Here is a 141,478-nt window from a genome sequence, read left to right as displayed (position 1 = left end):
GAATTCTTGGAAATAACGTTAAGGATGAAGAGGCAGTTCAACACCTCTTGGATTGACTAGTTTTTCACCTGAAACCTTCAAACTTTTTACTAAAGTGGCATATAGAAATATATAATTGGATAGGTGAAAATTACTGACGAAGAATCTAACGTAAAAAAAATAACAATTCACGCATTTTTATATAATTAAGGTTACCCTTTACATTTACAGTATTATCATTGATTATTCAATCTTAATATTCCGTTTTTAGTTCTTGATACTGCGATGCTGAAGATAATTATCATTTTGAACACAGGTATATCTATAAAAAATCATTTTATTTGGTTTATATTAGAAATGAATGATCGAAGTTCCAGCAAAATTTGATGAAATTAAGTATCTAACTAATTGATTTACCGAGAAGTCGGAAATTACTAACCAAAATATTAATGAAATTTCTTTTTATAATTAATTAACATTAAAATGTTTATTGTAATTATATGCCTTACAAAACAAATCATAAAAATAAGAAATAATCAAAGTAAAATATTTCAGGAACGTAATATTGTACCTTTGTTTTACGTACACACCTACCTACATAAATAAAATACGTCAAAAACACCGGTTAAGTTAAATAGCAAAATTTATAAATAAGAGCTACAAACTGAAAATTACATGAATTTAGCATTTAATAAATTTGTACACAAAGGAACCAAAGGAACAATTTAGGATATTTCTACATCGTTGGGAAATTTAAATAAAACATAAAAATGTAATTTATATAGGTCACAACCAATAAAATAATAAATAAAAATTAAATAATACCAAATAAAAAGTGTTAACCAAACCGTCAAATTAATATGTACAATATTAAAAAGTATTTCATAAATAATACAAGTGGACAGGTTGAAGATAAATAATCATTTGATATCATCGTAAAGATGGAGATGGTAAGTCCATAAACACTCTCTTATTTGAGAAATTATTATTTCACATCGAAAAAGAAGTGAACCCTAGCCCACTATTCCAACAAATTTAACAATTTGGACGTTTGAATATTTTTGAGATACATTTATATTATACAAGCTGTTTATTACACATCTATAACTAAAAAATTTTTAATTATATAAATTTCATGTGAAAATTATTGTGAATAAATTTCTTGTGAAAGCAAAATTGGAAGAAATTTCGGTCCTCTCGAACAATTTAGTTTCGTAGGAAATTTCCCGTATGAGTAGTAAATACTAATGAGCCATACTTTCGAAATTTCTTGGGTGCATTAATTGCACACACAATTGCAATTGTAGTGGACTTATATATATATATATATATATATATATATATATATAACGAAAAATGTATAAATTTACTAAAAACGTAAAAATTTCATACGATCATTTTCCATACGATTAAAATTCGTACGATCCTTTTCCATACGATCAAAATCCATACGATCATTTTCCATACTAATTTCCTGAAAAATCATTAAAAAAGCAAAAATAAATAATTCTAATTCTTCCTGGATTCCCAAAAATTTACTAAAAACGTAAGAAATAACTAAAAGACATAATCATTTTATTAAAAGAACAATTCTTTTTAATTTAAATTAATTTTATAATTAATCAGCTGTACCCGCGACTTCGTCCGGGAGGCGCCCGACGTAACGGCCCAGTGGCGCGTGAGCTGCGCATGGTATTGGACAGTACTTGGATATTGCAATATTACTTTATTTTTCTAAAATAAAAGAATTTTTCTAAAATAAAAGTAGATTTATATTCATATGCATGTAGTAAAAAACGGTTATTTCAATATTACAAACAGACACTCCAATTTTATAGATGTATTCATATTATATCAATTGAAATAATTATGTATAAAATGTATTTTCATTGAGTATTGTATTTTTGTCTATTTTGCAGTAAATTCAAGTGTATATTTGGGTTACTTAATATCACATGTTGCCAAAAATTTGAAAAGTAAACGTCATTATACAGTGCCAGTCATGCGAAAACTTGGTAATGGTGTTTCAATAATAATGGCCTTATATGTACGAGCCAAACACGGAGTTTAATCTACTGAATATCAAATTTGATTTAGTTTATGATAGGAGACCAGCATTGATTCATGATAAATTTCTAACGGGTCAGAATTCAATTACACACCAATAAATGCGATGGCAGCTTGGACCTCTTTTTTGTTCTCTTCACAATATTATATGATGATGTGCAATCACGTAAGGCAGGAATTATGTTAAAACAGTTTATTATGTTACTGTTAAAGACAATTGCAATAAAAGCTGCAGTTAATTTATATATTGCGTAATACTTTCAATTAATATCAACAAAAGATATTCTTATTCAGGAACATTAAAGAAATACAAAATTAAATTTTTTTTACGGTATGCTAGACAAAAACAAAAAAAATAATATTTTAACTTGTAGCTTTGATAACTTTTGTTGACAGTATAGAATGTTCAATATTTTATGAATTGTGTTAAACCACACCACCGCAATGTTTAGGAATAACTTAAATATATACTGTAATTTTATTTTAAATTTCGGTTTTAATTTAGTTTGAATATGAATATAAAAAATTGAGTAGTAGATTATTGAAACAAATGAAATAACTGCTAGCAAAAGTATAAAAAAACGAATATTTTAAAAATGTGTGAAAATGTATGAAAACTTAACAAAACTATGGTCTAATATTAATTATTATAATTTGTATGACCTCCTCGATTCGTCTGAGCATACTTAGAATTAGATTATCGATGTCCTGTTGAGGAATCTCATTCCAAGCAACGTGAAGCGCTAAAAAAATTTCTTCTGTAGTCTCTTGGTCTTGGTCTTGGTCCACACAAAGAACCCTTCATTGAAGCATGTTCCACAAGTGCTTGATGAGGTCCAGTCTGGGTACTGTACTGGCCAAGGTAACACATCAGTATTTTTATCCAAATATTCCATTCTCTCCTTAAAATGTGTGGTCTGGCATTATCATGCATGTAAGCAAAATTGGGCTTAATCGCTTGTGCATATGGAAAGATAATGATTTGTCCCCAGACCATAACAGAAAGGGTGCACTTCCTGGAAGCACTCTTCTAGAATCAGGATAAATTCCAAACCGGGATTCATTACTGAAAAGCACTCTTGCCCAATTTTTATTTTACCACAAAGAACACCTCGATTTTCCCTTGAAAGCGGTTGAACACTCAAAGGTCAACAACTACATAGACTGTTTACATACAAGTAGTGACACTCAGTTTCAGTCGAAACTGCAACATCATGTACTTGCTGGAGCCTGATTTGTAGTTCCGGTGCCGTCATAGTAGTGCGTTTTCGTAAGAACGCTACCCCGGTATCATTTCCTCACATCTCCCTCGACTCTATATCATGCATAGAGCGGTGAAATCACGCTTTGAGTAGTGCCCATTTCCACTGCAACCTAAGTTTGATTCATGACACCCTCCAAAAGACCCACAGCCCTTATCATTTCTTCTCTTGTCAAATATGTTCTCTCCGTAGTTAATTAGCATTATACTGACTTGGACGAATAAAATTAAAGGTAAACAATGGCTTTTTGTTTGAATTCAACGAAAGAATGTTTAGTTTCATTTTAATGGAAATAAACACAAATATAAAATTGACAATCGGTTGTAAACCGTCTAAAATAATGTCAATGTAGCCATGTTTTATACACAGCAAATAGTTGACCCTTACTAACATGGTCTAAATTTTTAAACCAAATACTAAATTATCCCTAGATATTGCGGTTGTGTATAGCTTAAATAATCCGAATACACTGACAATATTATATTAAAAGGAATGCAAATTCATAAAATTTCGATTTCGCAACGATACAAGATGTACAGTCGGCAGCAGAATGGCATTACCACCCTAAGGTCGAGTTTCGTTTGCGACCTGAACAAGCGGGCTCGCATAAATTATCCCAAAATTTACATTTATTTGTATTTTAGTAGGTAAGTAACATTTTGTGTGACCATCTTAACGCAATAATTGTAGAATACTTCTGTAAGTTTTTGGTGTAGATGTATAATTATATTATTATAAATTTATTATTTATAAATTTACATCGTATGATTTACAATATATTTTGTGCATTTATTTTTGATATTAATAGATGAAATAAAATAACTAAATATAAAGCAAAATATATAGTTATTTATTATATAGTTTTATTAAATAAATATATTAATAATATAAACAAAATTAAAATCGTCACTTCATCACTGAGGAATATAATTCTCATACGTGTCTCATCATCTATATTTCTTTGCATTTTAGGATTTGTGGTGAAGCTCGTGTTAAAGAAAAGTCTGAACTATGATACATTTTTGTAGATGGTTTAAGTATTTATACATATTGGATTAAATTTTAATACCTGTCGCCATCGTTTTATAGTTAGTTTGATGTCAATTTTGAGTATTGCATTCAAAAATTTTTGCGAAAAATTCTTATCATAATTCATTTTCGGAATCGGTCAGTCTGAGTTATGTTCCTACTATTCAGATACGCAATTACGAATGGCAGTAGTGGTTGCTAATATAACGTAAAGCGTAAAAAAGTAGCCGCTATATAATTAGAACGAGTCGTTTTATTCAAATCCCTGAATAGAGTGACCAATGACCGCATAATAATTTATTATCCCAATTGCTTACAACTAAAAAGTATGACTATATTTTAAAATATTTATAATAAATACTAAAAAACAATAGTATTTGAATTCTCAAAAAAGCGAAATAATTTTATAAATTTTTATTAGTTTTTATAAATAGGGCAAATTTATTTAATTTATGTCTACCTGAGATAATAATTTGCAAAAACTAAGTTAGTAAAAGTTAGTAAATTTAAATTTTATAAGTGACACACAAACTAAAGAACCATAACACACAAATTATTAAATAAAATGGATTTAGTGAAACAAAAGTACAATTACACCCAATGGATTGTTTAGTATAAAATCTAAAATATATTTATCATAAATTATATAATAAAGATTAAAATGTCAGTCATATTATTTATTTAAGAAAAGTCTTCGGCATATTTTTGTTACGTTATTTTTAAATAATGTTTTAACATTTTTTGTGATTTTTGAAATAAAAATATTCAAGAGTAATAATAATACCTGCAAACTTGCTTTATGAGTTTAAAAATTGACTTAGAGCAATAGAAGCAACACATCAAATTCCCAATGCGTTTGAAGGTGATATAAGTAAGTACATTATTAAAGAAAACGATTCTTTTTAATTATTAAGTGTTTAAACATTTCGTACATCCCTTTAAATACGGAAAATTTTACATAGTATTTATACCGAGTGTCAACGAATCAATTAGAAAAGGCATAACTATGACACTCGATATATTAAAATGAGATCTGGTATAAGTAAGTGGTATGAAGAAAAGAGAGTTTTCGCATATTTATCACTTTTCAATTACTTCCGGTTTCACTAGACCTATTGTAAAGCATGGTAGAGAAAGTATTGTGGGTTGGGGATGTTTTCCTGTTTGTCGTGTCATTCTGGAGAATCATATGTTTCCATTTGCCGTGACATGAGTTTAAGGAGGATCTTCCAGTTTGATAACGATCCAAAACATACGCCTAAGTTAGTTAAAGAATGGTTCGCTTCTCAAGGAGTGTATGTAATGTCTTGGCCAGCACAAAATCCAGACCTAAATTCAATTGAAAGCCTTTGGGATGAAATTCATACTACGAAGTAGTTCAAAATCAGTTGAAAGAAATATCGAACGATTATATAGAAGAGCTACTGAAATCAATGAACAAAGTGAAATTATTAAAAATAATGGATATGCTACTAAATACTAAATAAAGGAATGCTAAAGGTACGTAAGGTTGTTTTATTTTATAGTTGTTCTACTTGTGACTCTTCAATTTTATTCAAATACTAATAACCTAACTAGATCCACTAATATACAATTATATTGCCGTATTGCTGTTATCACACATACTGCATAACTAACAATAATATGGATATTTAATCGTGCAGATTTATCAAATGAAAATGTCTAAAGTTGCTCTACATATGAGCTATAGTGGACTACACGTAACACCTATTTTAAACAATAGAAAAATGTGGTCTTTAATAATTACAGGATGCTTATCAATGGAACTTTATGAATTCTCATCTAACTTTTCAATTCTCAACTAGTTATCTGACAACGATTTTTAATTGTAGAGTAATCACAATACCCTCGAACTTCGTTAAAGTGTTTGATCATCAAACTTTGATCACCTAATATACAACAGTTGCACAATTACAGTGACGGATTTCATTGGTAACATTATTGATAGCGACATATCGCCTATGTCTCTTTAACTACAACAGATATAGTTCAATTTCGTTTGCTACAAGATTGAAAATTCATATATAGATGTACTGCTGATGACGCACTCTGCAATATATATTAATCTGTAATCCAATTTGTATTTTTCCTCTCAAGAATACATTAAATTTTAATTTAAATTTAAATTAATTAAAAGAAATTTTTATTTTATTATATTATACTCTATATTACCTCCAATTTAATAACTTCAAATAATAAAAAGTAATTTTTCGAAATTATAAATAAATAATTATTTTCGAAATTTTTGAATGTAATTGTAGTATTACTACAATGTCATTTCATTATATATAGAAGTCGACCTATATAAAAAAAGTATGATAAAAATCCAACAGAAAACGAGATAAAGTTTTAGAAATTTAATAATATGTAAATTTGTTGTAATAACTCACGAACAAATTGACAAAATGGGGAAAAAATGTTATTGTTTTTCATACATTTCCTTTAGACGTCATGGCTTAGAAAAATCAAGTACACGGGATACGTTGAATCTGAGGAAAGGTACCTGCGGCTTGGCCAGATCAGAATCTTGTAGATTTTTTCTTATGAGGATATTATGATCCTACCGAAGTTCAAAATATTAAAGAATTGTGCCATCGTATTAGAACGACATGCGATAATTGGCATCTTCGGGATCAGCAGGAAGTAGGAACATCTGAATTAATGCTCCTAACTAATGAGAACAATTTCGAACAGCTTTTATAGATAGATTGAATTGCACTATAAAAAAAACTTTATTTTTTAAATCTTTTTCTGTTGGGCATTTATTACAATATTTTTAGTTTAGTTTAATTTAACATCGTCTCTATCTATCTCTGTTTATTGTAGCATTATGTTTCAAAAAATTTAGCTAATAATTAAATAACCTTTGTACAATTTCAAAATTAAAAACCTCAATTCGGTATCAAACAGCAAACACCTATAAACAAAGTAAATAATAAGGTAAATAATGAAAAAGCAAATTTTTAAGATCAAATATCATTTATTGCCTTAGAACATCCATTAAAACAATACGAAATATTAATACAAAATAAAAATACTTTGTAAAGAATATTTACGCTAGAATATTAACAAATAAAATTACACAATTAGTGACATTTTTCTGGTGCAACCATCTGTGCTATCTGCCAGCTTTGAGTATTAGGAAGTAGAGCTAATAAAGCAATTTCCCGTTGTCCTGCAGGATATCTCGTAATCCAGGCTGTGATAAGCAAGATGTATCTCGGATAATAAGCGTTATGGGACAAATTGAATAACTGCGAAATACAGTTGACAAGTTCCGACGCCGGGCGTGCCTAGGGCAACACGGATCCGCACTTAACGAGACAGAAATTCTTCCAAAAAGTGTATGTTTCTGTTTATTCGTATTTTGTAACTACATAAATAAGAAAGTACCATTTAATGTTATTTCTAATTATATATCTAAATTCATATGATAATTTTAATTAGTATAAATTTAACAAATTTTATATTATTTATTTGTGGTACATAATAAAAAACTCCTTGTGCCGTGTTAATACTAAAATATTCAATTTAATTCCGTGAATGTTCAGAAGGATCAGATATTATTTTTGACAAAATATTTATTCTATTATTTTTATATAATTATTTATCTCAATAATTGTACGAAACTAAGTATTTAATTAAATATCGCTTACTTCCTCTACCTACATATGTAGAGTATTTAAATTTCTGTGCGTAAGTTAAAGATAAAGTAATCACCGCATTGTTATAACCTGTTATTATAAATTTAGAATTTATTTCAATTCGACAATTAAATGATAGCCTTAAACAATTTAACAGTGCTATATTAAAAGATAACAATGACAATTGTAACAGATTAAATTTTATTAAATTACATGATAGTTTCAAATATTTGTTATGCTGATTAAAAGGATCTTGCTTAATTAATAATACATAATCACACACCTCTTGTATATACGTAAATTTGGATATACAGTGTGAATCATTTTATTTTTGATGGTTATATGAGCCCAAGAACCAACTAAGTGGGCAAAGGGTGACCTTGGCTATTAAACTGGTTGCTAAAAATTAAATTTCTTGCAACGAACCTCTCTTTTGATGAGAAAACAATACGATTTTTTTTTAATCAAAACAACACGTGCCTTAAGACGATCTAAGTTAATTTTTTGATAAAATCATGTTTTTGGGATTTTTTTCTGAAAAATACAATTTTATTCGAAACAATTTTAAAATTTAATTAAATAAAATTAAAAAATATATATATATATAATTTCAAAATTAATGTTAATGTGGCATATTAAACAAAAGGTATTCAAATTGATATTTTTATTTTAAAATAGTAATAATAATAATAATGTTTCATTATAGATAATTTTCAAAAAAATTGTAATTATATATTTTATATTAAAAAAAATGATTTTACCAAAAAATTAACTTAGAACATTTTGAGGCACGTGTTGGTGTGATTAGAAAAAGAAATCCTATTTAACTGAAAATTGAGTTTAAAAATTTTTTAATATTTATTATTACTGACTGATTTTAACTTAAAAATATAAAAATAGTTTTCAACATAAAATTTCTTGTTCTTCCGATATCAGAAATAGGGATTTCTGTTAAAAAAATCGTGTTAACCTTGAAACCAAGGTCATGGCTAAAAAACAACATTAGTTGTGTTTCTTAGTGCCCTTTACTTTATTTGGAATGCTTTCTTATTTATCTAAAGCATAGTCTACGTTACAAGTATATATATATATATATATATATATATATATATATATATATATATTTATTTATTTATATATATCAAAAATATATATATAATTTAAAAATGTCAATAATAATTTTATATTAAATATAAAAACTAAATTATTAATTTCTTATTATGATCAAAAATAAAAATGAAAACAGGTCGCATTTTCACATAATTAAGATTGCCTTAAGATGTTAAAAGACATCTCTTATCAATACTTGTTACGAATTTAATAAAAAAATATTTGACTAACGTTTAGGTTATAATAGCTTTATCTCTTAACTAAGAAAAACACCAGTCACGTCATAAAATTAAAATCAGTTATCTGAATATTTAAACGTAATAGACTAGAAATTACAAGTCAGTGTACATTGAGATGTAAAGCAAACCAACCGATTTCGCTGTAAGGATGGAGAAAAGTATGTCTAAGGATATAGTTAAAAGAGAAAAGGATATCAAGGATGAAGGAAAACAATGGCCACAAGTCTTAGCTATTTGGATAGGTAAGTGGAATATGTTATATGTAAATACATTTTTTAAATAAATATACTTAATATATGAACTATAAAAATTAAACGAGTAATGATTCTAGGAATTTCTTTTAAATTGATATATTAATTTTAACAGGTGTTCTCTGTCAGATGATTCTCATAGTGTTTTAAATTAATATAAAAAGAAATATATTTTGTAATAATAATTACATTTTTTTTTGTTTTATTTAATTGAGTAAATATGTATAGTAAGTAATAAAATGAACGTGTAATTATTTAGTTTATTATTATTTTTTATAATTTTAATTTTATTACAACTATAGTAATATTTAAATATTTATTTTTGATAAAAATATTTTTCTACACAGTTTTATTTTAAAATTTGACGTAGTAAACTGTCTATAAGTAAATTATAAAAAAAAATTATCTTTGTTTTTGTTTTTCAAAAATGTAGGTAAAAATTAGGTACTGTTTCATTTACTAATATGTTCTTACGTACTAGTAAGCAATATATTGTTTTTATTGAAAATTAATATACGTCTCTTTCGAAGAATGCGAAATTGAATAACGTTCTTATTTTTTCATGGCAAGTGCCCTTCTCCATTTTTGTCCATCCATTGCCTAGTTTTTGTGGTATTATTTATTAAAATCCAGTTATCAATAAAAAATATGGGTATTGTTTTATGTTCAAATTGTACATTGACAAATTTAAAAAAAGATTCGATTTATTATTAACTACATTTTACTAAACCATTTTTAATTACCTTTTCATTTAAATTTATTTTGAAAACTTTAATAGCACTGAACAGTTTTAAAATTCGATGTAATTTAATTAATGCCAAAATTCTTTAGAGTTAGGATAACATATTTCGATTTGACAATGGAATTTACTTCCTGGGTTATGAATATAATACAATTACTTTTTCATTGCATATAAGATAAGATTATTAAATTTAATTAATATTAAAAGTATATGTCATGAAAATATCCTTCTTAGATTCTTTATTCATTCGAAGATTATTTCATACTCTACAAGAAAATCACTCACAGCAGTTTGAAACGTTTAAAAAATACATCTCCTCCAAATCATATTATTGTTCTTTGATTTCAGCTAGTTTAACATCACTATGCTCCGGTTGCACATTCGCTTGGACATCTCCGTCATTACCAGCAATAGTAAACAGTGATGACTATGACATAACTGAGGAAGAAGCGACATGGTTCACTGTGATACCACCAATAGCTATGATGATTTCAACACCGATTATTTCAAAATTAAATGACGTAATAGGAAGAAAAAAAATGTTATTAGCTATCGGTATCTTACATATTATTAATTGGATTTTGGTTTGCTTTTCACGAAGCATATATGTTTTTTACATGGCCAGATTCGTGGTTGGATTGGCGGATGCCTGCGTTTTCTCCGCTTTACCCATGTACATAGGAGAAATTTCGACTCCCGTTGTTAGAGGCAGATGGGGAAACATTTTAACATTTAACATATACTTTGGACAATTTGCCATTAATGTCCTCGGCAGTTATTTATCTATAGCACAAGTTTCGTACATCTCAATTTGTTTTCCAATATTATTTGTCATAATGTTTCCCTTTATGCCTGAATCGCCATATTTTTATGCTATGAAGTCACGTTATGACGATGCTAGGAACTCCCTTAAATGGTTTTCAAGAAAAGAAGACATTGAGCCAGATTTTTTGATCCTAAAATCCGACGTTGAACGACAACTGTCAGAGGCAGGGACATGGAAAGAATTATTTACAATTAGAAGTAACAGAAAAGCACTTTCTGCAGGCTTGTTCCTTAGAATAGTCCAACAACTAGGGGGCATTTCAGTATTTGCCACATATACTCAACTGATATTTAATAAAGCTGGAGGAAATATGTCACCACAGTTGTCTTCAATAATCTTTACTGGATTTATAATGCTTCTAAACTTCGTAGCAGGGTTTACTCTAGACTTAATGGGCAGAAAAAAGGCTTTCATGTACTCTAGTCTCAGTTCAGGAATAGTTCTTTTCTGTTTGTCAATTTACTTTTACCTTGATAAATACGAAAGTCAAATTGATCTGACTTCATTACAATGGATACCATTGACTGGAATGATATTATTTGTGTTATGTTATTCCTTTGGCTTAGGAATTGTGCCAACTCTGATGTTGGGAGAGCTATTTTCAGCCAGTATTAAAGTTAAAGGACTTTGTTCCTTGACCATAGTTTTTGGAGTTTTGATAAGTACAATTACTAAATTATTCTACGTATTGGATACGAACTTTGGACTATTTTGTCCATTTTTGTTATTTTCCTTCAGCTGTATTGTAGGATCTGTTTTAACAATATATTTTGTACCTGAGACTAAAGGAAAAACGTTGGAGGAAATTCAACAAGCACTCAAAGCAAAGAAATAAAGATTTATTTAAATTATTTAAAAACATTGTGATATATTTTATTTATTTTTAACACAAAATGTATTTATTATATGAATAATAAAATGTGTCAAATAATATTTACCATAGTTTATTTAAAATCATATGTTTAGATAGATCTCCCCAGAACATCTTTATGTTTGTATTTAGCATATATAGAGTCTCCCAGAATAATTCATTTGAATTTTATATTTAAATACAATTTCTGAACAAAAATATTTCACTTTTCTATAACACGGATTTGGAAAATAAAATCAAAGATATGAAAGTAAAAAAGTTTTCTAAATATTACTAAACTTTCGTCTTCTATCTAACTGTTTTCAGTTGTCTTGAATTACTATAATTAATTTGTCCCCTTTTCTTCATTGGATACGCTAAATTTTGGTGGTTATTCTAATTTGTATTATATAAAATTTTATTAAAAATATTTAATTTAATTAATATTTGATATTTCAAAATTTTTAGCCAGTTACAGTTCACCTATTGTAGTTAATACAAAAAGAAAATTATATTGGGCTGTTTACGGCTATTAAAGTATTCTGCCAATTATAGATCGAATCAAATGGTCTATGTATTCCTATAGCAGGTAATCCAAGCACGTTGCAAATACTCAGATCCTTACCATTGTAGGCCTCTGGAACAATCACTGAAGAGACATACCAGCGCTTCAGAAATGATAAATCTGGTTATGAGTTCCAGTTAAGTGCCAAAACAGATTTGTATCATCCTGCAGGAAAACTAGATGCAGACAGGCGTACAAGTATGGTTAAACATCAAGTTATATACCAGGGGTGGCCAAGCTCGTTGATAGTCCAAGCAATTTTTCAAAATTTGAAATGTTTTGCGAGTCGCAAAAAGGTATTAAATTTTTTTTTTTACAAAAATTATATTTATTGAAAACCTATAAATAAAAGTACAAAATATGTGTATTGAACTTAAATATTAAAAATTAAACACAGTTATTTCACTTCTCTTGCTAATTCTTGAATGAAAAGGGTATTCGGGTAGATTTATCGCGAGCCGCAGGTTGCCCCCTGTTATATACCATCACTAGTATAACAGACAGCTTTTGATAAATATTGAAGATGATCTACTTTCTAAGCATGTAGTTCTAGTTTTGTTTATTTTCTATTTAGTTTTTTCTATTTAAAATGTATCTATTAGAAATATTCACACTTGACATTGACTTGCATTTAAAAGACGCTTTTTTCTATATAAGTTAAAATTTAATAATTTTATTTCAGTTTCCAACACATAACTCGTATAATTAGATTTAAAATAATCATCATAAAAAAGTTTACTGAAACCATGTACGTATGACTACGATTATCTTGTTAATTGACACGCTCGAAAAACACAGACGGGCGTTGATGGATCTCGGAGATCCGCCGGCTAGAATTTAATTAATTGTATCATCAAAGTAAATGGTACAAACAGGGGATATAAATGAGAAGGAACTGGAAACACGTCGCCACCTTAGGTTTATTAAATTGGGTTAATGTTTTGAAATCATACTCGCATTACATAACTGCGAAGTGTTTTAGAACATATAAGCCTTGTTAACCACATTTACTTTAAAAATAATGAGATATAGGCTGAAATTACGAAAAAGCGATTGAAATGTTATTATTAGCCAAAATTGGATTTTCTAATGTTTTATGTACTTGCAGTAGTACATGAAAATCTAATATGTCGAGTGTGTGTTTTTAGGTTTTGGTGAAATATATTGGTGATTTTAAACCAAACAAAAATGTGCATAATAAACGACGAAACTTAATTTTTCCAATCAAGATGTAACTTGTTCACGTACTGTTCAGTCGTTGGACATGAGCCTGAATTTCTATATCAATGAGTACATAAACGATAAATTTTTTTAATTGCTTATTTGTAAAATTGTAATCAATTTTTTTCATCATTTAAAAGTGCTTCAAATTAAAATTTTAACTACTGGTGTTATTGATGGACACATTCGAATTCTATTTTTTTTTATTTTATTGGAGAAATACTAAGATATATTTAAATGATTAAAAGGAACAAGATATTTATAACAGTGGTTTTAGTAAATACTGATGTGTCTCAAAATGATATTAATTCTTATACTAACCTAAAAATACTCAATATAATATACCCAAAAATAATTTAAATTTCAAATCACACATTTATATAATTGATACAATAAACAGTTTGTTATTATTGAAAAATTGCTCTAAGAAATATAAAATTTTATTTGAATAATCTATAGCCAAACTAATTCATAATAAATTAAATGATAATTTTTATATAAATAATATTGATGTGTCTAAAACCGAAATTAATTACTAAATAAATCTAATAAATAATCTCAATATAACATACCAAAAATATCTTCATTTAAACTATTGTCATAAAATAAATTTTAAATATAAAATTTAATTACATTAATCTGTCCAACACAAATATAGGACATGCATACCTGAATACTAGTTGAAAGTAAAAAGGAAACATTTTAATTTTAATTTGCACAGCTTACTTCATAGGCGCATCCGCCACTCGAACATTTATGAACATTTATTTCTATCTCAGTCTTGCGGAGAAAAATGCAATATCCGAATTTTGATTGGAATATAATTTAGAAAATATTGTCTTAGAACATATTTAAAGATATATAATTAAGACTAAATAAATCATTAATTGTATAAACATATTTTAAATAAATATAAAAATATATGATTCTTAATTTTCATTGTGAATTAATTTATTAAAGTCATTTTTTAAATATATATGAACAGGAATTTAAAATAATTGTAATTAATTAATTCATATACTAATATAATACGTCACAAAACATACCCAATATTTCTTCAAATTTCCATAGTCCTTTGTTAAATTCATACAGATCATTTGAAGGAAATATAAAACAACACAATCAAACTGTAATTAAAAATTAAATATAATGTCTCAGAATTAGTAAATATTATTATATTATATGATATTTTATTTTATTTTAACTTCTTTAAAAGTTAAATATAAGATTAAATAAAAAATATTTATTCAACTCTCATTACATTTAAAATTAATCCAGATTCGCAAAGAAAAATATTTTAACACATTTTCTTTGCAATTACATTTTATTCACATTAAATTCATAAATCCATCCTAATAATTTTATACTTGGCCCGAATAAAATAGAGGTTAAGTATTTATCTCGTTGCCTTTGAATGGCGGATTTCTGTAGAAAATAACGCACCATTGTAATAAATAAAGTAAATTATTAGCCTAACACAAATTGAAATAAACGCTACTTGTGACAATTAAATCTAATAGAATTTAATTTATATCCTCATTTGATTGTAGATATGGTCAACACAAAACTGTAGAAGAATATTAGAAGTATTATTAGAATATAAAAGATCCTCGATATCTTCAAAATAAGTTATTTGCTAACGTACATTCTTTAAGGTTTTCATTAAGGTTATGTTTGTAAAGAATTATTTTTATAAATGTTAAAATAATAATTATTGATAACGTTCAGTAATTATTTCAATATGACTTTTACTAACTTCCATGAACGACTGACTATTATACCTCATAAGCCAAGTCTTTGTGGACTAAGCTAAGCTTTGTACATTTTTAGCCATCTTGATGTCTCAAATAACCAATATATTTGATTATGTTAAAATTCTAAATTACATACATGGTAACTCGATGTATTTCAAATACATCTTACCTTTACACCTTTTTCTAACCCGGGGCAGTATGAAAAAGATCCATTCCCATCAATCGACTTTTAAAATCCAAAATATAATTAATAAAAATGGGTGTCCTTTTAAAATATTGATAGGTATTGATCATTTTGTATCAAAAAATGTAAACACATAAACCATATGTAATACACATTTTACAATACGAGTACATACGTTACGGCAACTGATCAATTGAAAATAATCGCAGCTAGACTACAAATACTTTTGTTGTTATATATTAACATAATGAACGTGAGTTTGCTTAATTTGAAAAATTGTTTCGGTAATGAACGAAATATAGATAATACACCATTCGTATGTAGAACCTCGAGTAGTACGAATGTGATACCAACTATCAACTATGGCGGTGTATCGCAATTTTATGGAAATATTAAAAATTCACAAAAGGCAGTGGCCACAAATATATTGCATTCTTATAGGTAAGTGAGAATAATATTTGTTTATGCTTAGTCATATTTTACAATTGTTTATCGTAAAAAACTTGTCTGAAACAACGTTTAGAAAATAATTATGTATCAGTTTTATCAAGGTAATAAAAATGTGCACAACCGCTATTTATAATATTTGGTTCAGATATGCTGAAATATTTTACATACATTGAGATACGAGACATTTGTATTATGGTTTTAAATCAATTACAATATTTCTAAAGCTATAAAGTGAAAACGTCGGTGAGCGGACGCTACTTTTAATCACAATTACAATAATTGCTATAGGTAAAATAGTTTTAATTTTTATATCTTAATTGCTTTACATAATTTAATGATTATTGCCGTTGTATTTATGCACCAAACATAAACATATATTTTGGAAATATCATGGACGCAGAATATATAACTAATAAATAACTATTGTACTATTATACTCAGTGCCATGGGTATTTTAATTATTACACTAGATAATATCGGGCTAGATTATACGAGTACTGGACTTCATAAATACAAATAAAATAACAATTTATTTAAACACGAGACTTATCAATCATTCAGTTGAGTTTGATATGACAACAATTAGGTAAATTTAATTCAATAATAGCACAGCAAGCAATGAATTACCTTAATTTTGTACAAACTAAAATACATATATACTTATAAACATTAGTAGAGAAGTAGCATACATTCAACAACATCAACAACACTAATTCTAGCTAATATAAAATACTTTTTCGAAAAATATCAATTTTAAAAAACTTTAATCAAGTTTCAACACGCTATAATATTTATCTATTATAATAACCATCAACAGTGAACGTTCTAAATGAATTTTCTAATCATTGTCACGTGATTTAATACTTTAAGTTGAAAGGACCACGCCAGAAATTGTTGAAAAAAATTAACAAAATGATTTTAGATGAACGTCGACTAAAATCTAACAGAAATGGTAGACATTTCAGAAGGTGCTATTATAAACAATTGGTTCCAAAGAAGACAAAGAGTGTTTCATCTATTGGAAAGTTGATGGCATCAGTTGTTTGTTACTCATGGAATAATTTTCATTAATTATAAAGTAAAAACCATTAAAGGCTAATATTAAGCGAACAAGCGTTTTTGTGATAAAATTAAAACAAAACTGCTGCATTTGGCGAAAATGAAAGAATTGTTAAATCACGACAATGCGCTGGTTTACACATCCGTTGTTGCAGTTGCCAAAATCGATAAATTAAAGTTCAAATTGTTTTCTCATGCACTCTATTCGCCAGATTTAGCCCCGTCAGAAAATATTTTATTTTTAAATTTGAAAAAACTCGGTGGTAAAGGAATTGTCAACAAAAAGGAGGTGCAGGTGAAGTTTATCACTATAAATAACGTATAGAAGCTATTGAAGCATTGTATTGAAAGTCGTTGGAATCAATCAAATAAAGATTTTATTATTTTTTTTTTTTTTTTTTGTTACGTCAGAGAAACTGCCCTCGTATCTAAAAAATATTAACATTACTTATAATTGAAGTCCAGAAAAAAATGTCGTATTGTTATGAATCCTTACTAAAAATGATTTACGACGTTTCTTAATATAATTCTTAAGTTTTACTTTGATTTTATTTTTATTAAGATTACAATTATGTAAGTCCTGTCAAAGGTAATGTATAATTTACAGTTTATTTAACTTGTGTATACAATATAGTGATATATCTAAATATTTAAAAGTTTCATATATTCGAATGCTCTCTTTTTGAATTGTATTCCGAGTTTTAGAAATGGACATGATTTTTTTTTCGACATCAAAATTGTTATGGGACAAATGCTTTGCGAATAATGATGAATATAAACGGCTAGTTTCTGTTTCAATAATGCATTACACAGTAAAATGCAGTGTAGTTATGTGCAAAACTTGGAATAATATGCGGTACACATACACCATTGTATAAAATATGTACAATTTCATTATTTTCATGATGGAATAAAAGAAGTATTTCTTTCATAATGTTCTTTATTACTGATACCGCTTCTAAAACTTCACATTGGATTCATACTCTAACGTAAAGTATTTCATTAAATCGAACAATACAATATATTACAAACTAAAAATCTTACAAACGCGATGTAACACTAAATGAAATATTATATTTCAGCATGTTTTTCGGGTATAGTTTACGGACTGGCTTTCGCCTGGACATCACCTTCAATCCCCAAGATAACTCAGGATAAAGAAAATTATGACATCACCGAAAAGGAAGCCGCATATTTCACGATCATCCCGTATTTAGCAATGGCTGTCAGTGTCCTGCCGTTTTCTTATTTAAACGACATAATTGGTAGGAAACTGACGATCATGCTCATGGTTATACCATGTATAGTGCATTGGATCATCATAATTTTTGCAAGATCAGTGTACTTGTTTTATCTTGCAAGACTTTTCATTGGAGTTACCGAGTTTTTGTTCATTTCTTTACCCATGTACGTTGGTGAAATTTCATCCCCAACTATTAGGGGTACGTGGGGTAATGCATTATGTTTCTCCATTAACTTCGGAATATTGTTGATTAATATTATAGGAAGCTATTGCTCAATACAACAAACAGGTTACATTTGTCTCATGTTTTGTTTAATATTGGTTATGTTATTGCCACTGATACCAGATACTCCTTACTATTACATCATAAAAAGAGATGAATCTAAAGCAAAGAAAACACTCAAGTGGCTTTATCAAGAGGATAATGTCGAAGACACCTTCCAATCAATAAAATCCGACGTAGAAAAACGAATATCAGATACTGGCACATGGTCAGATCTTTTCAAAATCAAAAGTAACCGCGATGCTCTCATTTCGTGTATATTTGTTCAACTCGCTATACCTTTCAGTGGATTCACTGCCTTCGTTGGATACAGTCAACAGATCTTCAACAAAACTGGAGGAGAAATATCAGCTGAAACATCATCCATAATCATTCAAGCAATAATATCTGTAGTGTGTATTTTTACAGGATTCACAGCAGACAAAATTGGCAGGAAACGGTCGTTTAAATACTCGGCCTTCTCGTGCACGATTCTGCTGCTTATAGAAGGATTATACTTTTGGTGTGAACAATATAGTCCAAATATCACGAAAAACTGCCACTGGATTCCATTGTGTGTGATGATAATGTTTTACATAATTCATACAATTGGAATTGGCACAGTTAGCATTTTGATGTTGGAAGAATTGTTTTCGGCAAATGTAAAAACGAAAGGATTGTGTCTTTGCACATTTGTTTTTGGAGTCGGTGGTGCTTTAAATAACGAATTATTTAACGAATTACAATTTTACTTTGGAATGTATGCTTCGTTTATGTTTTTTGCATGTACTTGCGCGGTCTTGTTTATTTTGTCATTTCGTCTGATTCCTGAAACCTCAGGAAAAACTTTACAGGAAATTCAACAATCGTTTAAAATTGAACAAACAAATAACAAATAAAATTATTTATTTTAATAATTTGTCACAAACCATTAGGGTTCATTTTCGAATTTGTTCCATGTTGCCTCAAACATATTATTAAAAAATTATATTTATAAATATCATTTTCAACAGATACCAATCGGAGATTGGTAACATAACATAACAATTTTTGCCAACGTTATACAAACAAATTTATACCACGACGAAAAAGTGTTGATTCTTGGAAGTGAAGAAAAAATCAGTCACAATTTTGACCTTCTTTTCAGACAAACTGTTTTACCATAAAAAAAAATGAATAATGAAAATATTAATAATAATTATATAGAAAAATATGGTGTTGTGTTGTCATGGAGAAGCAGAATACTTAGTCTATTATCAAATAAAACCCATATTTTAGTAAGTTTCCATGAACTTGGCCAACCTGCGAACAGTAGGTAGTTGCATTGATGTTGTCCAACTTTTTGATGAAATTCGTTGCTTAAAACCTCTTTCCAATGGTTCAGTCATCACAGTTTCAGACATGGATGAATCAGAAATTTGCATGAATTAATATATTCATGGGTACAAGTTTCAAAGCATTCAGCACTATTAAAACGACGAAACCAGAATCGTACAACTTCTTCACCTAAAGAATCTTAGACAAATTCAGATCATATAGTAAATTTTTCACTAAATAAAACACAACAATTTTAACACAAAAAATATTTAAAATACAATTTAGAAAAAAATTAATTAAAAAATAAAAATAAAAACTTTCCGTTACTTAATACAATATATTAAATGTATTTTTTTTTTCCAAGAATTTGTTCAATATTTATTTGGTTAATTACAATAATAATAACTTTGTTATCCATATTGTGTGTATCTGTATCTGTTGTTCCATGGTCGAAACTGTAAGATTTTTAAATAAACATACAAATAATAGCATGTAAATGTCAATTTTTATTGTAACACAGTGGCTAAATAAATTGTAAAAATTGGGAAATATTTGACAATTGTGAGATTTGTTTATGTTAATTTATTATTTATAACTTATTAGATATTACAATATTTCAACATACATAGTATTTATGATAATATTTTATAAATATTTTCCACTGACAACCAAGGATGTCAAAGAAGTGCACAATAGTATTAGACTTTTAATTAATTTTAATGATGGACGAAACATATAACGTTGAAATATTTATTGTTTTCCAATAAAATAAATTTATTTTTATAATTTAGAAATTTTGATATAATTATGTGTATTTAAATTAAAATTATTCTAAAAAGTTCACAATGTTAAAAATTGGTAATAAAATGAAATCAGATAATCAAGTTCACTAATTGAGATCAGTCATGTGCCGCTGGAAAGTTCCCTTTAAATATTTGCCAAGTGGGAATATTCCTAAGGTATTCTCGAATTTGAAATTTTAATTTGTATATTTCCAAAGTTATATATATATATATATATATATATATATATATATATATATATATATATATTTCAATAAAAGATATTTTAAGAGGCTTTTTATTTTTGTATTGATAATAAACATGTAACATACATATAGTTTTACATTTCCATATTCGTTTGTATAATTATTCTTTTTAAATTAAGAACATTTTTAATTAGAATAATTGTCTTCTATAAACTTAATTAACTTTAAACTCATTTCAACTTATTAAATTTAATAAAATGATTACTATAGTGGTAAAAAAGCTAAATCAAGAACGGTTGAAAACTATCATTCAATATTTAATAAAATCAAAATCAAAAAATTTTAAATTTAATCATTTTCATCCAAGTCATTATTAATATTTGAATAAGGCAAGTTTTTAAACTATAGATGTATTATTTATGAAATAAAACACTGGCTTTAACCCATATGAATTTTTCTAGTGTTAATAATTTAATGAAACTTGGCAACATAGGCTACTCAATGGTAATATGAATGAAATTCACATCTGATTAGTTATAGGTTATGAACCTATAGGTTATGTTCCTCCGCATTTATATTAATAACAATTGAGTTACAAAAATGTTTAAAAATATACCTAAACCCGTAATCATTGGTTGCGGCATGGTAGCTACATTTGGTACTGCTTGTCTTGTAAAGTAAAATTTTATAAGTATATATGTATGCTGTTATTAAGTTGAATAATATTCCAGGGAACTCATGGGTGAACCCCGTTACAGACCAGACGTACTGGCCGATGGAAAGGTTATAATTGTCACGGGGGCGAATACCGGCATTGGCAAGGAAACGGTCAGAGAGTTGGCTAAACGAAATGCTAAAGTTTATATGGCCTGTCGAGATTTAAAAAGATGTGAAGATGTATGAGAATAACACTGAAATATTTAATCTTATAATAATTTAGACATAGTTTTTTAGGCACGCAAAGAAATTGTATTGGAAACTAAAAACAAATATGTATACTGTAGAAAATGTGATTTAGCATCATTTGAGTCAATAAGGGAATTTGTAAACACCTTTAAAAAGGAGCAAGATCGATTGGATGTTTTGATCAACAATGCAGGTGTTATGAGAACCCCAAATTCTAAAACTAAGGAGGGCATAGAAATGCAACTTGGTGTAAATCATATGGGGCACTTTCTTTTAACCAACTTATTACTGGATATGCTCAAAGTATTAAATTATTATTTAACTGTAATAATATAATTAATTGAACATATATTTTTTAGAAATCAACTCCAAGTAGAATAATTAACATTTCAAGTATAGCACACAAGAAAGGTGTAATTAATAAAGAAGATTTGAACAGTGATAAAAGTTATGATCCTGCAAAGGCTTATGCTCAAAGCAAACTAGCTAATGTTCTATTTACAAGAGAGCTAGCAAAAAGATTAGAAAATTCTGGTACATTTAAACATTGTAACAAAAGAAATTATTTATGCTAATACAATTATTTTCTAGGAGTAACTGTTAATGCAGTTCACCCAGGGATTGTGGACACAGAAATAGTTAGACATATGAGTTTTTTTAACAGTTGGATGGCAAAAATTTTTATTAAACCTTTTGTATGGCCTTTTGTAAAGGGTCCAAATCAGGCAGCACAAACTCCTGTTTATCTTGCCATCAGTCCAGATGTTGAAAAGATAACAGGCAAATATTTTGTGTAAGTTGATAAATAATGTATGCAAATAGAATCAGCTTTATAATTGATAATTTTTAGAAAATATGAACAAGAGGAAGTTTCTACAGCAGGTCAAGATGATAATACTGCTAAATGGTTGTGGGCAGTTAGTGAAAAATGGACCAGGCTAGTATTGTAAAAATTGTTTAATATTGTTATTATTGCTATTAATAAAAATATACATAATTGTCTTGAAAATAATTTATTATTGATAGAAAAATTTTTAACAGTCCATAACTAAAAGTATCACATTTATTACATTATTCTGGTACCTACTATAAATTAGCTAAGCCCATATTCATTTCCCTTTTAAGGAAATTCCCTATTTCTTCAAGAACCATTGCCTTAACTTTGTCCTGTCCAGCTAACAACATCACAATGGTTACAGCATCTTCAGCAGTAATTGAATTTATAATATTTCCTACAGCATTTGCCAAACGATTTTTTTGTTCTGCATTTAAATCTTCCCTGATGATACTAACTACAGACCTAACATTTCCTCTGGAATATAGAGCTGCTGAAGCAGCTCCTGCAGAGCCACCTTAAATATAATATGAATTATTACAATGTATGTAAATATAATTTTAATAAAAAAATTACCCACAAAAATTCCAAATGGACCACCTAGTAAACCACCAATAAAGGCAAATATGCCTGTCATTAAAGATGCTTTACCACATCCAATTATAGTTGCTTCAAGATCTTCTTGTTCAGACAATATCTCGACAACTTCCAAAATAAGGTCTTTGGAACGTACCAGACCTGAATATAGATAAATAAAGGGACGTTTCTTAATTAATTTAGAACAATATTAAATTTTATATAAAATTACCTCTTTCTTCCTGCGGTGAGTTCATATTTCAAATATAGAACGGTAAACTAACCCGAACACGACCTTAACTACAAGTGGCAATTAGTTGCAATATAAAAATAAATTATTGTTTGAAGTTGCTTAGTTACGTTTGTTGTACAATAAACGTAACCTAGCAAGACGTAAAATTTCATAAAAACAAAAACATGTCGCTTCTACATCTTATGATAGAACTTGAAACTATTGATGTATTTTACCGTTATCTATTTTACGTTTTAGTTTGAACTAGTCCATGTGAGGTCACTACTTGTGTTGCATTAACAAATAAACTCATGTTCAAAGGTTAGGGACATTACTTTAATTTTAGGAATTAAAATGAGTCTCCACTAGGGTGGATTTGAATTTGTAGTGGGATTTGTTTCAATATAACCTATAAAAGGTGTTAAATAAAAAATACCTTATATACAGGGAGAAAACAAGTCTAGAAAATTTAACAAAATTTAGAACACGTTTGTACTACACAGTACACTGAATACTCCCACGTCTTTATATGAAAAATTATTAAACATATAATAAACATAAAATATACTTTTGTGATTATGAATTTTTAAAATATTCCAGTAGCGTTTAAATATTACAATTTAAATTCAGTAATTTTTTCTTCATGTACGTAAATATTATTATTAATATAATAATATATTTTGTACTATCCAGTAGCAATATTCTATTTTTATTTACGCATAATTAACAACGTACAATTCAAATGATCAGTGCTTTTGTTACGTAAATTTAGTCTGCAAGATAGATTTTTCAAATCACAAAAATCCCTTTTATACTAAACATCTTCTCTGCCCTTTTAAAATAAAAGACATAGTCAACAAAATAATTTATTAATTACTGTAATTCCCGTTACCCAATCAAATTTACCGTATCAGTAAATCCGCGGATTTTTTTCCGTATTTGTTAAAGTATTGAAATTAGGAATCTCTGACGAAGTTAAATTACTTTTAAGAAAGAGATTAAATGGTATACTGGGTCCCCGTATTCTTAATTAGTCTTTCAATATTATATATAATTAGGTCATGAATTTAGTCATTATTTGCTTAAATTTGTCCATAGGAGAGTTGTAAAGCAATTATATTATATTGGAATCTGGGATCAATTAGATCAAAATCGCAAGTAGACTGTTAATGTTACACAAAGTATTATTTCTCGCTTGTGTACTCGATTTTATCAAACTGGTCCTACTTCAGAGAGATCAAGGAGTGATAAACGATCAGACTAGAAGAAGGCATGCAGAAGAGGTGTCATCGAGTTTCATGATTAAATAATAAAAATTACTCATTTATCTTAAATTTATGGAAATTTTACTCTATAACTTGTACTCTTTTAATTTTTCGTGGGAACTTCTTACTTCTAAATACTAAATTGTAAAACAAAAGTCCAATCCCTCACTTTTGAAAATGAATTTACTTGAATACTTCCATAACACTAACAAAGATTAAATGTATATTGTTACCACTGCATCCATCATTTTCCAGGGTAAATGGCAAACCCGATCGACATAAATATTTCGTTAGAAAAGTGAATAAATCATTCATCCAACGGTACCTAATTCGTTTTAACCGGAAGTAAAATAACTGTATTACATTAGAATATCAGAATAAAGCATCTTTTCGGTACTACCCCATGTGCAGTTGGAAACACATGGTCCCAGAGCCAGGTCAACATGGATTTTGAATTCCTGGAAAAACGATGTTGCGAGATTGCAATTTAAAGAAATATTCCAGTTCGAAACCAGAAAATTTAAATTTCATTTTTGACCATTTTCAAAAATTTCGTCATTTAAGTAATTTTTTTCAACAACAACTAATTTCAGTATCAAAAATTTTATATTTTTGACTGTAATTTGTATTTCAAGCCACTGGTAGACCACTTTCACATAAAAATGAAAATATGATATTTCTAAATATTTCATCCAATTGATATGTGTAAAGAGCAGCGATTTGATGTTTGAGTTTTCTATCAATCTGATAGAGATAGACAGATAGTTAGTCCACTATCATTTGTTCGTCCTAGAAGTTTTGGTAATTACCTTCTATTTCAATCATGTGTTGTAAATTTTCTGAGAAAAAAACCGAATCACCGAAGAGAAAAGGAATTGTCTTATTTAAACACTGAAACTAAAATTGTATACTTCAATATTGCAATGAATGAATTTGCCTTCAGGAGACTACAGAACACTGGGGTTGACTAGTTTTTAGTGTCGAGTCTAAAATTAATTTATAAAAAAATGGTTCTGCTTATGTTAAACATCCTTCAGGGACAAAACTACATAAAAAGTTTGTTATACCCACAGCGAAACATCGTGACTGTTCAATATTACTAAGGAGATGTTTCAATTCTTCTGGCGTAGGTCGCCTTGGATTGATTTATGCATAGAGATATGTTAAACAACAATTTGCTTCCATATATTAAAGAAGTGATATTGTTATTAAATGTGTTTCAACATGAAAATGATCTCTAACACAAATTCAAAATTGTAATGGATTGGTTAAAAGACCAAATTATCGATGTTTTGTGTTGCGCTTCCCAATTTCTAGACATCAAACCTATACAAAACATAGGCGAACACGTTTATAACCAAATTCGATATAAATATTTTACAAATTTAAATCACGGCAATTTATGAAGCTTGAAGATGTATAGATTTGTTGTATATTAAGAAAAAGGTCGAGTCCATGCCGCGGAGAGACCCCAAAATTATAAAACAAAAAGGTTATTACACAAAATTTTAATGTTAAATTAAAAAACACAGTCTTAATCACTAAATATCTCTTTCAAAATTAAAGTTGTTGTATTTATGTCCTGTTTAATTCAAAAAAATATATGAAACATTTTATAGAATAAGAATATAGTGGTTTTTATACAACTGTATAAAATAACAATAGTTAATTAATAGTATTTTAACAGTTCATATTAAGTAAAAGAGTTGTGGCTAAAATATTTAACATTTTAAAGAGTTGCTATAATATTGACCATCACCTTTCTAATCTAAATCGAAAAAGATAAATTTAGTATTTGTAGACGAATGGGCCAAATTAATAATAATAATAATAATTATAACCATAAATAATATTATTGTGTTCGGCTCATCCGATTTACCATAAACAATTATAAAAATAAAAAAAATTTTCAAAAATTGATTGAAAAAAAAAAATGAAATTTGTAAACCGGTGTAATAAGTGTTTGTGAATTAATAATAAAGTAACAGAACTAAAGTACATATTGATATTTTCAATCACATTTTTTTGACAATAAAAAGCTTCTGCATGACTTAACACCGTGTTTGTGAAAACACAAACTTTCTATGACAATTATTGTATTATTTAAATAATTAAAGATATGCGGCGACTGTAATCTGAAAAAACCATTATGATGAAAGTTATGTACATTTAATACTACGATTACTAATTCACTTACATAAACCTAAAGCATAAAATAATTTGATTCATTTATTAAAAATAAAATAATTAATATAATTCTCTAATTTTTACACATTTTGAAAGAAAGAGAAGAAAACTAACTACCTAATTACCATAATTTAATTAGTTTCTTTATGTTAAAATGTATAAATACCAATCAAAAAGAAATCATTTAAAAGTCGAAAATTATGGGCATACCAGGTATTTGTAATGTGGACCCCAAGCCCACAACATGAGCCAAAGATGGTCTGTAAATTGTAAATATTAATATGCCGCGTGTGTTTTATGATCACATGACCAACCATAGACTATACGGCTAACTAATTATTGATTGAATATTAGAATTGAACTCTCCTTTAAATGTCCCAATCAGCTGTCCCCATATATTGCACACATGAAATTCACAATTGTAAAAGTAAATAGAACCAGTTTGTGGAATGTAGGACGCATTTATCCGCTAGTGGGAAGAACATGAATTGCGATGCAGTTTCAGCTATTTTCCGCCAGAGGTCCAAACGGCCAAATTCCAAACGGCCATATAAAAAAAAATCGTAGAAATCAACAACCTCGAATGACGTGTGTGCGTATGTCCCAGTGGAATATGCGCCCTAAAACCGGATGAGCGTGGTGTTTGTGTTTACGCTTTATCTATTTGTGTTAACCTAAATCGTTGCGATGAATCCTAACAGACGTAGAAAAAAGCGTCCCAATTACGGGATTAGGACTGTTGAAGTGATGCGGGGCCCTAATGGATTCGGATTTACGATTTCTGGACAACAACCCTGTATACTTTCGTGCATCGTAAACAATTCGCCAGCGGATCAGGCCGGACTTCGGGCAGGGGACTTTCTCATCTCTGTAAATGGTGTGTCTGTGTCTAAAATGGCTCACGACGCTGTTGTCAACCTAATTGGAAATTGTGTTGGTCCCATTAAAATGACAATAGCCGAAAACTATTATTCCGATAGCAGTGACGAAGAATTGGACTGCGGACGCTTAGTGAATAGCAGAAAGCCCAAATACATGCACAAACCTCGAGCACACAGATTATACAAATCTGAAACTAGAAAGGCAGCGGAATCAAACAATGTGAGTAAAATAAGGGAGTGTTTACCCAAGGAAGCCAGTTCTAATGTCTATGAGGAAAGCACATCCAATGACAATATAAATGTATCCAATCCATTGCCTATGGAAGATGAAGCTGGCCCAATTGAGTATAAAGCTCTGGTAGGATATTTGGGCACAATAGAAATGCCCAAACAATTACTTCCAAACTCTAGACTGCAGACAGTGTGCAGTTGTATACGTAAACTTAGGCAAGAAAAAAGAACGCCCACAGCAGTGTTAATGACAATTTTACCAACTTGTTTAACTTTAAAGAATGCTTCAAATCATATTCTAGCCATTTATCCTACAAATAGAGTTGTGTATGTTGGCTCTGCAACAGACAAGGAATCGCGTTATTTTGGTTTGGTGACAAGTGCTGTTTGTGATACAAGGAACAATGACAATCTGCAAAACAGATATGGTGAAGTCAACCTGTGGCAGCATGATGAGAAGAAAGTTAACAACATGGACAATGAAATAGAAGTTTCAAATAGTTGTCACGTCTTTGTAACAGACCCTAAAATTGTTGATCACAGTGTTCATGTGAAAAAGGCTGAAAATTTTAACATACACTGCACCACTGATCTAATTACTGGTTATTGTCTTGAGTTTCCAAGAAATGCTTTGTACATTGTCAGCCTGGTACAGAATATGTACAAGTTACAAAATAATGATTACATAAGAAACTCTAATAAACCTGAAGACTTGAATTTGGGCCCCCTTGTAGCGAACTCACCACAACCAAGTGCGAGCAGCAACTCTGACTCTGGCATTGGTTTTAGAGATGACTGTGGCAACATAAGTGATCGAATTTTGGTTGTGGAGTTTCCAATGCACAGAGCTTTACCAGTAATGAATAACAACAATCGTCCGGTAGGAATTGACGCTTCCAACATGGTCTTGGAAGATTTAGATTTACCTTTAAACAATGGTCCCTGCCAGAATTATGAACTAAACAACATAAGGTGCCATAATAATCTTGTATTAGAACATCCAAATAATTTATCCAAGGCTGGTACAAGTAATGGAAAAAACAACGATTTAAAACAGTTAAATAACATAAATAATATCCGTGCATGTGAAGGAGTGAACACTGGTATAAATATTAAGAACTTCATAGAGAAGTCAGACAGTTTCATCAAAACTGATTATTTAGTGAAACAAAACAATGATGATGACTTGCAATACAACACAGACATAAACAGGTTGACTTGCAGAGCAATGCCTGACCCTGATATTAAAAAAGCCAGATGTATGTCTCCTATAAGCATTGTCAGCTCTGATGACAATACCCGAACTGCTGATGTTGACACAGGTGTTATTTACAATGAACGCTCAGTTGATGTTGATAACAGTCCTAGCAAAAAATCTTACGAAAGTGTGTCATTACATTCAGAGCTGGATTTTAAGAGTTCCATTGACAACATTTCTATGCACAGCTCAAAAAGTTTGGAGTTTAGTAATTTAATAAACGTTTTCAAAGCCCCAACAGCAAAATTTTTTGAGAAGGCCAAAAGACAGTTGAAAATGAGCAGTGTTGATGGTTTGGATAAGTACAATGAAAATATAAATTACAAACTCAGTCCCAAAGTGTATGGTATGTCAAAACCTAATTATAGTTGTGAAGAACTAAATAATTTGGACTCTGTGGAAAAGTATAGTTATGGAAGTTTGCAAGAACTGTGTAGCTGGAATGGACAGGAGAATGCTAGGAGGAATATTGCACAAAGCGAACCAGACGTCAGAATCATGCAAACTGGAAACGTTCTGGTAAGATTTATAAATATTTTAATATTGCTTTGGTATTTTTGAGTGTGATTTAGTAGAAGTAATAGTTAACACAGTATATTAACATTAACCGTGTTATATTTGTAGATTATTTATGCATTATTTCATGCTATTAACTCTGAAAAGTTATGACTTCAATAATTTTCTCTTACGAAGTTAGTAGTACTAAATTATTGAACTTTTGAATTTGGTGTAATCTGGGTTGCATAATTTTCGACTTACAATTAAGAGAAGAAACTGAATTTATTAAACTATATTTTTTATATTATGTATATGGAATGTATTCTTGATAATTCGACACCTATGGGACCGGACAAGCGCCGGATTATCAAAATTTTTGAATTATCAAGAGCAGGCAAAAGAAATAATATATATACATACTTATATAATCTATTTTATATAATTATGTAAATATTATTTATATGGACATTTGTATGTACATAGACATAAAACTTAATAAAACGTGCTATACCATAGTACCGGAATACTGAACTTGTCGAATTAAACAACCTCGGGATTACCACAATTGTACTCTCAAAGTCCACACACCAATGAGTAGGATAATAAATAAATTTTGATCCTTGGAATAGCAATTTAGGAGAGTTTTATATCTCTTTATTTTCTTATTTTCTTCTATGAATTGTTGCTTCTTTTATGTATGTATATATACAGTATGTTCCCAGTAGATGATGTATTTGAGTTACTACTTTTTTACAAATATTTGAGAATATTTATTCTTCTGTTTCAAAGTTCATATTAAATATATACAATATTATATTATAATAAATATTAAACAGAAATATATAAAAATCTATGTAACTGGTAAATTGTCATTGACAAATGGTACCATTACATCTCCCATGATGTCTCTATGAAACAGTCCATTTTATATATAATTTTCTGTTCAATACTATGCCAAGAAAAAGAACCCCAAACCATAATATTTTATCCACCATATTTTAAAGTTTTTCTATTGTATATAGGCTTCAAAATTTTATTTAGAAGACTGGAAACGTATTGTTTATCATCTGATTTTATTTTATTTGTAACTCTTGGTCAGGATTTTGAAAATTAATTAATATATTTTTGTGCAAACTTTAATCTTGTTCGAATATTCTTTTTTGATACCAATGGTTTACTGAAATACATCCTTGTAAGTTTTGCTCATTCAGTTAATTGTTCTGCTAGATACACTGATATTGTGTGACTTAATTTATTCATTTCTTATTTGCCTAGAAGACAAGAAAGGATTTTGTTTACTGATTCTCCCAATTTGTCTATACACAAAAGGAGTTGTTTTCTTGCTATGACGTCTTCTTATTATTTTTTAAATGAGTGTGTTGTTTTATAACTATTAATAACATTGTAAATAATGGGAGTACCTTAAGCTTTTAAAGAATGTCAGCAATATGTAGACCTTGATGTTCCATCTTAATTATTATTTCCGTCATCCCTAGTCATAAAAGAATATAAATCTAACCAAGATTAAATTCAAAAGAAAAACATATTTGAAAGTGTTATTTCTTTAGTCAAATGATTCTAATATGTGTGTTTAGACTAATATTTCCGACATTTTTAAGATAGATGAATAAACTGAACAAAAAAAAACGTAAAGAATATTGAAATATATTTTTTATACTGGGTGGACAAAATTTAAATTAAATCATTTTATGAAATATCTAAAAAAATGTTTGGTGTGTGTTGTACTTTTATGTTATTTCTCTGGTCACCACTGTACCTCCTACAATAAGGATATCTTCATATTTAAAGATTAATCTTTCTCAAATGAGTTGCTGAAGAAATGCTATAGATAATATTTACTGTTTGATAAAAGAAATAGTTAATTACACTTTCTAATCCCCTCTAAATATCAATTTTCTTTGATATCTCTGATATCACCGGAAATATAAATGATGATATATTTTATACCATTCCTATATAGAATTAAAAGAAATTGCCTTAATGGTTTTAAGGTATATGGAATGTCAGTGTCGAAAAAATATATATAATTCCAGACTAATTGTGAGTAATTAATACTCAAACAAAACAAATATGTATCTCTGAAAATCGTTTAATTAAATTGAAATACAATATTTGTACCGTTGAAAAGTCCGACCGTGTGATAAACTACATTCTCTATACTATTTCAGAAGAGATTTAAAACTGGTACTTGCACCTATCTTGATATGAACTGCCCGTTGCAACAATGTAAGCGTAAGGAATTAAGTTATTAATTGGTGATAAATCAGACACGCAATTAACGCCCAAGAAGTTTATGTAAATTTAATTATTCCGTTCGTGTGATAAGCGACCATCAATCAACGTTGTCAACACAGTTACATATGTGAAATGGATTTTATAAATCAATGAAGGATCGGTCTTAAATAATTTCTTGGTAATGTTTAATTTATCATCTGGGAACGTTTACATTGTACTTGCGAAACTAGCAATATTTTAGCGTTTCACATTAAATGTGAACAAATATTTGTCCGTAATTGCGGGCAAAATTCTCGGAACGACCGGATGTGGTCAAATTTATCTACTGAAATGTTCCTTCTTTCATTTACATAGATTTTCTTGTTTTCAAGAACCTTATCGAAAATGAAACAGTGCAATAAAAACATAATTGCATCCACACGAACAGATATTTTGGTCCGCTTAAAATACGATTACATTGTAAATCAATATTGAAACAGTGCACATGCACGAGATAAAATTTTAATTTTAACTTAACATGTTCGTGCAATTTACACGTGACGGAAAATTTTGTGAAATTCATCCTTTTTCAAACAGTTTTACATTGTGGAAACTCACCGGGTTATGAAACAGTATGGAACGCGTATCTATGACGAAATGGTGATGCGAGGTCCGAGGTAGAAAATGATACTCCTAGAGCATTGTAGGAATGTGCACTTTTCTCATGCCAATATCGCCTTATGGTTGATAACATACGTGCCAGCCATTATTTCGCCTCGGTACAGTTATTACGGGACGTGTTTTTCACCCGGCTTGACACGACCCATAATACGCACACAATGTTGAGAAAATCAGCTTCCGTGTTCCACAGATGGGTTTTTTTACATTATGTGGAAATATGGGGAGACGTGCCGTATCTCACGTTGATCAAGGTTACTTTATATCTAGTTTTTGACATTGTTTTCATATTTTGGTTCTTCGAAAATTCAGATGGACCATTTGGAATCGGACCATTCCCGGAACTTTTTTATTTGTAACTCAAGTTTAATGAATAAAATAACTAAAAAGATAGAAATTATCACTGTCTACTTTTCATTATCACTCGATAGAAATTTATTATGACACATTATTAGTAAAAAATAATACAAGGATCTTATTATGAAAAAAATCCTCATTGCATTGCGTTTCCTTCAAATTGGTTATATATTAAATTTTATTAAAAATATTACATATAAATAAGTCTGTGGTAGAAACCAGTTGAACTAATCCCTCTCCTAACGAGTTGCCACAGTTGTTCCCACCATTGTTTAGTTTTATTGCTGTTGCCAACAAAACGAAATAGTTTAATTTTTTCTGTAAAACTGTATTTACCTCTTAATTTTACACATTTAAAGATACAGTATAACTTCAGTAGTTCTGGCACATGCTAATTCAAATCCTCCAGTAATCTTTAATAATCTATCTAATAACAGATTTTACCCCAGTTATTCGGGTGAGAAAATAATATATATTAAAACTAGTATCTACAAGATAAAATGTTGGACATAATTATGGCCCAAAATTAGGAAGCCGGAAGATACAAATGATGAACGTATTCCACTCTGAGAACTTCAAAAGAATTTAGTTCAATAATCGAAGATTTAAAAAAAAAAAAACATAAAATCGGACTTGAATTGCTTCAAGGGATTTAGAAAAAAGAGTTGGTCATTGATTTAAGTGAGGAGTTAGATAGAATTAGAGAGTAACATTGAAAATGTAGAAGAATCTTAAGAATCAGAGGATAATGTACGTATAAACAAAGTCAAACATGCAGATGCTGTCAATTCGTACTCATTGTGTGGTGTAGTGAATAGTCTCCCCATGGAAAACTTATTGTTTCTGAGAAGTTTCAAAGTCAGCATCTATTATAGCTGACCAGAGAAGTAACACTAATTACTATCTTAAAGTTCATTAGAAAACTAACACCTATAATTAAAAGCAATCAAAATATTTTATATTTTGTTTAAAATAATTACACTATATTCTTCCTCGCATTATTCATTTTGTACCTAATTTCTACTTGAATTAAACTTTAAACAAAATAAATGCAAAATGTGGCTGGTCACAGAAAAGCACACTTTTGAAAAATATTAAATAATTTATACATAACATTAAACACAATTGTTAATATTTTGTTTATACCCTTTGTTAGTTATAACCAACCACCTGTAAACGGCGAGGCAGAGATTCAATAAAATATCGGCAATGGTCGTTTGAAATTGAATTTCACAAGTCTCCGATTGATAACCACAATTTATTTAAATTTGATGCTTTTTGGTGTTTTAATCAAGATTACATGTCGTTCCACAAGTTTTCAATTGTATTTAGATCCGGACCATACGCTGGCCAATCAAAAATCTCAATATTTTTATCTTTTAATCAACTTTGAATAATTTCTAATGCATGCGTACCATTATTATGCATAAAAATGTAATTGGTATAATATTATTGGCAAATAGTTCCATTACATCTCCCATGATGTCTCTATCTAAGAAACGATCTATATTACTAATATTTTTTGTAATGATTCTATAACAAGGAAAGGAACTCCAAATCAAAATTTTTCCTCTATTGTGTTTCATTCTTCTTGTTCTGTTACTTGAATTCATCACTTCAAAGTAAACTTCGACAAAATTCTGGAGGTTGTTCTACCAGACACATTTATATTGTTTTAATTCATTTTTTATTTACTTCGAGGACAAGAAAGGATATCGTTGACTGATTTTTCCAATTTGTCTTTCAATAAAAGTAGTCGTTTTTTTGTTATAACATTTCGTTATTGTATTTTCAATTGAGTGTGTTGTTTCATATTTTTTAATAAGCATTGTAAACCACTTTTCGGAAATATAAGTTTTTAGCGATATCTGCAATATTTAGACCTTCAAGTTTCATGTTAATATTATCGTCTTCTCTAGAGAGGAATATTTATTTCTTCACAATAAAAATTAATTTATTTATTAAAACAATATAAATGTTAAATACATGCACAAAACGTGCTATTTCGCCAATTAAACAGAAAGAAAATAAAAGTACAGAAAATTGAAAATATTTGCCCAGACTACCGATCTTAACACTATGTTTTAACTAGCTGCAAGCAGATTGTGAAAACTTAGGTCAGTCTTATGAGTATGCACTATTTTTTGAAAATAAATTTGATATATGTCAATTTTAAGGATGTTGAATTTAATGATAGAATTATTTTTTATATAAAATTGATCATTTTTTTACTTGACTTCTTGACTACAACAAATGTTTTAGTAACCATGTATCGTTGAAGATAAATTTTGTGGCAACTATACATATAGTTTTTTCGTCTATATTTTGAGCTATTTTATTTATTCGAATTATAAATAAAAATACAGATGTGTCTCCATCTTAAATGCCTAGCTCTGTGTGTAAATTGTAATAAAACGGGGTGGTGTAACTTGACACACATTACTAATTATTACATTTTTGTTATATCACACTTTTAAAATTATACGAGGATTTTTTGACCCTGAATAATTCATCATCCGCAAGTGTGACAATCCAACATTGGATTTTCAAACCTTGACTTTATTTTCTATCGATTTTGTCATGGATACTGAATAATGTGAGTACCACGTTTTTACAAATTGTTTTAAAATAATAAACTGATCTGAAATGCACTGAATAATATTTTTTCGGTCATTTGAAAGAATCAAAGAATATTGAATGTGTTACATAGAAAATAAATGTTTCACCAAGTGGATTGTATAGTACTATAACAGAATTTTTTAAAATCAAGAAATAATTCAATATTATAAGAGAGATAAATAAAATATAAGTAAAATAAAGTATCAACTATAAACTCTTCTCAAACATCTGTTGATTCATTCAGCAAAATGTTTTCATTATTATTTCCTTCCAGGAATAATGTGTAGTTAGTAGAAACGGTTATTGTTTGTATTCATTACAGTTTGTAACCGCTATTGTCATGCAAATATACCACTGAAATATTTTAAAAACTCGTTACAGCTTGGTGATAAAATGTAATCGAATTTGGCGAACTATGTTAGTTTAGAGATTATGTTTTAGGACCAACAATAACATTTTCACAGGTACAATACATGATAAGTCATATGTAAATAAGGTCAACAAAATGAATCATCGTACCTTTTATATACTCAAATAAAAATACACTACTACAACTACTTGGTAATGATTTTCGAGCAATTTTGCCCACTAATTGTCGTACACTCTAAACGAATTCGACGATCTCATCCTAAATACTTGACAATATTTGATTTCCAAAGCGATACCGTAATTATCGCTCATTAATTTTCACATTTTCCGACGATGGGAATAACATATCGTAACGTTCCCGTCAGCTTATTCCCATTTGGAGGCGATTCCCAACCCCGTCTTCCCCCCTATCGACCATTATTCGTCGGCCGTGACAGTACCACGGCAACAATCCGATCCAGGTCTCATTCGCTGTCGGTCCGCGGTACGACGGCGAAGAGAAACCACCATACGCGCGTTATCCGCGCAATTTCATCCGAGTGCCGTGCACAGTGATTTCAGTTCAGTTTTTAAGTTGTGATATTTCGTTATTTCGAAGGTGTTTTGAATTCTTTAATACGGTGTGATTTATGCGTGCTTCAGTACTCTTCATCAAGACCAGCAGTCATGGAAACGTGTCTGTAAGTTTTGTTTATCGCTTTTTTCTCGGCGAAGGTCGCATTGGGTAATTGGCGGTGAATGGAGTAATGATTTGGTAATTGACGCGGGGCGTGACATTTTAACGACATACAGTTTCCTTCTACTAACATACCAATAAACACACGTAAAATTACCTATTTCATGTGTGACATTTATGAATGTTACATAAGATTTATTTATGAAAAATTTGAATTTACAATGTACGGTATAAATAACGATCGAAATTTAGTTCAAAAACTTACATCCGAACACCAAAATTTCCATTAAAATTCTCACAGTACAAATATTATCTAATTAAATAAATATATCTACCAAGATAAACAATAAGTCAGTTTGTAAATACTCCCAAGGAAATAACAAATGCGTCCAGGCCAGCTCATTTGGTCCGACCATTATTTATTATTTCGAACCCCGCACGTTAACGACATCGAAAATCTGTTTAAATCGTCAGCGGAAATTTCATCTTGGTCTCACGTTAATTGAGTCGTTTATTAAACGGTCAATTACTGGCGGTATTCTAAAACCGATTTTATTTTTTTAATCGTACTCGAAAATCGGAGCTGATCGAAGGTGGGATACTGTCTTTAATTAAGCCTAAACTCGTGTTCATTTACAAATTGGAGTCGGTATGGAATTCTTGTTATTTTAATTGAAATCTGTAATTAGCGTATTAGTGCGTGCCTTTTCTGTTTGTTAATTTTCATAAAGAGAAAACGTTATTTCGTTAAGTTTCGAAATATTCAGTCGGTAACCGGTATTGTAAATTTTAGCGTCAATGTCGATTGATAGTAACAAAATTTATTCGGTATCCGCAAAAGTGGTTGGTCAATGGGATGACATCAATAGTCACATGGAAACTGCGGTTTATTTTAACGCTTAAATCATACTTGTGGAGAAAAGTATTCAAATTATATAGAAATACAATTTATGTATTTTAATATTGTATGTATATGTTCATGTGAAATACAATTTTACAAATATTTTAGTTTATTACCGTTTTATTTTATTGTATAAACTGTCCTTTCATAGTTAAATACATACTGTATTTAATTAATTCGATCCAACTTGCCTTATTCAAAGGTAAATAAATAATAACGAGGCATTATTATTATTATTATTTCGAAATAGTTTTGTTTATTCCTGTTTTATTATACATCCTGTCCTATAACTAATTGATTATTGTTAGATACTAACCAATATAATTATTTTATTTAATCGAAATTGCCTTATTCACTTATTCATTTATTATCAATAATAATGAGATTCAACTGATTAATTTCTGAGCAAAACTTGGTGAAAGGCGTTTTTTTACGTTAAGAAATTAAATTTTTATCGGTATTCCATTGTAGATTAAAAAATACAGTCAAAAATTATTTGTTTTTTAAATCATATTAATGAAAAATAGGTATAATTACTAAATTTCCCTCCAAGTGACCGTTTTCAAGATTTATGTGTTTAAAATATTCAATTTGACATTGTTTAAAAGGGTAATATCTTCATTAATTCGGTTGTCTAATAAAAAAAAAATGCTAGAGACCATTAATTTACTGACCAACAGTGTCATTCAGGCTAGACAGAATGACAAGCATAGACGTTGTCGTTCAGGCTTCTCAGGATGACAAGCCAGTGACTATCGTTAAGGTTTGTCAGAAAATTAATGGTTATCTAGTAATTTTTTTATACGTTGAATTATTGAAATTATTACAAGAATGTTCTATTTTTAAAATACCATATCGAATATTTTAAACGTAACATTGTAAAAAATAATGGTTTAAAAGTTGGGTGTGTTAATTTTATCTATAACAAAATACTGATTAACGATTTATTTCTTAATTTGAAACAAATTTGTTCAGTAAATTTTGCTTAAAAGTAAATTAGTTACCGGAAAAAAGTAATTTATATTTTAACGGTATTTTAATTAGAATTAAACCGTTTATTACTTGGAAAATGACAAAAATTAATAATAGTCATAGTCATAACTGGACTGGATGGACATAACATAACATCCCATTTAACATTTTGAGGTTTCCTTTCAGTTCCTAATGTAATATGTGGCCTGGCGTTGTCATGAAGATGTATTCAATCCATTGTCCAGACCAGTCAATAAAATAATTTTGTTATCCTCATTTAATTTACGTGGAATTCGTTTATCCAACTTCTTCATGCAAGAAGTCTCTTTCTAATGATTAATCGCAGTTTAATAACTGACTTATTTACAAACTTGTTGCACGAAGATTTTGCATGAGAGTTTACTCAATTTCTTCGCTGGTACAGATTTCATGACGATCTTTACGTTCTTCACATTCAAAGCATTTATTGCCATTTAAACCGTCGAACACATTATACATTAAACATAGAAAAAACAATATTTTATTTTTACGCATAAATAACATACAATTCGAATGATCGGTTCTTTTGTCATGTGTGGTAAATTTAGTCCGTAAGATAGATTTTTCAAATCACAAAAACCTTTTTGTACCACATATCGTCAATATGAAAATAAAAGACATGCCCGGCAAAATAATTTATTAATTACAGTAATTCCCGTTAGCCAACCAAATTTGTCGTACCAAGTAAATCCTTGGTTTTTTGTACCGTATTTGTTAATGTGTTGAAATTAGGAATTGGACGGTGTAAACTGGAAATACACATTTATTTAATTAAAAAACCACCAGGTCTATGACATTTCTTTTTATTAATTAATTATTAAATGTTTTCGTGTTATTACTAGTTGACGCCATATTATAATAAGAAATAGAAGCAGTAAAAACTTTTTCACAACTGAATACACCAGACACACACACAGTCAAATAGTTTTTGAAACTGAAAAATTGACGAAGTTCAAGAACTTCGTTCGTGTCGGTAATTGGAGTTATCACATTGGCTAGAGGCACGCCTCAGCTTCCTACCTTTGAAACAATAGTCAGACCTTAAAGGACATGTGCAAATGTTGAAACCACATAGAAATATTGAAGTTTTACTTATGAAACTACCTTTGGAGAACTTGCTCACAAAATATTCAGTGAAATTTAATGCAAAATATTGTTATTTCTTGTTTAATTGTCATTTTTACAAGATATTATCCTTCTACCTTCGTTTAAATATTAAACATAACATAAAAAATCAGTTTTTAATATTAACATTATTTCAATAAAATCATTTTCATAGGTGAAACACAGCCTCGCCTGATTCTGAGAGAGAAAAGCAGACTTTTGAACTCGTAAAGCAAATTTTGACACATTTAACAAAAAATATGTTTTAAATACAATGTGAGAATGAACTATTACCAATTAATTATGGGGCACTCTGTAATATTTGTGACTAGTAACTGACAAGGAGAGTTCTTTAATTAACAGAATTTTTTAAGCTAATTTTAAAACAAGTAAAACGCAAATATTGATTATTACAAACCTTGAAATCGCAGGTAAAAATGAAACAGTATAAACATTTGTATTGATAAGAACTTTATTTAACATTTTAACTTAAAACTTTTAATAAATTTTATTATAAAATTAGTACAAATAACGTCCAACATGTGTACGAAATGCGGTATATTCTATTAACCTTGTCTTAAGGGGGTCACAGTTCATGTCGCACGAACATTTTCGCACATTAAGGTGATCGTTGTTGTGATACGCCGACCCGAATATCTCATTGGGCGGGTTCAACGGCCCCTTCACGCACTCTAGACAATAGATATTATGGGAGCGAGCGCAATTTGTCGGGCGCGAATTAATTAAGAACGATTAACTTGGAGACTTTCTCTCGTTTATTTACGAAATAAAATTCACAGCGAAACAGCCGCAACTCGGTCGGGTTGTGTGTCTTTATGGTTCATTTTTTTTTTGTTCATATTTACGGAGCAAATGTTGCCCAAAACGTCCGTAACGGCGGCCTAGTCCCCCGTATCAAAGAACAAAGCAGCACTTGGAACGGCGATTTCGATGCAACAGCACTCTAATTGGGAAACTTTTGCTTTCGAGGTTGGTGAACTCTCTATAGCCAACGCGGCCTATGTATTTCAAACAGAATTGTCGGTTCACGGGGCTCTCGTTCTTTAGCCTTGTTGTAATTGGCGTTTTTTGTCATCAATTCTGAACACAATGAAATTGTGTGTAGCACACAGACCGCAAACGTCCGTTCCACGGATTTGTTAGTCACAGTTCTTTTTTTTGTGGATTTAGGCCGGATTTAGGAAGTAACCGCGACATGTTTCGAGAAACCGACCTACATAAAATTGAATGCGTTTACAGATAACGATACACACACACAATATATAAACTGATCATGTTCATGGGGAAGAAACACGTTGTTCTGTTCCTATCGAGACTCTTTTTCTTGGTTTTTACACGGATGTTTTGCAGTGAGTCGAGCAAACATTGGGGAAGTCTAGGTGATCTGCCTCTATTTCCTGAGCAAGTGGTGCTGAGTTTGTGTAAACTGTGTGATATAAACATTTTTCCTTATATACAGTGTGGCCCATTTAAGATGGAAACACACCTCTAACTTTTTTATTTATTATTTCATTTTAATAAATAATGGCTCAAATACAACCCAAGGTTACTATTTTTATGAAATAAATAAGTTCTCTGTCGAATTTAGCATTATTAAGACATACCAAATTTTGTAGGGCTTATGTTAATGTCTTAGAATATATCTCCCGTGAAAAAGAAAGACCTTGCAACCGAATTTTTATGAATTTACACAAAATAAAATATAAGAAAAGCATATATGCGAATGGGACCAAATATTTTTATTTTTGAAACGAATTGGCGCAAAGAAGCATATTTAAATGTACCTCTAGAGTACTTGCACACTAAATATTTATTGAAAATTAATGTAAAACTGTTTCCTTAGTTTAAATATTAAGTTATATTCTATTTTATTATTATTAACGTGTTATATCAATAAAATCATTTTTATAGGTGAGGCACTGCCTCACATACCTCATCTTACACGGCTTTATTATGTTTTATCTCCATAAAATAAATAAAGAATTGTTTCGAAAAAAAGATGCTAGATTTTCCCTCCAGATATCGGGTTACTGGGTCAAATTAAATTTGTCTTTGAAAGTATAAAAAAATAGAGGTCACATAATAAATATTAAGCAAAAAGCTAGTAGAGTATTTAAATAGGTTTTTCATTTTTACGGGAGATGTGGGCAATCTCTCAAATTCATAGAGAATCAAAATAAGAAGAAAAGTACTTATAAACCTCCTGCTTAGAGACTGAAGCAGGGTCAATAAATGACTCTCTTTTTTAAAAATTTCCCAGTTATTAATTTATTAATTTGATTTGATTTTTAATTCTTTTATTTAATTTAATAATTCATTTTTAATTTGATTTTTAATACTAAAAAAATACTCAACAGAATTAATTAAGGAGGTCCATAATCCTGTCGATGATGGTGCAAAAAACGGAATTTGATCCAAACATGGTAAATTTTTCTGTCGCCAGTTGCTCCGTCCGATTTCTATTTGCCAATTGATTTTCAAACTGTCTGTGGCGCATTTAAAACTAATCGCATATTTTGTTATCCATTTGGAAAAGAAATACATCTCGTATCTAAATTATAAACATTATGATGGGGCTGTTTGATTTATTCATTTATAGCAAGTAATAATTGTAATACGAAATTTGTTATCTGCGATTGTTATCTCGGTGAGCAATTTAATAAATCGAATTCTTTGAAGGTTAATAAAACCGATCCGCATTGATGAATCGGGGAAGTACCCGTTTTCATTGATTACATAACAATTTATCACGTGAATTGAGCCTGTATTCATATTTATATGTACAATTGTTTGATCTGTACAATTTACTGACAACAATAATAGCAGAACACCGCACAAATATTTTAAATTTACAATATCGTATTTAAAACATTAGGGAATTGACCAGTTATTTTCGGTTGTTCTATGTTATTAAACAGAAGGAATTTATAAATATTTTTTGATGATAAGCACAATAATTTATTTTAAAAGAAATATGTTGAACTGAATGTAGGTGAAATATAATTTAATAGTTCTTGCCACAGATCTACATACGTACTAGTAGACTTAGAATGGGTTTTAGAAAGACTTGCCAACTATATAACATCGCGTTAACGTTTAACATCTTATTAAATTGCAATGTCCGTTTGACAAAGCTGATTTATCATTGCGTTAGCCAACTTCAGGTTAGATGATATAACGTTAATGTTGAAAGAAGTTTCCCAGAGCTCTGATGTACTGTTAAACCGATGACCATGGAGTAATGGTTGAAGTATTTGCTAACTGCCTAACTGGCAATTAACCAGATGTCAAATCCAAAAAATTGTTTCTGAGGTAGTCATTTAATAGATTCAGTGTACAATAGTACATAGGCTATTAATGCCACATTACACATTAATTACTTTATAAATAACTTGTATAAACTTGAGCTATACGTTCTTTTAATATTCCACGTCTTACTTTCCTTGTAATTTTAGTTATTAATAGATTTATTTTGGGTACGTTGCTATCAGAATTATAATTGAGAAATTATTTTGAGAACACAATCTTTGATTAAATGTTTATGCTTAAAATGGGAGTTGCTATATAGATTTTGACCCAAATAACAAACCGAGAATAACTGTCTGAAATATTTAACATTTCTTTTGATTATTAAGAATTATTTATTAAATATATGGTTACTATTTACTTAGTCAATACAATATTTATATCGATTTTCATATTTTCCAAAATTAAAATAACGAATATTATTATATGGTATGTAATTAGTTATTACACTGTTAGGATTGTAACCTTGGTGTTTTAAAAACCAGACTGTGTGGCATATGTAACTAATTTGTTAGTTAGCAAAATTTAATTTTATTTAAATTAAAAGGAACGTTTTACTGTAAACGGTTGGTAAACTATTACAGTTTATTTTTTCTAAACAAATATGTGTTAACAGATAAATATCCAGGCTTTCAAATGAAATTAGCGCAACGTAAATCTAATCACATTGGCACAGTTATAAATAAATAAATTGCTTACATACTCTTGCAATTTTAAGTCCGTTACTGATTATAATTTGAGGCTTGCCTTCTTCTTTCATATAAATGGATGTAAGTACAAACTTTTAGATTTTTCTAATACATATAGAATGTTTTTTTCCGATTAAGCTTGACTCATTTTCCTGTGTTGTCTTTTTTTATCAAGTTTAACTAATTTTTTATAAAATACAAATTTAAATTAATTTACAGGTCATATGTATTCACCACAAACGAAACACACTGGGTAGAGTTTTGAATACAATCCAATAATTTATAAGCTAGAATTTAATTTTATTTATTTCGAGTGCATACAGTAATTTTAAGATGTTTTTTACCTTTTACGCCTCACGAATATCTAAAGGACGAATTCTTAACATTCTTTTTTTCCAATTTACATGTTTATGGTCATTTAACGGGTGCTGTGATGAATAGGTAATACATTTTTTAATATTTTAATTTTGTAAAAAATTTACATAACTTCATGGAAACTAGTGAATTTATAGGTGGGTTATAAAATTCATTCATATTATCAGATTTTTTTTGAATATTTATAGTTTAATATAGTTTCTAAAACCATAAAAAATATTTTTTAGTTATGTTAAGATTATACGAAATCATGGGTGTCGAACTTTGATTTACTATTAATTAAAGTAATTTTAGAAATCTTACATTTGTAAGTATTATCAATTTTTTATTGCTTTTACTTTTATGGTTTTTAAAAATTTTAATTTATACATTTAGAGTATTCTGTCAAATCATAATGTTAAATACGTCGACAAACTCTCACTGGTTGCAACGATTAGAATGTCTCGCTGAAATTTTAACAAGTGATTAGAGACTGTGGGAATAGTAAATATATGATAGATAAATATTTGCGATTGTTTATGGTGATTTGTCATTCCTGAAGTAATTGCAGATATTCAACATTTTTGACATACATACTGGGTCGGTCCTCTAGAATTATCTATAAATAATAGGCCTTTAGATCCTGATAAGTATTCTCCTGAAAGGTACCATTCGCATTAATTATATACCAATATCAAATATCTTGAATATTTTTAAAACATTTGAAAACCTGAAGAATTTAGATTGATTTCAACATTTAATACTAGTTCCTGAGACTTTTTATTGCACATTAAATTTATTAAGCCACATAGTTGTGAGGGAACGCACACTTGGTTTTAATAAATCAACTGATAAATAATCCTAGAAAACACTACGAAAATATTGATAACCTTTCCACCGTAGTGTATTGTTAACTTAATTTTTAATAAGTTCCAAATTAATTAATCCTGTGTTATTTAACGATAGAACAAATATTATTCTGGAGTGTAACATTCCCAAATCACGTGCCTCAATAGGAGATTATTATAGTTAATGATCTATCCGAACATCTGCCTGTATCAGAACCGCGAAAAGGATTGATAGATGTATCAACATAATCTGACACATTCTGTAAGTGTGTGTAAGGAAGCTATGAAGGGATTTTAAATAGTGCATAACAATTGATTTTGATCGTACATATATTGAAGCTTTTGCTCGTTTGGCCATGCATTGTTTTGCAAAGCTTACAGCAAATAGGTAGTGAGCTACAGTGTGCGTCAAGCAGTTGACATGCTATATAGATTACCAATCGCAGGGAATAATCCTTTTTTAACGATCATGGATAATATGTTTGCTGTAATTGGATAACAATGGATGGATAATTATCAGGCATTTGCGTCAATGCCACTAATTAATTCTCATTCATATTTGGATTTTTTAGAATCATTAATGGTCGACAGACATGGACAGACTTTACCTATAGAGGTCTGTAGGTCATTAATGTGGATGCATCATTGTATTTTTATAAATTTAATCACTATCTTAATTGAACTGATGTTATTAATTTCTTTTCGTACATTTTTAATGCAATCAATTAATATTATCTAATGTATTAGGTTCTTCCATAAATATTCAATTTTGCGTGTTAAGAAAATTAAATATAACGTTTCCTCGAGGAAACAGGATACATGTTTGCAATGAAATATAAAACTTCATGAGGTCTTTCACTGAGTCCGTAATGTTATTGTAATAAAGCCGTAACGCTAGATGAATAAAAACTAATTGTCCTAAACGTAGTTAATTCGTTTGTTCGTGTATGTAAAGATAAAGATATGTTAACTAGTGACCAAATATAATAATATTTAGTGATTATCACCTAATCGATAAATTTTGCTGAATATTTTAACGTGAAATAATTAACGCAAAATTTATATTTTGCTGACTCCTCAAATGAAAAAAAAATGTTAGATTGTTTGATTAAAATATGGTACGTAGAAATGAAATATAATATTAGGTATCGGAAAAAGTAATTTATAGTTTTAAAAATAACTTCTATTCAATGTTCTACAAGCAAACTCTTACTACGAAAAAAATTATGGGTTCTTGGAATGAAAGGAAAAATCAAATAAATTAAATAAATCTCCTCTTCAGAATTAAACTGTTTATTATTTATTAAAATTGGACAATAACAAAAATAAATAAAAGTCACGTGTGGAGAAATGTGTAGACTATGTGATGGATGAGGTATTTTGAAGATTTATTTACATATCTAATGCGATAAATAGTGTTACGTTGTCATGAGGAAGTTTTTCATGAGCTTGGTCAATCTGCGATCGTTTGACCTCTTGGTAGGTAGTCAATAAGTGAAATTCCACACTCAATCCATCACACAGTTATAAGAATCTTGGCGTTATTTGTCGTAATTCATTCATGTGCATTGTGTGCAAGGAGAGAATCGGCAACTGTCAAATGCCTTATTCTGTTATCCTCACTTAATTTATGAAGAATTTATTTGTCCAATTTTTTATAAAATTCATTTCATGAAATCTCCTAATGGTTGATTCATCACAATTTAGTGACTGGCCTATATTGCTTAATTACTTCGTTGGTACAGGTTTCAGTATATTTGTATGTCATAACTAAAGCATTTAACCATGACCTATTAGAATGGGACACCCCGTATTTTATAAAATAAATCAATAATACTTTACAGAATACAACTGCTAAACAGCTCGAAGCGATGTAAGAATTGTTAAAGCTTTTTTTGAATAATAACTCGGTATTTAATTTATGTTAAATGTGTTTATAATTGTTTTCTCAACCAGTTCCACAATTGCAACAATATAAAATTAATTATAACGTAATAAATTCATTTACGCCAAGGCGAGGGCTTGCATTGAATTAGTTATGCTCTCTAATATGATCTATTTATAAATTAATGGTTTGTTTAGCACGATATGAAACGTTATTTTTCATTTACATTTATATAAGTATTTTTTTATTTTATAATTAATATTGAATAACACATACGTATTTTCCCACAGTATAATTGGTACCTTTCTGCTAATCGACATTTGTATAGCACTAACTGACAACTATAAAATTTGTTGACCATTACCATTTATATGCACGTTTTCCAACATATCCATAAAAATGTAATTTCGTATTACGAAATGTCCACAAGGTTGGTCATGGAAATGTCACAATCTCGAGATCATTGCACCTAGAAAAATACATATTCGGCATGTTTCTATTTTAATAATTGTAGACTTGCTGTGTTTTGTAAAGGAATGTGGGCGTGCATAAAAATGTTTATTAATAATTTATTCTTTAATGTTTTCAAATTATGATTAATTATTCGCATGAACTTGGTAGTGAATTATTTTTGAACAACAATTGTTGACTACAAATAAATTATTGACCTAAATAGGGACATAACAAAAAATATTGTAATTTGGTAATCATTTCTAGCGTATTTGATGTTTATAACAATTTTATTATTTATTTATGTTACGCCCACCTTCTCCAATATGTTAGTATCTAAATGAAAATAGTTGAAATTTTGATAATTCATATAAAATTGTTGGAAAATATCGTTAAGATTGAGAATTATGTGTAACTCGAGTTTGTTAATTAAGTAAAAGTTAATTTTTGGAGGAATTCTTCAAAGGAATTTGTTACTCCTGTGACGGATTTTGATAATCACTATATTTCAGTGACAACTTATAATCTATATTCTCTTGAACAAATTTTAAAAGTCAATAAAAATTGGTGTCTCAAAATTTATTAATTCTGTAGTGGTCTCTAAATTTGTCGATTTCTGTTCATGAAGTTATGGAAATTATTTTCATCTTTCAGATTTTAATAAAAATTGTGGTTCAATGGTCTCAAGATAAATAATCAAATGTCTTAAATAAATATTTAACTGGTAAATTAGTAGGTTTAATTTCTTTTACGCCTATTCAAATTGTAGTTTCTGAGATATGAGTTTTGAACCTTTTCCTGACAAGTCTTAGTTCGAGTTATCGATTGTATATCAATTAATTCGTTATTCATTGCCAAATAGTAAAACTCTTTATTATATTAATACTTATAAAACATTTACATCTATACTTTTATATGAAGTTTGTCCAATTTATCTGCAACAGCCCATTACCCTTATGAAATATCTTTGTCCTTTTACTAAACTATTGAAACTAAGAATCCGTGAGCAAACATTTCATCATAAAATTATGCTAAATGGAAAATCAAATTAGTTATTATATATTTTCAAAAAAAAACAAATAAATCGTTATGTATAACTACGTTCCTCCCTCTCCAAGATTTTCGGCGAACCGTGTCTGAAATTAACTCCACGCACCGCACACCACCCCGTTGCACCTGTTGATAGACATAGTCAACCTGCTGTGCCGGACACCTGACATCACTTCCTAACCGTTTTTATTATTCGCCAGAGCAACCGTCATTCTAACAATTGACTTCAAGGCGAGTCCAAATTAAATTGTATCTGGTACCGTGCGGATAGAATGCTGCATTTTTTCCACTGCAAATAGCTATTTCTGTGTATGTAGTAGTGTTGTTGGTGTCTTTTTTACTTTTGGAAATTCAGAACCATGATTCTCTTTGGGTGAGTGCATATTTTAAGTTTTCCTGCTTTTTCTGACTATGGATATACTGGTTAATTCATTTTAGTTTTTTTACTTTTTATTGAGAAATCTATTTTTTTTAATCATGCAGTCTGTTCAACCAAAATTTATAATACTAAAGAATGTATATACATACATTTTTTTTTAATTTTAGTGCAATATTAATCAAGTTGTTGCTAAAATAAAAGTTGATTATGTCTGGCAGTCACACCACACTTTTAAATGTATTCCGAAGTTATCCATTTTCAAATTACAAGGATTTATTTTTGAATTAATTTTACTTTTAATATTTTTCAATGTACGTGGTGTCCCATAACTAATGTATTATATATTATATATGAAAGTCTTTCATCAATATTTTATAACAAAATGCTTAGTAGAAACCACTATTAATAATTAAATATTTATTTAACTATAATTCATTAATTATGAGACACTCTGTGTATATACAATTCTCTTGACCCGAATAAACGTGTTAAATCAATTTTTTGTAAGCCCCAAATAGCAAAAGTTATTTCTTACTATTTTTATTCGAAAGTTTATTTAAAGAATCTTCCTTAAATCTTTGATTCATTGTGTTGTATGAATCACCCCGTAAACTTGCTGTGCAATAAACAATGCTACATGACCCCATTGAGAGAAATAGAATTATTTTCTGTAACCTTGAAAATTAATTCAGCGGTACTGTCAAAACTTTTATGGGACTGAATTAGTCGCAACATTAATTATTAATAAGGTATTATTAACGTTAGACCGACGATACACGTGACTAACAAGTGAACCTTTACGGCACTGAAAATGGTTGGTTACTATGTTAGATCTCAATACGAAATTAACTGGAACGTGCTCTTTAAAAAGCCGGCATAAACAAACGAAATAGTTCCAGCGTGTGTAACAGGCAACTTTCGATGTGCTAAATCAACATTTCAGCACTGAATTGTCTTCCAAACACAAAACCTACGGTTACATGTATAAACAAGGCAGTTATTATACATTTATTTATAGGTGTTCACTTTGCGTTAGCGTACATGTTATAATCTCGTGTAATGTTCATGCTTCTATCGAAATTTTCCTGCAGTAATTATTTTTAATAATTAAGTTGTAAGATAACCAATTTTTTGTTTTTTGCATTTTTTTGTACACGGCTTACAATTGTTTATTTTTATTTTATACTCGCTAGTTTATTCAAAACTTTCTCCCAAAGATCCTTTCACTTTATTCAGTTGGAATCAGTCTAATATCGCATATAATGGGTTTCCGCAATCTCTCCCGTTAACTTTTCTTGTGGCATCCGAAGTTGGAACAAGTCATCGACACTAATACGTTTTTAGCATTTTTCACATTCTTTGTGTAATTATATGATATTACGAAGGTTGTTCAATAAATTATATAAAAAAACAACTAATAATTTTAGATAGATTTTTCAACGTAATCTTCATACATTTTTCCAAGTTTTAAGTTTGGGGCGAGACCTCTGCGTACCGCGAGAACCGTTGTTCACCTGTCATTTTCTTAAGTTAGGTATGATAAAGTCCTAGGAATAAGGTGGATGTTGTTATAGCAACTTTGATTTCATGACTTTAGCCATCGAAACTCTACAGGAGTGCACTCGTTCATTGCCATGAGGAATGAGATATTTTTATCTTTTAAAATGAGGACTTTTTCTCTTTTTTTTTGCCCAACTAGTGTAATAACGACGCATAATATAGTCCAGTTATTGTTATTTCTTTTTTCAAAAACGGTGTTCATCACCTTGCCAGCCGACATTATATTTGCCATCATTGAAACCCCTGCTTCGTCACTGGTGAATAGTAGTGGATCTATGTTCCACCCACAGTTGTGTTGACGTAAAAACTCGTCGGGATTACAACGGAAAGGCGTCAAAATAGTTTTGTTTTTAAGTCGATTACACGATTACGTTTTTTCTTTCTTCTGAGAATAATTTTTCATGTAAAATACAAAACTCAGTACCTTACAATGTGCTTATGGCGTCAATTATTTTGTGATTCATTTTGAGAGTAGTCACTTCTACTGAGCGTCCCAAACGTTCACCTTTCGTAGATATATAGCCACGGTTATACTCATTTACACAACTGTAAACATTTGCAAACACAGGAGCAGGTGTGCGATAAACTTTATTCAACTCAGCTTTGATCTGCATTATCAGTTACTTTGCTCCATTTTTTTTTAAATAAATAAGTTTCCTGCTTCAATCGAGGATAAAAATGAAACGGCGCGAGAAATAAACTGAAATTTGTCACCTGCTTAGCGGGTAATGTTGGTAATAAAAACAAACCATATGAGCGCCTTCTCTTGAATTTTCTAGAGACTTATTACATACAGATGCAACAAAATTGATGTTTGTTCCTTATCTTCTTCCTATCCATCATATTTCGAAATTTAGATAAAGTTAAACAATACCTTTGTTTATCCAAAGGTACTCACCTCAATTCTATTTTATTGCATATTATTTTAGACTATTGATTTTACCCAAAATAAATGGTGAAGCAAAAAATGTAATTTTTTCTTATTTTAGTCCATAATTTCTAATTTGGAATAATAATGAGTTCAAATTCTTTTGACTGTTATTAGTAGAAAACTGAACTAATAACTAACTAATACCACAATTTTAAAATAGAAAAGCTAGTTTTCTCCCTTTATTCTACAAGATAATGATAAAAAGCTGACTTTTGTCATCAAATTTTGATCAAAGAATAGTTTATATAGACAATTCAAACTAAAAATTTTAAATTTGACTACTTTTATCTTGGTTACTTGTTAGGCTAAATATTTTAAGCTATAAATACACTATTTAACTATGACCTATTATTATGGGACACCTTATATAGTTGTATCATACACGCATATATTATTGAATTGTAGTTTTGAATTATCGTGTAGTTCAAAATTTGTAAATAGCCTTTAATATAAACCCTTTTTATTTCTTCCTTTCTGCTCGTATTCGCTTGAATTTTGTTTCAAGCTGTAATCGAATATTTTTAGCTAGCTGTTTATTACAATATAAATGTTTTCGTTTTGCGAACGATATAAATCATTAACTACGTCATACAATAAAGAAACGGAAAATTATTATTAACGAACGTTGTTACTTACTGTACAAGTGGTTTCCCAAATTAGTTGACTTTTCCAAAACTTTAGTTGGCTCAAACCGTATTTTGATAGATATCAAACAAAAATTTAACAGATTTATTTACAATGTAATAATATTTTTGTTTCAATATTTTACTACTTTACAACAGACATTTTCTTGGGTTATTTTTTTACGTAGAATAAATTTAAAAATAATTATCTTTTAGATTACTGTTAAATTTGGTGAATATCATCATAAATAAAATTAAAATAAATAAATAAAATTTAGCCAAAAGCTTTTATTACTTTTATCGATAAATAATAAATATCAAAAATAACTTAAATTTTTTACTATTTGGCAACAGAAACTTTCTGCTAACATTATTAAAAAATTCAAAAATAAATATCTATTTTAGATTTTTTAAATTTGGTAAATATCGTTATTTTTTTGAAAATATACATAATTTAATAATTTATTAGATTTAAAAAATGTAATTGGTACATTTATACGAATACATTTTGTATTCGTAAAAGGTTATACAGGTTATAATTTTTTATTATATTTTAATAAAAAATAACTGTGCCAATGTTTTTTTCTGTTATAATATATTGTAAATATTATTAAAATAAAAGGAGATTATGTTCATAAATAGACAATATTTTAATATTATATACCCTTAACACGTTTTATATACAATAAACCTTTCAATTTTATATTAAATAATTTTACACATCCTTTACCTTAAAATAAAATAAAATTATTCTTTACTATGTTCTTTTTCCGGTCCTCATTTTATAAAAACTATTGTAAAAAAATTAATTGCCCATTTTTTTAACTAATAATAATAATGTTAATATTTCTCGACTTATACAAAACAGTATTTTATAAATATAATTAAGATAAAATTGAAATTTTGTCAAGAAACAATAATTGTTATTATTTATCCGAATCATTTGTGAAAATTACCTTTTAGTTTGCTGTTATAAATCGTATTTTCCAGTTTTTTACTGTTTCGTTTTTTGCCTGTAGCCGACAAATAGTATTTTTCTTTTTTAACTTTTATTTTAAAATTCAGAATATTTAAGTATCTCTGATGACAGCGATTGCATAGTTTCACATTATTATCTAAGTTTAATTTTGCAATTATTACATTAAGACGGTGGAACGGTCTCGATTGATCTTTACATTATGCTCACGCAAAACATGCAAGAGTGTAAATTTGTTCACAGATTAGATTAACTCCGAACCATAGGTAATTAATTAGTCGTTGTCGGGAACTCGTACCACGTACGTGTCGCATTTTCCAGTGCGGTCCGACCATCCGAACGCATCGGTCGAGTTTTTCGCAGGACGCAGGACATTTTTCCACGCAGTTACGGTCTATTGTTTCCGCGGTTCAGTCGCGAATGACTTTCGTAACGGTGAACGTCACACATGGTGACTAAATGACTAAGTTCCAAGGGGACGGATTCATGGATGCGTTATCGAAAGTTTATAACAATATTGTGTGTCAGATATTTTATAACAATGCTCGGTAAGATTCTGTTTATTTTATATTTGTTTCTCACGAATTCGGTAATTATTTTGATAGTGGTTTGATTGTGAAGAGGGGGTTTAAACGATTTTGGTTAATTAATTTGGTTGAAAATGCATTTGTGTTCTTGTGGGTTATTTATTAGTGGTCCGTTATTCCGATGTCACATTAAAATGTTTAATATCAATTGTTCGTGATGAAAACGTAAGTATGTATAAGTGTATTATGATAGATACTATTTGTTTTATTTACATCTTCTATTGCCAATAATATTAAAAATGTTTTTATCTTTATTATATAGACACAAAATTTCATCTTATTGAAATTCAAAATTATTTTTATTATTAATAGTTACATTTTGGTTGGCTTAGTTCATGTCTTATTCATCAAATACATACAATATCGCATTATTCGAATCGTGCAATCTGAACTGTCGACTTACTTATTGTTTACTTAACACAGTTTCCAAATATCCGATCACGAAAAGATAATATAGATAGGGGCACCCCTCGTATTTCTTTTGGTATACTTTTCACAACGATTACGACGTATTGTGTCGATAAATGTTTATTCAGTATTATCTTTCTTCTCGTATACACCATATGATGTATCTAAAAATAAGCAGTGACAGGAATATTTCTGCGGAAAAACTTTCAAATTGTTAGAAATTACTCAGTATGAATTCATTTCAATTTTAACTGCAACTAAATAATTATACGAAAATAGATTAAAATAAAATTATTGTGTATATTTTTAGATATTTATTGACTTTTGTCACACAATAAAATCGCCGCCACTGTGAATACATCGACACGTTTAATTTATATTGTTCCGAAATTGCACACAGGATGCTCGTCATAAAACGTGTTTATAATACGAATTCTTGTCACCTTAATACGTCTAAAATAACGGACTGCAAATAAAATGTCTGGGGAATACTAGGTTTTGTTTTTTTGTGAACGGTCAGATACTTTTACATTTTAATAGGAAAATTAGATCATTTTATAATGCTGGACAGTACAGAGTGTCCCAAATAGTTTGCCTTGGACTATTTGTCCCTGGAGCTCAATTTTTTAAAACCTTGATTGCCACAAATGGCATTTTGATGTCTCTGACAATTTCTGAAACATTTATGAAAACTACTTTTTGGCTGATTTCGAAAAGCGTTCTATTTTATTTGACAAATAATGATATTATATGATAAAATTTTTCATTTATTAAAAATTACTCACATAATACACCAATTTGGGACACCCTGTATTGTGAGGCTGATATAAGATGAAAACACTCTCGAAACTTTTTATGGACCAAGTCAATTTTAATAAATAACTCATAATATAGGCAAGAGTATTTATTAAAAATTTTACTAAAAATTTAATATTAAGTATGACAGAATTAAAAATCACATTGTTTTAATAAATTTATTCCTCCTCCAGAATATTTGTTAGTGATTCATGACATTTGTTCCCATAATTAGAATAATTCTTGGCATCAATTTCAATTTTTATTGTACTCTGTATTCACTTATGCACTTTTGAAGATAACAAACAGTAAACTGATTGTGAAAAATAAATCAGTATCTGTTATTCTCAGAAATTTATCACATATCATTCAATGGTTTAGAACACTTCAGTTGATCATAATACTAAAGGTAGATTAACTCCGTACCATACTACACCTCTATCAGGAACTATAGAGATACTTTTATGATACAGAGCTGTTAGGGCAGCTTATGATTTCACAGTGAACACAGTAGAGTAAACAGACAACTGAGGAAAGACTTAATTACATATAAAATTACAAACAACAAAATTATTTTAACACGCCGTGACATGCAACTTAAACATCTCCAGCATATTTACGTTATACTACCTTATCAATATGTAAAAAACCTTTGGCGACAAAATCAAATATCTCTGACGTAACCACTTCATAAACTAGATAAAAAAACACGCCACGTGGTCAATTAGCAATTTTTGTCAATTACACTCGACTAGCACCAATCGAAATCTAATCGGGCACAAGATAATTGTATCTGTGAAAAATTTTTAAACGCTAATCAATCTTCACATTTGTCCACATTCCAAACAGTCATAATATTGACAATAAAGCGCGCAACTTTATTTTTAATAATTGGGTTTGCATGTGGTGTAGAGATGGAAATGCGATGGGTACGGGTCTGGTTGTGGCCCTCAGGCCCCCCTTCAAGCGTTTCAACAATTCCTTAAGGCGCACCAACTCCCAGAGGCTGCCGAGGAGACCGGCTTCGTTGTTAGCGCCGCCGGACGTGGTGCCTCAGGTACTAAGAACTTTGCTGCTTGTACTATCTTTGTTTGCTTTTGCTTGAGTATTGTAGATTACTAATAGAGTAGTTTTAGTATGTGCTGAAAGTATGGAGCTGTGTCTTTAGATCATAGAATACTAACCGAAGAGAAGTGTGTGCGAACTTAGGTGGTTCAAAAACAATAAATTAACCAAACTGTTTATAAACTAATCAAGGATCGCAGCCAATCTAATTGAAATAATTAAGAAATCTGGAATAACCAGATAAGGATCCAATACAGTATGACTAATGTCATGAGAATAATTTCTAATATCACAAAATATTTTAATAGTTTAGGTACATAAAATATTTTCGATGAGGCCAACTCATAACTTAGCATTATTAAATTGTTCAGAAATTATAGTTGAATAATTTATGGTCTAGTTAAAGTATTAGCTATTTTATAATACCAGAAATTATGTTTGACAAATTAGTCACACTCTTGGAAAGTGTTGCTAGCTATTTTAGATTTCTAAATTATTTCAGCCACATTAGACTGACTGGTTTATAAATTATATGGTAATTAGATGAAATTGTGTTTTCTACAAAATTGCTAACAATTTGGTTAGTTTATTATATATTCAGATAGTTTATGAATTAGTCAAGTGTGCACATTATCATGTAAAATTCCGCTCACTGTATTTAAATACTTGTAATGTCAAAAATATAAATTCCATTACAAAAAGTATCGATATTTTGAAGGGACGATACGATATGCTTATTTTGTATTAGTACAAAATTATTTCCATTTGTGCACAATTTGCATATGGTAAAATGTTGCATTAGACGTTTTGATAAATAAATGTGTTAAAAGAATGTAAACAAAAATTTTAATAAGAGTATTAAAGTCAACACAAACTTTTCAGCATGTAACAAGGAGAATATTCGTGTTAATAATACATTTTAATTTTTCAATTGAAATTGTGATTTATTTGCTTAAATTATAAATTGTGGAACAAAAAATATTTGTATGTAGTTTTTTTGTAAATATTTAAATGTATTAATATTATCAATCTTATTTGAAAACTTGAAAAACCTTGAATGTTTTCTCTTTTCAATTTAATTGAATTATTTTAATTTGACAATTATCATCTCTCATATAACTCATAGAAAACCCGCATATTTCTCCGTCAAAATTTTAAGTTTTATCAAAAATTACTCTTTGTTCAAGAATACTAATAATATCTAGATACAAAATACAAAGTAAAAAGTTTACAATCTTAAATATATTGACAGTTCCTGATTCACATTTCACCGTACCAGTATAAAATATTTTTTTACTTAATTTTACTAACATGTCATTCCGAGTAATTATTTTCGTGAAATTATATGCAGTGCTGTAAAATATCCAGGATTAATCTCAAATTATTCATTATAAAAATGTTTCTAAATATTAAAAAATAATAATAATAAAATTTATATTTTATAATTGTATACAGTTATTATTTTATCTGTACAAATCATGGATAAATAAAATTTAAATTTAATTTAAATATATGTTAACTAGGTTTTATTGTGACTAATAGACATGATTGAAAATAAAAATTATTTAATTAAGAGAATCTTAAAAAATTAAATAACATTTAATTTAATGTTTCATGTTTGGTTATTATTTACAGATTTTAAATTATTATTATTCTCAGTATTTAAAAAACCCTATTGGATATAAATTAAATTAATATACATATTAATATAAATTGATTGTCACTGAAAAGACTTGGCCATGAAATTTTCCAATAGACCACAAATTTTTTAAACATATTAAACTGCAATTGAATAACAAATGTATTATATCACAAGTTATTTATGTCACATATCAATAATAATGATATATATGTATGCTGAACAATGTTTAAAGTGTTGATATCTCCTGATAAGGTTTTTCCAAGATATATATAGATATATGCAAGTAGTGACATATTTTTGTCAAGTTGGTCGTTTATTATTATAATGTTAAATTTACAGCATCAACAATCGAAATATGTGAGTGTCGTTAACGGGTGGACGTAAATTAAATATCATGCCACAACGAAAACTTAATCATCAATCAAATAATTAAGAAATTTATAGTGCGTAGCGAGTTTTCACTTGGCCACCCATCATAATTCCTATTGTTTCCGACCACATTACATCACATCAGGGCCTGGTTGGTTCATTTGTCCAATTAACCGTCTGATAAACAATTGACTGTGTTTCATTCATTCATTCATTCATTCAGCCACGAGGGAGTGGAGAAGTAATCCAATCCGACTAAAAAAATTTTTGTGTTCCGTTGCACATTTCGATGTGTTTTGTCGAGTTTCGCATGCCGGATATGAGTCTGAGCTCATTGACTGATCATGTTGTTTCCGATTTTCAGTGCGAACAAAACGGTGTCGCCAAGTGCAACAATCCCGAAGGCCCGGAGGCCTGGGCGAATTCGTTCGAGAAACTCCTGGAGGACCCACTGGGATTACACGCGTTTGCTGTAAGTATAAATCTTAACCTTCGCATTAGTTTTCTATGTTGACCCAGTCAATAATGTCATTGTACATTTGCAAATGTTGGTTCACACATATATATTTAAATGCGACGTGTTGCATCATACATCCTGAAAGCGTATTGTAATCTTTGTTAATAATGGATGCGTAATATGTTTGGATAAAATAAAATAATTTTATTTAGTCCTCTCGTTACCACTATTTCTCGGGATATTGATTGGTGAATAAATATTTTAATTGTTAATTGACGTGGCCCCCTCCAGTTTTACCATAAGTAAGCCAGATTATTTTCAAATTACACGATTTAATCATCAATTAGATATTTATTTGTCATAATTTGTTTAATTACTTACTTGTTGTTGACATGTTAAATGAAGCACATTATTGTAATGATAAGAAATGTTTTAAAATATGACTTATTTGAATCATTTCATGGAAACAGACTGAGTCATAACTAATGGAACACAAAATTATACGTAATTTTAAAGATCTTAATGCAAGTTAAATGCTTATCTGACAGTAAGTTTTGTACCTTTAAATTTTACAGTTCATAGATATAAGTGAAAAAAATTATTCAATTTTTAAAATGTCGTTAAATTTTTTACTTTTTTACTAATATACATGAACTCTGTTATTGTATAATTATATCACAAAATATCTTCAAATTTCTTTTTTTTTATTATTTTTAACTCACAAAGCTGTGTCAAAAGTATAATACTTTTGTATAAATAAGCTATCCTGACCACACAATAGAAAGAGAGAATGACACATGGTGGTCAATATTACTAAAAACCTAAACCTGTGTGTCAAGTCAGTTTTTCTGAGACACCAAGAGTAAATAATATACTTTATACTTTAATCTATGCCACCCACATTTACTTAATGCGTTTACTTTGTCATATAAAAATGAACCTTTGTATTGAAAATAAAAGGAAATCGTGTTAGAAGTGAGAAAATCCAATATAAGAAAAAAAAAATTAATTGTGTAAAATATTAATTTAAATCATAAAAGCATGTAATATTTTATTTTAACTTTCATTTTTACTTTTATATATTTGACAAAAACGCCACCTCAATTCTTAATTAATTTGGAAATAAGGTGCGAAAATTAGATTCCTTAGATGTTTTTTATTTTAAAATTTAATAATTTCTCCCGACATATTTTAACTTTTATTGCCCTGATTAGTCAACAATAACTTGAAAGTGTTTTTGAGCAATTTTTTCCACTTCAAATTTCTATATTAGATATTTAAGTACCCTAAGACATGTATCTGGACGCTGTAGGGACGTCCCGTCTGAAGGATGTATCAGGGATGTCCCTTGTTGGCAGATAAATCGTCCTCGGGGCGTCCCCAACAAAAGTCTTTTGTATGTTACAACCGTCTACAGAAGATTCTAAATAAATTTAAGCAATTAAAATAATAACTTAGTAGTATAGTATCTTGTAACTGTTATTGAGCAATTTTTATCACTTGAAATTCTTATGTTAGCTATTTAAGTACCTTAAGACATCCATCTGCTCTTGGGATATTCCGTCTGAAGGATGTAGGTTCTAGGAAGGCTCCTTATTGATCAATAGATCGTCCTCCAGACGTCTCCACCAGAATTCTTTCGTATGTCACAACCGTCTAGAGAAGATTCCCAATAAATTTAAGCATTAAAATAATAACTTATAGCACCACCAAAATTTGTACCTAAACATATATCAACATAATATGACAATATTAATATTTATCGAATTGGATATTTGTCTTTTTTAAATCATGAGTTTTCATTTTTCCATCCCAACCAACTAAAATCTTTTAGCAAGTACTCATCTATTAAGGAACCAATTATTCGTGTAACTAAGTTATAAATGCTTCAGTCACTAACTTATTTACCTACAAAATATCCTCTATATGAATAATATTTAACATGAAAATTTTACCTTGTTTTTTTTTCTCACTATAATATGATAATTCAAAACTAAATAAGACAAAATGAGCAAGCTTATTCTGTGATTGTACCATAGAAAATGTAAATGCATATTATTTATTTAAAGTATAATAACGCATCGCAGCGTACCGAGGACGTACCAGATACGTCCAATTATAATACCAGACAAAACATTCTCACAACGTTCTATATTAATCCGGGACGTTGACATTTAAATAGACAATGTTCAATGGGCGTCCATAAAGTAGTATCAAATTGTAGATTAGTGCAGAACCTGATAATTGTAACTATTAAATTGTAATACCATCGATAGCAGATGAATTTCATACTGTTGTTTGCTTTTAGGATTTCTTAAAGAAGGAGTTCAGCGCGGAAAACATCTATTTTTGGGTGGCGTGTGAAAAGTACCGTCGCCTGCCGGCCGGCGCTCTCCGTGTGGCAGAGGCACGCCGCATCTATGAGCAACATCTATGCCCCGGGGCGCCCGAACCAGTCAACGTCGACGCCCAGGGCCGCCAGAGAACCGAAGCTGCTCTCAAAGAACCAGACGAATTCGCGTTCGACAAAGCGCAGAAACAAATTCTCAACTTGATGAAGTTCGACAGTTATCCTAGGTATGAGTTTTGGTCACATTTACTAATAGATGAGTGTTAACGAACATTTTGTTTTCAGATTTCTTAAATCAGATATATTCAAACAGTGTCTGTCGGGCGACATTAGTAGAACACAAGTGGATTCGCAGCTGCAGATAACGACGCCCACGCCGTCCAAATTAAAGAAATCATTAAGCAATGCAGAGGATAGAAGGCGAAAATCTCTTTTACCGTGGCATAGGAAAAACCGATCGAAATCAAAGGATCGCGGCGAGAACGAGTACACTCACCACCGAAGAAATGATGCCGTTGCGGTGAGCACAGAGAATTTAAACAGAGATGTGGGGAATAGCGACGTCTACAGTAGTAGATCTTCACTAACATCATTGGATCTGGCTGTAAGTTTCGACTGAATCACATAAAAAGTGTATCCTAATTGAACGAAACTTCATATATATTGACGGTAAAATATTTTTTTTTAGGAATTAGCCAAGTCAAAGCTAAACCATGAACACAGGCCGCCTCTATGCAGAGTTAAGCTGAGTAATGGTTCAACTACAGTAGTACAAATTAGAGAGGCTGAATCTATTGATCAATTAGTAAGTAGGTTGTTGCAGAAGAAACGACTCAAATACTCGTCATATGAGGTCACTACCAATAAGCACGAGAAGGTAAATATTCTTCAATACCTGAATGATTGAATTATGGATGAATTTGTCTTGTAGCCATTAGATATTAACGATTCATCATCGAAGCTGGCTGGTTGTGAAGTGGAGGTGGAACAACGAGTCGTGTTTCGATTAGATCTCCCAAACAAAAGAATAGTATCTGTGAAGTCAAAATATACAAAACCAATACAGGACATTTTAAGGCCTATACTTCACAAATACGAATTTAATATGGACCAAATGAAAGTCACCACCCACCAAGGAGCGCCTGTAGATGTTACACAGCATGTCATAACTATTGACGGGGCCCGACTGACCGTCCAGCGGAAAGACGAAAAAGATATTACACCTCAGGTTACATTAGAAAAGGGAAAAGTAGAAGAAATCAATAATCAAGTATTTGAAGACATTCTCCAGAAAAAGGCTGAAGCTGCTTTGGTGAAACCATGCAAATCGGATCGTGGTTCTGTCAAGGTACGTACGAAATAAATTTTAATATATGTATCATGTTTCACTTCATATTAATTTTAGAGCGAAGACTGGGGTTCCGAGACATCAGCAAGTTTACTTGGCAAGTTCCTGCGACGTGATTCCACTTTGCAGGATCGGAAAAAAAAGACGGCTGCATTTCGAGGAAATAACACTGACGAATGCATTACGGAACAAACTAAAAAACCGCTAATCGCCAAATGGAAACCTGGTGTGAGCAAGCAACAAGTGTCGTGCAACGAAAAAGATGGTATATCCACTTCAAATTATTTATTAGCTCTATGATACATGTAGTACTAAATTGATACAATTGCTAATAATATAATTATTAAGAAACTGTATTTCTTCCAATTTATTCATATAATACATTAAAGGATCATATTTGAACAACATGAAACCCGTAATAATAAAAAATTAATAAATAAAATTATTATAACGGTTGTTTTAAGATCAGTGACAATGTCAACATTGAATGAGATATTTAATGAGCAGAATAATATAATTAATAGGATTTAAAAAAAAAGTTAATCTAAATTTGAATTTTCTAAGTGAACCAGTGTTTGATAATATTATACAAATTTACAGAATTATTGGAAGGCCTGACGAAAGCACAACGGAGATTTGAAGACCAACGAGGCACCGAAATAAACTTTGAGTTACCCGACTTCTTAAAGGATAAAGAGAATGAAGAACATAAGTTTCGGAAACCATTACGGCGACCCAACGAAGAGACCGGGACCAGTCATCTTCGTAAAAATGATCGAGTAACCAAGATGGAGTCGCAGTCATCAGTGTATGAAAATCGAGCCGTTTTCTTAAACAAAATTAATGACAGAGGGAACGATCCATCGAATAAACAGAATCGCTTTGGATCGCCAGTAAAAAGTTCCTCTGATGAAGGCGGTTCTTCATTACCCTCAACACCTGATACAAGCTTAAATAAGACGGTGGTGGAGATAAAAGTGTCGCCACCAACGGGTTTGCCCCCGCCTTTGCCTCCAAAACCAAAAATTGTGCCCATTAAACCTCAGAATTGGGGGAATAATGGTTTTCAAAAGAGGGAATCTACCGCTACTGAAAAGACCAATCAATTGTATTTAGAGCAACCGACTAGCAGCTTTGTGTAAATATTTTTTGTTAAAGAAAGTCTATTGATACTGTATATACTATGTTGAAATGTATAAATTAAGTGTTGTATTTTTATATATCTTACAGATAGCTTTAAAAATGTATGATTTATTTATTGGTTTTTGTATTATAACAAAGTATTTTATGTACATATAAGATATAAATGGATTTTTATTTATCCTTAACCTTCACATTTTTATTATGAGTGACTTCATCTATAAAGCAAAAGTTGAGTAGAATTTTTTTTCCAAATTTCTCTATTATAAAAATTTGGAAAAAAATGTAGTGTAGTTACAGTAAGAAAACATTTTATTTTTTCCTATAAAAGATTTTTATGTAACAAAGTCAAAAATTATGAAAGTGAGAATGAGACAAGTTAATATTGCAAAAAACCTAAATCTAAGCCAAATCACATGTTCATATTTATAAGTCAGTCTAAAAGGATAATTCAAAATTAAAATTTGGAATATCAAATGTGTTTTCAATGATAAAGCTAGGTTTTCTGTAAATGTAAGTTACTTAGTTGTCAAGTAATATATCCAAAAAATACAAATATGTTCTCTAGCTACTTAATGTACATCCACAATCTCAACCTCTGCAGTGGATACACTACAACACTATTGAATTATCGATGAGAGGGTTACACTTATATGCATTCCTAACACATCAAAAGATTTTCCCGTCTCATTATCCTCGCCACAATTTGTAGTAATAACAGTCTAATATTTTTTTTGATATGTAAGTTAATTTTCCTCGTCTTCTCTAAATTTTTCAATACGATTCTGACAGCGTGTGTAATACTGATTCTCACAAAATTTTTCTCTTATGGTGACATAATTTGGGATCAATTATTCACATACCAATTTTTACGTTAACTGGGGGAACACAAATCTTACTGTAAACTATTTCTTCACTAGCAACTGTCGAATTTTATATTTGTTTTATCTTTTTATACTTACCCTTATTTTTAGAACCCCACCTTAGACTTATTTAGCTAGCTAGCAACAATTTTTATAGGGAAGTGTCAAAAATTATACAATAATGATTTAATTATTTTAAAAAATAAGTAATTTTCTCACCTTTTTGTGAACCGAAAATGGAATAGAAAAACCACTAATTGTCAGACATTTACGACTATGTATCACAAAACAAATGCCAGACAAATACGACATTGAAATTAAAAAAGGTGTCCTCGATATAACCCTATCCAAAATATCCACTTGATAAAAAACAGGGTTTTCTTCAACACATTTAATGAAATTATCATTAAAAATAAATAATTGTTTCAAGTTGATACGTCCAAATTTAATAAAAGAAGCATACAAGTAGATTATATATTTTGAAGTATAGAGTAAAATAAATTATTTTAAATAATTTTAATAAAATAAATAGTAGTTCTGTGTACAGCTGCACCACAGATGCTGTGCAGCAAATGTCGCGCCAGCCCAGGCTTTACCTAGGATAGGCCATGTGCACCGTTGGAACCTCCAGGAAAAACCAAACCCTTGAGGCCCAGGTCGGTGCCGCCTTCACCGACACAAACCAGAACAGAATCGACCCTCGAACTAGTCAGATCTACCATTTATACTAACTATTCAATATACAGTTCGTTATTCTGAGTCTCACTCACACATTCGTGTTGGGCATTTTGGCGACGAGGATAAAAGGTTTCAAGAAAAATAACGAAAATGCAACGAGTCAACCAGCATCAGCAAAACTCCACCAGCAGTTCATCCTTGGACCTCGAGCCCTTTGATTTAAACAAGCCATCAGAATTGAACAGGTATGTGGATCGCTTAGAATTCCGTTTTTTGCGAAAAGGATTGAGAATCCCGCTTTACGTCGAGCACACTTTCTGTCCGATTGCGGGAGGCACTTATACGATCTAGCATATAACTTGCAGAAGTGCCCTACAACGAAATAATCGGCTCATTAACTGATTATTTCACACCAAAGGTTAACGAAATAGCCGCATACTTCATGTACCGAAACACGTAGCAAAAGACAACACAAACTGCTGCGGAGTACCTGAACGAATTACGTCGGCTAAGGATCGAGTGTAATTTTGGAAATTATTTCTAGTAAATGCTGTTAAGACAGTTTGTTTGCGACATACGCGATGTAAATGTCCAAGGAAACCTGCTTCGCCAACCACAACTAACACTACAAAAGGCAGTGGACATCACATCCAGAGAAGAAAACGCCGCGACGTACTCGAGGGAAATGGAACACTCACATACACAATTTAACGGGACCGTACACATACCATGTCATCTCAGCAGCCCAAACCGGAACAAAAAACACAACGCGGGACCGTGCTACCGTTGCGCTGGATATCACTACACCAATTCCTGTTACTTATCACCTGATTCCCTTTGCTTTACAAAATGTAAGCGGTCAGGACATGTAGCAGCGACAAAGAACAATAGCAACAACCAAGCCAATGTACATAACACACCACCTCGAGGAGGACGAGAAACACAGCAATCCTCTCAGGCAACCAAAATACAGAAACGGGTAGAGATACTAGCTGCACCTACGCAACCAGTACATGGTTACTCACCCAAACAGGGCAAAAAAGAGTGACCGTCGTAAGCCCACAAAATTTACTTTTACCGGCACCCGACACGATCACGGTCCTCATCAGTGGGGAAGCAGTTCAAATGGAGGTGGACAACAGTGCAGTAGTGTCAATAATGCTCAAATTCATTTTCAAGGAACTATGGACGACACCTCCAAATTTGACGCCACATATGTAGACGTCTCATTCCAATCTTCCACTGATTGTAGCTGTCGGATGCCAACCAGTCCCGCTCCTTGGACGAAACTGGTTCGCAACACTCGGAATAACATTAAAAAGAATCGACGCAGTGGAAACTACACCTATGTCTAAAATCAAGATATTGTTTAATGGTGTCATGACAAAATATTTATTATTTTTTATTTATTTTTTTAAGTTAATATGTTTACGAAAAGTTGAATCTTAATAAATTTTTCGTGTGATGTTGAATATAGGTCTATTAATATATGTGAAGAAGATCCATTTCTTTTGAATTAGAGATAGTTAAATGTTTATGTTAGATATAGTTTGTGTATTAGTTAGGCAGTAATCTTATCTCTAAGTGGTTCAGGCATGGGAATGTTTTTGTTTACTAATTAAGAGTATCTCCTAATGGGGTTTATGTAAATATTCTCTATTTTAAATAAGCCCATCCACATGGGTGTACAACAGTCTGACACAAATTTTTGTACTTATAACAACTAAACTTGAAAAATAAAGTTTTATTTAAACTGTTAAATAGAATTATTTAATTAGGTGCATTCTAATAGATATATAAAAATAATCCTATGTTATTTTTGAATAAATTTTTAAATTCTAAAAAATAGGCAAATGAATATTATCTCAATAGGCTGATCATGTTAAATGCGTGATCACCACTTTATTTTAAAAAATATACAATACTATAAATATTATTTCTATTGTTTTTTATACATAATAAGGTCTTTAATTAAGATCTAAGATATAAATGAAGTTTTTATTTACCCTAAACCATCACTGAAATATTATAAACTAAAAAAATATTAACATTCAATTAATTGAGATTTTTACAGCTTTTCAATAAAAATTCGAATACTTATGATTAAGTACAAATTATCTAATGGTAAGTTAACTTTTAAAAAAATTGTCATTTTTTATTTTCTCGTAATCTGGCTTGTCTAATTCGTCTTTAGCATATTTTATATCATTATGAATGCTATCAATGAGATCCTGTAATGTTGTAAACTTTAACTCGTCTCTAATGTACTTTACAATCGCAATTTTCAAAGTTTTTCCATAAAAGTCCCCTTCTTGCATATCGATAATGTGAGTTTCCATAGATTTTTTCGTGTTGCCATATGTAGGGTTCCAACCAATACTGATGACCATTTTGTGTACTTTATTGTTGTCTACTGATGCGAAGCCACAATAAACTCCTGAAATATAAACAATATAAAGATATATATTTATTAAAACAATTCGTGTGTATATATTACCGGTTTTTATAGATTCGGGTAGGTTATCAACTACACTTTCAGGATAATTTGCAGTCGGTATTCCTAAATCCTTAGAACCTCTGCCAAACCCCTTCACTACCTCTCCAACTGCATAATGAGGTAAACCCGACATCTTTTCACTAAAAATTAACAGTATACAGATAATGAGTACAGATATGATAAACTTATATTCAAATATATAAATATTGTATTTGGAGCATTTTCATGCATTATATTTTATACGGGAGTGGAATATGTTAAATTGAATAGAAGGATTTTTTTTATATAATAAATTATAACTATTATCAATTTTTCTCATTTTTTATGATATTATTGAGGTCTCTCGAGTGGCAGAGAAAATATTCTTTAGAGTATCAAAACGTTAGAAATAGTAAAGATACGGAATTGCTTCTACTCACTTTGACTCATATATTGATTCGCACTGGGTATTTTATTTAACTTTAACCACATGCTCATGGAGAAGAAGATGATTTACAAAAAAATTGTAACAAAAGTCCAACAGGTATTGAGATAAAAAATAACATCAAATTTTTAATAGTTCAATATAATCTATCCATAAAAGCTGTTTGAAATTATTCCCATTAGTTTGAATGCAAGTTACGGCCTGTCGATTCCCATTTTTGGAGCACTATAACAAATGTGGTGATCTCGAAGACACAAATTATGGCATACCGTTCAGATCCAGTTGAACAATTCTCCAATACATTAAACTTCGGTATTATGTACCTTATTTTTTAAGAAAGAGCCTACAAGACTTAGATCCGGTGAACGTGGAGATCAAGCTAATTTTTATTTTCAACACACGTTTCAAACATTAAATATAAATCTTTATATTTTATCTCGATTCCTTTTGGACTTTGCTATAAGCGACTGGGCTTACTGCACATTTTTTAGATAAGCAGATCTTATAATAATCCTAGAATTTTTCTTCTCCATTGAATAACATTTAAAATTATCGATGCTTCACCAGTTGAAATTAACTTGTCCGTATTGGGTTCATTGAAGTTCACTATATGGTATTTTTATCGGATACGTTTTTTGACTTGGGAAAAGTATTATATGCGGTCAGTTATAATTAAATTCTTAACATTTACGGTCGATTATAACGAAGCAATGCCTAAACACGTTTATTTTCCACTTCAGTTTAGGAAAAGAGTAGTTGAATTTTGTGAAAGTAATCGAAAACAGTGTGACGTAGGAAAAACATTAAATATTACTCAGAGGACTCGTAAAAAATTGAACTCTGTCCTTTGGAGTGACAAAAAGTAAATTTAATTTATTTGTGTCGGATGGTAGAACATTTGTAAGACGGATAGTGGGGCAACAAAATCATTTTAAATACCAAAATGATAACGGGAGCATTATGGATTGGGGATGCTTTTCTCTATCCAAAGTTGCACCCTAGAGAGTAAAATGGATCGTTCTCTATTGATGTATTCACCATGTTTCTATTTGGCAAGGAAGAGATGCCATTTCGATGGACATTTCAACAAGACAGCGATCCCAAACACTGGTCTGAAATTATTAAAGAGTGGTTTCTAATGAAAAACTTAACTGAGCTTGAATGGCCGTCTTAGTCCCTCCATCCTATTGAGCATCTTTAGGAAGTATTAGACCGTCGCATCCGAACAGAAAACAAAGCAAAGCAAGTAAGAACTTTTTCAAACCATACAGAAGCAGTGGCAACAAATTCCAGTTGACATATTACAGAGACTGGTAGATTCGATGCCTGATGTCAAGCAGTGATAGAAGGCAAAACGCCACAAATTATTGAAATATTTAGGTTATTGTTGAGTTTTATAATACTAATAAAATATACCATACTTTTTTCCATGCCAAATTTATTTTTTATTAATAAAAAAAAGTAAAACCTGTGAATATAATGATCATTAGGATTAATTGACCGATCTTGAAGTAAATTAGATTTGATCAGATTTGTAACAGATTAGGAAAAACATTAAGTAACATTTATAACAAGTAAATAAATATTTTAAACTTTTTTCCACCACTGTATGTACAGTATTGAACATAATAGAAGCGAATTCTGTTGTTCAGGTTGTCTGTTTCAAATACTATTGTGTCAAGAAGAATTGAACCATTTTCCGTTCGTGGCAGTTGTGAATTTCAAACGAGATGTAAAACGTCAGGCAGAATGGACAAAAAAAATAATTTTTGGCTGTAAATCCAATCCTTTTAAAGTTCTTTTACGATTAGAGCTGAAATTCTGGAGGCGAATCTTTCAACAAGAACCATTCATCGACAATTGACTGAAGCAAGTTCAACTTCACCTAAAATTGTACGAAGAAGGTTTGCCTACAAAGATCTTTATTCGTCACCGCAAAATTGGAATAGAGTTCTATTTAGGGACGAGTCTAATTTTCAATGATTTAAAGTTGAATGACAATCCAAAGTACGGTTGCACAATTTTAAAACATGGTGGCGGCAAGTTGTTAGTTTGGTGTTGCTTTTTTAGTCACGATGTGGATCCAATTAATCGGATTATGCATAAGGAAAAGTATAACAAAATATTGCAATTCATTATGTTACCTTATACAAAGAAGAATGTGTCACTATGCTTCCAATACCATAACGACACAATACACACTTCAAAATTAAATAAGGAGTGTTTTAAGAAAAATAAAATTGAAATTTTAGGATGGTCTGCTCAATCACCCGGCTTAAACATCATTGAAAATTTATGGAAGGTAGTGGAAAAGCAGATTCGAAACAAAAAATTTAAAAATCATATTTGAATGTTTCCTATCGCACTTAAAAATAAATTGAAGAGAGCAAATATTTAATTATTTTATAATCGTCTACACCGATAAATTATTTATACAGCTCATTTGGAAATGTTAATACAATACATTTTTTCATAACCTGCACACATTGTTATCTAAAAGGACGTGAAGCAAAGAAAGATTCCCTTGAATCTATTTGATTGTGGCACTTATAAATCAGCTTCGGTTGGTGTTACAATGTTTTTTGGTGGACGGTCTGGTCAGTGTGGGAGATTTTTAAAATCTTGATGATATTTTGCACAAACTAATGGAATCTTTGCCAAAACCATTGAGTTTTCTATTTTTACATATTAATTTATAAAATGTAGAGTTTCTTAATAATCGCTTCAAACTACACAAAAATTACAATTTTAAATTGTTTATACAAAATCTGTACGCCAAGAGGACGATTTATGTTATCTGGGAGGATGTGATCAAGAATTTTAATGTTAAAATATTCATTCTTAGTGTATACTGTGGTTGTCAGAAAAACAGCACACAATTTAAAACAAAAACATTTTCTAAGACATTTCATAAGATTTTAATTTAGATTTTGTCCAGTCAGTAAAATATATTTCAATAATCTATATTTTTTCGTTTTTCTTTTGTACACATCTTATAAACGTAGGAGGTAATACTTCAAACGCAAATATTAATCTGATTTAGTCTGATCTGATTGGTCAAAGAATGAGCACAAATTCAAACATGTTTATGTTTTGTGTTTGTATTTAACAATACTCTACTACTAAGTTTGCACAAAAATGTATTAATTATTCTTCAGAATGTTTGAACAAGAACAAAATCAGATGATAAAAAATACACTCATCATCATAATAAAAGTTTGAATCCCAAATACCCTACACTTTGGGGTTCCTTTCCTTGGTATGGTATAGGACTATTACAAAAAAATATTAGTAAAATGAACCGTCACCACTGTACGTTAACAGAAGGACATCGTATCAGTCATTAATAGTATTCAAAAATGTTAAACAACAAATGTTTGTTATTTCAATTTTTTCCCAATTTAGATGCCAATAATTTTTCTATTGCAAATGGAAGAGTCATAATTTTCACAACGTGTAATGAATCCATATTCAATAGAACAAGATCAAATCGTATCATATATATCATTCATCATCCTCTTAATAAAATGTTTGAATTCCAGATGCACTACATAAACTTTGAAACACGGTGGAGGTTTGGTTTGGGGTACCTTTCCTTGATATGGTATACGACCATTACAAAAAATTATTAGTAAAATGGACCGTTTCTTATACCGATTGGAAAGCCTTTGATCTTACTGAATTTTGAGAGAGACATCATGCATGTCAGAGACAGTAAAAGATTACCAGTACGAAGCAAATTTGCAGACTTTCACTGTCTCTGTCGTGCATAATGTTTCTCTCAAAATTCAGTCGGATCAAATGCTTTTCTATTGGAATAAAGACATCATGAGAGATAAAATGAAACCATTTGAGAACGATAATTTATAAATTATATGGAATTTTATGCATGATAATGATACGAAGCATGCATCTAAAGTTGTTCAAAGTTAGTAAAAAGATAAGAATGTTGAGATTCTCGATTGGCCAGCGTAATGTCCGGATTTAAATACTTGTGGAATGACATGTAGTTTCGATTAAAATACCAAAAAGCATCAAATTTAGATGAATTGTGGTTATTAACAGTAATGAATCTAGTCGTGAGTCATAAATTTAATTTAAAACGACCATTGCCGATATTTCATTGAAACTTTGCCACACTGTTTAGAGGTATAAAATAAATAAAATATTAACAATTTTGTTTAATGTTATGTATAAATTATTTAACAAATATTTATCAGTCACATTTTGTTTATTTTGTTCAAAATTTAATTTAGGTATAAAATCAATAATGGGAGAAAGAATATAGTGTAATTATTTTAAATGAAATATAAAATATTTTGATTGCTGTTTTACATTTACCGAGATCTTATTAAAAATTGCGGCACAAATAACAAATTGACCTGGATATGTTTACGCAAAACATCTACAACCTCATAAAAATAACCTATATGTAATTAAAAAAAATTATATTTAAAATAAATTTCAAACTGGTTCGACCAAAAGTGATGAGTGCATTCAAAACAATTTAAAAACAATATTTATCTATAGATACCAAAATTTTAGATTGAGGTCTATTTTAGTTCTAACGAATTTGTTATGATGATATCTTATCACAATAATATTTTAACATACCACAACATATTTTTGATTAATTTTTTCAATAAAACGCAAATTGATCTGCGGTTTTCACTTGAAATAAGAAATTTATACAAACATATTAATCACATAAATATCTTAGTTCTTGTAAAAAAAAATCGAAGTCATTAAGAAACTGAATATATCAAATATCAATTTATAGATACATTTAATTTATAACAAACTCTTGTGGGATATTTTTAGGAGACCCGGTAGACACGGGACACCGCGTGTTATATGCGACGCGTGCGCATATTTATCGCCGGTGTGTGACAAGTGAAACGCCAATTCGCTACAGCAATCCACGATAAATACTTGAAAAAATTACCTAACACTGTGACTTCCGTACCAAAATGTTGCGTGTGGACGATCCAGAGAAAAAAGTAAGTCCTGAACTGCTAGTTTCCCAATCCGCCAAAGGTTATCGCCTGTTTATTTACGAATCTCACAAATGCCCTACGTTCGACCTTTACGCAGCGTATAACCGACGCCGTACAATGAATTCACGAGAATTCAAAAAGTTATTAAAACGAATTCGCGCGGTGGTAGGGCAGATTATCGGGGCAATTAGTTTGTTTAAATACTGTAAATTTCGTTTATCTAGCCCAGTCCTTGATTATTTTTTTTTATCTCGAACAAATAAAACTACAAACAAAAAAATATATAATAAAAACTCGCTATGTTAATGTCTCCGCAAATATTTTATTATTTCTCAATTCGTGCTTTGAAATGTACTTACTTGTGTAACTATTGTGGTACAATTTATTTTTAAAAATTTTATTTTATTGCTAACAATTCATTATCAACAAATTGCTTGTTTTATTATTAATACACGTATTCAACTAACAATAATAAACCAAGTAATTTCGAGAAATTTGACATATCAATCAAAACAAAAATTGAGGTAAAATCAAATTGGATAAAAATAAAAAAATAAACGATCTATCTACAATTTAGATAAGATTTAATTACTAGATAACATTATTAATTCATTTGGTGTATACATATGTTGATATTATTGATAAATAAAAATTTTATTTTACTATTTTTTCTCTATTGCGGAAAATTTAAAAAGGTTGTTCGGAAGGTTATACACAAGCTAAATTATACGTTTGGTCCATTAACTAGATAATACCACAGTCATCATGACTGCGACAATAAAAAACTATAAATATTAGTAGGCAAAACACAATTGTTCTATATCTGTACTATTTAGTATGTTCATAGACTGTCGTATAATATAACCTTGACTATCATGAGGATGTTCTAAAATTAAGGTTACTTCGTAGTAACCAATTTTCAGAAAAAAATACATTTTTTATTAAAATGATTTTATATTTTTTATAAAATATTGTCCGGTTAAGAAAATACGTAATAATACCACTGTAGCTTTTTAAATCGAAATAATAAATTCTATACTTATTGTTTTATTGCTTCAAAATTGGATGGGATAATTGTATGTACAATAACATATAACAACACACAACAGTAGTGCAACATACAATATTCTATAAAATATAGATATAGAAGATATTTCAAAAACATTTCAAAGAAATGTACGGGTACATATACAGGTTATTCCATATTGATTGTCTGGATATTGCAAGTACCTCCAGATGAGATAGAGACAAATTGACTTCAGTGTCCAGAGTTAATTTTTTAACCGTTGATTGCCAGAGACAGCATTTTAATGTTTCTGAAATATTTACTAAAACTGATTTAGCAACTTTCAAAAAAAAAATTTTTATGTTCAGTGGTCACCATAAATATAGCAACTTATTATTAAAAGGAAATAAAGTTTATTATTTTCAATTACAGGTTTATTTAATATGGATATTTTTGTTAGTAGTCCTAATCCTTTATTTAGTAATATTTATATTGTATTTGTAAGCTAAAAAGTAATTTTATTTTTATTTTAATTCATTATTAAAATTGTGATAAAATTATATCATTAAATATGAAAAATTCAACGTTTCGACGAAAATGAAATACAAATGGTCATTGTCGGAATCTTACATTTGAATAAATCAATTTCTTCCAGAATTATCAAAAAATATAAAGTTGCTGAGCAAATGGAAGCTATTAAAAAATTGGACGAGTACAAAAGGCTTAAAAAATAGATAAATTCATAATTTATATAACTAAAGATAAACCATTCCAATGATTAACTCACATCAAAAGCAACCTGGAGGAAATCGGCCTGATAACTAATATCAGTTCAAAAACTGATAACTGATAGATTGGTGGGGATTTGTTTGAAAATAGATGTCCGAAAAAACCGCTTATATCCAAAAAAGACCCAATTGCGTTTCGCAAACGAGTTCAAACTCAATTTGTTTATTGGTGGTTCTCCTGTGTATTTTTTCTATTGCAAAACATTGTATGATATGGGGTTGTTTTTCTACATTGGGTGTGGGTCCATTTCATCAAATATACAATCGTATGAACCGCTTTATACATAAAGTTGATCATACGTTATATATAAATGTTTTGCCTTGGCCGTCACAGCCTCCAGACGATAATCCTATTGAGAACTTGTGGGATTATGTGGACAGGCAAATAAGGAATACAATATTTAATTGATTTCTTCTGGCACTTCAGGAGGCTTCGAAAAATATAGATATGTCTTATATTAACAAATTGCTTGAGTATATGGCATATGCGGTGAATAATAAAAGTAAAGGCTTTAAGTAAAATTAAAATGATATTTTAAAAATAAATGAAAGTTGCTATATTTATGTCCACCCCAAATTGAATAATTATATGTTGATTTTTTTAATAAAAAATATTTGAGATTTTTATATAATTATGAAGCACAAGGTAAGTAAATTATATGTTATACATATACTGTGATTATAACGTTCCATGCTTGAATTATTTTTTTTTAGTTACTGTATTTATTTTTATTATTATTAAAAATTTCTACATTCACTTTTTCACTTAATATACTTACCTCAAAAAAATATATTTCATGCAAATTTCGAGATAATATGTGCAACTCTTATTTTAATTGAAAACCATTATTGAATTTTTATCTTTTTCAGAAAATCATAAGCTTTTCCAAAATATATAATTTATTATATCAAGATCACCTTTTCTTTCCATTAAAAAAGTGTTGATAATGCCCATATGATAAAGAACAATTTAGCATACGTCAACTTTATGGCAAAATTTCTCATTCTATATCCCTAGGGTAAGAAAATGCAATATCTTAGATATTGCAATAATTTAGAACATGTATTTGAGACATGAAACTTTATAAACTATTATAAGAAAGTGTATTAAATAAAAACATGTATTTTAAAGGAAAATTTCCAAATCATAGCTCAAATTTTGTTGTTGCTTATGTACTTTGCTTGCTTATATAATTTTGTGCATACGATTACGTAGTGTTGCTATCTAAAATAGAGTTATGTTGACAAATTCAAATTGTATCGAGATATTTTTAAAAATTCTATTACTTAACTACCGCACGTGATATTCCAAATAAACTATTTTAGAACCCACTGATTAAACCACAAATAAATACCAATTTTCGTAACTTTTTAATAGTATTTACGTATATCCAGATGATTTTATTTTTTTAATAGCGTTGGTAATTTCTGTTAAGATAAGTAAAATAACCTATTTGACCTATGTACATAAGAGTTTAGATTATATTAAAATAAAACGTAGAAATCTAATGTTTTCACACCAATATGCAAAATTTATATTTTATAACACACTGGTAAATAACGTTATTTTGTCATTTATAATTGAGAATATGTAATTTAGATAATAAAAAAATTGAAACTGATTAATCATCTTATAGATTAATATGATTATAACAGGTGTATTATTTCAGATAATGATACCATCAAATATGTGTTGTAATAGTTATAAATCAGTTATAATCGTTATAATTTTGTGTCATTCGTAAATGACTTTGATATTCAACGACGACAAATTGAATTAAAATACTTAGACTAATCACCTATTAAGTCTCAAGTTGTGGGGTATCAATGTTTTAAATATTTTATGAATATTTTCTATTTAAGTAGTACAAACTTGTGTTGGTTTTTATACATTTCAATCCAAATATGTTTAAATTATACTTTTATTCAGTAATTTGCATCAATTTCTTTGTCATCAATATGAAAAAATATGAAATGAACATTTAATTTGACATATTTTTGCTTAAAATAACATATTATGTCAAAAATTTACGAAACTGTAAACCTTGAAATATTTTTTTACCAATTGTTACAGTTTTCTTAGCTAAATTTGGTTTGAAAATGTTGTCTACGTGTATAATTATGGAAATAAAATGCGTAGTATTAGTTGTATAATTTAAATTTAATATGGTCATTTGTGCTTTGCATTATTTAATTTATTTGTTGTCGTTGCAATTTTTCAAAAATATTCTACATAATTATCAAAATTAAATGCTTAATACATATGAATAAACTGAAATATAAGAAATGTTGATTGCATAATTTAAATAAAATTATGTTTTATATGTAAGTAAAAACAATGGTATAAAATTAACATTAAACAAATATTCTATAAATAAATAATACATTCACAGAACAATGGATAAAAAATTACAGACTCTTTAACGTCATGAAAGTTTTATTTCCAAAAAATTATGCACGTCTGTATAATACTAGTAAAAATATTGATTTGAACTTTTACAATAGATGATGCATCGAGTATAAACTCAAATCTACTATATACTAAAAATAATTATTTAAAATATAATAATAATATTTATTTATATTATTTTCTATAAATTAGAATGAACACTTAGATTCATGTCCTCTTTATTACGTAGACTTCAATTTTAGTAAAGTCAATTCTATTACGAATTTTGAATTTAATTTATACATACATCATTGTTTGCATTTTATGTGGCATTGAAATTATTTTTGTTTTATATCAAAAATAATAATATACGAAAACATAACATCGTACATATTTTGTTTAAGACATAGAAGTCTCTATGGACCTCTTAAAACAACTACGTACATACTTACATACAGCAAGGATGATTGAGCATAAAGCACGAGACATTACAAATATGTACGTAACATCTTATATTCTAAAATGTTTAATACTATTTCTGGAAGAGATACTGTCATAAGCCTCCACGATAACGACACAATACCATATTTACTTACAGTTGGATGTTTCAATTAGGTTACTAAATATTTACAACGGTAATTACAATAATCGTTCAAGAAAATATAAAGATTTTTACAATGTCAGCATATAGGTTTTAATATAATGTCAGTATATTAGTGTCAAAATTGGTTCCATGTATTGCTCCGAAGCATTGGAAGGTTTTAGAAAGAAAAAATAAAGTTAAATATTTAAAGAGAAAATTACTGGGAAAACAGTAATTTATGAATATTGCAAACATGTAGTTTGTATAACTAATTAAATAAAAACAATGAATATTAATAATGTTGCTTTTATAACTTCAGTTGGATTTTTATATTTAAGGAGTACTAATAATGTCAATATTTAATAAACATATTTAATTCTTTCCCATTAAAAGATAGCTACCGAGAATAAAATAATTAAAAAACAAACTGAATCAAAATACACCGTAAATGCCTTTTAGGAATATTTAGACCGTCCTCATGTTGATCATCTATCGCCATGAAGATACCAATATTTTTTAATGTTCACTAAACAATGTGCAATTCTAGGAGTTTGTAGTGTCCTAAGATAATAATACTGTCACTGATAATATACCAAGGAATATTTATATGAAGGTTGTTATCAACATTTTGAATTTCAGTTTGCGCGTCGTACTGTGATTGTGTGGATGTGTTAAAATAGTACGCATTTGTGCTCATTTAGGATAATCATGACAAGTTTATTAGACAGGGTACGTTCACAATATACATAGTTAATAATTAATGATTGGGACTCATTTGTACTTATGTATTATAATGCACATTCCAAAACAATTCACTCTGTTTCAAATAAACTAATTCTCATATTCAACAATCATAAACACATGTTTTATGGAGTAGGCTCACGTCGAATTTTGTTCTGCCGAATTTTGAAACAAAATATAATTTAAAATATATAAATAATAATTTACAATTATTTATTAAAAAATGAATTAAATGAAATATATCAGTTGACCTGTGTTTTTAATGATTATTATTTATACTCTCTATATCTAGATTTCTAAATTATATTGACAAAAAAACGCCATCGTTAAATTATTTATATACCGACAAATTTGAGCTTTTGTTACATCTTAATGAGCGTTTTTCTGCATATATATATATATATATATATATATATATATGTATGTATATATATGGGGTAATCACCCGGTAGATAATATTTATCTAAAATAGTGAATTGTATATGATTATTTTTTATGTAACAAAAGACACTTGAAGTATTTGAAATGTCGATTGCTCGATAGTTTGAAAATCTAAATTGTATCTTATCTCCCAAATGGACTAAAATTATTCCGACAGTCGAGGCTATTTAAATATAAATAAAATATTAAATATAATTAATTACTTATCATCAAATTTATTTACTTAATTATTAAACAGCTTTAAATTGACTTCTACTGTTGCATGTATACATGATATATATCCAATACTTGTTTAAGTATTATCGTTAATGAATTGTTAGTTAAAAAATTATTTTCACAATGTCAACAAATGTCTTGATGTTTTTATAACTAAATGATTTCATGCATTACAAGTTAAATAATGTATCAACGTTACACGTATAACTAAATAGACTGGCTTGCCTTTTTGACTACACTGTAATATTATTAATACAAAATATACGTTTATAAACAAATGATGTATGTACGTATGTATTTATATGTAAAAGAATTAATCAGCAAAAACATCTATACGAATACTTAAATATCATATGAAATAATATATTAATAATTCTTACATATTTTAAAGTCTTTCGTCTCGTTTGTATATGTTAGGTTAATCTCGAGAAACCACTGTAGAGACATTGATATGGTTTTCAGTGAAAACTTTTCACTAATGAATATAGTGATTCACGACGACAATTCATGTATATAATTTACAAATATTTTATGTAAATTGACCGACCTCTTAGACTTTAAAAAATAAAAATTAGCATTCGTTGATAAATCTAAAGTAATGAAAGTAAATAACTTTTAAGGTAAAAACAATAGCATTATTAGATATAAAAAAGAACGTGTCAAGTTATTATAAGTTAATAAAAATATATAAATATATATAATAAAGTGCTTATGTTTACAATTAAGTACATCATGAGAATATTAATTTTTTAGGTACGAGGTCATAGCAGAGCCTCAAGCGGCACCCACGATTTTCGCGAAGCTACCAAACGGGATGCATTGAATCAGCTGCAAAAGGAACTTGACATCCTTGTTAAAACTACCAAAGAACCTCTACAACCCAAAACACAAGCCGAATTCAACGGATTCGTTCAACTCTTTCAAAGGTTCCTGGAAGAGACTGGTCCATCTGTAGATTGGGAAAAAATTCAAAAACTGCCTGATGATGCTGTTAGAGAGCACAATACTCTTGAAGTGCCAATAAGCAATGACACTGTACATGACATGCTTAACAAATTAGTTGTAGTCAAGTTAAATGGTGGCCTGGGCACTTCTATGGGCTGTCGGGGCCCGAAATCTGTGATTTCGGTCAGAAATGACCTTACTTTCTTGGATCTTACCGTACAACAAATTGAAGTAAGTGAACAATATTAAATAATGAATATGTCTAATAAAAATTTTATTCATACAGCATCTCAACAAAACGTACAATGTGAATGTGCCCCTCGTTTTGATGAATTCATTTAACACAGACGACGACACAGAAAAAGTTATCAGGAAATACAAGAACCTTCAAGTAGAAATACACACGTTCAATCAGTCTTGCTACCCTCGAATCAGTAGAGAGACTTTATTGCCAGTCACAAATGTCTGTGATGTTCAAGCAGATTTAGAAGCATGGTACCCACCAGGTATGAAAATGATTTGTTTAATTCTGTTTATATTTAGCGGATCAGTTAAAAAGACACCTAACTTGATAATAATTTGTTATTTTTAGGTCACGGTGATTTCTATCAGAGCTTCCAAAATTCTGGTCTACTCAAGAAATTTTTGATTGAGGGAAAAGAATACTGCTTTATATCAAACATTGATAATTTAGGTGCCACTGTAGATATTAACATTTTGAATCTGTTGTTGCATCCCAAGGACAACGTCCAGCATGAATTCGTTATGGAGGTTACCAACAAAACTAAAGCTGATGTTAAGGTAATTATAGAATACATTGTTATAAACTACATTTTCATTGGTTTATTATTTATAGAACTTTAATTGAAATTATTCGTTATGTGTTCTAGGGTGGTACTCTAATTCAATATGAAAATAAACTCAGACTCCTGGAAATTGCTCAAGTACCTAAAGAACATGTCGAAGATTTTAAGTCGGTAAAGACGTTTAAATTCTTCAATACCAACAATTTGTGGGCCAAACTGGATGGTAAATATTTGAAATAAATTGAATTAATACTTCAAGAATAAATTATTAACGAAACTTATTTTTAGCAATTGAACGTGTCTTGAGGGAAGACAAATTGCGAATGGAAATCATTATTAACAACAAATCTCTAGCCAACGGAATTAACGTAATTCAATTAGAAACTGCAGTTGGTGCCGCGATGAAGTCATTTGAAAACGCTATTGGCATTAATGTGCCAAGAAGTCGGTTTTTGCCAGTTAAGAAAACTTCGGATTTATTGTTGGTCATGAGTAATTTGTATAGTCTAAAGAACGGCTCTCTTAGTATGTCGCCACAGAGAATGTTCCCTACAACACCATTAGTAAAGCTTGGTGATAATCATTTTTCAAAAGTAAAAGAATTCTTGGGTCGATTTGCAACAATTCCAGACTTGATCGAATTGGATCACTTAACCGTATCCGGAGATGTTACATTTGGAAGAGACGTATCATTAAAAGTATGTATATAACATTATAAATCAAACTAAATGTAACTGTTTATTTGTTTTAGGGTACGGTGATTATTATTGCCAATCATGGAGACAGGATAGATATTCCTCCAGGGGCAGTTCTAGAAAATAAAATAGTGTCAGGCAACATGCGTATTCTGGATCATTAAATTGTTATAGTATATATTATAGAGATTATTTATTTATTTCCCTGAAGATTTTAGAGATGTTTATTTATACAATATATTTTTGTATGTTATATTTTTAAATTATACTTAGTGCATGAACTTATAGAATTTGTCCATGTTAAAATACAACCCTTTATCATGTCTTACAAATTATTGCTATCCTTCCCTAACCTTAGTATTTCAGCACATTATTATAACCACAGACTAACTAAGTTACTAACAACAATAATACTATTAATAAATATGTATTCTAATATTTTTAAGAAAAATAACATTTTACCAGATTTTTAGAACTAATGTTTTAATTATTCAAATATTTAATAGTATTGTAACCGTTTTCAAGTAAAGTGATTATTCTGCGTAATTTTATAGTTAAAACAAAGACATTAGACATTTTATTTATTGTTTATTTAGTAACTGAAAGTAGTGAATTAATATCAATAATCTAATTAGATTCTCACCATCTTGGGGCATCTCTATATAATGTATTATATAAAAAGAACAGTAAGTTAACAAAACTAGATGCGCTATGATATGTAAACACGCGTATAAATATAAAAGAATTAAATTAATTATATAATAAATAGAACCAGCAGAAATTTTATATTCAAACTCTTAAATTATATCTTAATTTTGTAATATCTTTTAGAAACAAAAATTTTATTTCATTCAGTTTGTCACTCAGATAATTTTGAAATTATATTATGAACATGGTGTTACCAGTAAGAGTTAAATTAAAGTAAACTATGAAATTAAAATACTTTAATGTCTACCTCAACAAATTTCTATGCAATGTTTGCTTCAGAACTTTGAGCAACTGGACTACTTTTGCTGTCTTCTAATTTTTCTAAAGCATTCTCCTGAACAGATGGCAATTTCTTGTAAGTTATAGGAGCTGGTTCTTTTGGTGCCATCCAATCTGGAATAATCTTAGCATGGACTCTCCATTGGCCATAAACATTAGCCAAGTGCTTTTCAAAGACCACATATTCCAAAACATCCTTTGCTATGATTTCACTTCCATGCAACAACCTCCCAAAACGATCATAAATTGCAAGAGTCTAAAAAAATAGATATTTCAATTTTTTTTTTAATTAATCTAATTAAAAATTGTTACCTGCTGAGTATGAAATCTAACAGTTATCTGTGCAAATATATTTTCCTTGGTTATAACATCAGTGCATCTGGCATGAACAATCCTTGGAAGTTCAATATCCTTAATATACTTCCACCTAACAGTTTTATTTTTCATATTGTGGAGAATTTCAGGAACTGCACGTTCAGTAGCATATTTTACCAATTTTTCTTCATCATTCTCTGCCATGCACTCATGCATTTTGATATAAATTTCAGTGGCTTCTTTACAGAATTGTGGTGAATCAAATTCTTCCTCAAACTGCCTGACTTTACGAATTGCCATCATAGTTTTAGATTTTTTGCCAAGAAATTCCAAACTTTGTTTTGCCCCCTAAAGTATACACTATAAATATGAATACAAGCTAAAAAAGGGTGAAAATTAACCTGAGCTGATATTGGTGACACTTTCCCATCTCCCTCTGGAGGCACATAGGGCTCAAAAATCCCTCCAGTGTTGCTGATAAAATATTGACGCTCAAGCCAAGGTCTTGGAGGTAACAATCCTTGTTCCTTTAGTTTTGATCGAATCTCTTCCTCTGAGAGATCTTCAAATTTCTCATTGTAGTTGGGCAAGTCTACTTTCATAACTTTCAATCTTCTCAAAGGTTTCCATTTGGGATCCCAATGTTTCGTTCGTCTGTGTCTTACAATTTGTGTGTTTGCACCATTTACTGCGGGAGCCAAAAAGCCTACAGCAGTTTCCTAAAAATTAATTAATTAGGTAATATATTTTCCACTTTATTTTTGTATTAAAATTAACCTGCAGCAATTTGAGTCCTAGAGTGTTCGTTACACGGAGGGCCATTGTATTTAATTTACTTAAAAACACTATAGCACATAGGGCCCATAACCTATAATAAAAATTTATATAACCTCACTTTGAAGAATGCGCATGATGGGTTGCATACAGTGCAGTAAGGTATGGATTTAACTTTTTAATTTTTCTATTCAATTTTAATTTATTTTACAATATTTTACAATTTTTAAGGGCAGACCAGCAATAGCTTTTTCTAAATATATTTTTATTACAATAATATGCCAGTAGTAATGCCAATGAGCTACAATTTAATTTATCGATAAAAAGCATAATAACAAGTTTAGGAATTTCATGGAGATAGTTTTGAGTATAATTTTTTGGCTATCATGAACATGATATCAAGAACCTAATTATTTATAACACTACAATTTCAAATTTGTGTTTTTTACATTAATTTTGTGTTATATATTATATTGTATATTGTATTATATATTATACCTTGTACTTTAGAAACGTGACTATCTATAGATATCTATGAATATGTTATAATATTTGACAATTTAACCTGTCTAAACCATCATTTATAAATCTTTAATTATATTTAAATTATTAGTTATAACTGTCAACAAAAATTCTTTGTTTATTTAATGGACCCCACTAATCAAGCAATTGACAAATTATTTGAATCCAATAAGGAACATCCTTTGAAAAGGGATCTCGATATTTTCAAAAAATTATTCGAAAGATTTAAGGCTGACCCCAAAACCCAAGTAGAATGGGATAAACTACAAACATTACCTGAAGAAGCTATAATCGACTACACTACATTAAATACAGAACGTGACAAGAGTATTGTGAAGAGTATGCTACAAAAAATTATAATAGTAAAATTAAATGGAGGTTTAGGAACTTCAATGGGCTGTCGTGGCCCCAAATCTATTATTCCCGTAAGAGATGGTTTAACGTTTCTAGATCTAACACTACAACAACTACAGGTAAATTAAAATCATATTAATTATACATGCACAAATTTAACTTACTTTTAGGTCTTGAATTGTGTTTTTGGTGTTAATATACCGTTGGTATTAATGAACTCCTTTAATACACACGAAGATACTTTAAAAATTTTGAAAAAGTATACAAATTCCAATGTTCATATATTTACTTTTAACCAATCTTGCCATCCAAGAATTCATAAGGAAACCTTACTGCCAATACCTACAACGTTGGACATTCAATCCAATTTGGATGCCTGGACTCCACCAGGTAACAACACAAATCGTTAATAATAGCAAATAATAATTTACAATATATTAGGACATGGAGATTTTTATGTGAGTTTTAAGAACTCTGGTCTTTTGGATAAATTTCTTGCCAAAGGCAAAGAGTATTGTTTTCTTTCGAATGTTGATAATTTGGGTGCTACAGTAGACATCAATATTGTTAATTATATACTGGGTTCTTCCGAATCCAAATGTTTTGGACACGAATGTGTTCTTGAATTAACAAACAAAACTAGAGCTGACGTTAAAGTAATACATATCAAATAGTGCTACAATATTTAATTGTAGTAACACTTGTTAACCTGTTTTTAGGGTGGTACTTTAATTAAATACGAAGATAAATTAAGAATTTTGGAAATAGCTCAAGTACCAAAAAAACATGAATCAGAATTTAAATCTGTGAAAAAGTTTAAGTTATTTAACACTAACAATTTATGGATCAAACTTGCTGGTAAAATAAAATGGAAACATTTTTATAAGTATTTTACTTAATATCTCGTAGCCATTGACCGTCTTTTGAGCGAAGACAAACTTAATTTAGATATTATACAAAACAACAAAACTTTGCCGGACGGCACCCCAGTGATACAGCTGGAAACTATAGTGGGTGGTGCTTTGCAATATTTTGAAAATGTCGTTTCAATAAACGTACCTAGATGTCGATTTCTGCCGGTAAAAAAATGTAATGATTTGTTATTAGTAATGAGCAATTTATATACTATGGAACACGGATTCTTGAAAGTATCGCCTGACAGAATGTTTCCTGGAATGCCAGATATTAAATTGGATGATAAATTTTTTTCTAAAGTGGATGAATTTTTGAAAAGGTTCGGATCTATACCAGATATGTTGGATTTAGATCATCTTACAGTTATGGGAGATGTTGTCTTTGGAAAAAATGTTTCGTTGAAGGTAATCTAGACAACATATTATAATAGAATTGTACCAAAATAACTGCTTACATAAATTAGTATTTAATATACTGTTTTCAGGGAACGATTATTATAATTGCCGACAAAAATAAGAAAATTGAAATTCCTTCTGGTGCAGTTTTGGAAAATAAAATCATTTTAGGAGATCTACTTTTTATGGATTATTGAAAGCACAAAGCTCAATTTTAAAGAATATGATTTTAATTGGTGCATTAATTTTAAAATATCCAAATATTATTGAACGTAACATATATCATTTTATTTACAAAAAAATCAGATATATGATATATATTCTTTTTAATTTTTGAATTAATTTGAAACACCAACATTTGTGAATGAGTGTTAGACGTTCTAGTCAACAGTAGTACGTAAATTAATAACTTAAGAATCATACCCAGTTATTATTCTTAGTTTATAATAAATTGATGGTATTAACATGGTAAAACATATATTTTTTATAATAGTCTGTATATGATGTACAAATTGATTCAGCAGAAAAAAATATTGGACTACTAATAGTTACTTCAAATGAACAACAAACGATAATTCCAAATTATTAATATATTATTATTAATATATATTAAAATCACTCAAATCAAGTAGCATGCTTTGTGGTTGTTATGGTTTGTTTAATCGCAGGAGCCATTGAAATGAATTACTTGTTGACCACTCCATGGTTACATCATATTAAGCAGTTTAGTTCAGTTTCAGTTTTTGTTTGGAGAGAAATTCGTCTCACGGGGATGTAAGTATTATGATAAAAAATATGCATCTTTTTTTAATTTTAATTTTATTTTAATAGTTTTTTTAGTTCTGTTTGATACATCAACTACATTCTACAAGACCAATAAAGCATTGCCAACATGTCGAAGAAGGGAGCTGCATCTGCATCTAAGGGTTTACCAAAAATTTCTAGTAATCCGGACTTAAGAAAAGTATATCTATTACATTTATAAAAAACTGCCTGCCTCTTACAATACATATTGTTTCAGATTAATACATCACCGCGAAGGCCTAGTGTCGCCAAGCCTGGTGTCGCCAAGCCTAGGCCCTTAACCACCTTTTCTGGTAGAACACAGCCGATGGGCATCAAGCACCCTCTGGAGGTCCAATTTTTTAAGAAAAGGAAGAATCTTATTGCAGTCACCAAAGAAATTGAAGATAAGCAAAATACAGCTCTTAAATTGCATGAGACCTTGATATTGCTAAAACACAAATTAAACGAAATAGGAAAAGATGCTGTTATAGAAGATCTTGGAATCTTTGAACAAAAGAAACCTGCTGTAAAGCCTCCGGTAAAACAAATTTATATTACATATATTATATATTTCGACTGAAAAAAGTTTACTTAGTCCGAATCTTGAGAAAGAGACATCATGCACGAAAGAGACAGTAAACACAGTCCCAATACGGGAAAAACTGAAGACTTTTATTGTCTCTGTTGGACATAATCTCTCTAAAGGTTTACTCAGGCGGTATAAATGCTTTTCGAATGGTATACCGATCGAAAAACGTTTGATCCCACTGAAATTTGAGAGAGACATCAAGCACGATAGAGACAGTAAGTCTGCAAGTTTGCCACGTAGAGACCTTTACTGTCTCTCTCAAAATTCAGTGTGATCAAACACTTTTCGATAGGTAAATTAAGTGGTCTGTCGAAAAATTCAACAGCAAAATGTCTAATTTGTTTGTCAGGGGGACAACTTTTAAGGTAAATAACTATGCTTATCACGTCAAAAGTTGGCCCCCCGTCAAATTTGACATTTGAGAAAAAACTTTTCGACAAAATCCAAAAACTCATCCAATTTGTTTGTCAGGGGGGCAACTTTTAAGGTAAATAACTACTATGCTTATCACGTCAAAAGTTGGCCCCCTGTCAAATTTGACATTTTGGATTTTGTCGGTAAGTTCTTTCCTAGCTTGTACTACCACAAAGGGGAAAATTAGAAACGTTTATTGCCTCTGCCGTGCATAACATCTTTCTCAAGATTTACTCGGACAGTGTAAATACTTTTGAAACAAAATGTACAAGGTGGACCGTCGAAAAATTACCGCGAGGCGCATTACAAGCTGAGAAACAACTTTTCGACAAAATGTAAAAAGTCATCCAATTTGTTTGTCAACAACTGCTATGTTTATCGCATCAAAATTTGCCACCTGTCAAATTTGACATTTTGGATTTTGTCGAAAAATTCTTTCCTAGTTTGGTCTGCCTTGTGCACTGAACAGGACTAAACAACTTTTTTCAATTTAATTTTAGGAGGTAGAGCAAGAGCAGGGCGCTGGTGAAACAATTCCAGAAGATATTTTGCAAAGCATGAAAACGTGCATTGAAGAAATACCACGAAAATTAATTGAATTCTGTCAAAATATACTTGGTGGTCGCGGATCCATTGTAGAACTGCTCGAAAAGGTGACCAAGTCCGAAACAGGCGATGTCGTTGATCGTATCAAACAGATAAAAACTGAGGGTACTGGGTTACATAAAAAATTAGACGTAATGGTAGACATGCATGAAAAGAAAGTTAAAGAAGTTATGACAAAATTACAGACACTCGTTAACAATCCTGACAATGACAAGGATAGCAAGAAACAAGGCAGTAAAGTCGTTAAAGATCTTGAACAAAAAGTTAAGGTACGTAACTCAATGAAAATTCAAAATTTTGTTTTTAATGTATTTCCTCTAGTAATATTAGCATAAAACAGCATAAGTTAATTATATAATTTATATTTAATAATTATTTAAAAGTACTTACGACAAATTAGTTTTCGTAGGCTCCAATAGCTTTCGTATAATCATTACTTTTTATATACAACCTACAGGTTGTTTCTGAAAAATCTACAAATATCACTTATCATTTAAAATATTTTTATTTCCAAATGTCAAATTTCATTTTAACGTATTTTAACGAGTTCTTAATCTTTTAAGAAACTAAAAGAAGATGTTGAATTGCAAAAGAAATGTGTAGTAGAACACAAGAACAGGAGCAGTATGAACGCCCAAACGATCAAAATAATGAAGGTTAAAATGGGCGCGATGGAAAATAAATTGAAAAATGAAGAGAAGGAAAACGCTAACCTTGCTAAAAAACTAAAGTAAGAAACATTTGATTTTTTCAGTTTTTTTAGTTTCTTATTAAAATTATAATATAATATTGTTAAAAAATATGCCATATAAAGTTAATTATTATTAACACATGTTTTTTCGTCTATTTAAAGAAACATTGGACAAATGAATTAAAAATTGATTTTATATCCTTTTTATTTTAGAGAAGCCCAGGACACTTTAAAATTGAGGGAATCCAAATTACTGAAAGAAAAGGACGACCTACGTAAAACAGTAAAACAGCAGGAACAAATATTGCACAAAATTACTAATGACAAGAATGACTTGGAGATCAAGTATAAATTAGATATTGGAGTCATCTGGTCGGATGTTACATAGTTATTTTTACAGATACAGACACGCGGAGAAGAAAACTGGTCAGACAGAGGAAACACTTTTAGTCGAAATCTACAATGTCAAGAAAGATCTAAATGAGACAATTCGCGAACTGGAGGAACAAAAGAGGCTTAACCAGAAAATGTTTGTACAATTCGATGTTGTGAAATTCCATATGCATAATATGAGAATTACAAACAAAACGGATATAGCCGGTAATTCTCTCCAGGGTAAGAGTGATTTTTCCTTATTTTATGGTTTTGTTTTTGTACGTAATAATTCCAAAAAATTAATATGATCATAAATCTACAAGGAGTTGCCAATTAGTCAGCCAAGAAGTAACAATTGATAATTATTATTTAAATAAAAGAAAATTATTAATTAATAAATTTTGGATTCCTTATGTATTTATAGAGTACTTTACAATTAAATCTTCCATGTTTTTTACTCATATATTTTTGCACAAATTTTTTTTGTTAGTATTTTATGTTAACATAAAATTTTAAAAATTCTTGTATTGACTTTAAGTCGTGCGTGTATATTTTAGACGATGACTTAGAAGAATACAGAGATTCTATTGCCTCAAAATTGTTAATTGACCAGTTAAAGGAAAGGATTAAAGAACTAGAACAGGGTAAAACAGAGAAAGAACCTACTCCAACATCTATGGTAAAAAATTTAATTAGTTATTCGTCGGTTCTTGATTTAATTAAATTTTAGCAAGAGAAAATTTTACTATCCCCGAATAGTGAAAATATGATACGAGGTATGAATGAATCGTGGTGGAAAGTCGTAAAAGAACTTAAGGAAAATGTTACTGCAAAGTAAGTCTTTTTATTTCATTCTTGTGAAATATATTAATGAATACTTGCACAGGTTGAGTGAATTGACAAAAGTTACCTCAGAAATCACACATGTACAAAATAAGAAGAAATCAATGGAAGATGAAAGTAGTCGTCCTTCTACTCGTCAATTAAATAAAATGTTGGAAAAATATTGTGACAACTCACTTGATCTTATGCGAGACAGATTAGAATGCGAGAAAAAGATAACCAACTTTAAAGCGTTAATTGAGAAGCAGCAAAAACGTATAAACGAAATGGAAAGTCTACTTAAATACCGTGAAGCTAAAATGGACCAGTTGGTTAAGTCATATGATGATCTAGTAATGGAAAAAGATATTTTGATCGAGCTGGTGGAAGAGTTACAATCATGTTCGAAAGAAGTGAGATATACATTTGTTTTATTTACTCAACACCTACACCTCACTGTAAAAATTTAACACAGAAATTCTGTTAAAAATAGTGCATTACAAGGAGAGCTCGACCGTTATAATTTGGCGGGTTCATTGAATGCACAGCGACACCACACTTTACAAAATAGTATTAACTTTCAAACAACTTCTTTTAACATCCATTTATTTTATAGTTAAACTACGACTGTAAAGTTAAAGATCAAGTGATTAAAAATCTTCAAGAAATGATCGATCGTCGCGTCCGCTCTATGATGACTTTGAAAAATTTAGACAAAAATTGTGAAATCCCCGGAGACAGTGAACAAATTTGAAAAAATAAAATTATTAAATACAAATGTATCTTTTTATGTAATTGATTAGAGACTATAGTAGTGGTTTTTCTATGACCACTAGATGCACTCTTATAACTAAAGCTTGAAACCCGTTGTGGTATTACTGGTGTTTACGATATCGTCACTCGAAAACGTGGACCCACGACAATCTACGTTCGATAACGTGGCGTAGCGTGGAACAAATGGGTTTCTAGCTTAATGATTATTACGTAGGTTTTACAAAAGGAGTTTTCTAAACATTAATTATACAGTGTGGAAAAATATGTCCCATGAAGAAAAATTGTTATAAATTCTCTAGATTCTCTAAACTAATCTTAGAAAAGTTAAATTTTTTATTTTTGAGAATAAATTTGAAATATCCTGTCTTCCTTTACCAAACAATAATCTGTCTCTAGAAGGTCTCATCTATGCTATAAATGTTCCAAACATCCTTTACCAGAACATCCAAATTAACCAAGTCTTCCCAATAATACATCTACAGAAATCAATTTATATGTTAAAAATATATATTCAAATCAGATATTATTACCAAAATTTTTCAACAAATTGTTAAATATAGCGTACAGTGAAATAGGAAGGTAAGTTAACCTATTCTAGGGGAGTAGTTTAATTGGTAAGTATTTGTTAAATGTAATTATAAAAGTTTCATTTCGTGTTAATTTATTTATAGGTGCTGCAATCTCGGTGTAGATACATCGAAAATGAGAATCAAAACAACATATAAAGAAATTTGGAAAGGATATTATTTGATAATACATTTTTGATACGATTTTTATTTTATTACTTTAAAATTGCGTAAATGTACAGAAGATTTCTATATGGGATATTCATGAAATTCCAAAAGTGCTATTTGGGCTAAAATAGTCAGTTTTGGGAATGACTCTTGAAACTGGCTCCATTAATAGAATCGGTAAATGGGCCGTTTCACGTACTAGGAATATTTTTCTTAAAAGCGATCTCAGCCAAATTATAGGTTTGATTTTTGATGTTGCTATTTTTATGTACAATACTTTGCAAAAAACTTAAATAAACAAAATAAAATATGCTTCGACAAAAAACGAACAAAACTATTTACAAACATAATATATTGTTTAGTTAAATTTTGAATATCAATTTTTCAATCTAAATCGTCATAAATATTTTTTAATAAAAATATTACACCTGTTTTATTATATCTAGTATGCTTGGGAAAAAGAGCATGTCAAATAAGTTTATGGAAAATCAAGTTTGTTTAATTTTAAATGACTTTACAGGAAATGAAGAGCAGCGACATAGTGTTAAATATTTTTATGAAAATGACAATGAGATTAATGAAAAAAATCAAGCTTGTTTATTTAGTACAACAAGAAATAGTATCAAGTAGGTAGTTAATTATAAACAAGTGAAAACCGAAGAGATGTGATATAGATTTAATTTTTTTTATGAAAATGACAATGATATTAATGAAAAAATCAAGGTTGTTTATTTAGTACAACCAGAAATAGCATGCAGTAGGTAGTTAAAGGTAAACAAGTGAAATATAATATAGATTTAAATATTTTTATGAAAATGACAATAACATTAATGACAAAATCAAGGTTGTTTATTTTCTAGAATCAGAAATAGTATCAAGTAGGCAGTAGCAGACAGTCAATTTGTAAACAAGTGAAAATCGAAGAAATTTTTCATGGTGTAAAGCTCATCAATCTAAGAAATTAAATTGAAAATAGTTTATGTATTACAATATAATAAACCAATACATTAATATGTTTGCATTACAATAATACATGTAGGTAGAAGTACAAATACATATTTAACATTGTACTTAACATAAAATGGTAAATAATTTAGCTTTTTCATACAAATAAGATAATTTATATTTTTCTACTTATTACTTATGATTCCGATTCTCTCCAGATTCATAATTTTAGTGATTTTATCGATTGTGTTGGCATCGCTGGACTCCCACTTTGCGTGGCAGGGTCCCGGCTCGTCTCTCCTCTCTCGGTCTTTCACGGGAGTGCGCCATCACTGGCGTATCGTATTTTTGTGTTGTTGAGAAAATCTTTAAACATCCAAAATGGTATGTAAATATATCGTGTATAATTGCGTTTAAATGGATCGAAACGAATCAGTTCATCCTTTAGTGCATCTATTTTTTTCGGATTAATTGTGATTTTGGTGGAAAAACGGAAAAATATCAGAGATTGCACAATAGTATGAAAGTCCGGGCAACTTGATGTTTATGTTCCTGTCGTCATACGGTGGACACATACGTTCGTCATACAATTTTAACGTCAATTTTAGACATTTTTACATTTTTATACAGCTGTATTGTGCTTTATCTGATCCGTTTTAAATAGTAGTAAATATGGTGAGTGCCCAGTTCGATGACGTTTCTCCCAACATCTGCAATTATCGACGTGCACCCCCCATCAAATGCACCGAAATGCATTTCATCAATTTTATCCCCACGTGTTTTAGGTTAACTTCACCGTCGACGAAATCCGTAACATGATGGACAAAAAACGGAATATCCGTAATATGTCCGTCATTGCCCATGTAGATCACGGAAAGTCAACATTAACAGACTCCCTTGTATCCAAAGCTGGTATCATTGCTGGTGCTAAGGCTGGAGAAACCCGTTTCACCGACACCCGTAAAGATGAACAGGAACGTTGTATTACCATCAAATCTACGTAAGTATAAGTTTTTCTTGCTTTAGTTGCTAGAAATCATTGTTCAGCTATTAAAAAATATATAAAGTATATTTAATGGCTATAAATTTTATAACTAATGCATATATTACAATTTTTTGATTTATTAACTTCAGATTTACATAAGATAAGATAAACTATTTGTAATTTCTATCATGTGTTAAATTGAATTTACCATAACATATTGTAGAATAATTCAAATTATTAATTAGTTAAAAATTATGGTACTAATATTGGAAATAATAAAACAAATTAAATTTGCCTAATATTAGTACTATTAGTATTGTAAGCAATATTTAACTGTATCTGACATATTAAAATGCTTTTTGCTGTAGTTGTTAATTATTATTTTTCATTAAATTTTGTGTTTAACTGGGCAAATTAATGAGCTTTCTATGATCAATTAAAAAATATCTTCTACTGAGATATAATTATCTGCCTTGCTTGGATAGCAATAATATGTAATACTTAATTAATAATAGTCATATTATCTCACAAATTCTTATCTTATATATACTTCTGTGAGTGATCAAAAATAACAAAGTCTACAAGACATCATGACATGATTTGTTATTCATTTTTTGCTAATGTTGATTGTCTTCATACCAGTTTAAATTATCACAATATTTACGTTTTTCTCACCAACATTGTTAATAATAATTATTCTTTCTTCCAGCGCTATTTCTATGTTCTTTGAACTTGAAGACAAAGATCTTGTCTTCATTACAAACCCTGACCAACGTGAGAAGGAAACTAAGGGATTCTTGATCAACTTGATCGATTCCCCCGGGCACGTCGATTTCTCCTCCGAAGTAACAGCTGCCCTCCGTGTAACTGATGGCGCTCTTGTCGTAGTCGACTGTGTATCAGGTATAATTTATAATATGTAATAGATTTTTATAAACACCAAGACCCAAGAAAATATTAAATGACACCTTTGCCCGTTTCTGCATTTCAAATCTTATTCTTCAGTCACTAATGGTTACCCTTCACAGGTGTATGTGTACAAACCGAGACCGTACTCCGTCAAGCTATTGCTGAACGTATCAAGCCAATCTTGTTCATGAACAAGATGGACCGTGCTCTTCTTGAATTGCAATTGGATGCTGAAGAGTTGTACCAAACTTTCCAACGTATTGTTGAAAACGTTAACGTCATCATCGCTACTTACAACGATGACGGCGGCCCAATGGGAGAAGTACGTGTCGACCCAAGCAAGGGTTCCGTCGGTTTCGGTTCCGGTCTCCACGGCTGGGCCTTTACCCTTAAGCAGTTTGCTGAGATGTACTCCGAAAAATTCAAGATCGACGTTGTCAAGCTAATGAACAGGCTCTGGGGTGAGAACTTCTTCAACCCCAAAACCAAGAAGTGGGCTAAGCAAAAGGAAGCTGACAACAAACGTTCCTTCTGCATGTACATCTTGGAACCCATTTACAAGATCTTCGACTCCATTATGAACTACAAGTAAGTACTTATAGATGTCGTATTATAAAAAACGCTATGAAAAGTATTTTACATGATGATTGTTCATTTCACAGACCTGTTCTGAGAATAATTGACGACACAAGAACGGCCAGCTGACTTTATAGTCTTTTACTAAATAATTAAATACTTCAGAACAAATCATAAATCTTCATTTTGTTTTCAGGAAGGAAGAATATGAAGCCCTCCTCCCCAAATTGGGCATCACCATCAAGCATGAAGACAAAGATAAGGATGGAAAACAACTACTCAAAGTTGTTATGCGCACATGGTTGCCAGCTGGTGAAGCTCTGCTTCAGATGATTGCCATTCATCTTCCATCTCCAGTAACTGCTCAAAAATACAGAATGGAAATGTTGTATGAAGGACCTCATGACGATGAAGTCGCCGTCGGTATCAAGAACTGTGACCCCAACGCACCTCTCATGATGTACGTCTCCAAAATGGTACCCACCTCTGACAAGGGACGTTTCTACGCTTTCGGACGTGTATTCTCTGGAAAGGTGAATTTTTTGTTTATTGATTAATTTATGTTGTAAAGTGTAACACATTTATGTAGTATATTCCAAATTGACTTTGCAAGTTTCACTATACGATTTACATATTTCTAGGTCGCCACCGGTATGAAGGCTCGTATCATGGGCCCCAACTACACCCCTGGTAAGAAGGAAGATTTGTACGAAAAGGCCATCCAACGTACAATTTTGATGATGGGTCGTTACGTCGAAGCCATCGAAGACGTTCCATCCGGTAACATTTGCGGTCTCGTCGGTGTAGATCAATTCTTGGTCAAGACCGGTACCATCACCACCTTCAAGGATGCTCACAACTTGAAGGTCATGAAATTCAGTGTATCCCCTGTAGTACGTGTCGCTGTTGAACCCAAGAACCCTGCTGATTTACCCAAGCTTGTTGAAGGTATGTAGTTCCGTACGATTTATATTTACGTAAACACCGTATTCAACGTGCTATCGAATATCACCTCACTTAGATTTTGTACATATGATGATTTTGATTACCGCCCCAGTCTGAACACGGTGACTGATTGGTTTCTTACTGACATTTTCATTTCATCCCTAATACATACATTACACAGATAATAAACATATATTGATTAATTCTTTTTCAATAGGTCTAAAACGTTTGGCCAAATCCGATCCTATGGTGCAATGTATCATTGAAGAATCCGGTGAACACATCATTGCCGGTGCTGGTGAATTGCATTTGGAAATCTGCTTGAAGGATTTGGAAGAAGACCATGCTTGCATCCCAATCAAGAAATCCGACCCAGTTGTATCCTACAGAGAAACTGTCAGTGAGGAATCTGACCAGATGTGTTTGTCCAAATCTCCCAACAAGCACAATAGGTTGTTCATGAAGGCCTGCCCAATGCCTGATGGTCTTGCTGAAGACATTGATGACGGCAACGTTAACCCAAGGGACGACTTCAAATCTCGTGCCCGTTACCTGAGCGACAAGTACGAGTATGATGTCACTGAAGCCCGTAAGATCTGGTGCTTCGGTCCAGACGGCACAGGACCAAACATCCTTGTTGATTGTACTAAGGGAGTACAATACTTGAACGAAATCAAGGACTCCGTTGTCGCCGGTTTCCAATGGGCCACGAAAGAAGGTGTCCTCTCTGAAGAGAACTTGCGTGGTGTCCGTTTCAACATCTACGACGTTACCCTCCACGCTGATGCTATCCATCGTGGTGGTGGTCAAATCATTCCAACAACCCGTCGTTGTCTCTACGCCTGTCTGTTGACTGCTGCTCCGAGATTGATGGAACCTGTATACCAGTGTGAAATCCAAGTGAGTAAAATTTTTATTGATCACTTTTCTATACCTTTCAGCACAATTAGAGTCACTAGGCAGTTTATTCAGGGGCAGTTTTTAACTGTATCTGGTAAACAAGGACCTTGCTGGCAGTGCAATGAAAGAAGATAAATACGGTGATGGCATTTAAACGCTGCTACAGGACCTCTATCTTTATGTCCAGTTGAAGCATGCTACGGTGCCTTTACTACAGTCATATAACCATTCAATTTTTACTGAATTACATTAATAGTCACAGACTAAATAAGTAATATTATATTGTGTTTATAGTGTCCTGAAGTTGCTGTTGGTGGTATCTATGGTGTATTGAATAGAAGACGTGGTCACGTATTTGAAGAACAACAAGTGGCTGGTACCCCCATGTTCGTCGTCAAGGCTTACCTTCCAGTAAACGAATCCTTCGGTTTCACCGCTGACTTGCGTTCCAACACTGGTGGACAAGCTTTCCCACAATGCGTGTTTGATCACTGGCAGGTACTTCCTGGAGACCCGCTCGAAACTGGAACCAGACCATACACCGTCGTACAAGTAAGTATTTTGAATTACGGGTTAAATATACTTTTTTTTCATAAATAAGTGAACAATTACTCACGTATGTTTTGTTTTCTAGGACACTCGTAAGAGGAAGGGTCTTAAAGAAGGACTCCCAGACCTTACTCAATACTTGGACAAATTGTAAACACTGGGTTATGGTTAGGTTTTGTACAGATTTATTTAAAGATTATCAACCATTTAAATTTATATTTACCCAATAAATTAATGTGCTATGTTACTTTAGTAATTTTTTTACATTTAAAAATAACAGGGTCAATATATGCAGTTTTCTCACTTCAACTTCAATCCCGCAATATATAATATGAATCTGTTTAAAACTTGCATTTTGTTTTTGTGTTAGTTACAGATATATTCTGTATCCATCTTGCAGAAGTAAAGTAAAATCTAAAACAAGGCAATTTAGTTTTTATTACTCTATTCCATATATTTTACTCCACACCTACTTGAAAGAAACCTTTGGGTTGAAGAACGTTATTTTATTATCATAGATTTTTAACATAGAACTGATTTTGTTATAAGCAATATTGTTTATTCTCATTTTATGTGTAATAAATAGGTAATTCCATTCTCGATTTTCATTTAACGAATACAGATTTTATTCATTCAAAGAAAAAAGGTACGTATTGATTGATATATGTAATTAACTAGTTTTAGCTTTTTAACTATCCATCATTAGACAGTGCTAAAAATTATTCCATAAATTTAGCATTCGCAATCGATGGTAAATAAATAGTTTTCTCAATTTAGACTATTAAATTACTGTTAATAGAAATAGATTGAGAATTCTGACAAGTATCAAACATTCACTATGTTTTGATCTAAAAAAATATATATTTTTCAAAGGTCATTCTGACTAACTACTCTTGTTAACAATTCAATTCAATAACTGCATGAAACCAGAAAAATAAATGTATTTTTTTATGAAATTTTTTCACACTATAAAAACCAGCCTGCAACAGGAATCAAATAAAATAAAGGTGAGTTTAAAATATTCTGTGCATAAGAGACTTCATTGCAATATACTGGAAAATAGTTTAGATAATAGATAGTTGCTTTAAAATGGGAAAATAATTGTAAATGATGACGATCTCTACACCATATGACCATGATGGATGTAAAAGCTCAACAGGCCTGAAGTTTAAAAAAATTATCTAACCTATTTTTATTAGGATAAACCTGGTATTAATTTTTATTTGGTTTTATTACAGATGGTTTTTAACAAACACTCAATGTTCTGATGACTGAAGTAAGTAATTTTTAAAATTATATAAAATATTTCACATAATAAATCTACTAATAACAATGTGTAAACCAAACGTGAAGATTGATATTTTCGAGGTTTTTTTATACGTTTTAATGTGAATTCCATGATGACACTTTTTACACCATATAACCATGATGGATATGTAAAAGCTCAACAGGCCTGAAATTTTTTAACTTATAAACAATAAATTATTAATAAAAAACCTTCATACTAAATTTTGAACTTACTTTCAGATCTTAGTATGTGCGATGCGAATGTGAACGACATTATTCATTTTAAATTGGTAAGAGCATTATTCGATATTACTTTCTTTTTTACTATAGATAGTTTTAGTAATTCGTTATGATGTTAATTTTAACAGAGAAGTAATTAATAAAAATTTAATTACGATGTTTATTGCCAAAAGGATTCTGATTTATTCGTTAATTATTAATGATTATTTTTTTAGTATACAATTATTAAACCTACCGTTTCTTTCAGGTTATTAATCAACTTTTGATGTACGTCGTATTAATAATGAGGTAAATATTTTTAATTCTCTTATTATTTTATGATTTAATATTTGTTACTCAAAATAACTGAAGTAACTTATAAAGATTAATTATGATGTGAATTTTAATGGAGAAGTAATCAATAAAATTTGAATTACAATGTTTTTAGCCAAAAGGATTCTGATTTTTATAATTATTATCATTATTTTAAACTTCTTTAAGGAACTTTTATTTATGATGGTTTATTTCCAGATTATTATCCAACTTTTGACGACAACACATATAATACATCATAATCAAGTAAGTGTAATTTTAATCTTGAATATGTGACTTGTAGACTTCTATACAATCTTAGTAGTACATTAGTTTTTTTCATAATTACTTATTTAAAAAATCGTAACTAGATTATATTAATATTATAAATTTTCGTTATATATTTAATGATTTCTTAAAGTAGTAATTTTTCAACTTTTGGTTACGTTTTTGAAATAAGAATATGTATATGGTGTTATTAATATTCTACCCCACACTTTTAAGCCGGCCCACTTTTTACAAAAGAAATTGTGTGGTGTGCTCGTTGTGGGAACATAAATGTCTTTTCTTGTGTATGGTTGCAGTATTACCATTATTGACAACCAAAGGACGATTAGAAACAATTTTTATTATATTTATTAATTTTTTAATTTTAATTAAAATTTATTACACATATAAATATTGTTTCAATTTTTGTAATAATTAATCGTTATTACAGATGACAAAATATCAGAAGAACACTAATATTTGATGATTGATTGCTTGGTGATGAATGATTTAGGTGAGTACCGTTTACAAATTTTGGAATAACCATGTTCGAGTCTTACGCTTACCTCACGCGACCAAATTTGATGGCCTCCGTGAAAATAAGACTCGGAAGATTAAATTCACCTTTTGCCCTGTTACAGATAATTAATATCTTTAACAGTTTCCCTACAGTGGAACACTATTATTATATATAAATAATATATTAATAAGAAATTTTATTTTATTATTTTCTTAAACGATCATTTTTTCTAGGTTCTGCTATTGATGATGATTGAAGACATTAATGCTTTATTAATAAGGTAAATATTTACATATAAACAAATAAAATATACTAAATAGTATTTTTTATGATGATTGTTCATTTCACAGACCTGTTCTGACCTCTAAATTGTGATGACATAAGAACGGCCAACTGAATTTAAAAATTATTTTTTAATATATAATTTTTATGTTTACATTTTTAACAACATTAATTTGTTTTCAGATATGCCTGTTGTCACACTTGGTTGGAAAATACATCTATTCTCATCAGGTAAGACTTTTAATTGTAAATGAAGTATTTTATGGAATAGATACTTTTTTAACTGCTTTAGAAATATCTTATTCCCCTAATAATGATTGAGTAATTATGATGATTAACTTACCGCCCCAGTCTGAAATGACATGACTGATTGGTTTTTCTGATCTCAAACAAACTGGTTAAATTATTAGGAAAATTATTATACATTTAGAAATTAAATAATAGTAATACCCCCTTTTTATTATTGTATATGTAATATATTTTATATTTGTTACAGGACTGCTGGTCTAAATTTGATTAATCAAAATACCACCTCTCATTTTATTAGGTAAGTTTTCATAATATTTATTGATTTTTAATTTTACATTTTTACGAGTCTTACGCTTATCTCACACGATCAAACTCAATGACCTACGTGAAAATAAGACTCGTAAATTAAACCCACCATTTGCCCTGTTCCAGATAATCAATATCTAAAACAGTTTCCCTACAGTGGCACAAATATCGTCATTATTAATAAAAATGTAATCGCACAGTGGCTTATGTAAAAGTAGTGTGAAAAATAATGCCATATTTATTAAATAGATTTGTATTTTATCATCATTTAAACAACTTTATTTTTTTTTAGGTTCTCTTGTGGATTAAAAACTACTACTTGGGTAGTAAGGTAATTATTTATATATAAACTAAAAATATATTCAAAATTTTACTTTTTATGATGATTGTTCATTTCACAGACCTGTTCTGACCTCTACATTTTGATGACATAAGAACGGCCAACTGAATTAAAAATTAAATTTATGATTTTTCATTTTTATATTTGCAATATTTTACCACATTTCATTTTTCAGGTTAACCAGTTAACATCAACGTCTAATTGATGCCAATTATAATTGTATACCAACCATTCATTAGGTAATATTATATATAATAGTAAATCAATATTTCAAAATTAATTAGTTCTCAAAAAAAGTTCGAAATTGGTGTGATGATAGACTTACCGCCCCAGTCTGATATTTCATGACTGATTGGTTTTCCTGATTTTCTTTCAAGTTCACATTAATTAGTTTTTTTTTAAATATCATTTAATTTTTATATAATAAATATGTTTTATTTGCAGGTGTTGTAAATAAATTTTTGTTAAGTACGGACTCTACTGGATTTATATATATAGGTAGGAACCCATCTTTTCTGAACATTAAATTATACTTTGTGATGATTTTTATTATCGCCCCAGTCTGATTTTATTATGACTGATTGGTAATTCTGATATTTCATAAAGTATGCGTAAATATTTTAGTAAAATAAAAGAGATGTAATAATCTATCTATTTTACAGGAAATTTAGGATTCGGGATTTAGGAAGAGTATTTGGAAGGTAGGTAGCTTTAAGACTATTATGTTACCCCACACTTTTAAGCCGGCCCATTTTTTACACAAGAAAATATGAGGTGTGCTCGTTGTGGGAACATAAATTTCTTTTCTTGTGTATGGTTGCAGTATTACTATTATTGACAACCAAAGGACGATTAGAGACAATTTAAATATTTATCTTATTAAGTTTTTGATTACTAGACTAAAAGATTTCTTTTTTTGCAGGACCCTACCATTGGTAAGAATATTTTAGTATTGTTTGTATATTAATCAATAAATGAAATAAAATACTTAAATAGATAGTGTTGTTTTATTTTTAACAATCACATTAACACACTTTATATGAATATATCTTTTTAAAGTTACTGTACATAAGATCAAACGATTAAAATATAAAAGTTATATGGCATTGAACAGATAAGTACATTAAATCTTAATTGTTGCTAATAGGCAAGTGGCTTTTGTATACTCTTATCAATGTTTTAGCAGCCAAAACCAAAACTTCTTTCTTGTTAAAGCCTGTAATATTTTGTTCCCAACCAGGTTTATTCTAAAAAATAAATGTTAGCGTTAAACTAAAACGAATATGAACCTTACTTTTAAATGAACAGCCAATTTTTGAGGTAGTTCCATGTCTTTATATTGAGATCCTTCACTATCAATTTCCGACAATATCTGATCCAAAGGTAAAGGAGTCGCTTGCGAGAACGTTTTAACAGTAATTTGCCTCTCCACATCTCGTAACAATAATAAGTTTACATCATACCAACTAAAGCAATAGAAAATTGAGTGACGAATCTAGTTAGTTTGCACTTACAAATCATACTCATTCTTTTCCTGAAATAAGATGTTCTCAATTGATATGGTTGGTGTGTTTCGATATTTTAAGGAATAATCAATTTTTTCTGAGGCATTCTTCCATCCTTCCTCAAAACCAATAGCAACCGATGTTTTGACGGGCATATTTAACTTGATCCCGCTTAAAACGTAAATATTAGACTAAACTCAACAACGCGGCAGATTCATTACTTGATCCAAGCTTTGCCAAATACCGAATGAAACGCTTCCCTCACCGCTGCTACTTCCTCCTCCACTTCAGAAGTGACAGTCACCTCAGTGTCCCCACTGGAATCTAAAAACGATCCATTTAATACAAATTCTCAATAGGATAAGTTAGGCCAGTGGAAGTAAATGTATTAATGGGAAAGTTAATTGTAACTTCGTGATGAAACTTTACTTTTCAGACGTATTTGTGTTTTAAAATAAAGACAAATAATGTCGCAATTTATTTTTTTTTTTGTTTTGCAATTTGATCTCGGTATGTTATCTTACTTACTGGCTTAAATTACTTAAACTGCTTACATATATATTCGCTCATTTGAGGATCCAATGTTGTTATAATGGAATCTACAGAACTTTTGGCTTTCTCAGCCATTTTCGACAACACTCCGCCGCTAGAAAATGCTTCTTTCACTAACCCCATGAACCCACCTCCGCCTGATTCTCCCTGATTACCTTCAATTGGCTGTGATATAGTACGAATACCTTTGCTTGGTGGAATAGCCGCACTGAATTGGGTGGTGGGAAATTGGCTAGAAGCGGATGGTATAGGTTTCATATCGAGTGTAGACGGTTGCGGTTGTGTTGTCACACTCGAGGTAACATTTGATGTAGTTGGTGAAGGCCATATAGTGAAATCGGGTAAAGAGGTAGGCGGCGCTACGTTGGAAAGCAAGTTTCCGGTACTACCGGCGTTCACCATACTGGAAACCACCGGCGATGGAATGGAATACGCAGATGATATGCTGCTTAGAGAATCTTAAACAAATAATTATAGGTTGATACATTTTAACCAGTTAATTTTGATAGTTGTGTGATAAAAAATTGATACAATTAAATGTTGTCCAATGCAGTCACATACAATTAAAATTATAATAAAATTATATATTACTAATGGATAATTTCGAAATTTATTTAAAAACAAACAAAAGGCAAGGTGGGTGTATCTAATTTTAGAAAGAAACTATTTCCTGAGAAGTAATTTGAAAACAAGTTGATGCTTAAAAAGCCAAAAAGTAAATAAATAGTTGTACATTTAAAATAAATATATTATATGAACGTATTAGATTAGTAAATGTGATGACTTATTTCAATATAATACATTTAGTGACTAAGTATAAGAATACTGTTAGATTATTTACTTATGTTTACAAACAACTGTTATAAATCAATTTATAATTTAAAATTTGTTGACAACTGACTAAATAATAATAAATTTAAATTCATACGATCAATAAATAGACGAGACTTTTTTTTAAGTAATTTTTTATATAAAAAACCATAACACAAAATATGTTGTAACCTAGTGTATAGTGAATATCCTGACCCAAAAAATCACAACTTTCCAATTTAATTACCAGTGATTTCGCTTTTAATCGATAGATCTCCAGTTTTCTTCTCAATAATTTCAAATGAGTTTTCTCCATTAGAATCTTCTTGTAACATGTTAATTTTTTATGATAATATACAATATTTTGTAAACACAATTTTGACACAAAACTCTTCGTGGCGATTTAGGGAATTTTGCTTTTCTTCAGTAAACATGTCCATTATAAGGATGCGATTATATATAAATATTATTTTAAATTTTAAATAATTTGGAGTATTTTATGTCAAAGTACATAGCTCCATGTATCACTAATCCAAATCAATTTTAATATTAATCCTGTAAAAATATTAATCAAAAGGTAAAGCTTAATCTATAGATTCACGTTACTGTCGACCCCAAGAAGATAAACCAATTGGATTTGATAGCAATAACGCAACAAAAGAACAAGTTGAAGAGTTGTACCAGTGGTAACAGCAGAAGCAACGTTTGTGATGAGCGATTCAGCTATCATCGACTCCAAAGGGTTCACCGTTATTAAAATTAATGGCAACGGCAACGGCAACGGCAAACAGTAATGTATAAATTGTACCTTAGCCTTTAACGTAACAATACAAGTACAGAGATAGCATAGAAAACCTAACAAGTACCAACCCAATGTAATAAAAGAGAAACAATATTTCTGAAATATTACTGGGCTCAAGGATAAGTGGCGGATTGCCAAATGTAACAATACGCGATTTTACCATTTATTTTATTACAGATACCTTTTTTATCTCATTCTAAGAGAGTGGGAAATCTTATTATATTCAAATTAAATTATTATAGATTACGGTCCGCTCATATTATACAAAAATAAAACAATTATATATTTAATGAAACTTTATTATATGTACGTGATAAAAACACACAAATTTAAAAATACACACTATATGTAACTGATACATACTTAACTAGAAGAAAATGGTACAAAAAATTAAAATTTGAAAGGAAAAATTATCTCACAGTCACAAAACGATGCAACAACATTAGAATGCCAAAAGTGATTGATACTAAAAAGAGAACTAATTTTTAAAATTGTAACATGTAATTGTAATTAAATGTGAATTAGAACATTTGTTATTAATATAATCAGAAAGTGAAGTTTGCAAAGAAAATTTCGTTATAAAATAGTATTATATATAAAATTACCATCACAATAAAATTGTTACTAATAAAAACTCACACATATAATTTTACCAAAGATCAAACCTGAAAATTTGTTTCATCCAGATGCATTGACAGATGTCGGACGATGACCCCACTTTTCTCCTATGCGTAGAGTAGGCTCGTGCATTTCCGACTGGGCCGAACGAGCATATTCGGCTATTGCCCCTTCGTCCCTATTCACTTGGCCTCCTCTGGTAGATAGTAAACCGTGACCATAATATCAAAGTTACTAGTTTTCAATTGTCGAACCTGCTTGTCAAGCACACTAGATGACTGTGTGATTTTTCATTGTTGAGTTTACGCCGATTTTGTAAAGAAAATGGTATGAAATAAACAGAAAGTTTTTTATTGACCATATTATTTGTATTTAAAATTGTTTCCTTAATTAAATAATAATAATAATCAGTATAAATTTTTTGTTTTGCATTTTATAAATAATCAAAGTAGGCTGTAATGTTTGTAGTTTTTCAATAGTTAAACAACTGAAAGTATATTTATATTATATTCTTTAAATACTTTATTAGGGACAAAGCCAGTCAGGTCCCGGTGGTGGTGGTGATAAAAAGGAAGAAAAGGATAAAAAGAAGAAATATGAGCCCCCAATACCTACAAGAGTAGGCAAGAAGAAGCGCCGTACTAAAGGTCCTGATACTGCTCTTAAATTGCCAGCAGTTACTCCACATACTAGGTGTCGGTTGAAATTGCTTAAACTGGAAAGGATCAAGGATTATGTTCTTATGGAGGAGGAGTTTATTCGTAACCAAGAGAGGCTCAAGCCCCAGGAAGAAAAGAATGAAGAAGAGAGATCCAAAGTTGATGATCTTAGAGGTAACAATGAAAATGATGAGTAATCCTATTTTTGTATCTAACCTGTTGTGTTATCTAGGAACACCAATGTCTGTGGGAACTTTGGAAGAAATAATAGATGATAATCATGCAATTGTGTCAACTTCAGTAGGTAGTGAACACTATGTAAGCATTTTGTCTTTTGTTGACAAAGACCAACTTGAACCTGGTTGTTCTGTTCTGCTAAATCATAAAGTGCATGCTGTTGTGGGAGTTCTTGGTGATGATACAGATCCTATGGTGACTGTCATGAAACTTGAGAAAGCACCACAGGAAACTTATGCAGATATTGGTGGTTTGGACACTCAAATTCAAGAAATTAAAGAATCTGTGGAGTTACCCTTAACTCATCCTGAGTACTATGAAGAAATGGGTATTAAACCTCCCAAAGGTGTTATATTATATGGCCCTCCAGGAACTGGAAAAACGTTACTAGCTAAAGCAGTAGCAAATCAAACATCAGCAACATTTTTAAGAGTAGTTGGCTCTGAGTTGATTCAAAAGTATCTAGGTGATGGTCCAAAACTTGTAAGGGAATTGTTCAGGGTTGCTGAAGAGCATGCTCCTTCTATTGTGTTTATTGATGAAATTGATGCAGTAGGAACAAAACGTTATGATTCAAATTCCGGTGGCGAACGTGAAATTCAAAGGACTATGTTGGAGTTACTTAATCAGCTGGATGGTTTTGATTCTAGAGGAGATGTAAAGGTTGGTACTGGATTTGTTTAAAAAGAGAAAAGTGTTAATATGTAAATAATTTATAGGTCATCATGGCAACAAATAGAATTGAAACACTGGATCCTGCTTTGATCCGACCTGGTCGTATTGATAGGAAAATTGAGTTCCCACTTCCCGACGAGAAGACAAAGAAGAGAATTTTCAGCATTCACACATCAAAAATGACTTTGGCTGAAGATGTAAACTTACAGGAATTAATTATGGCAAAGGATGATCTCTCAGGAGCTGATATTAAAGCAATTTGCACTGAAGCAGGTCTTATGGCTCTCAGAGAGAGGAGGATGAAAGTTATGAATGAAGATTTTAAGAAGTCTAAGGAGAGTGTTTTGTACAGGAAGAAGGAGGGAACTCCTGAAGGACTGTATTTGTAATTTAATTTTTCATGCAGTTACAAGTGTTATTTTATGTTCACAATTTACTATCAAATGAATAAAATAATACGACTACTATTTCTACTATTTCATTGTTTGCTTTGTCAATGTTAGTAATTTTTAACTAATCATTTTTTAATTAATTACTAAAAAAATCATTTTTTTTTAACTTAAAAATTGTTTATTCAATATTTATAGTAAAAAAACGATATTTTTGCTTCATCCCTTAATTAACATGAACCCCACTTGATTTATATAGGATTAGTTTTATAATATAATTTACAAAAAATGAATATATTGGAAAATTATTTTTAATATTCATTTTTGTTTATTCATGGACGAGTACGTATTTTGTTAAATGAAAAATCCTATCAAAGTAAATAGCAAACGTTCATAACACATGTTTATTTTTAGTTTAGTTTTTTATTGTTTTATGTCAAATATACCAATAAATTAATAAAACAGGTTTCGTTAAAACTAAATTATTAATCCAACTTTCGTTTTAATTTTCTTATATTGTCGATGTGCATCGCCGAAGGTTTGATGTGTCTCATGCATCAATTTCTTAAATGTTACAAGATCGTGTTTTGAGCCTTTCATCTTTAAGACAGCTGTTCGTAACCACAAGAATGTTGCCACCGCAATTAGAAAATGAAGGTGGAATAAGTATTGAATCAATTGAATAACATCTTAGGGAAGGTAATTTACAACCTTGTCGCCCTGCTTGAGGCCCAACGTAAACTGTGGATTATCTCAGTCCGGCTACATTTTGCTAAAGAGGACGTCAATTAATAGAAAGGGATTGGGAGCTTCTCTTTAGGGATGAGTTTACACATGCGACAGACGGATTCGTGTGTTTCTCCAAATTAAAGGCATGTTTATTGTAACTGTAAATAAATACCACCTTATTTGGCGGAGACGCAATTGTGGTGTGGGGAAGTATTTTGTTAATAATGCTGAACGATACATATCAGAAATGTTGATCCATTTTTTTACTAATGTAGGATAATGCCCGACTCCACATTTTTCATGTGTTCCGAAGATATTTTGCTCCTGCTGGAACTATGGTGTGGCCATCCCGCACTCCAGACCTTAACTCCAGAAAACATATCTGATACAACCTTAGGAGATGGTTAAGCCATTCCAAGAACTTGGAGAAAGTGGAGCGCCTTCATGTCCAAATTTAGGATAATCTGGATCAAAACAAAATTCGAACCCTGATTTTGACTATGAACACAGGGTGTTATAATTCGAAATAGCGGTAGATATACCCAATATTAAATAAAACTCATTAACATATGTAAAAATAGTTTTATTAATTTTCCATTCTTTATAATTAAATTATTTTTATATATTTAAACACATTTTTATGTGTACAAATACAAATAGTTTATACCTTTATATTTCCCATTTTAAGAAAAATTACTATAATACTAATAATAATAATGATTATACAATTACTATTGTTGTAATTTGTGTGTATATTTTAAACGCTGCAGGGGTGTTTTCTTTTTAAATGCAATATTTCGATTAATATATAATAATAAGATTCGACTAAAAAGGCAATTAATGCGAAGAACATTTTTAGTGCGACGATAGGGCGTCAAAATTCTAGGGATATGAATTCGGACCCATGATTTCCTATTCATTTAAAATGCAAAATTAGTTATTAAATTATAAAAATGTATTAATTATTGTAAAAATTTATAAATTTAGATTATAAGGTTTAGGTAATGAATCTTTTAATGTATTTGGATATGCATTGTTTAATTGGTGAATATATTTGTTTGAGACTTGTTCTTGACAATTAATAGATGTATCTATATTTAAGTCTGATGTGTCTTTTGTAGGACAAATTTGACACCATCCTCTGCCAATTTTTTCTAATAGAGGATTACTTATGGGCTCTTTATTTAATAACTTCTGTTTTGCCCTAAAAATCACAATTTATTATAATTTCCAATAACTTGTATTTGAATTTTACAATAGACTTCCTTTGAATTGTCCTATTCTATAGCCATTTCTAAAACCGATTTCGTAACCATTATTAAAACTAGTTTGAAATTTAGATTCTTTCCCATCACTCACACCCTCTCGATAACCAGCCTAAAATAAAATTTATTAAATCAAAATCAGTTAATATATATTTAAGTTAAATAAAATTTTACTTTTATCGCATCACGTTCAATTTTTTTCCAAGTTTGATTAGATTCACTTTCATTGTCCATTTCTTCTTTAATCATTATTGTTGTGTTTCTACTTTCTTAATTTTGTTATCATCATGTATTTTAGGTTAGGAACCTGGAACCTAACCTTTTAAGAATAAATATTGTGATATTCTTTGGTTCACTATCCGAGATCCAACTGCACTCGGAGGTATTATATGCGTACGAGGTACTATGTAACTAAAAGCCTTATTCATATGTGACTTATATATAATTATCTGGAAGTTTGTATATATCATTATGGCTGAAGAAAATAAAACAAAGGTAAATGAAAAACGAATTTTGGAATTAGCGAAGGCACAAAATGAAGGTATTACAAATGATGATATCAAAGAAGGATTATCTGACATCCCTACTACAGAGGTGACTGCAATATTAAATAAATTTTTGAAAAATGGGTAAGACATAATTTTTTTCTCATTCTTACATATTTATTATTATTTTATGTTTAAGAACCTTTGAAATATTTAAACGTAAAAATGTCTTGTCCTACAAATACAAAGATCCATCCAAAAAGACTGAAGTTAAGGGAGGAGATAGTGAAGAAAAAGTTGTATATAAAATCATCGAAGAATCTGGAAACAAAGGCATATGGATAAGGGATATCAGAAATAAATCTAATTTAAACCCAACTCAATTAAATAAAGTCCTAAAAAGTTTAGAGACAAAAAAATTCATAAAAGCTGTTAAATCAGTATCTGTATGTATAACAACTGGATCAATGTCATAATAAATACAATTGAGATAATTTTAGGCTAGTAAGAAAAAGGTTTACATGTGTTATGATTTAGAACCAGATAGTTCTGTGACTGGTGGAGCTTGGTATCAAGATCAAGATTTTGAATCCGAATTTGTCGACGTTTTAAGTCAACAATGCCACAGGTTTTTAGTTCAAAAATGGGAGGATGCCAACAAACAAGGTGGCGGACCGTACTTAACTAGAAATAGAAGTTATGCAACGGCCGATGACGTGCATAAGTTCATTTCAGAATTGGGAATTAGTAAAGTGTCCTTATCGGTTGACGATATCGAAAGTATTTTGTATACTGTGGTGTTAGATGATAGAGCTGAAAGATCTGTAAAACCGAACGGAACGTATGTCTACAGAGCCGTTAACAGATTTTTACCCAGTCCTGGATTAGTGAAAACGACTTGTGGTATTTGTCCTGTTTTTAATAGATGTGCTGACACTGGTTCGATCAACCCAAAAGCTTGCACATATTTAACAGATTGGTTACATAATTAAACAATATAAGCCATACACATTGTTTTATTTATATTAGAATAACTATTCTGATTTAAAGGGAATCTATTCATTGCTGAAATAATTTTTCGTAAATTTTCAATGACCTATGCTGCTCATTTTCAAATCATTCATTTTTTATCTGATTTTGGACTTTCGATTATTGAAATGTTAAATAAACTATCAATTTATTATCTATAATTTATTTTACCTTTCTAGTAAAGTTTATTCATCTCGATCGAACTTTCCATTTATTTTGGGCTCTGTTTTAAGTTAAATGATAATCCAAAAAAAACATCTAAGTGAGCAGTTCAAATGAAGAAAATATATGATGTTATGATTTGTCTTAATTTTTTCTATTTTTTTTGTTATAAATTAGTGTAATTAATCTAATAAACATACTATGGTAGTGTATAATAATTAACTTAATGAAAACAGCAAAACTATTAATTGTTAATTAATGTTAATGTTGTGCCTACGTTGTACTTATCGTTAAAATTTGGATAATTGAATGATAGTTAAGTAACAGATAAATTATAAAAATTAATGATAATTACAAACTTTGCAGAAATTTTCGATTTCTTAAGACGTTAAATTTTGCCAACTCACTGTTTTTCATGTAAATCAATACTTTTTTTGTGAAAAATTTTAATCGCAATAAAAAAATAAAGTTTCCTTTACTTTCTACATTATAATTATTGTAAAAACCTATTAGACTTAGTTTTAATTTTCGTTACATTTTTATAACTGATTAATGATTAACGAATATAATTTCTGTTTAAAATACTCTATAGTACAATTATTTTGGGTTTTCATCGTTACTACGTAATTTGGTTATTGTTTAATCCGACATGCGCTCAGTAACCCGACATTATTGTGGAACACATTGTAGTATGTCATACACATAAATGTCTTACTCAATGCGTAGATATTATTTAATTATTTTTGTAAACGAATCATTTATATCAGATTACTAAACTAATTTGTAATGTTTATCAGAGGCACATCATTTAAAAATTAATAAATTGTTAACGCTGTACTGCTTCATTGTATGAATATTGAATAAGGCTAATTTAAAACTTTTTATTTTGATTCTTTAAATAATAGTAAAAAATATTGGTTCTTGAGGCAAGAATTTTAATTAAGTCGTATTATTTCCAATACACTGTTTTCTTATTAATTATAACATAATTATACATACTATTAATATATTCATTTTTAACATTAATAAGAAACAAAGTGTTAAATAATATCAACAAACATGAAAACTTATATTATTTATTAATATTTTGAGTCACATTATTTCTTCTTGAAGTATGAGACACGTTTTTACGAACCTCAATAACGTAAAATTTGTATTAATAATCGATCAGCTATATTTTAACAATTTTCTAAGACGTCCTTCTTAAGCCTTCAGCCGCCTAAAATTCAGTTAAATGTTTGGGGACTTCTGGTAGATTTAAATATCTTGTTGTCGTTTTGTCATGCGCGCGCCTTTTTTCCAATCACCTGCGGAGGTACGCATGCGTATTATTATAGTGGCTAACGAAGCCGACAATTAGAAGAAACGTTTCTGTCAGTTACGTTTTCTCTCATGTTTGTTGATTATTTATTTATTATTGCATTATAACGTTATTTGATCATAAATTGGTCTTCTTACAATTATTTTTTGGTGTTAATGTGAATTAGTGCGTGTAACGTCTGGTTTTCTATGCTTAAATAATACACCGACACTTTTCCCTCCAAATAGACGTGCATGCTTTTAAAATGCCTTTGCTAAAGAAAAAGCAATTTGAGAAGACCTCGACGACACTGTTACGAGATGAAGAGGAAGTATTTTACTGCGAGATAACCGGTGAAGTTTTCCGTGATTATGAGTAAGTGAAAATCGTCCGTTATAGAGACATAGATATTTTTGATTCTTCTCACTGATTTCTCGTCTATTCTACACATTCATTGACCTAGCGGTTCGTTGTTCGTACGGCGTTCTTCTTCAACAATTCTGTGCAATCTTTTTGCACTATTTTGTCGGATTTTTATTTAAGTTAAGGCACTGCATGGTAATTTTAACTAATATTTATTAACACAATTGAAATGAATCTCTAACTACTTTATTTCGGACGGCGAAATTAATCTGGATCTTGTCAATACAAACATAATCTTTCATCAAAATGCATTTAGTCATTTGTTTTGCCACATGCTTTTGGTATTACATTTATTAACTTTTTATCAATCTTAAGTGTTAATAACATCAAATCTGTCAGATTTTAATGTAATTTTTATTGTAGGGAATTTTCCGAAAGGTTATTCCTTTGCAATTCTATGGTGTGGACATGTTCAATGACTGGTAAATCGAATCTCACATACCAAGAAGCTGTAGAAAGTGAGGAAAATGCCAGAAAGAGTCTACAAGAGTTTCCAGTTGAACTTAAAATTCCCATTTTATTTTTGGCAACAAAAACCAAAAGAACATCCTTTGGTGAAATGGCAGAAGATGTGTTTATTTATGCAAAGGATAGGTACTTTATTGGAGAGAATTTGGAGACTTCATTTACAGGAAACAAATGGAAGGATTCACATGTACTTCAAGTCATTTCAGTACCTGAAGGCAGTTTAAAACAGTCACCTCCAAAAAATGGGTAAGAAATCAATTTAATGTATGTAATGTAAGACATAAGGTCTGATAGAGAATATGTAATGCTGCACCATTTTGTAGACTTAGTGACATTCTGTTTAAAGAATGCAGAATTATCCCATTTTTAAATTATGCACGCCTTTCTAGGTATTAAATTTCTTTTTAATTTATGAATGTTGACAAAACTGTATACAGTCAGTTTTCAACACATGAAGATTTTGATAAATTGTGCCCAGTTTAAAAATATATAATTAACAATATATATGAGTAGAATCTGTTTTTAAGTATTAAACCACAAAAGTAAAATACTATAGACATAGTAACATGTTACTCCGGGTTATTTTTACATATGGTATATTAAGGTATGCAAAAAATTCTAAATCAAATCAAATATATAACTAATTATTTAAGGAATATTTATAAGTAATATGTAGTCCCTTTAGGCTTCTAACTGTTTAATTGCGTTTTGCAATAAATTATAAAATTTACACCCACATTTAAGGTAACCAAGATTAAAATCTGATAATTTACTCTATGCTTATAAGACCCCCTTAGGTTGCAGATAGTCTTGTGACACTATATTTATTGTTGCTATTTCCTGGGTTGTGTGTTCCAGCACTGAGTTTAATGCAAATTTTGAATTTCATGTGAAAGAAAATTAAGCTACACAATTATAATTCTATTATTTTAATATTCTCGGAAATTATGACGTGTCGAGAGTTATGCTAATTTTAGTTTCACTTCATTTTCCTTTTATGTAGATTGTTTATTAAAGTTATTGTTAACTTTTGACATAATAATTTGTATCTAACACTTCAATGTATGTTTCTTGGTCGCATAGGATATACAGAATAGATAATTTTTAGTAACAATTCGGATCGAAACTTTTTCCCTCCGGCCAACGTTTACAAATATGAAATTGAGCATCTTGATGCCGAAGACGAGGACGTCAGTGAGATCATGATCGTGGATCACAGTCAGATACGACGAAGAAAATCGGCATTCAGTCGAGAAAAATCGAAACTGTTCCTTAAACAGTACGTCGAACCCGACGAGAACGGTATTTGGGTGGTGAAACCTTCCGCCGTTGAAGATTTTGGTCTTAACAAAATGAAATTTGATCAAATATTTGACGGACCCTTGCCAAATTTCTTTGAGAGTACTAAGAAAACTAAAAAAATTAATGGTGTAACCAACGGCGGTAAAAAGGTGACCAAGCAAGAGACGTTGGCCAAATACTTAACGAAGAACGGGCTTGCGGGAAAGAAGGAGCCTAAATCGAAGAACGGGCCGAATTTGCTGGAGCAAATGAAAAAGCGGGAAGAGACGTTCAAGCTAAAGAAACAAATGAAGGAAGAAGAAAAGCAAGCATTGAAGCAGAAGAAAAAAGAAGAGAACATAAAGATTTCCGCTTACTTGAAGGAATTCTACAAGCCCAAGGATGACTTAGAATTAGAAGATCAAATCGTATGTATTGGTTTTATAGATTACATCCTAAAATTTGGTTTCTTGGTAGAAGCACCTAATTCTGATATAAAAGTAACTATTTTTTTCACCAAAAGGAGGGTAGTACGTTTCAAGATTGATAGCAATCGATATTTATGAGGATGGATTTATGATGTTTTTACGAACATTTAAGTTTTTAAGATGAATATGTTAAACGAGATTATGATTATCAGTAAAACTTATTTCTATTATATATATATTCTTGGATACATTTAGTGGTTACATAAGAAATTGGGCAACACTATTTAACAATAATATATTATTTTACAAATGTATGTATAACGTATATATCGAGAATTGCCTTGGTAGCATATTAATATGTGATGGATATTAGTGTTTTATATCAGGAACGTGCTTATACTTTGTTAGGCCAAAACACCATCTTAACAAAACATGTGTGTACTATGATATTGGTTTTTTATAGAAATTACCGGTGGCAACTCCAGTTATATCTAAAATTCCGGACAAATATCTTGGAGATTTGTTCATGATTTTGGAATTCGTAAACAATTTTTCAAAAATTCTCTACACAAAGGACTTTTTTCCTCAGGGATTTACATATGACATTTTGGAAAGAGCCTTTACTGAAAAAGAGGTACGTTTGTATTGGACTCAAACATCAAATTTCTTAACGGTTCGATTAATTACATATTACGCGATTTAGGTTGCCGGACCGTTGACTGACATAATTCAAATGTTCCTGACGGCACTCTTCAGCGTACAAGAGGAGGAGTCGAATCAGTACCGAACACAAGTCGAAAAAGGCTCAGAAATTAAAGAAGAGGATGTATCGAACAGTCTTAGTCTTCATGAAGCCACTAATTTGGCAACTCTTGCTTCAGCCTGGAGCACCAACTATCAAGGTTTGCCGCTTTCCAAATTACCCCTCTATTCCGTGACGGTTTCCGAAGTGTTACGTCTCCATTTACTGTCCTCCGGTGCGAGAATTAATGAAACTGGTGCAAGGTGGCGTTTTCAACAACGCGGCGGTTACACCAGTGAGGATGATCCCGGTTTATACTTAAGATTACATGAGCCGCATATTATTAAGGCGTTATCTTTCCACAATGTTATACAACTCTCCATAAGTGACAAGGTTAAAATTATTTCTTGTCTAATGAATCAACTCATGACATACGCGGATGTTAGAGACGTTATTGAGGAGAGGGTTGATAAGAATAGACAAATGAAAATGGAACTTAAAGCTGTTCACGTGGCCGAAAGAAAACGGGAACAAGAATATGTAACTGAAAGAGCAAAGATCAAGCGAGAGAACAAGGAGGCTCCAAAAGCGTTGGCCGATGAGTTGGATAAATTGGAAAAGAGTAATGAGAGGAAGCAGGCGGATATTGAAAGAAAAATGGACAAATGCATGAAGGCCTGTTGTGAAAATCAACCGTTCCTGGGATACGACAGGGCATTCCGAAAATACTTTAAACTCGAATCGGTTCCGGGAGTTTTCGTCAATTTTGAAGAAGAATATCCCGGCGTTTGTCTCGATACCGCCGTTAAACAGTTCTCCGAACTGGTGAATGCCGACAAAAGTCAAATTATTCAGCACGTTAAGAAAGTTTACGAAGAAATGAATTCGAGCGATAAAGAAAACGAGCCTGCAGAAAAAGTAAACGGTACAAGAAATTCACTTCAACAAACAGAAAAAGAGATATGTAACGACTTGCTTCTGTGTTCTGCGGACCCCAAAAATTGCATTATACATTCCGAGAATGCGGAAAGAACTAAGTGGGCATTTTTCAAAACTGCGGAGGAAATCGACGATTTGATTAAAGCGTTAAACAAGCGCGGTATCAGAGAAAGCGAATTGTTGCAAGTTCTAAAAATGGATAAGGAGAACCTATGTAAACTGATCGAGCGAACGCCGGTAGCTCAACTTAATGGTGAGATCGAAGTGGAAGAGAAGCCACAAAACAGGAAGAAACCAGTTAAGGATAAATATGAGGATGCAAATCTGGGTTTCCCGGCCGACATGAGTTTAGAAGACGTTCTTCACAATGCTTTAATAGATAATATTTTGGAAATGGAAGACAAGATATTCGCGGGTAATTTGGGGAGTTTGGCAGTCAAAAACAGAGATAAGTGGAGGGAATGTCTCACAAATAAGAATTATGCAGAAATCGACAAAACACTTGTAAAGAAGGACAGTGACAAACATCTTAAAATTAAAAAGGAAAATTCAGGTAAGTGCATTCAATGTTACTAGTTTTTTATGAAGTACATCAATGTCATTTTAACACATTAATTGTAATAATATTAATTTAAATTGTTAAAATAAATGAGGAACTTACTAAATAATTAACAAATGTTGAAGCGTTTCAAACTTTTTTATTTTCATAGGGAAAGGAAGTCGCCCTAATACGCCGGACCCATCGCCAGAACCTAAGGAATATCTGGATCCGGGTAGATTTTTGGGTCCGACACTCGATTTAGATTTGAATTCATCATGTGAACAGGATGACGTCTTAGTACTCCGTCAATCAGAAGAACTTAGTACCGCGATTGCGGGTTGCGCCCTGGCGCTTGCACAGGTGGCCAGAGCGGTAGAACCCAAACACTTAAAAAAGCCACTGGGACGCGAGGGAGTCAAAAAAGACAACAAAAAAGAAATATGTGACGTATTGGATAAGTGGGAGCTGTCGTTGCTGGCGTCGACTAGTTTTTCACAGGTATTCTTACACTATGGTACGTTAGACTCGTGTGTTATGTGGTCGAGGTCCGCACTATTGGCCAGATGCAGAATATGCAGAAGGAGGAAAGACTCTGAGAATATGCTTTTGTGTGACAACTGTAACCTAGGACATCACTTGTACTGTTTGAAGCCCAAATTGACTGTTGTGCCCAAGGGAGATTGGTTCTGTCAACGGTCAGTTAGTTTTCATCTATAAATATGAGGTCAGGTTACAAGATTTAATTTATTTTTAGATGTAAGACGGAAAAAGAGAGTAAAGAAAAACAACAAAATCAAGAAGTTGTACCTAGGAAGAAGAGAAAGATATTTAAAGAGGAAGAGAGTGACGTTGATGAGGAGGAGGAATCTGATGAACAAAATAATAGTGAAGAAGAAGAAAATGAAGAAGTTGTGAATGGGTAAATAAAATTTTATATATAATTTTATTTTATTCATATATATCTTTGACAGGATGAAAGTGGATCTGTGTAAAACATGCGGTTCTGGAGGTGATCTGTTGAACTGTGAAAAGTGTTCGTTATATTATCACAGAGAATGTGTTTCACCTCCAATGAGAAGGGCTCCAAGAGGACCTTGGACATGTACTAAATGCAAAGAGAAGAAAGAAGAAAAAGCCAGCGATTCAGGTGTGTAATAAATATACTAAATATTTTTATACTAACATTAATACCAAGAAAATCTATTTTATTTTATATGATTAAATAAATTTTTATGATTTTTACATTTTAAATTGATTGTTTTAATTTATTTGCGTTCTATTTAAAAATATACACCACAAATGAAATATCTAAATTATGAAACATTGAATAATTTGAATTGTTCAATGCTTGAAAAAATCCTTCAATTAATTGCTTTGTCGACAAATTACCTTGCTCACAACGCGTTGTGGACAAAATTTCGACAATGCCCGATTTTGCCTATTGTGAATAGAATACATGAATAAAAATATTTAAAAAATGTTTGTGGTCAATGCATGTAGGCTTGTGTGAGAGAGATTGTTATTAAATAAGTGTACAATGATAGTATATGAATGAGAACTTTATTACTGGTTAAATTATGAAACTATAATCATTAGAACTTTTATAAATAAGTAAGCCTGCTTACATGTAGACGTTATATGTCCGGATAGATCCAATTTCAGACTGAAGTGATTAATTAAACATGAAATTAAATCGGTTTATTGGTCGACTGGTAATGGGTATGATTTATTTACATATCTTCTAATTATAAATGAAACAAGCTTCTAAGAGAAATTGTTATTAAACAAATGTACAAAGTGAATCTTATTCGAGATTATGGAAATATAAACGTTATAAGTTTTATAAGTGAGTAGGGATCATTACATATAGAGATAATATGTTCGGATTGATCCGATTTCCTTTTCTTAGCTATTTGATTTTGAAGAGCTTACATATACATGTATGTGAATCTGTACCCAGTCTAAGACCAATAATTAAAAACTAAAACAAATTTCCCAAAATACCTTATAATTATATGTTCTTGTACAGAAAATAAGGGTTGGTGGCAATTCACAGGCTTCATATACACCCAGAGGCGCTGCGCTGCTAAAGCCCGAAATAAGATCCACAGCTTTACAAAATCTCTGCGTCGGCTCTCCGAGTCTGACGGTTAGTGATTGATTATACCTTGTACTAACAAAAAATCAGTGTCCCCCTAGCTTATATAGTCGCTTCGCATGATATAAATTTCAAGGAATGTGTGTTTGTACAGTTTGATTTGTTGCCATTTTATTGTAATCTGAGCTGCTTAGTAGTAATGTGTGTTTTAATTTGAGTATTGTGTGAATGTTGGGTTTTTATAGAGTCAGATGACGAAGAGGAGGAAGTAGTAAAAAGCCGAAGATCTCTGCGACGGGAGGATAACAGGCAAGATTTGCCCTTACACAATGTAGCTTTACAGGAACTGTTAAGCGATGTCATGAAACACAAGGATGCATGGCCGTTTTTGCGACCTGTGCAAAAAAATGAGGTATTAATCCAAAACAAAATATAATTACATAACGTGTAAGTATTTCGTTTCTGCAGGTACCTGATTATTATGATGTTATAACAAAACCTATGGATTTTGGTACTATAAAGTACAAATTAAACATGGGTGAATATAATGAAGATCGACAATTAATGACTGATGCCATATTAGTATTTGGAAACTGTAATGCGTATAATCACAGTGAAGCCGACGTATACAAGTATGTTTTAATTTAATATTATAATTATTTGATAATACACACTGTATTATTGTTATAGATGCGGATCGCGGCTTAAAAAGTTTTTTGTAAAGAAATGCAAAGAAGTAGGTCTTAAGGTTCCTAGGGAACTATTATATGAAGATGGAACTCCAGACGATGACGACGATGATGATGTTGAAGAAGAAGAGGTAATACAGCCCAAAGCAAAAAGACCACGCACAGAACTAAAGACATAACGTATATATACAAATTATTTTTACATTTATATAGTAAAATAATGTGACCTACATTTTTTTTTTATTTTTTATATTTTCTTCTTATGATCTGTCGATAATGTTGTTCCGTTCCCGAATATTTTTGGTAGTTACTGTAGGTACTTATTTATAAAGAACATTATTAATTTTTGTTTGTGTTTTATTTAATCATTTCACTTTTATGCAAATATTTATTATATTTTTTGTACTGCACGACTTTTTAATAAACATTATTCATTAACATGTCCTTCATTCCGCTCAAATAAAATACGTGGTAAGAATGAAACCTATATTAAATAATACATTGAACGTATACAAGGTATGAAGGAAGCTTTCCCAAGATAATCTATATGACTTCCTTGGTTTTCAGCTGCACATCTTTAACCAAGTCTTCCAGACATTTCCATACAATTTTGTTATGGAGTTCTGGCGAAAGACTTTTTAAAACTTCCTTGTGAACCCATTCAACAATATTTTTTTGTTTAATTTTTCTATGCACATCGGCAATTGCTACTTGATAATCCAACTTTCTGATTGTGGTGTTATACACCAACATCTGCCTCTCTCTAAAAGCATCTTCCAGTTGTAGGCAAATATTTTCTCTCTTAGCATCGATTACTATTAATTGGCCTATAAATGGAAAAAATTAAAAGTGTATAAATACAAGTTTTTCAAAGTACTGTTATAAAAATATTCAAGTTGAGAAACTAGAAAATAAATATCTCTTTTGAGTCTACTCTTATTTATTGCGTTAATACGTTGAAATAATAAAGTATGTTACATGCATAAAAGTTATTTATGATAATAATTGAAATATAATTACCATCCACTTCATGTTGGGAAATCTTTTCTTCCAAAATGAGTCTTTCCAACTCCTTTTTATCAGCAGTTTGTTTTTTTAACCACTCGGCTTCATAAGCATCCACTTCTTTATCCAGGGCCTTACTTATATCTGGTCCCACATATTTAATGGCAGCGTACCACATGACAGCCATGGATAACCCATTATAATAATTGTGTTCGAATATCATAATTTCCTTACTAATCAAATAGGTGCCAACGGTAAAGAGAAATGTAAAAAAGCCAGTTGCTCCTGTTCTGGGAACAAACATATCATACCATTCTCTCGGTATAAATGCCCAGATGACTTTTCCAGGTTCTTGACGTTCAAGACATCTTGGTGCTTCTGATTTGTCATCTTCACATTCATCATCACCAGACTGTTTGACTATTGGAGGTCGTTTAATTTTCTCCAAACATATTCCTTCATGTAAGGTGCTTTCTTTCATTAAGGTTGGTTTAATCAAGCCTGGTTTGGCACCATCACTCGAAGGCTGGATCATGTTTATATCAGATGGTGCTTTCGAACAGAAGTTGTATTTCTTTAAAGCATAAGGAACTCTAAAACGCAAACGTTGCTGCGAATAGCAGACTTTTTTAGCACAATAAAGTAACTTATCCATTTCTAGAATTATTTTAAATACAAACGAAATCGCGCTGACACTGTGAGTTGCGCTGTCAACGAAACTTGTTTCTTGTGATATAGTCACTGCGTTATATATAATAAGTTATAGTAAGTTTTTTATGTATGTGAGTTTAATATTCTCACTCTGAAGATATTATAGTTACTAACTTTAGCAAGAAAATTACAAATAGAAATATGAAAAAATAAAATTGGTGTTTGTTTTATTCTCGTTGAAAGAAAAAAACAATGAACTCGATTCACAGGTGGCACCACAGTCGTTGTCCTAAAATCTGTATACGGCACAGACTATACTCAGTTAATTGTACTGTTCACGAAGTATAGATATATCTATACTTCGTGGTACTGTTGTTTATGGTTAGTATTTATTTTAACCTTAATAAAACATGGATTTAATAACATACAACAATATTATTCAGTTTATCCAAAACTATAAAGGTTTAATGGTAAACTGTTTACAGGAACTTAAAATGGATTATCCAAGGTAAGTTGTTTATTTTTTTTATATCAGTAGAAATGTTTTTAAGTTTAAATTTTCCAGTATATCTCACAATACAATGTATAGTATTCTAAGCATAGAGTACCAGAGAAGGATGAAACGAAATCATATAAAGTCAAATAGCCAAATAAATAAATATTGGAAAGTTTATCAAAGTGCTATTTCAAATGGAGATAGTCCTGGCATTATTTTAAGAATGTCTGAAGAATTCGATGTATCACCATGTTTAATAGCAAAATTAATATTAAAAAAGTATATAGAAGAATATAAAGGGCCTAAGAAAATGAACTTTAATGTTAATAGGTATTTAAGAGACTCTTATTCTATTCCCGATATGGATTTAGCATATGAAATATATTTGGTATGTATTTATTCTAAAACTTAATATTTATGTATTAATCTAAATTTGGTTTGCAGTGTACCTTATATGACAATTTGTATAGTCCTATAGCAGACATAATGAAACAGTAAGTATTTTTTATTTAAGAATTATAATTATAATAAATTGAAATAGTTCACTAGGTCAACAGTATGAATTTCTACTGCAAAAACAAGTCATTGAATTAGGGTTAGCATTCCATAATGAAGAGTATTTAAGAAAGTGTGGGTATGATAAGACACCTGACATTAAACTGGAAGTGCCTGTTGCAATTGATGATGTAGTTGTTAACTGGATTGAAAGCAAAGCTCTGTTTGGAGATGAATTTGTTCATAAGGGGTACATGAACAATCAGTACTTAAGTTACTGGAATAGGTTTGGTCCAGGTTTGGTAATATATTGGTTTGGATATTTAGAAACAATTGTTGATGATATTGATATGAGATTCATAGTTAGAGATCATTTGCCAAAAAATATTGTATTTATTTCATGACTTTGTCTAATGAAAATCAGTGGTGTATCTGACACATAATTTATAAATAAACTCCTTTTAGTTTTATTTTACTGACTTAAATTGTGTGTATGTAAATATTAGGGGTCCATACTAGTTTTAGTAGTGTTGTTATACCACTTGATTTCATAAGTAGTTTTCTTTAAATTATTTAAAACTAATTATTGTCAATAAAAATAGTTACCATTAAATAAACATTTAATAAAAAATGAAATATATTGTGAAAGTTATTGGAGTCTAGTAACTTATTATTTCTTTTAAATAGAATTGGAATTGCTATAATATTTGATGAGATGCGCCATTAACGAAATTTACTTCTGTGATATGGTGTGTATGTATTTTTGTCACCTAGTTGAAATATATGTGTATGTTTTACCTAAGATTGTTTGACTTTGTTATTCCGTCCTTTTATTACTGATTCTGAGTGGTATTTAATTTAAGATATTTATTTTAACAGGTGATTATTGAAGTCGTAAAAAGTCAATTCTGTAAAAAAGTAAAAACATTAAAAAATTACATATATTAAGGAAATCACTTGTAAAAAAGTCCATTTCTGTAATTAAATAATAAATGTAATAAACACTGGAATATTCTTGAATCACGATATGTTTTATGGTGCCAACTATACAGGTAGGTATGTGAATTTAATTTTTAGTCATTCGGTAACATAATTATTTTATATTTGATAAAAGTTTCTCTGGTTATTACAATTACGGAATCTTAATAAATAAATCAGTCTTTGTCATGTTTCGTAAATCTGTTATTGCTTATATGACCAAAAGCAATAAAATCGCGGTATAACAACAAATAAACCTAAATTGTTTGAATAATATTAGATTTTGTTTTTTGATGAATTTTTGTTTTTAGTTTACAAAATTCAAAGAGTAAATTGCTCTAGAATGCTGGTTATGACAATTAATGTAAATATTAAGGTGTATTACTTGAATCTTTATTTATTGGAGGGAATACTCTCGCTAATTTCCACCATACTACAATTGGTAAATACCATAGAAAACATGTTTAGTCAATTTTCGTATTACTGGTTGTTTTGCCTATTAAATTTATTTTTTAAGATGTTTTTGTAATATTTCTTCTCGAGGGTTTTTATTCAAGACACTAAGATAATCTTATACGAGTTATCCCGCGAGGAAAATGTGATTACTTTTTTTAACTTCCCAAACCATGAAATTCAATAGAGGGTCGTATTACACAATAATTTACGCACTTGATATCGAATTGAAAAAGAATGAAAAAGTAATTTATATCAACGATAAATTTAATGAATGAATGAAAAATACATTATTAACAGAACTTGGGAAATAGATTCTCCATAATAATATGTATTTTGAAAGAAAAATTAAATTTCTTGAAATAAACCTTCTGAAAAATTTCTCGAATCGGGAAAAACGTTTCTAAACTACAATACATACAAACGGGAAAATAAAACGAGTTTTGAATAGGAATGTGTCGGTAACAAAATATGTGATCTGAAGTTAATACACTAGTTCCATTTGATAGTCCGTGATTTGTATAAACTTATAATGTTTCGAATTTTTTTTCCAATCAGAAACAAACAGAGCAGACAAATGTTTATATATTTTATGTATGTATTCTATTTAATGAATATATACATACATATACATTTCAAACAATAAATTGGTTTCCAATTTTATTAGATTCTGTTTTTTTACATTAATCAATAATTATTTATAATAATAAAATAATCTGAAGCAATCAATTTTTATTAGTGCTATAATTTCTTAGTGGTTATTCTTAATTATTTTAATTTTAATTGGGCTTTAAAACTTCCTTATTTAAGAAAATGATCTTTTACCTTTTTTTATCTTTTTTATAACTTTTACCAAAAGTGAAATGTTTGACTAGCATTTACTGGAGAGATTTAGTTGAACATTATAAAATTTTCATCACTTCCTTCTATTAGCGGTTTAGAAAAAAGTGGTGTTTCCATACAGGACATTATGACCTTCACTATGTGAAATATTTTGAGAGTCGCTTAATGGATATACTTTTATAAGAATTCCAGTCATAATTTCTAAACCCATGAGTGTGCTAATTCGTTCTAAAATTGAATGAACTCGTATTTGTATGAAAATGTATTTAATGTAACAAATACTTCATTGATCACATTGATGTTTGTAATAAAAGTCATAAACTTCAACTAACTGTCGAATTAAAAAGTTTATATATACATGTCAATATTTATATTGTCGGAATAGATTGATTTTTTTATTATCTAGGTAAGTTAGCACGTAAAAATCACATCCCATACATTTTCCTGCGGGATATTTACAACACTACATATCGTATTTCCAAATATATAAATACAAAACATCATATTGTCATAAAATCTGTCGCATTTTTCTCCGTGGTTGATATGGACAATTATTCATAGTTTTTACATAATTTTCAACACACTACTGCAGACACCGTGTAGTAGTAATGTTTGTTTTATCTATTGTATGTTAATAGTATCGAAATTTGTTAATGACAGTGTTGAAAGTTCCAATGTTTGATAGTATTGTGTCAATTTATATACACTTGTATCCAATTTATCTTTTTACATAGTAGCATTTTTACATAATTACATACATCAACATCATGTGTAATTGTTTGTGTTTTAAAAGTTTTTTGTTACAAAAGTATATAAAAATACTTGTATTTTTACATTATATTTTATCAGACACTTTATTATAGAATACTCAATTTTCAATCCTCAAAAAATGCTAGGTGGTTAAAATATGAATGTAAATAAACTTTTTCTTGTTTTAGCAAACCAGTGAACAATTTTACAATTTTTTATTATACTAGTGTGTAGATCATAATATATACTACCATTAAACGACTAGCGCATATTATATTATTACAATTATTCAAGAAAAAACATATTAGGATATGTGGGTTTGCAGTAAAAAACTTAAATCTAAACGTGACAGCGAAGGCCCAGTATGTTCAAAGAAAAAAGTAACGAAACATTTAAAAAATGAAATACTAAAAAAGACTGCTCTTAAAAATTCTTCGTCTGACATGGCTTCAGGATTCTTGCAAGATTATGAAGAAATATTTGTCAGAAATTCTAAGGACAAGAATATGAATCAAGTGGATAAGAGTTTATTATCGTCCGGTAGTGGTTTACCCAAGAGAACTGTAGGAGACATAGATGTGGAAGCTCTTAATTTGAACAGCCCATGGAGAGCGGCAAGCGGAAGCTTCAAATCGTCAAATGTTGTAGATGGTATGTATTTATATTTTATTATTTTTACAGGTGTCGCGAAATATTCGGCAGTGTTCTTGGAATTTCTAATTCTCGAATTTTTGCGCCAACGATCGTGTTTGCCAACAATTCCAAAAATTTAGCAACTTCGAGTCTTTCCAAGCCGAAAAAGTTTGGGAACCTCTGGGTTAACATAATTATTGTTATTTATTTCAAATTAAATGTGTGATCAAAGTACTTAATAGAAGAATGTCATGAACGTTTTGGCGGTTTACCTTAACTGAAATGTTAATAATAAAAATGTTACATTTTCACAATATTGGAAAATTATAATTTTCTTCTTTCATTTTAAGAAGAAACTACAGAACATACAGTCTTCAATCTAAATGCATTTTACAATGAAATGCTTATGGGCCTAAACAGTTTGCATACTACTCCAGTCATAGGAAACGCGGAGTCACATTGTGAGGAATTAGAAGATTACGAAAAAATAGATGAATATCTAGACTTTGAAGATTTATCATCAGAATCTGACAACGATATAGCTCACAAAGACATCAAAGACAGTATTAAAAAGATGGAAGAAGAACTTTCTGAGGCTGTTAATATTTACAAGGTTTGTTAAATTATCTTTTTTTCGAATTAATAAATAAATAATCGTGTGAAGAATGTTCAATTCATCTCCTAAATATTTTATTGATATTTAAATAGGCTCAAAAGGCGGAAAGGATTCAAGTTCAAAATGAAATGTGCAAGTCCATATCGGAAGATTCGAATGCATGTGTAGATCGTCGGTCACAATTGTTTTTAAATCTATGCCATTATCAAGGTACAGAAAAAACAAATAATACAGATACTGTAAAATCTGCAGATCAAGGAGAGCAAGGAGGCCGAAAGGGAAATAATAACGATTACTTTATTAAGAGGAACATAGAGGTAAGTAGATTGAGTGTACTAGATTGTGTCGATCTAAAGCAATTTAATGTTACGAACTTTATTTAAAATATACCAAAAACGTAGGCATTGCCAAAACCGACAAACTTTTTTATTATTAAAATTTGCGGGGCCACATTACTTTCGCGTGTCTCTTTTTTATTATTGTTAAAGCATAGTTTAGAATTAGTATAAGAAGTGTTCTTTACTTGTTACCTTACTATTGCTTTAAAACTGATCTAAAACAAAAAATTTCCTTGTTTGTCCATTATCGTGCTGAAGTATCACTGTTTCAGTCATTGACTCACATACTATACACATATTGATCAAACAAATTTATTTTAAGCTTGCAAAGAAGGGAAGCATGGCCACTTACGCTCTTACTGATGAACAAAAATCTCAACTAAATGAAATACTTAGTGATATAGGTAAGTACGACTATTTCAATAGGTTTCAAACACTTACAATTATTTGTAGATGAAATAGAAGATTCCGAAACTGATGGTAAAGTACATGATAATACGCAAAATAATTTAAAAGAGGAAGAAGGAGTTACTCAAGTAAATGCATTTAAAATAACCAATGAAGATAAAAAAAGGTTGGACGAAATTAACCAACGTTTGAAGGTAAAATACTATACTCCTTTTATTTCACAATATTCATGTTTACATATGGTTTTAGAATGTAGCTGAAAATGAAGTGTGTGATGAAGCCGATGAGTATAAGGATATGTCAACGTTTTGCCTAGAAAATGCATTAAAACAAATAGACAAGAAACTGGCAGATTTATATAAAAACTTCAACAAAACCTCCATATAATAAGATAATTCAATATCTATATTACGCATATATTATACATTTATTTTATTGATAAATAAATGATATTTAAAAATTTGCGATTTTCATTTTTAAAAACTTATATTCCCACTGCTTAAAAGAGAAATACAAAAATGACTATAATTATTTAACCGCATCTAAGACCAAGATGGACATCATCGCCTCAAAGAGCACAGAGCACGGATCATCAACACAATAATTTTTAATTCCCATATTTCGACAAGTGGTGCACAGAATATCGCGGCACGAAACAATATACCGTTAAAACCCTCAATAAAGTAGAACGTAAATAAAGGCAAAGATGGCGTAAATAATTTTTCAAGCTTATTTCAGGGCTTTTCGTCCGTAATTTCAGTGCTCTTCACGTCCCCCACGGCTGCAATCATTAAGGGGATTTAAAAGACAATGGAATATTCAAGAGGAAAATTATACCTTTATTGTACATCTGTGCCTGGCTCTCTGTGCCGTTGCCACGACTCTAACAATTTCACCCCCACAATTCAATTCAGCGCTCCTTCACACTCACATTTTTATTTCTATCGCTCGAATTGTTTCATTGCCTTCACTTTGCAGCCAAACTCTAAACATAATTCGTCGCTATGTAAAAATAGGCTAAATAAATCATTACGTTCTTGAATTAACAGTATTTTTAGTGATTCAGTAGTCAAATCAATCTAGCACAATGTTATTCTAGATATAAATTAAATTAAAAAAAAGTTATAACAGGAAGGTGATAGGAAGGAATATGTGATTCTGATCTGGTTAGACAGTTAAGAAGCTCGAAGTTATATTCTGTTAATTATTCATAGATCTTGAAATTTTTACTTGAAGTGTGCTTAAATGCTCATCATACGAAAGAGCGAAATAAGCATTTTTGCAATAATAGGGACGTTTTTTAGTGGAAAATGATCTAACACTAAAATATTTGAATGTTTATTCAATTATAAATAATTTTCTTTCATTGAACTACAATACATGAATACCTAGAACGAAGGGGAGAAAACTTTATCAATTAAACTAACTCTAACTAACTTAATGGTTGTGAAAAGTAAGAAGAAATATATTAAGGTCTTTAATAATTAATATTTTTGTTAGTAGTGTATGCAGAATATGTCGGGCTAATTATTTCTAATCGTTAAAAAAATGTGTACGTTTCTTTGTTTATATTTTTTAATTATAATTAAGCGTTTTGAGGAAAATGTAAAACAAGTGGACATTGCCAATAAAATTGTTGTCTTCCAAATGATGAAAAAATATTAAGTTATTGAGTAAGTGGAATTTACTAAAAATTTAGGACGAGTATGGAAGACCTCCAAAATGCATAATTCGTATGGCTAAAAAAATCCATTTCAAGGGTCAATCAATGCCAATCTAGAGAAAATGAGACTGACTACTATCAGATTAACAACTATAAGAAGATGCTGGTTTTGTGTGAGCTAGTTGTGAGAGAGCCCGATTGCATTTCGCTCATGATTATGTTCATTTGACCACAGAAGAGTGGAAACGTGTAGTTTTAGTAAAGAGTTCAAGTTCAACTTGTTTAAAAGTCAGACGACTCGTGGGGTCTAGATTGAATGAAAAGTTTATTTTGCTCACCGTAAAACATAGAGAATCCACCATAAGGGTATGAGGTAGCTACGCTGGACGTGTGTCCACAATTCAGTACCATGTGTTGACGAAACAATGCCACTATGAAATGTTTTTCAACATGACAGATCGCAGTCCTATTGAGAACTTGTCGGATTACATGAACTTTTCATGGCAAATATAGATATGTTTTATATTAACAAAGTGGTTGAGTCAAGACGCACAAAAGTAATAATAATAAAACAAAAAGGTTATTACACAAAAATAAATTTAAAAACAAATGTTGCTGCATTGCTGTCCACCAAAAAATTAATAATTATATTATTAATTAATTATTTTAAGGAAACATATTTTTATGCAATTATATAGCATAAAGGTCAGTAAATTATATGTTACACATATGTTCTGATATAACATTAAATTCCCAAATTATTTTATTTTTTAATAGGTTGCAGTCTAGATCGAATATGGATGACTTCTTTATTACACTACAATAAAATTTGTTGTTAGCATCCTTGAGGCAACGAATACGGATGATGCGGCCTTCCTGACACTGCGGCATCCTCGTACCATGTTTACTCGATCCGTAAATAACAGTTATTGCCAAATATTCATATTTGTATACGAGCAGCTTGGATATCTGTGTCAGGAAATCCTATCTCAAAGTCTTTATGAACAGAAGAACAGAACAGAATTGTTTTATTTGAATTAGTTTCCGTGATACTATAAATATTTTAAATTTGTTTAAATATTTGATCCTTACGTTACTGGTAATATTTACTCTCCTAATATTCTCGATGGATAAGCTTTATTCAGTTGTGAAAAATATTAATTGAAGTGTTTCTAATTGCCATTATAACTGAATCTTATCCAGTTATATTTAAATACTTCAAGTTTATGCAGTTTTTTCCCAATAAATAGAGATAAATATTAATCCTCTCAGCACCACTATAAGTCTTTAAATATCAACAACAGTCCTAACTAGATTAGATCAATAAAACCAGAACGCTCAATAATGATGTTTGATATCAGAAGCATCCACTTTTATTATTACAGATTCTTTAATAGTAACTTGCGTACAGGTAAATTGTCCATGTGAAATTTTTTCTAATGGGTAGCATTCTGATGGGAATTAATTTCTTCCTGAAGCCACACACTAAAATACAATAACGAATAATATAGACATGGGCCTTGAGCGACTGTATGCTTAGTTATTAAGCTTTTGATTCCGTGAAATAAGTACTTAATTCAAAACACGTTACTGAAGACATGATGTAATAAAACCAGAAATAAGTTATGAACAGCTCTAAATAAAATATATATCTCAATACCATTTTGTGATTTTGTGGTGGTGTGTAATAATTCATTGTTATTTGATGATACTGAATATACCAGCGGTCGTAATTCACCCTTATTTGCTCGATACTATTAAATTATTATACTATATTAATTCAGAGACATAAAAGGTTTAATTTGTTTGCCGTTAAGCAGTTAAAGAGCGGGGCGTGTGGATGAATATGGTGATCGTTTCGTGCCCCATTTATTGCCTCTGCTAGGGAGTAATCCCTGTCTTATTGTTGTGGTGATGATGTGAATTATGATTATTGCCTCTCTAATTTACCATAATTCCATTCTATTATTGGTTTCAAAGAAATGATATTTTATTAAATGACATTTCAATAAAAAGAAGCATATGTTGTTTATCCCTTATTATTATAGTTTAACATGGTTATAGTATTACAACAAATTAAATTTTGTAATAGTAAAATTGATACCTTTACATAAATGTAAATTATTTAATATTTTATATTTAAAGAAAGTAGGAATGAATACTTTGTCTTTGCATTTATCTTATAATTTACTAACAAATAAAACTTTATAGCAGTAATACAAGTTATTGGTAAAACTTTTTTATGAGCACAAAAACAAATTTTTTGTCGGACCTTTTTTATATATAAGGGTAAAAAACAATGAAAAATAAGAAGTCCACCACCGTTCTAATCGACTAACATTATTACTCGCAGACCGCCCATAAAATCGACAAGGGGGAAACATCCCAATATTTGCGGTCGACTGTAATTTATGAGATGTTCATATGAACGGGATTAGAGTCTTAAGTCAAACGTGAACAGTTGTGTGAGAGTCGAGCCCCAAGGATTCAGCGAGATTAATGATTTGATTTATGAATCGACTGTGCACTTGTTATGCATTTAACCAAATTATATCAACTGGTTCCCCCAATAATAATCCTGCAGTATTGTTTCGTCAAATGTACTTATTAAATTTAATGGTCTATTGAAAAACATAATTTACAATAATAGAAATTAACTGTAGGTAATATTATAACAGTTTTTAATTGATATTTTTACAGGATCATGTATACTATTGCTTGCATGACCAAGATCAATACAAAGTGTGTGAGAGAGACACCAGAACATCATTTTTTATTTCTTCGTCTTGTCCCTCGTAGCTGTCAAATTGTTTGATCCATTGTTAAAAGTATTTCTTGCACTCACTTCCTAAATATGTTATATGATTAATTTTTCTGTGATCTAATGAAGGGAAGAAATTTTTCTTAACTAATTTTGCCTTATTTAACTGAAAAATTTATCAAAGCGTTTAGATAATATATGTAACCTAAGGAATAAAAACAAACAAATTCAAAACCTTATAAATAATATAAAGAAATTTCTTTATAATAAAAATTTTAAATATAAAAATACTAAAAATTAATACATAATAAATTCTAGTCTAATTAATTTTAATAATACAAATATAATTATTCTAATTAAGTATATCAATAAATTGAAAAAAAAAATTAAATCTTCATTACTTTTTATAATTTAAATTAAAATATTGGTCTTAGTGGTATTGGTAAACCAACAATATGATTATATTTAAAAACATCAGAGAAAAGGAAACTCTTATCATTAATCTAATTAATTTATTATTTTAAATAAACTATTCTTTGTATAATGTAATTTCTTAATTTTATTATTATTATACAAAACCTTCTTTTAAATTTATTCTTCTTTTAAAAATTACAATTATTCTTAGTAACCTAACCTCACTGTTCATTTTCACATTTCTCCTTATTAAATAACTACTAATATACGACAAATATTAATTACTTTTGAATAAATAAGGAAGAAAAACAGTACGGATATACTTTTCCGCTTTATTTGGTGATCAGCAAAATTCTGGTCTGGATATACCAAGACCAAGACTAACTAATAATCATCTGTGCTGTATTTCTTGTAACACCGAGATCGTGTGTGTGACAGACACGAAGACCAAGATTGATTCCAAAAGATCAAAATCAAACGCAGGACTTGTAAATTTTGCAAATCGTTTGGTGCAGTGTTTTCCTTATACCCCAAGTTGATTGTTAAAATATTTAAGGAAGAAGCAGAAATTAAAATTTTAAATTTGCTCACTTTTATTAATTTGAATAAGTTTGGTTTCATCATAAATAGAGCATTGACTATAACCAAAAAATATAAGTTTTTGCAGAATATTCATGTGTTCTGGTACGTTAATGGTCCACCTTCATCAATATTATTGATTGAAATTTGATTAATGTATTTATTGTTTGGGAAGTAGTTTGAGAGAATAATACTGAGGGAAATAATATTATAGAATATTAAAATGATTTAATTTTTGTTGAAAAGCAGTCAATATTATTTTCACTTGACTGAGGTTGTTTTAGTGATTGTCAAAAATCTGTGCACTTCATTATTATTATTATTAATGTTGTTATTAGATTGACATATACAAAAGTGCAGGTAAAAGTATAAATAATGAAGGAAATAAAATATGGAGAATTCAACATATAAAGAAAATAGAAACAAATGAATTTTCATATAGGTATTGTTTTATTGATTAATATTATGTGAGCAAATTTTACATTAATTAACTTTTTAAAATATATTACAAATATGAACTGTAATACTGAACAATTATGCAACTAGTCAATCAAATTTTATTCTTTAAAAAATTGTGTAATTTTATATTGTAATTATATTGTATGAATGGACAAAATTATAGTAATGTTTTATTTAGTCTTTCCAAGCTCTCTGTGAATTTAAATCGATTATTTATTAGTGGTTTTTTGTTTATTATAATTATTTAATCATTGGTCGAAGTTAAATTGTAAGAAAAATTATAATTCAGCGTTAAGACCGACATAAACAAGAAGAGATTGTTAAGAGTTTACGGCTAAATAAGTCAATCGTTACCCATATTTAGGAAAAATCAGCCAAGTGGTAGCTATGAAAAATTTTGATTAAGTCTAAAGAACTCGATAACTGGATAATTGAAATGTCATAAAACAATCTAATTTTATCATCAACTGGAACTAAAGACAACCTGTAGGAAATGGGAGTTGTTGAAATTAGTTTAAAGACTGTGAGTTTAGTGGATAGGGCTTCGTTTGTCTAATAAAAATATGAAGGTCCACTTTTAAATTGCTTAGGATCATATTCACTGGACTACAAAACAGTGGGGGCGAGTAGTTTTTAGTGATCGAGTCTAAATTTAATTTATAAAAAAATGATGTATCTGTTTCTATTAAACATACTACAAGAACAAAACTACACAAAAAGTGTGTGATTCCCACAATGAAACGTGGTGACGGTCATGTTATGGGACTGTTCAATTCTTCTGGCGTTCGTCCCTTTATATTGATTTATGTGCATGGATTTCTTAAACATCATTTTGCATATATTGAAGAAATTATGCTCTTGTGTGTCAAACACAAAATCCAAAATTAACGAATTGGTTAAAAGATCAAAGCATCGATGTTTGCCTGTTTCCATTTTCAGACAGTAACTTAGAAAACATCACATTTATAATCAAATTCGGCGTCAAAATTTTCCAAATTTAAACGGACTCATTTCAACAATTCAAAAAGCTTGAAGGAATATAGACTTGTATATTCGGAAGTTGGAGGAGTCTCTGCCACGGAGATTTATGTTCAGCTCAATTTAGAAAATTTTATATAACATTTTATGGAATAAAAATTATTATAATACAGTATAAAACAACAATAGTAATTTAATATTATTTTAACAGTTCACATTAAAGTTGCTACAATACTTTATATACACCGTGTGTATGTTGTAGAATTAGAGTATCTCTTACAACACTCAATAATAGTCAGTCATTTACAATAGTTTGGTAAATAAATATACTGAGATAGAAAAAAAAAAAAAATGGACAAAGAAAATTGTGTGTCAAAAACTGGTTAATTTTAACTGCTGAATTTAACTTGTACTCTTTCCTAATAACTGGAAATCTCGATCACCTCCTGAGAATCAATGACATTTATAAGACAGTATACCACACACGCGTAGAAATACGTTAATGAAAATTAAAATATTTTAACTTTCTTCAATATTATATGCATCAATATTATTATTACTCTAAAATATTACTCAGAGCAATATATTGATGAATATCAATATTAAAGCAATAATATTGTCCGTGTAAGGACAGTTTACGCAGTTATGTGCTAAAATCAAACAGAAAAGAATTATGTCAATATTTGTAGTTTCAAAGAAGTATTAAATTATTGTCCAACGAGTCACTGAGGTAGCGTTCGCTAATCACAAAACCTGTCTCGCGAAAAACATCTATAGAAGCGAGAATCTGACAGAATCTTTATAAGGAGCGCAAGCCTAAGGATTCCTTCCCCGAATCGCCCCCACACAACGATACATTATATCCATTTCAATAATATTATACCTATTTGATTATTTGTTGCGTCTGATTTGTCCGTAAATCAATGTGTCACAATCTAAGCGAAGTGGATTATTGGATTTGCAAAACCATAGTATGGATGACGGCAGTAACACCGTGTTGGGGTGGGATGCTTCGGAAGGGGTGAACAAGCGGGGAGAGATTTCTCTCCCTAATTCCAAAAGCTCCGCCCAAAGGTTAAGCGTTGCCGTGGCGACGACACAGTCAAATGGCGTCTACCGGGCGGGGTCTTTAAGTCAGTGGTGGTGCAGAAAAAAAAATAAGTCTATACAAACTGGCGGGTTTGCGGTGACTATTTGGACTGCTGCTATCGTTTTCCGATTACGGCACATATGGGGTGGATCAAAATCATAATTTTTGTAATATTTCGACGAAGCCACAGTTATGAAAAATGTGAGGGGCAATTTTTGGGCTTTGCCTTTTAATGTCAAGTCTTCGTTTTTGACAGTCGTTTCGCAGGAAAGTAACTGTTGTTGTGGAGCAGTCTATGTCTTAACATTTTTAAATTTTAAACTATAAAAGAATAAGTCAATATCAGATACACGTGTCATGTCTATGAAAACAATGTAATAAAATTAATCAAATTATTATTCTGTTAATAAAATCAGTATTTTGAATGTTTAATTAAAATAAAGAAATCTATATCTTTCTGAAAATATAGAAATACATACAGTGTGATGCACTTAATAAGGAAACACCCCCGTAACAGTTTTTAATGTATAACTGGATTTTAATTATTTTCTATATTTTCCCAGGTATAGGAGTTCCATACCATACTTGTAAATACATTTTTTATATTCCGGTACATTAAAATATCAATTTTTAAATTAGTGGAAGATAAAATAAATTCTATATTTCGTCAGTTCTCTAGTACGTTTTTAGTAATTTGTGGTACCACTAACTTATGAATAAAATTTGTTACAAACATACACAGTATATAAGTATACTAAAATAATTAATAACATATAAGTATACTAAAATAATTTAATCTAAAAATAAATATATTGCTTGCACAGGCGAAAAATATAGTAATATAGAAATAATTTGGACAATTGGTTAATAAATTGCATAATTGCCAGTGCTGGCAACATTTTTACCTTTAGGTTAGGATATTTTAGTGAATTTAGGAAGTTTATAAATAAACTAACGTTTTTAAGCTTATATTATTGAATAATAGAAAAAGTTACTAATAATTTGACGAAAAATAGAACTAGTTCTATATTCCATCAATATATTGTTTATTTACAATTCAACAATAAATTGGCTAAGCAATTTGTGTATTACAAGCGGCAATAAATTAAGTGTTTCGAAAGTGGACAATAAATTGGCGTGTGTTAAACAGCTATTAGTGCCACCAAAACTTCAAATTTGTCTGTTACACTATGTGAACTAATGACACTACTCAGTTATACACTTTTAGAGATATTTAACAGCCACTAATCTAATTGTGGAAACTAATGCGTTAAATCAATATCTAATATTATCAAATATTTTTCACATTTTATGCCATTTAGTTTATTTCTTAACTACCAATTTCTAATTAATTTTATAATAATAACTCTTTTTTTTTATAAAAATTACCCTAAAAATTTATTTGTATTTTTAATGTAAAAAATGGGGGGTTAGGGGATATAGAAAATATTTTTTCTTTCTTTGAGCTATTATTTAATAAAATTTAGTACAAAATAAAAAAGCTCTCGAGGTGTTTCATATTAAATGGGCCATACTGTATTTATGTGAATGTAAATAAAACATTTTTGGTGATCATGATTTTTTAAAGTATTATTTTAAATTGCCATTTGGATGGTGGAATATATACATATAAAACACCGGTTAAATATTTACATTTGTGTTAGATTATTATTATGTTAAATATAAAATAATTTTCTTTATTGTATGTAATGTATTTTAAGGGGATTTTTTCAATAGAAACTTGTTGCCTTTCTAAATTGGCTGTTTCAGAATGAATTTAGCGTAATCTTAATAATCAAATGAGAATTTTAAACATCCGACGCAACGCAAACGAGTTATTAGTGAAGTCCGTAATCTCTGACAATACTATTTTATATATCTTTAATATTTATTTATTATATTTAGTAAGTATTATTAAGTATAGTAATATCGAAATATACATTTCTGAGTAATTATTCATTACATTTTTTTACACTGAAGGACAACGCTCATGCCGTAAGTCGTAAAAGGTCCTTTGATAAGAACAATATTTTTCTTAAATAGTTTTATTAAGTTCTAAAAAATTAAATAACAATTGTAGTCTACTTAAAGTGCTTTCTTAAACAATTTCGTGATACACATTTTTTCAGAAAAAAAATATTATTATAATATTTTTTGTATTAAAACTCCACTGTTGGGTTTTTCTAGTAAGTATTGATTTTGGATTTGTAATGTTATTTCTTCAAGTAAGTTCTCTAATAAGCCCGTTTTTTAAAAACTTCATATTATGTTTTAGTGCCGTTTTCATTTAATATTTCATCACGATTTTATTGTCTTCTAGGTTTATGAATGTAACAATATTTTTCATTTTATTTTCTAATTAATTTTTATTGTTGCGTTCTCTGTGTATATCCGTTTTAATATTTCAATTTTCTTTTAAGAGCATTTTCACTTAGTCACACCATATTTTGCTATTGAGTAGTAGTAGTTAACACTCTCAACTGTATTTCATTTAATTGTGATGTTTAAAAAGTATGGACTGTAATTTTTTTAATAAGTTTTGTTGAATATTTCTTTTACTACCTTCGTTGTTACTTGTACTATTTTTTCTTTTTCGTGTTTATCAACGTATTTATTAATACTTATTTTCATTTCTTACACTTTATATATAATTAAAAATATGTTAACAATATATTAAATATGTTTAGATTATTTATTTGCTATTTTGAAAGCTAGTTGTTTCGATAGTTTATCACATTAATGACTGTTATTACTGTAATGAACTAATGACGGTAGTAAAGTCAAACCTGGTTCCGACTTTAATGCCATTATTAGAATAGTTCGCTAAAATCATGGTCGATTTTATTGTGGTAAACCATTGATGATGAAGTTGAATTGAAAAGAATTTAGCAGGATGCGAACTGCGTTATTTTTTATTATTTACCGACTGTTTGTTGGAATCAATTGCTAATTTGCTTGCTTTGTCGCTAGTAACCTGTTATTTATCCGAATCCAATAAACTTCATTTATATTTTAAACCACTTTTATTATTTTGAATTTAATTTTAATTCTCATTTTTTTAAAAAAAAAAGAAAAACAAAAGTTGTATTTTCGAATATTTTCTCTTATAGGTGGCAAACTTCTTTGATTGTGCGGTGTCTGTCAAATTGCTGGAACAATGAAAGGATTAAGCATTTGGTTGGCAAATTGAATTCACACGGTACGTGACGGCAAAGATAAAATCAATACGAATATACGGGAACGATTTGGTATGTCGTTTGAGAAGACACGTGTATCAGGAATTCAGCCAGTGTTATAAAGAATGTCGGGGGTTGCTTGGTTGGGGGTGACAATATTGGTTGAAATTTGCTGGTTCAGAATGACTAGTAGATAAAGAGGAAATAATATTTCAATGATAGTTAATATGTTCGTAATGAAAAAAGGGGTGGAATGTGGAAATAGTTATATGGTTTAGGTAGGAATTAAATTCATGTTGGACAAAGAAAAATGGGAAGAATGTAAGAAATGCTTAAGAATATACTTTATATATTCAACGAATTGTGAAAATTTGGGGCTGGGGGAAGGAGAAAAAGTCGATATTATATCAATTTAAGTGAAAAAGTCCTTTTGATATCGTCTGAAGTAAATAATGGGAGATGTCGACAATGTTTGGCTTTCTGAAAGACAAGACGTTAAGCTGAGTTGTCCACATATGACAGCATTTCTCGAATGTTTTGCAAACATAATATGAACGTAGTTGCGCACTGTCGACTCCATGCAAATAATAAAATAGAAGAATTTCTCGAATTGTTCTCGAGCGACCAGTGACGGAGGGTCAATATGACACGAAATTGAAGTTTTCAATATACTGATTTTTCGGCAATTGAGAAGTGCTGGGTTTATATTAACACACTATAAGCGGGTCGGGTAAAAATACCCGTCTCGAGAACTGTTGATTGTTAGCTGGCCGGGTAATTTTTACCTTTTTGAATGTACTTACTTCAAAAGCGGGGTGAGATAATTTTACTCTATTGGTGTACATATGGAACTGAAAGAATTATCTCTTATTTTTTGTTATCATTCAACAACTTAGTTTGGACTATTTTGCTGCCCGCCTATAGTGTGTTAATACTAACATAATCTTAGGACAATCAATATGAAATTTATATTATATATTAATTAACTCTGATTAATCTCCACTGTATTAATACAATTATATATAACATATGTGAATGGGTCTCCAAGAGCAAGTATCAATAATTTGCAGGATGGATTAGAAATTTGTTACTAATTAAATTCATTGATCGTTTCCAGATATAATGTTTTAAATATTTTAATTAATTTTTTGTTAGTAAGAACCAATTGAAATTTTCGAATAAAAAAAGAATCAAATAATATTTTTAATAAATTTCATATGTAGCTTAGTAGTAATTAAACAGAGTGCTGTAAGAGTACCACATTGATTATCCTTGTTATTCAACTGTTGAGAACGAAACTCTGAAATGATTTGTTGTAATTTTGTTGAGTTATGTACATAACCTGTTCGAAATTTATATAGGTAATAACTTTGCCTGTTGGAATGGAAAAACTGACAATGTGTCAAAATTTTTCTTGCATCTGGTTTATTAAAAAAAACTACATAAAGGGTGTGTGCATTAAATTTAATGACAAAACTAAGATCTGTTATCCTATGTAAACAGATTATATACACTCCGTTTCCACTTGAAATTTTTAAAAAAATCTTATTATTTGTGAACCTAGAATAATTTTTGGTAGAAAGACAAATTCAGTAAAATTTACAATATAATTAATAGCATGAAGGAAAACATTTCATGTGTTTTCTAATATAATGGATAAACTTTATTATACAGGGTGTCCCTACACTGAGTGCACAAAAATTAACCACATAATTTTGACCTTTAAATAGGTTAATCGACCCAAATTTACCTAGGTTGATTTTGCTGTCTAAGTTTTACAAGAGTACTATTTTTATTTATTATTAAAATTTCATATTGTAATGTCAACCTTTGAAGACCTGTATCTATCTTAGGAAGCATATTGATATATAGGTATATTGATATAGGATATGGGTCGAATTGGTCTATTTTGAGATCAAGAAATATGTGGTTAATCATTGTGCACTCATTTTAGGGACACCCTGTGTATTTAAAATTTGATATAACAAGGAGACAAGTCATCAGAAATTTTACAAATTAATTTCGTTCTCAATAAATCAATAACAAAGATGTGTCGTCCTCTTTTCAGAAGTATTTTATATAGTGTGGCCCATTTAAGATGGAAACATTCAAAAGTAGAAAATAAAAATTCACCCAAGCCATAAAAATTGTTTCGTATATTACTGGTAGTCTATTCAGTTATCTTTTTGTGAAATATGGTATAGAGCCATTTTGAAGAATGAGAAGTGATGTATATAATTAATTAATATTTAATTATAAGTCAATACGTTACAGATTTTTTCACACACAATAAAGTGCTAAATGAAACAAAAACTGTTAATAAAGAATATACGTATTATAGAATATTAAATACTTTCGACGCACACTGTATAAATTTAGATTGATAATAATATTGAATTTGATCAGGTGTTTTCAAATGATCGCAAATATTTAACAAAAGTCTATCATTACTGTAGTTAATGAACATATTCATGTTAACCTCACAAACGTTAAATAAAGTTAATGTGTATTATAACATTCGGTATATTATTATTTGAATAGTTATATTAAATCCTAATTCATTAAATTGAAAATCATCGAGCTTTATATATATATATATATATATATATATATATATATATATATATATTTATTACTTGTTAATATTTACAATTAATTGCTTATTAAATAATTGAAAATGATCAAAGGTTTGGTGACAAATATCAAATATATATACAATGTACAATGTACATTGTACGATACCTGTGCATCCTCGCAATTTGTAATCGATTCGTATTGTTCCTAAGAAAAATTATCCAATATAAAAGTTTTATTTCACTTTAATTATATCAGTGTTTTATTAAAAAAAAAAAAATTAAAAAATTTTGACGGGAAAATGTATGATATTAATATTATAAAATTAGTTTACACAAAAAACGCAAAACATATTAACTTTCTTTAGTGAAATTTTATGTAGTATTAGGAATTGTCATGTTTTTGAAATATCGCCAAAAATTATATTTTTAAAAATTACAGAGTATATGGTGGCAGATATTGAT

General features: G+C 29.9%; 19 protein-coding genes, 1 long non-coding RNA gene and 4 other non-coding genes across 35 annotated transcripts; 18 read left to right on the top strand and 6 right to left on the bottom strand.

Annotated features, from left to right (window-relative positions):
• The first annotated feature begins 9,477 nt into the window (after positions 1–9,477).
• LOC109609193 (facilitated trehalose transporter Tret1) lies at positions 9,478–12,103 on the top strand. The gene is made up of 2 exons (XM_020025823.2): positions 9,478–9,593; positions 10,693–12,103. Exons 1-2 carry the CDS (start codon positions 9,500–9,502, stop codon positions 12,003–12,005), a joined length of 1,407 nt encoding a protein of 468 aa, XP_019881382.1. The 5' UTR covers positions 9,478–9,499; the 3' UTR covers positions 12,006–12,103.
• Positions 12,104–16,082: 3,979 nt separating this feature from the next.
• LOC109609192 (facilitated trehalose transporter Tret1-like) lies at positions 16,083–20,360 on the top strand. 2 transcript variants are annotated; one of them, XM_049970538.1, is made up of 3 exons: positions 16,083–16,185; positions 18,336–18,704; positions 18,759–20,360. In XM_049970538.1, exons 1-3 carry the CDS (start codon positions 16,107–16,109, stop codon positions 19,655–19,657), a joined length of 1,347 nt encoding a protein of 448 aa, XP_049826495.1. In that variant the 5' UTR covers positions 16,083–16,106; the 3' UTR covers positions 19,658–20,360. The 2 variants fall into 2 exon arrangements, with proteins under 2 accessions (XP_049826495.1, XP_049826494.1); XM_049970537.1 differs by having other exon boundaries at positions 18,336–20,360.
• A 1,222-nt stretch (positions 20,361–21,582) lies between these two features.
• On the top strand, positions 21,583–22,975 carry LOC109609205 (retinol dehydrogenase 13). The gene is made up of 6 exons (XM_020025837.2): positions 21,583–21,740; positions 21,795–21,960; positions 22,018–22,272; positions 22,329–22,503; positions 22,561–22,762; positions 22,820–22,975. The coding sequence occupies exons 1-6, from the start codon at positions 21,664–21,666 to the stop codon at positions 22,917–22,919; spliced, it is 975 nt and encodes a 324-aa protein (XP_019881396.2). The 5' UTR covers positions 21,583–21,663; the 3' UTR covers positions 22,920–22,975.
• LOC109609206 (protein C19orf12 homolog) lies at positions 22,967–23,917 on the bottom strand. The gene is made up of 3 exons (XM_049964511.1): positions 23,613–23,917; positions 23,381–23,542; positions 22,967–23,321 (listed from the first exon to the last, which is right to left on the bottom strand). The coding sequence occupies exons 1-3, from the start codon at positions 23,635–23,637 to the stop codon at positions 23,056–23,058; spliced, it is 453 nt and encodes a 150-aa protein (XP_049820468.1). The 5' UTR covers positions 23,638–23,917; the 3' UTR covers positions 22,967–23,055.
• Positions 23,918–27,639: 3,722 nt separating this feature from the next.
• Positions 27,640–63,283, top strand: LOC109609232 (regulator of G-protein signaling loco). Of its 5 annotated transcripts, none has more exons than XM_049969983.1 (9): positions 36,705–36,870; positions 55,657–55,801; positions 58,185–58,292; positions 60,586–60,854; positions 60,913–61,231; positions 61,316–61,504; positions 61,559–61,975; positions 62,033–62,240; positions 62,576–63,283. In XM_049969983.1, exons 1-9 carry the CDS (start codon positions 36,857–36,859, stop codon positions 63,115–63,117), a joined length of 2,211 nt encoding a protein of 736 aa, XP_049825940.1. In that variant the 5' UTR covers positions 36,705–36,856; the 3' UTR covers positions 63,118–63,283. The 5 variants fall into 5 exon arrangements, with proteins under 5 accessions (XP_049825929.1, XP_019881425.2, XP_049825940.1 ...); XM_049969980.1 differs by lacking the exon at positions 36,705–36,870 and adding an exon at positions 48,686–48,858; XM_049969976.1 differs by lacking the exon at positions 36,705–36,870 and adding an exon at positions 53,287–53,502.
• Positions 63,284–66,640: 3,357 nt separating this feature from the next.
• Positions 66,641–77,243, bottom strand: LOC109609239 (riboflavin kinase). Of its 3 annotated transcripts, none has more exons than XM_049970747.1 (3): positions 77,210–77,243; positions 67,154–67,293; positions 66,641–67,093 (listed from the first exon to the last, which is right to left on the bottom strand). In XM_049970747.1, the coding sequence occupies exons 1-3, from the start codon at positions 77,230–77,232 to the stop codon at positions 66,786–66,788; spliced, it is 471 nt and encodes a 156-aa protein (XP_049826704.1). In that variant the 5' UTR covers positions 77,233–77,243; the 3' UTR covers positions 66,641–66,785. The 3 variants fall into 3 exon arrangements, with proteins under 3 accessions (XP_049826704.1, XP_019881434.1, XP_049826705.1); XM_020025875.2 differs by lacking the exon at positions 77,210–77,243 and adding an exon at positions 72,523–72,661; XM_049970748.1 differs by lacking the exon at positions 77,210–77,243 and adding an exon at positions 72,192–72,215.
• LOC109609238 (UTP--glucose-1-phosphate uridylyltransferase) lies at positions 72,444–81,516 on the top strand. 2 transcript variants are annotated; one of them, XM_020025872.2, is made up of 7 exons: positions 72,444–72,577; positions 79,492–79,914; positions 79,970–80,189; positions 80,276–80,484; positions 80,574–80,712; positions 80,778–81,187; positions 81,241–81,516. In XM_020025872.2, the coding sequence occupies exons 1-7, from the start codon at positions 72,548–72,550 to the stop codon at positions 81,346–81,348; spliced, it is 1,539 nt and encodes a 512-aa protein (XP_019881431.1). In that variant the 5' UTR covers positions 72,444–72,547; the 3' UTR covers positions 81,349–81,516. The 2 variants fall into 2 exon arrangements, with proteins under 2 accessions (XP_019881431.1, XP_019881433.1); XM_020025874.2 differs by lacking the exon at positions 72,444–72,577 and adding an exon at positions 77,960–78,069.
• Positions 81,517–82,113: 597 nt separating this feature from the next.
• LOC109609208 (probable 39S ribosomal protein L45, mitochondrial) lies at positions 82,114–83,411 on the bottom strand. Its single transcript, XM_020025841.2, has 4 exons — positions 83,264–83,411; positions 82,888–83,205; positions 82,484–82,834; positions 82,114–82,427 (listed from the first exon to the last, which is right to left on the bottom strand). The coding sequence occupies exons 1-4, from the start codon at positions 83,306–83,308 to the stop codon at positions 82,152–82,154; spliced, it is 990 nt and encodes a 329-aa protein (XP_019881400.1). The 5' UTR covers positions 83,309–83,411; the 3' UTR covers positions 82,114–82,151.
• An 82-nt stretch (positions 83,412–83,493) lies between these two features.
• LOC109609191 (UTP--glucose-1-phosphate uridylyltransferase-like) lies at positions 83,494–86,055 on the top strand. Its single transcript, XM_020025821.2, has 6 exons — positions 83,494–84,255; positions 84,307–84,526; positions 84,578–84,792; positions 84,856–84,994; positions 85,046–85,455; positions 85,536–86,055. The coding sequence occupies exons 1-6, from the start codon at positions 83,908–83,910 to the stop codon at positions 85,641–85,643; spliced, it is 1,440 nt and encodes a 479-aa protein (XP_019881380.1). The 5' UTR covers positions 83,494–83,907; the 3' UTR covers positions 85,644–86,055.
• A 28-nt stretch (positions 86,056–86,083) lies between these two features.
• On the top strand, positions 86,084–90,507 carry LOC109609224 (golgin subfamily A member 6-like protein 22). Its single transcript, XM_020025858.2, has 11 exons — positions 86,084–86,220; positions 86,278–86,410; positions 86,468–86,770; positions 87,736–88,110; positions 88,405–88,571; positions 88,746–88,877; positions 88,933–89,147; positions 89,465–89,586; positions 89,638–89,741; positions 89,794–90,142; positions 90,346–90,507. Exons 2-11 carry the CDS (start codon positions 86,339–86,341, stop codon positions 90,481–90,483), a joined length of 1,977 nt encoding a protein of 658 aa, XP_019881417.1. The 5' UTR covers positions 86,084–86,220; positions 86,278–86,338; the 3' UTR covers positions 90,484–90,507.
• A 1,927-nt stretch (positions 90,508–92,434) lies between these two features.
• Positions 92,435–97,470, top strand: LOC109609223 (translation elongation factor 2). The gene is made up of 9 exons (XM_020025857.2): positions 92,435–92,566; positions 92,968–93,182; positions 93,877–94,070; positions 94,196–94,664; positions 94,849–95,185; positions 95,294–95,600; positions 95,815–96,497; positions 96,792–97,049; positions 97,132–97,470. The coding sequence occupies exons 1-9, from the start codon at positions 92,564–92,566 to the stop codon at positions 97,198–97,200; spliced, it is 2,535 nt and encodes an 844-aa protein (XP_019881416.1). The 5' UTR covers positions 92,435–92,563; the 3' UTR covers positions 97,201–97,470.
• Positions 95,678–95,748, top strand: LOC126264420 (small nucleolar RNA SNORD31). The gene has a single exon (XR_007547139.1). It is a non-coding gene; the product is annotated as a small nucleolar RNA SNORD31 (small nucleolar RNA).
• A 289-nt stretch (positions 97,471–97,759) lies between the features above and the next one.
• Positions 97,760–101,825, top strand: LOC109609231 (uncharacterized). The gene is made up of 14 exons (XR_002192353.2): positions 97,760–98,053; positions 98,285–98,322; positions 98,574–98,623; positions 98,821–98,861; positions 99,084–99,131; positions 99,583–99,645; positions 99,885–99,931; positions 100,117–100,164; positions 100,430–100,480; positions 100,781–100,819; positions 101,004–101,067; positions 101,273–101,326; positions 101,491–101,529; positions 101,751–101,825. It is a non-coding gene; the product is annotated as an uncharacterized LOC109609231 (long non-coding RNA).
• On the top strand, positions 100,251–100,322 carry LOC126264422 (small nucleolar RNA SNORD31). Its single transcript, XR_007547141.1, has one exon. It is a non-coding gene; the product is annotated as a small nucleolar RNA SNORD31 (small nucleolar RNA).
• LOC126264423 (small nucleolar RNA SNORD31) lies at positions 101,132–101,199 on the top strand. Its single transcript, XR_007547142.1, has one exon. It is a non-coding gene; the product is annotated as a small nucleolar RNA SNORD31 (small nucleolar RNA).
• On the top strand, positions 101,358–101,428 carry LOC126264421 (small nucleolar RNA SNORD31). The gene has a single exon (XR_007547140.1). It is a non-coding gene; the product is annotated as a small nucleolar RNA SNORD31 (small nucleolar RNA).
• Positions 101,822–104,089, bottom strand: LOC109609228 (protein PRRC1-like). 2 transcript variants are annotated; one of them, XM_049962230.1, is made up of 6 exons: positions 103,888–104,089; positions 102,888–103,343; positions 102,555–102,657; positions 102,352–102,504; positions 102,123–102,294; positions 101,822–102,075 (listed from the first exon to the last, which is right to left on the bottom strand). In XM_049962230.1, exons 1-6 carry the CDS (start codon positions 104,009–104,011, stop codon positions 101,959–101,961), a joined length of 1,125 nt encoding a protein of 374 aa, XP_049818187.1. In that variant the 5' UTR covers positions 104,012–104,089; the 3' UTR covers positions 101,822–101,958. The 2 variants fall into 2 exon arrangements, with proteins under 2 accessions (XP_049818187.1, XP_019881420.1); XM_020025861.2 differs by having other exon boundaries at positions 103,943–104,089.
• Positions 104,090–105,328: 1,239 nt separating this feature from the next.
• LOC109609227 (26S proteasome regulatory subunit 4) lies at positions 105,329–107,162 on the top strand. The gene is made up of 4 exons (XM_020025860.2): positions 105,329–105,442; positions 105,645–105,948; positions 106,007–106,674; positions 106,731–107,162. Exons 1-4 carry the CDS (start codon positions 105,440–105,442, stop codon positions 107,073–107,075), a joined length of 1,320 nt encoding a protein of 439 aa, XP_019881419.2. The 5' UTR covers positions 105,329–105,439; the 3' UTR covers positions 107,076–107,162.
• A 1,216-nt stretch (positions 107,163–108,378) lies between these two features.
• Positions 108,379–109,383, bottom strand: LOC109609230 (protein YAE1 homolog). The gene is made up of 3 exons (XM_020025865.2): positions 109,244–109,383; positions 109,060–109,181; positions 108,379–109,008 (listed from the first exon to the last, which is right to left on the bottom strand). Exons 1-3 carry the CDS (start codon positions 109,316–109,318, stop codon positions 108,780–108,782), a joined length of 426 nt encoding a protein of 141 aa, XP_019881424.1. The 5' UTR covers positions 109,319–109,383; the 3' UTR covers positions 108,379–108,779.
• On the top strand, positions 109,378–110,561 carry LOC109609229 (probable DNA-directed RNA polymerase III subunit RPC6). The gene is made up of 4 exons (XM_020025864.2): positions 109,378–109,469; positions 109,526–109,698; positions 109,754–110,000; positions 110,055–110,561. Exons 2-4 carry the CDS (start codon positions 109,541–109,543, stop codon positions 110,544–110,546), a joined length of 897 nt encoding a protein of 298 aa, XP_019881423.1. The 5' UTR covers positions 109,378–109,469; positions 109,526–109,540; the 3' UTR covers positions 110,547–110,561.
• Positions 110,562–112,090: 1,529 nt separating this feature from the next.
• On the top strand, positions 112,091–120,001 carry LOC109609236 (bromodomain adjacent to zinc finger domain protein 1A). 2 transcript variants are annotated; one of them, XM_049968841.1, is made up of 12 exons: positions 112,091–112,420; positions 112,832–113,182; positions 114,045–114,645; positions 115,109–115,279; positions 115,349–116,879; positions 117,037–117,562; positions 117,622–117,786; positions 117,839–118,014; positions 118,897–119,016; positions 119,211–119,377; positions 119,434–119,597; positions 119,656–120,001. In XM_049968841.1, exons 1-12 carry the CDS (start codon positions 112,311–112,313, stop codon positions 119,831–119,833), a joined length of 4,260 nt encoding a protein of 1,419 aa, XP_049824798.1. In that variant the 5' UTR covers positions 112,091–112,310; the 3' UTR covers positions 119,834–120,001. The 2 variants fall into 2 exon arrangements, with proteins under 2 accessions (XP_049824798.1, XP_019881429.2); XM_020025870.2 differs by lacking the exon at positions 118,897–119,016 and having other exon boundaries at positions 112,092–112,420.
• A 125-nt stretch (positions 120,002–120,126) lies between these two features.
• Positions 120,127–121,403, bottom strand: LOC109609190 (ATP synthase subunit b, mitochondrial-like). Its single transcript, XM_020025819.2, has 2 exons — positions 120,675–121,403; positions 120,127–120,481 (listed from the first exon to the last, which is right to left on the bottom strand). Exons 1-2 carry the CDS (start codon positions 121,312–121,314, stop codon positions 120,198–120,200), a joined length of 924 nt encoding a protein of 307 aa, XP_019881378.1. The 5' UTR covers positions 121,315–121,403; the 3' UTR covers positions 120,127–120,197.
• A 238-nt stretch (positions 121,404–121,641) lies between these two features.
• Positions 121,642–123,098, top strand: LOC109609213 (CDAN1-interacting nuclease 1). The gene is made up of 4 exons (XM_020025847.2): positions 121,642–121,818; positions 121,876–122,194; positions 122,251–122,300; positions 122,348–123,098. Exons 1-4 carry the CDS (start codon positions 121,721–121,723, stop codon positions 122,703–122,705), a joined length of 825 nt encoding a protein of 274 aa, XP_019881406.1. The 5' UTR covers positions 121,642–121,720; the 3' UTR covers positions 122,706–123,098.
• Positions 123,099–124,922: 1,824 nt separating this feature from the next.
• On the top strand, positions 124,923–127,780 carry LOC109609215 (uncharacterized). 2 transcript variants are annotated; one of them, XM_049970490.1, is made up of 7 exons: positions 124,923–124,981; positions 125,514–125,976; positions 126,312–126,571; positions 126,667–126,891; positions 127,235–127,316; positions 127,366–127,514; positions 127,570–127,780. In XM_049970490.1, the coding sequence occupies exons 2-7, from the start codon at positions 125,637–125,639 to the stop codon at positions 127,705–127,707; spliced, it is 1,194 nt and encodes a 397-aa protein (XP_049826447.1). In that variant the 5' UTR covers positions 124,923–124,981; positions 125,514–125,636; the 3' UTR covers positions 127,708–127,780. The 2 variants fall into 2 exon arrangements, with proteins under 2 accessions (XP_049826447.1, XP_019881407.2); XM_020025848.2 differs by having other exon boundaries at positions 126,309–126,571.
• The last annotated feature ends 13,698 nt before the right edge of the window (positions 127,781–141,478 follow it).

Source organism: Aethina tumida, chromosome 1, assembly GCF_024364675.1.
Source record: "Aethina tumida isolate Nest 87 chromosome 1, icAetTumi1.1, whole genome shotgun sequence".
Taxonomy (NCBI): domain Eukaryota; kingdom Metazoa; phylum Arthropoda; class Insecta; order Coleoptera; family Nitidulidae; genus Aethina; species Aethina tumida.
This window is presented reverse-complemented; position numbering and strand designations above follow the sequence as displayed.

Excerpts from the sequence above, each read along its gene's own strand:
- LOC109609193 (XM_020025823.2), top strand. The coding sequence starts at position 9,500 with ATGGAGAAAAGTATGTCTAAGGATATAGTTAAAAGAGAAAAGGATATC. Across the intron at positions 9,594-10,692 it reads AGTCTTAGCTATTTGGATAG|CTAGTTTAACATCACTATGC; the intron begins GTAAGTGGAATA and ends CTTTGATTTCAG.
- LOC109609192 (XM_049970537.1), top strand. The coding sequence starts at position 16,107 with ATGGCGGTGTATCGCAATTTTATGGAAATATTAAAAATTCACAAAAGG. Across the intron at positions 16,186-18,335 it reads AATATATTGCATTCTTATAG|CATGTTTTTCGGGTATAGTT; the intron begins GTAAGTGAGAAT and ends ATTATATTTCAG.
- LOC109609205 (XM_020025837.2), top strand. The coding sequence starts at position 21,664 with ATGTTTAAAAATATACCTAAACCCGTAATCATTGGTTGCGGCATGGTA. Across the intron at positions 22,504-22,560 it reads AAAAAGATTAGAAAATTCTG|GAGTAACTGTTAATGCAGTT; the intron begins GTACATTTAAAC and ends ATTATTTTCTAG. Across the intron at positions 22,763-22,819 it reads ATAACAGGCAAATATTTTGT|AAAATATGAACAAGAGGAAG; the intron begins GTAAGTTGATAA and ends GATAATTTTTAG.
- LOC109609206 (XM_049964511.1), bottom strand. The coding sequence starts at position 23,637 with ATGAACTCACCGCAGGAAGAAAGAG. Across the intron at positions 23,543-23,612 it reads CTCACCGCAGGAAGAAAGAG|GTCTGGTACGTTCCAAAGAC; the intron begins GTAATTTTATAT and ends ATCTATATTCAG. Across the intron at positions 23,322-23,380 it reads TCCATTTGGAATTTTTGTGG|GTGGCTCTGCAGGAGCTGCT; the intron begins GTAATTTTTTTA and ends ATTATATTTAAG.
- LOC109609232 (XM_020025866.2), top strand. The coding sequence starts at position 27,752 with ATGAATCCTAACAGACGTAGAAAAAAGCGTCCCAATTACGGGATTAGG. Across the intron at positions 61,505-61,558 it reads CTACCAATAAGCACGAGAAG|CCATTAGATATTAACGATTC; the intron begins GTAAATATTCTT and ends TTTGTCTTGTAG. Across the intron at positions 62,241-62,575 it reads GTCGTGCAACGAAAAAGATG|AATTATTGGAAGGCCTGACG; the intron begins GTATATCCACTT and ends ACAAATTTACAG.
- LOC109609238 (XM_020025872.2), top strand. The coding sequence starts at position 72,548 with ATGTTGCGTGTGGACGATCCAGAGAAAAAA. Across the intron at positions 80,485-80,573 it reads AAACTAAAGCTGATGTTAAG|GGTGGTACTCTAATTCAATA; the intron begins GTAATTATAGAA and ends TATGTGTTCTAG. Across the intron at positions 81,188-81,240 it reads GAAGAGACGTATCATTAAAA|GGTACGGTGATTATTATTGC; the intron begins GTATGTATATAA and ends TATTTGTTTTAG.
- LOC109609239 (XM_049970747.1), bottom strand. The coding sequence starts at position 77,232 with ATGCTCAATCATCCTTGCTGTAT. Across the intron at positions 67,294-77,209 it reads CTCAATCATCCTTGCTGTAT|TGAAAAGATGTCGGGTTTAC; the intron begins GTAAGTATGTAC and ends GTTAATTTTTAG. Across the intron at positions 67,094-67,153 it reads ACCCGAATCTATAAAAACCG|GAGTTTATTGTGGCTTCGCA; the intron begins GTAATATATACA and ends TTTATATTTCAG.
- LOC109609208 (XM_020025841.2), bottom strand. The coding sequence starts at position 83,308 with ATGGCCCTCCGTGTAACGAACACTCTAGGACTCAAATTGCTGCAG. Across the intron at positions 82,835-82,887 it reads TGTCACCAATATCAGCTCAG|GGGGCAAAACAAAGTTTGGA; the intron begins GTTAATTTTCAC and ends TGTATACTTTAG. Across the intron at positions 82,428-82,483 it reads TTAGATTTCATACTCAGCAG|ACTCTTGCAATTTATGATCG; the intron begins GTAACAATTTTT and ends CTATTTTTTTAG.
- LOC109609191 (XM_020025821.2), top strand. The coding sequence starts at position 83,908 with ATGGACCCCACTAATCAAGCAATTGACAAATTATTTGAATCCAATAAG. Across the intron at positions 84,256-84,306 it reads TAACACTACAACAACTACAG|GTCTTGAATTGTGTTTTTGG; the intron begins GTAAATTAAAAT and ends ACTTACTTTTAG. Across the intron at positions 84,793-84,855 it reads AAACTAGAGCTGACGTTAAA|GGTGGTACTTTAATTAAATA; the intron begins GTAATACATATC and ends ACCTGTTTTTAG.
- LOC109609224 (XM_020025858.2), top strand. The coding sequence starts at position 86,339 with ATGTCGAAGAAGGGAGCTGCATCTGCATCTAAGGGTTTACCAAAAATT. Across the intron at positions 88,572-88,745 it reads AACCTTGCTAAAAAACTAAA|AGAAGCCCAGGACACTTTAA; the intron begins GTAAGAAACATT and ends TTTTTATTTTAG. Across the intron at positions 88,878-88,932 it reads AAGAATGACTTGGAGATCAA|ATACAGACACGCGGAGAAGA; the intron begins GTATAAATTAGA and ends TTATTTTTACAG.
- LOC109609223 (XM_020025857.2), top strand. Across the intron at positions 94,665-94,848 it reads GACTCCATTATGAACTACAA|GAAGGAAGAATATGAAGCCC; the intron begins GTAAGTACTTAT and ends TTTTGTTTTCAG. Across the intron at positions 97,050-97,131 it reads GACCATACACCGTCGTACAA|GACACTCGTAAGAGGAAGGG; the intron begins GTAAGTATTTTG and ends TTTGTTTTCTAG.
- LOC109609228 (XM_049962230.1), bottom strand. The coding sequence starts at position 104,011 with ATGGAGAAAACTCATTTGAAATTATTGAGAAGAAAACTGGAGATCTAT. Across the intron at positions 102,658-102,887 it reads TCAAATGAGCGAATATATAT|ATTCCAGTGGGGACACTGAG; the intron begins GTAAGCAGTTTA and ends GATCGTTTTTAG. Across the intron at positions 102,295-102,351 it reads TTATTTCAGGAAAAGAATGA|TTGGTATGATGTAAACTTAT; the intron begins GTATGATTTGTA and ends CTATTGCTTTAG.
- LOC109609227 (XM_020025860.2), top strand. Across the intron at positions 105,949-106,006 it reads CAAAGTTGATGATCTTAGAG|GAACACCAATGTCTGTGGGA; the intron begins GTAACAATGAAA and ends TGTGTTATCTAG. Across the intron at positions 106,675-106,730 it reads ATTCTAGAGGAGATGTAAAG|GTCATCATGGCAACAAATAG; the intron begins GTTGGTACTGGA and ends AATAATTTATAG.
- LOC109609230 (XM_020025865.2), bottom strand. The coding sequence starts at position 109,318 with ATGATTAAAGAAGAAATGGACAATGAAAGTGAATCTAATCAAACTTGG. Across the intron at positions 109,182-109,243 it reads TTGAACGTGATGCGATAAAA|GCTGGTTATCGAGAGGGTGT; the intron begins GTAAAATTTTAT and ends ATTTTATTTTAG. Across the intron at positions 109,009-109,059 it reads CAATTCAAAGGAAGTCTATT|GGCAAAACAGAAGTTATTAA; the intron begins GTAAAATTCAAA and ends TGTGATTTTTAG.
- LOC109609229 (XM_020025864.2), top strand. The coding sequence starts at position 109,541 with ATGGCTGAAGAAAATAAAACAAAGGTAAATGAAAAACGAATTTTGGAA. Across the intron at positions 109,699-109,753 it reads AATAAATTTTTGAAAAATGG|AACCTTTGAAATATTTAAAC; the intron begins GTAAGACATAAT and ends TTTATGTTTAAG. Across the intron at positions 110,001-110,054 it reads AAGCTGTTAAATCAGTATCT|GCTAGTAAGAAAAAGGTTTA; the intron begins GTATGTATAACA and ends AGATAATTTTAG.
- LOC109609236 (XM_049968841.1), top strand. The coding sequence starts at position 112,311 with ATGCCTTTGCTAAAGAAAAAGCAATTTGAGAAGACCTCGACGACACTG. Across the intron at positions 113,183-114,044 it reads CAGTCACCTCCAAAAAATGG|TAACAATTCGGATCGAAACT; the intron begins GTAAGAAATCAA and ends GATAATTTTTAG. Across the intron at positions 119,017-119,210 it reads TCGGCTCTCCGAGTCTGACG|AGTCAGATGACGAAGAGGAG; the intron begins GTTAGTGATTGA and ends GGGTTTTTATAG.
- LOC109609190 (XM_020025819.2), bottom strand. The coding sequence starts at position 121,314 with ATGGATAAGTTACTTTATTGTGCTAAAAAAGTCTGCTATTCGCAGCAA. Across the intron at positions 120,482-120,674 it reads TTCCCAACATGAAGTGGATG|GCCAATTAATAGTAATCGAT; the intron begins GTAATTATATTT and ends TTCCATTTATAG.
- LOC109609213 (XM_020025847.2), top strand. The coding sequence starts at position 121,721 with ATGGATTTAATAACATACAACAATATTATTCAGTTTATCCAAAACTAT. Across the intron at positions 122,195-122,250 it reads TAGCATATGAAATATATTTG|TGTACCTTATATGACAATTT; the intron begins GTATGTATTTAT and ends TTTGGTTTGCAG. Across the intron at positions 122,301-122,347 it reads ATAGCAGACATAATGAAACA|TTCACTAGGTCAACAGTATG; the intron begins GTAAGTATTTTT and ends AAATTGAAATAG.
- LOC109609215 (XM_020025848.2), top strand. The coding sequence starts at position 125,637 with ATGTGGGTTTGCAGTAAAAAACTTAAATCTAAACGTGACAGCGAAGGC. Across the intron at positions 126,892-127,234 it reads TTATTAAGAGGAACATAGAG|CTTGCAAAGAAGGGAAGCAT; the intron begins GTAAGTAGATTG and ends ATTTATTTTAAG. Across the intron at positions 127,515-127,569 it reads AAATTAACCAACGTTTGAAG|AATGTAGCTGAAAATGAAGT; the intron begins GTAAAATACTAT and ends ATATGGTTTTAG.